General features: G+C 38.4%; 1 protein-coding gene across 1 annotated transcript; it reads right to left on the bottom strand.

Moving 5' to 3' along the window:
• Positions 1 to 234: 234 nt before the first annotated feature.
• LOC147354992 (IQ domain-containing protein M-like) lies at positions 235 to 85,306 on the bottom strand. Its single transcript, XM_086345904.1, has 4 exons — positions 84,710 to 85,306; positions 80,449 to 80,543; positions 24,846 to 24,961; positions 235 to 564 (listed from the first exon to the last, which is right to left on the bottom strand). The coding sequence occupies exons 1-4, from the start codon at positions 84,745 to 84,747 to the stop codon at positions 481 to 483; spliced, it is 333 nt and encodes a 110-aa protein (XP_086202030.1). The 5' UTR covers positions 84,748 to 85,306; the 3' UTR covers positions 235 to 480.
• Positions 85,307 to 121,896: the final 36,590 nt, after the last annotated feature.

The following is a 121,896-nucleotide window of genomic DNA, read 5'->3' as shown; positions in this document are numbered from 1 at the left end:
CCAAAGCAAAAGAAAGCACAAGTCTGAAACCTCTCCTTTTCAGAAACTTCACCATTAGCTTTCCATGTCACCCTCCAATCTATCTCACAAATCAGTTAGTTTTTCACAAAAGTCTGTCAACAAATTTGCTACACAGAGAAGCAGAGCAATCTTGAGACTCTCTCAGAGTGACTGAAAAGCATGCTGTACCATAGCGGATTGTTGTACATAGCTTCTAATAAACCAAACTACTGAGACATCACACAGCAGTGTTTATAGAGTGCTTTTACTAGCCACTGTAAACCATAGCCTGGTCTACTGAATGAGCAATATATGCTCAAAAAAAAAAAAAAAAAAAGAATTGTTTTCCCTTGCTTCAGTCAAATTAAATGGGAACTTTGAAAAGATATGTTCATACTGTGAGCTTTCAACAGCCTACACTTCTTTAAACCAGATACTTAAGTCAGGATAAAACCAAAGCAAGCACATTAATTTAAACATTCATGCTATCATATAAAAGGTGTACCTGGGTTGTGGCTTTGACTCTGGCTTTACAGATTGTTGTTCTTTTTTAATAAAGTTTTTCTAGAAGAAAAGAAAGAATTGACACAATTAGGAAAACAACTTCACTGTCAAATAAAATTTTAATTCCATTGATGTTCTATTATATTAATCAAAGGGAGAAAGAACTATTCCATTATATTAAATGTTAAAAGCCTGATTATATTAAAAGCCTGAACAATGATATACATACGTGTGTCTAATGTGCTCATGTTAAGTCGCTTCAGTCATGTCCGACTCTTTGCGACCCTATGGACTATAGCCCACCAGGTCCCTCTGCCTGTAGGATTTCCCCAGCAAGAAAACTGGAATGGGTGGCCAAGCCCTCCTCCAGAGGAAATTCTTGACCCAGGGATCGAAGAGTCTCCTGCATTGCAGGTGGAGTCTTTACCGCTGAACCACTGGGGAAGCCCCAATTATGAGCCTAAAAACGTATATAAATGTGTACTCAGCAGCATATGATCACAGAACCTCTTCCAGCATCTTCTGGCCCCCAGGAATACAACTCTTGATTATTTCAGTGAGCAAATATCCATAAAGATCTACTACAGATATGAATTTATTTACTTAGTTATTTGTCCCCCATGTTATAAAAATATTAAAGTAGCTTCCAAAAACACAGTATGTATTAAAAAGGAAAAAAATATCAAGTTGAAAGGAAAATATGAATAGAAAAATAATGTCAAGTGTTTCTGCTTTTGCTTAATGTGTTACACAGATTTGTCTCTCAAATTTCTAGCTATCAAAATATTGTGGCCTAAACTGTGTTCCCCTAAAATTCATATGCTAAAGCCCTAATCCCCAGATGTGATTCTATTTGGAGATAAGGCCTTTTAGGAGGTAATGAAGATTAAATGAGATCATAAAGGTGAGGCCCTAATCCAATAGGACTGGTGGCCTTATAACAGAAGAGGGGCCACATGTGTGCACAAAGAAAAAGCCATGTGAGGACGCAGCAAGAAGAAATCTGTAAGTCAAGGAGAGAAACCTCAGGAAAAACTCACTGTGTCCCACAACTAAAAGAAAATTAACTTCCACTGTGCGAGCCACTCAGTCCATAGCATTTATTATGGCAGGCCTGGCAAACTAAAACGCAAAGTAACAAAGAAAGCACGGTCGTTCTGATACTCACAATGTCTATAAGAGAAGCACACTTATTTTCTGTAAATTTTTTTCCATTAGACTAACTTTGAAGATTAACTTTTCTTCTAAAATTTCTTCCATGAGTACTTTAAAGGAAGCCTGGGATAATGGCGTGGTCAGCTTCAAGAGCATCTCTTCAATAATGACACTGGAGTGCTTAATATGGATCTTTTATACAATCCTTCAATACCAGTCAGCAGTGGAAAGAACAACTCAGAAAGATAATTTTTCAAGACCTCAGAATAACTGGGCCATTCCCTTTCTGGTCATTAGGTGTGATCCAAAGCTTAAACTGATACCTAGAGGCAATGCATACCCAATTTATAATCTGCTATGACAATTATTGTGCCCAAAATAGCTTTTAAAAAGATGGCCTTGAATGGGAGGAATTTGAGGCAATCTTGTTAATGAGTGAAGATTAATGGATTTTGGATTGTTGGCGTTGTCTTCCCTCTCAGACTCTAGAAGAAGTCAGTACAAGAAAGTGTCTTGGCTATGGATGTGTTTCTGATACCACAAGGAAAATATTTATTTTAGTTTTGCTTTTAAAGTTTCAAGTATATATATTTCACCACTGTTTGGCACCTGGAGTCAAAGAAGTCTCTTCTATAAAATCTCTGGATATATAAAGAATAAATGTAAACATGAAATATGGAAGAAATCTGTATTTGTTTTGCAATAGCACTAAGTTTTAAGACACAGAGTGATTATTTTAAATATATTAAACAAATCATAAACCTCTCCTTTGGAGTCAAGCTTCACTCTATCCTATAGTGAGTATTCTCCTGAATGCAGTCTGACTTGTATGTATAAATTTTTATTTCATGCCATTCATTTTTTAAGGTTGAAGATTAACTTTTCTTCTATAGTTGCGTTAGAATACAATAATAACCTTGAGAAGCACTTTGTATCATCTCTTGACTACTTGTTCCTTTTAGAACTCCCTGATCATGTTTTCTATTTCAAAGCAAAAAACCATCCTCAAAAGTAATATTGTACTTTTAAAAATGTATGCGCACATATAGGTGATAATAAAACATGAAACAGGACCTATAGTTTAAATACCACCCTCAAGATGTTCCATGACACATATTCATGGCTAGAAAAATACTCATGGCTATACAAATTATTTTTTAACCTATATATTCCATACTTTCACACAAAACAAAGTGCTTGGCTTGAAACACACTGTCCTTATAAGATATACTATTTACACTTGCCAGCTTGATTTTTTTCACTGCCTCCTTCTCTGGCCACATGACACACTCTCCATTATGAAGGGTGTCAGATATGAAGGTCATTCAGCAAAGCAGCCTGACAACCATTCTTTTTTTAAACGGTGGTTGTACAAGACACAGACTAAAAGGCAGCCACCCCAACTTCAGGATTTTAACACTTTATTTGTCTGTTCTGGGTCCTAGTTATGGTATGCAGGATCTTTTTCAGTGGCAGGCATATTCCTAGTTGCAGCATGTGGGATCTAGTTCCCTGCTGCTAAGTCACTTCAGTCGTGCCCGACTTTGTGCGACCCCATAGACGCCCACCAGGCTCCCCTGTCCCTGGGATTCTCCAGACCAGGGACCAAATCTTGGCCCCCTGCAGGGGAGTGTGGAGTCTTGGCCACTGGACCATCAGGGAAGTCTCTCAGACAAACAGTCTTGAGGATTCTTCTTACTAAAATGTTCTCTGATTTTTTTCTAGTGACATCTGTTGTTTCTTTTTCTTCCTACTTAACATAATTAGAACCTGAGGGGTTTTGGGTCATCTTTTTGCAAAGTTGCTTCAGTCGTGTCTGACTCTGTGTGACCCCACAGACGGCAGCCCACCAGGGTCCTCCGTCCACAGGATTCTCCAGGCAATAATACTGGAGTGGGTTGCCATTTCCTTCTCCAATCAGCAGTCCTTTATTTAAGGGTTCTTGGTTTTTTACCTAAGTCTTCGTTTTCTCCATACCTATATATTAAAATTGCAAGTCCATTTTGCCTTGGTGTTTCTATTCCATTCTCTCTCAAAATGTGTCTTCTTACCACAGCTGCCACCTGCTTCTCGAGACCTCCTCAAGGTCCTAGTCTCTTATGGCAATGCATTTCAAGGGACACATTCTAAATACTTGGTTGAAGATGTAAGTCACTTATTAAATACTCATGTCAAATTTCCAATGTTTTTAACAACCTGTGTTGATTTACTTCAAACCTTTTTTTCAGACTCCTTTCCCACATATTTTCTCAAACCCCACAATTTAACTGGCACCAACTTGTGATAATTCACATAATATTATTACATCTCAAACTTCCTTTCAGAAGCAGCTGTCTTATCTACCAATTCCCCCTTCTTTCCAAATCTCATCTGGAATTTGTGTTTTCCTTTTGACAATGCTGCTAATTTCTCTCACAGTTTAATGATTAAATTTTTGCACTGATTAACCAGAAATGAAATACGGAAAAAAGCCTTTCATTTTGCACCTTCACGCTAGCCATGTTTCTATATTACTACTATTAGCGTCAAATTCTACAATATGTTTGCAGTATAAATGTAATCTATAATTGGCACATTATGCCTCCAATACTTTACCCTAAATGTAGTTAAAGGGTATTTTCTAAGTAGCAAGAGATTTTCATAGTTTTAAACAGCTTTGTGACCCTACCAGAAGCATATATAAACACACATTTAAGGTAAATGAAATGTTTCTTTAAAAATAGGTAACAGTGAACAGAAATCACTAATAGCATATACATGTAAAATTACAAATTACACATTAAAACATGTGAAGTAAACTGAAAAGCTTTTTCTGCCAAGCTTGAATATAAACATTCCTGTTTCCCCAGCAGAAGTCAGTCATGTCACCAGCACATTCTGTGAAATAGCAGTGAGTTGCATTCCTTACACTGCTACTGCTTATTGATAAATATTTTAAAAAGAAAACTGTCAATAAGTTGCACACATGCAGAACCAAAAGGCAATGGCAACCCACTCCAGTACTCTTGCCTGGAAAATCCCATGGGTGGAGGAGCCTGGTGGGCTGCAGTCCATGGGGTCTCAAAGAGTCGGACATGACTGAGCGACTTCAATTTCACTTTTCACTTTCATGCACTGGAGAAGGAAATGGCAACCCACTCCAGTGTTCTTGCCTGGAGAATCCCAGGGACGGAGGAACCTGGTGGGCTTCCATCTATGGGGTCGCACAGAGTTGGACACAACTGAAGCGACTTAGCAGCAGTAGCAGCAGCAGAACCAGAAGGCACAAAACACATGATTTTGGAATTTTTCACAAGTCATTTTCTTTATATTGTTGTATTTAAGCGTTTCTTTCTCAAAACACACAGAAAGAACAGGAAGGTTTTCAAGCCACAGAATCTCCCCCAGGAAGTTGCAATAGGCCCAGGTAACCCCTAGTTTCTCCAAACCTGCTCATGGAGCCATAGATGCCTCCACTTTGAAGGTGTTCTCAAGTGTGGTGTTCCCTTTACTTTCCTCTTGAGAAGTCAGGGAAATGCCACAGGGAACGCTGGTCACTTGGTCACAGCCACGGCCTCAAAAAGTCATTCAACTTTCAGAGGAGGAAAGCCTGAAGAAGGTGGCCCAACAAAACATAGGTTGGTCCTTTACCAATCACTAGACAAAACATCTTTAATCTCCAAGGGAAATCAAGCCTCTTTGACAGGTAGAACTTTAAGGCTAACATGGTAGCAATACAAAGATGAGTAAGAAAGACAGAGAAGTTTACATCCCAGTGTAAGTCCCTCTCAGGGTTGAAACTTATTTGTAAAAGATATAATAAGGCTGTTATTTTTTGAAGCATGTTCATAGCAACAAATCAGAGGATAATACTATAATACATTCTAAAAATAAAAATCAAAGATATTTTAAATGCATAGTTGAGATGAAGGGAAAGTAATGGAATTCCTTTCTGGTCAAAAACAAGAAGAAATGTTGAATTTACTGTTGTACGAGTTCTGAGACTTGTCTCTGCCTCAGGGATTGTGTGGAAATTTTAGACAACCTAGACCCTGGGTTTTAATGAGCTCTGTGCCTCCTGAGAAATCTGTATGCAGGTCAAGAAGCAACAGTTAGAACCAGACATGGAACAACAGACTGGTTCCATATTGGGAAAGAAGCATATCAAGGATGTATATTGTCACCCTACTTATTTAACTTATACGTGGAGTACATCATGTGACATGCTGGGCTTGATGAAGCACAAGGGGGAATCAAGACTGCCAGGAGAAATATCAATAACCTCAGTTACACAGATGACTCCAACTTTACAGCAGAAAGCAAAGAACTAAAGAGCCTCTTGATAAAGTGAAAGAGGAGAGTGAAAAAGCTGGCTTAAAACTCAACATTCAAAAAGCGAAGATCATGGTATCTGGTCTCATCACTTCATGGCAAATAGATGGGGAAACAATGGGAACAGTGAGAGACTTCATTTTCTTGGGTCTCCAAAATCCCTGCAGATGGTGACTGCAGCCATGAAATTAAAAGATGCTTGCTCCTTGGAAGAATGACAAGCCTAGACAGTATATTAAAAAGTAGATATATCATTTTGCCAACAAAGGTCAATCTAGTCAAAGCTATGGTTTTTCCAGTAGTCATGTATGGATGTGAGAGTTGGACTTTAAAGAAAGCTGAGCACTGAAGAATTGATGCTTTTGAACTGTGGTGTTGGAGAAGACTCTTGAAAGTCCCTTGGACCGCAAGGAGATACAACCAGTCCATCCCAAAGGAAATCAGTCCTGAATATTCATTGGAAGGTCTGATGTTGAAGCTGAAACTCCAATACTTTGGCCACCTGATGCGAAGAACTGCCTCATTGGAAAAGACCCTGATGCTGGGAAAGATTGAAGGCAGGAGGAGAAGGGGCAACAGAGGATGAGATGGTTGGATGGCATCACCGATTCAATAGATAGGAGTTTGAGTAAACTCTGGGAGTTGGTGATAGACAAGGAGGCCTGGCGTGCTGCAGTCCATGGGGTCACAAAGAGCCAGACATGACTGAGTGACTGAACTGAACTGAACTGAACCAATTCAATGGACATGAGTTTGAGCAAGCTCCAGGAGTTGGTGATGGACAGGGAAGCCTGGTGTGCTGCAGTCCTTGGGATCGCATAAGTTGGACATGACTGAGCGACTGAACTGAACTGAACTGTGCCCTCTAGTTGAAAGCACTGGAACCCAGAGCATGAAAAAATGTTAGAGTTGAAAACACCCTGTAAAAGGCTAGGGACTGGAAGTATAATATCCTTAGCATATAACTGGGATTTTCAAATTTCCATGGGGTGAGAAAGAAAGAGAAAGAGAAAGAGATATCATGAGTCTACTTGTCTGGCATGGCCTTGGCTCTGGGTAAAGAGGGGGCAAAATCCCCTCCTAGGAATTTCTAGGCCAACACCTCATTCATAAGGATTTGGTGCCTCACTTCACACTATCTGAAATTCCCTAAACTACCCCCACCCCACAAAAAAAGGCAGCAAATTTAGAGTAAAAGGTCCCAGGTTGGTGGCGGTGGTTGTTCTGTCCATTCGCTAAGTCATGTCCAAATTTTGCGACCCCATGTACTGCAGCAAGCCAGGCTTCAGTAGTTGGTAGTCCTCTAAAAATGTACCCGGTAAAAGCAAATATCAATATAAAGAAGAGTGTAGCTTAAAGTTTCAAAGAATTTTCATAATAAAATACAAAGAAAAATGAGCTCCCAGTCAGAAAATCATCGAATATAAGAACTATTAAAAAGCAGAGACATTACTTTGTCAACAAAGGTCTGTCTAGTAAAGGCTATGGTTTTTCCAGTGGTTATGTATGGATGTAAGAGTTGGACTATAAAGAAAGCTAAGCACTGAAGAATTGATGTTTTTGAACTGTGGTATTGGAGAAGACTCTTGAGAATCCCTTGGGCTGCAAGGAGATCCAACCAGTCTATCCAAAAGGAGATCAGTCCTGGGTGTTCATTGGAAGGACTGATGTTGAAGCTGAAACTCCAATACTTTGGCCACCTGAAGTGAAGAATTGAATCATTTGAAAAGACCCTGATGCTGGGAAAGATTGAGGGCAGGAGGAGAAGGAGACAACAGAAGATAAGATGGTTGGACAGCATCACCAACTCAATGGACATGGGTTTGGGTGGACTCCGGGAGTTGGTGATGGACAGGGAGGCCTGGTGTGCTGCAGTTCATGGGGTTACAAAGAGTCGGACACAACTGAGTGACTGAACTGAACTGAAGCAATCAAGATGTCAGAAAAAACAACAAGCTACACATTCAGAAATTTTAGGACTGCAATACCCTAATTAAGGTAAACAGAATACAAAATAAGAATGAGTTTCCTTTTCTATATATTCAGAAATATATTGCTGCTGCTGCTGCTAAGTCACTTCAGTCGTGTCCAACTCTGTGCGACCCCATAGACGGCAGCCCACCAGGTTCCCCCATCCCTGGGATTCTCCACGCAAGAACACTGGAGTGGGTTGCCATTTCCTTCTCCAATGCATGAAAGTGAAAAGTGAAAGGGAAGTCGCTCAGTCGTGTCTGACTCTTAGCGACCCCGTGAACTGCAGCCCACCAGGCTCCTCTGTCCATGGGATTTTCCAGGCAAGAGTACTGGAGTGGGGTGCCATTGCCTTCTCCGCAGAGATATATTAAAGGACCCCAAATTATCAAAGTTGACCAAGCTAATTTGGAAAATAACAACTAGACACTGTAAAAATGAAACATATGATTGAAATAACAGAGAGCTGAACGAATAGCAAAAGACAAGAATGGATACACAAAAATATTTAAACTAATATAAAAATAGAAATCAGGTAGGAAAAAAAAGACCCAGGATGCAGCACTGAGAGGCAGAGAGATGGCAAATATGAAAAAGAGGGAAAACAAGAAAGACAACTGAATGGAAGGCAATGTATATGTAAGGACAGTTTCATAAAAAGTTTTAATCAGAGTTTATACAGAAAAAAAAGGGAAGAAAAATACCATTTAAAAAGATAGTGACAGATTTTTTTTTCCCATACCACAAAAAGACACTGATTTTAGGAAGCCAAATAAAAACCAAGCAGAATAAACAGAAAACCACACTTACACATCTCATAATAAAACAGCAGAACAACAATTAAGTCCTTAGAAGTAGAGAACAGAGACACATTACTCACAGAAGAAAGACAACTGGATAAACATCTGATTTTTCAACAGTGGCAGTCAGAAAACATGAAAATGATAACCTCAATGTTTAGAGAATGTATTATTGAGGATAAAAGTAAATATAATATGAACAGAAGCTTTCTGCCAACTGACCCTTACCTAAAGTGAGTGAAAGTCACTCAGTTGTGTCCAACTATTTGTGACCCCATGGACTGTAGCCTGCCAGACTCCTCTGTCCATGGCATTCTCCAGGCCAGAATACTAGAGTGGGTAGCCTATCCCTTCTCCAGGGGATCTTCCCAACCCAGGGATCAAACCCAGGTCTCCCGCATTGCAGGCAGATTCTTTATCAGCTGAGCTACCAGGGAAGCCCTTACTAAAGGTACTTCTAAAGGACATAGTTCAAGAAGGAAAACCATCCGATAGGCTTGTGATGCTAGATATAAAAGTGAAAGTGTTAGCTGCTCAGTCGTGTCTGACTCTTTGCGACCCCATGAACTGTAATCCACCAGGCTCTTCTCTCCATGGAAATGTCCAGGCAAGAATACTGGAGTGGATAGCTATTCCTTTTTCCAGTGGATCTTCCCAGGGATCAAACCCAGGTCTCCTGCATTGCAGACAGATTCTTTACTGAGAAGGCAGGTAAAAAATTGGTAAGCATGTACATAAACATAAACAGGTAGGGAAGTATAAAACAATATGACAGTTTCTACATAATTTGTGAAGCTAAATAGAATGAAAGAGAGAACTAAACACTAGTAGTTAGGGCAATCTAAGATTTCTGTATGAGGTGGGAAGAGGATAAGTATATTTTAAGTTAAAAGTATGTATTAAAATTCCTAATTTAACCACTTAAAAAAAGTAAAAACAAGAACATAAATGTCAAATGAGTACAAAGAAAACTAGCACAATGTCAAACTTGTACTAAGGACAAAGGAACAAGAGGGTAAAATGTCAATTTACCAAAAAAAAAAAAAAAAAGGATAAAATGGAAAGACAAATGGAGAACACAAAATAGAAAGGGTGTAAATGCACCTAAATATATTTTTAAAAATATCACTCTATGGTGTTCACAAAGAAGAAATAATAGTGGCCTAGAAATGTGTGAAAAAAAATTTCTCAGCCTGATTTGTCATTAGGGAAATGCAAATTAAAATTGCAAAGAAATATTTCACACCTTCCAAATTGGCAAAGATTAAAATTTTGACATATTAAGTGTTGCCAAGCATATGAAGCAATGGGGATTCTGATAAACTGCTGCTGAAAGTGGAAAACTGTTCACTGTATTGCCTGGTAACACTGAACACACATGCGCCCACTGACCAGTACAGCCAGTCTACTCCAGGCTGCTTGTGGCTGGAGGCGATCAATTATCCAGGTAGTTAATAATCAGTTACTGAGTTCCTACTCCCCAGGCCCTATCCACCTACCTCCCAGGCTAAAGGGATCAATATTCTAGCGTCTACATAACCCATTCTCAATGTAACAGGGTGCAGGCTCATACCGATGCTGGGAATTCTTACCCTAGAGAAACTCTTGCACCTAACACTTGTCAAAGAATGTGGTGGAATTCTTCACAATAGGACATAACCTTTTAAAAAGACAAATATCTCTCAGCAATGGAGAGGATAATTAAATTTCAATGTGATTATTCAATGGGATGGTGTGCATCCATGAAAATGAATGAACCATGAGGGCAGAGGTCAACATTTATGAAGATTGACAGTTCTCAAAAATACATTGTTGGGCAAAAAGAAAGAGAATATATTATAATTTCATACACACAAAGTCAAATACAAGTAAAATTAAGCAAAATACTAATTGGAGTTGTGTCTAGATGTGCTAAAATTATAAAGAAAACAGGGGAACACTTAACATAAAATTAAGAAGATTGGTTTCTTCAAGTTATGAAGGGAGTGAAAAGACACAAAGAGTTCTGTTTCCTAAGTTTTATAAGTATTTGTTTCAGTTTTATTCTTTAAGATATATATATATAGAGCTACATATAGATATGTATATGAATAATACACTGTTTTGCACTATTGACACATAAAACAATAGAAATCTTTAAAACCATGTGATAGAAAAGTTCCCGAAGTTTAAGGTGAATGTCAGTCCCCCAAGAAAGAAAAGAATGAAAAGACTTTGGAAATCTATACGTTTTCCAAGTTTATCAAAACCCCCTAGGAGCATAAGTGGCTCCAGATCTACCCTGTATGTTCTTGGAAATTTCAAAATTCAAGAATGCCAAGCAATGGAACAGCTGCTGCCAAGAATGAGCTATCTGATTCTGAAGTTTTAACTGTATGAACCTATAAATACTATGACTTCCCTAGTGGCTCAGTTGGTAAAGAACCTACCTGCGATGTGGGAGACCAGGGTTCAATCCCTGGGTTGAGAAGATCCCATGGAGAAGAAAATGAAGGCACCCCACTTGAGTATTCTTGCCTGGGAAATCCCAGGGACAGAAGGGCTGGGCAAGCTACATACAATCCATAGGGTCACAAAAGAGCTGGACACAATTTAGTGACTAAACAACAAAAAATCGAATGCATGTTAAAAGCTGCCCAGCCACTAACTAAAGTTTGGCTAACTACCCTTGTTTGAAGCACTTTTATGGGGAATTACATAAAAGTATGCTTCTCAAACTTTATGTGTTTATAAATCACGAATATCTAATTCTTCGAAAGTAAGGATACACTTGGATATATTGGCTTATTGAAATTGTACAGATTACTTTATTGGGGTGAAAGGTCTATTACCTGGCATACTTTCCCAGGCCAATTTTGATATTCACTATTTTTATTTCATTATTTGAAAATGTGTTTCTCAGATCTTTGATTGGTTATAATCTTACTCATCAACATTCACAAGAAAATGCATTCCTATCCTGCCATGACTCTAAATTAAGCAGAATGCATTCCTGTCCTGCTACAATTCTAAATTAAGCAGAGAATAGTTGTTATACAGTTGGCTAAGTCATGTCTGACTCTGTCTGCGACCCCATGGACTATATCAAGCCAGTCTTGCCTCTCCTTCATTATCTCCCAGGGTTTGCTCAAACTCATGTCCATTGAGTCGGTGATGCCATCCAACGAACTCATCCTCTGCCTCCCTCTTCTCCTCCTGCCTTCAATCTTTCCCAGCATCAGGGTCTTTTCCAATGAGTGGGCTCTTTGCATCAGGTGATCAAAGTATTGGAGCTTCAGCTTCAGCATCAGTCCTTCCAATGGCTATTCAGGGTTGATTTCCTTTATAATTGACTGGTTTGATCTCCTTTCTGTCCAAGGGACTCTCAAGAGTCTTCTCCAGCACCATAATTCAAAACCATTAGTTCTCCAGTGCTCAGCCTTCTTTATGGTTCAAGGCTCACATTCTTGTACATAACTATGGAAAAACCATAGCTATGACTAGATGGATCTTTGTCGGCAAAGGGATGTCTCGGCTTTTTAATATGTTGTCTAGGGTTGTCATAGATTTTCTCCCAAGGAGCAGGTGTCTTTTAATTTCATAGCTGCAGTTACTGTCCACAATGATTTTGGAGCCCAAGTAGATAAAATCTGTCACTGCTTCCACATTTCCCCCTTCTATTTGCCATGAAGTGATGGGACTACATGCCATGATCCTAGTTTTTTGAATGTTGACCTTTTTTGCTGCTTTTGTTGAGTTTTAAGTCAGCTTTTTCACTCTCCTCTTTCACACCCAATCAAGAGGCTTACACACACACACACACACTATATATAAAAGAGATAAACAACAAAGACCTACTATATAGCACAGGGAACCAGGGAACTGTGTTTGATATTCTGTGATAACCTATAATGGAAAAGAATGAAAAAGAGTGTGTGTGTGTGTGTGTGTGTATATATACACACACATATACAATTGAAGAATAAAACAATATACTTGTACCAAGGAGTAAGCACTACTTCATTATATAGTGATCAATCGTAGTGTATTATACAGCAGTATTTTTATGTATAACTTAAAAAGAAGAGGTGGCAAGAAAACTGACCTTTTCCAGTCCTGTGGCCATTGCTGTGTTTTCCAAAGTTTTTGGCATATTGAGTGCAGTACTTTAACAGCATCATCTTATTAGGATTTGCAATAGCTCAGTTGGAATTTCATCACCTCTACTAGCTTTATTTGTAGTAATGTTTCCTAAGGCCCACTTGACTTCACACTTTAGGATGTCTGGCTCTAGGTCAGTGATCACACCATCGTGATTATCTGGGTTGTGAAGCTCTTTTTTGTACAGTTCTTCTGTGCATTCTTGCCACCTCTTCTTAATATCGTCTGCTTCTGTTAGGTCCATACAATTTCTGTCCTTTATCGATCCCATCTTTGCATGAAATGTTCCTGTAGCATCTCCAATTTTCTTGAAGAGATCTCTAGTCTTTCCCATTCTATTGTTTTCCTCTATTTCTTTGCACTGTTCACTTAAGAACACATTCTTATCTCTCCTTGCTATTCTCTAGAACCCTACATTCAGTTGGGTATATCCTTCCCTTTCTCCTTTGCCTGTCACTTCTCTTCTTTCTCAGCTAGTTGAAAGGCTTTCTCAGACAACTGCTTTGCCTTCTTGCAATCTTTTTCTTTTGGATGGTTTTCATCACCACCTCCTGTACGATGTGACAAACCTCCGTCCATAGTTCTTCAGGCACTCTGTCTACCAGATCCAGTCCCTTGAATCTATTCATCACCTCCACTGTATAATCATAAGGGATTTGATTTAGGTCATATCTGAATGGTCTAGGAGTTTTCCCCAGTTTCTTCAATGTAATCTTGAATTTTGCAATAAGGAGCTGATGAGCTGAGCCACAGTCAGGTGCCAACTGTATAGAGCTTCTCCATCTTTGGCTGCAAAGAATATAATCAATCTGATTTCAGTGTTGACCATCTGGTGATGTCCATGTGTAGAGTCTTCTCTTGTGTTGTTGGAAGAGGGTGTTTGCGATGACCAACGTGTTCTCTTGCCTTTCTCTTGCTTTCATTTTCATTTCCAAGGCCAAACTTACCTGTTACTCTGGGTATCTCTTGACTTCCTACTTTTGCATTTCAGTCCCCTATGATGAAAAGGACATCTTTTGGGGGGTGTTAGTTCTAGAAGATCTTGTAGGTCTTCATATCTGTACTTCAGGTATTTGTCAGGAAAAAATTACATTGAATAGACTGTCACTATTTATCAAAAGCCCACTTAAAAGGCAAAATATTATGGGGAATTGCCTAAACAGTATTTCTCAAACATTTATATACTTATAAATCACTATTGATCTTATTAATACAATAGATTTTGATTCAGTAGATTTGGGGTGGGTCCTAAAAGCCTACACGTTTAATCAGTTCCCAGGTGATAATGATTCTGTTGACCCACAGAGTAGCAAAGGACTAGAGGATATTGCCCCACTCCACAAAACATCCTAAAATCTAACTCTGATTTAAACCAAACCTGCAGAAAATTATCTAATTTTAGTTGATTATTGTTTTTTTTTTCTTTGCATACTTTTGTTTTTGAGGAAGCAACAGCAGTGGAAATCTATGTGAAAACTGAAAACCAACACCTCTTTGGAAGACAAATTATCAATATATAATAAAAACAAATAAGAAACATAACAACAACTTCACTAAAAGGAATTTATTCTAAGGACATTAAGAATATGCACAAAGATTTAAGTACAAATATAGTGCACTGCATCCCATTAAAGCAGTCAATTGCCAAAATAACCAAAAATGAGCTATGTACATTCAATGGAATAGAGCTGTCATTGATTTAATGTTACAGAATATACGCTAATCAATAAGATGTTCAGAATATATTTTCAAATGAAAAAATAAGATTATAAAGCATTGTTGTTGTAATAAGTGTGGTTGATTTTTTCATTTTTTGGCTCATTGGGGTTTCCTTCAAAATATAGGTATTGCAAGCATATTTGTAATTGCAATTTAGTATAGTATCTCATTAAGCTAAAAGTGTATAATTGAGGAGAAAACTTTGTACCTAATCCATCTATTGTTTAATGAATACACTTGACTTTTTAGACTTTTTTCTGACCATTTAAAGAAGCAAATCTAAATCAATGCAATATTAACAGCCACAGCAAGATCCAAAGCCTGTGGCCATAACCCTGGATACCAGCACTTTCTACTTCCCCTGGCACTTTCTGTGTCTACTTATTATTACTACTGAAGTTTTCATTCATATTCAACATCCATGTCTGATGCATTTTGTTTGATGAAAACAAGCTAATTAGTGCTGAACCTTTCCTAGTTCATAAATTTATTCCTAAGAACATTAAAATGAAGTCAAGTAAGACATGTTCAGTAACAGATGTTTGCCTTTTTTGGCTGCCTTTTTACAGTTTATTCTCTTTCATTACTTTTTAAGAAATTTAGTTAATGTTCCCTTTCCTAGAGAACAAGCATACCTAGCTTCCCAGGAGGTGGGGGTGGAGGGATTCCCCAGGGCAGGCACAGTCTGTTCACTCCCTTAACCTAATAGTTGTTCCAATGTTCTCTGCAGCCAGCTTTTCATTTTTTTCATCCAGATTTTGGTAACAATCACACTCCAGCTTATTTCATAAAGGATGAATATGTGGACTGGGAGATTATTATAAAACTAGAACTGTGGTGAGCACTATTATTAATGCCCAGGGTCCTAGAGTCTCTCAAATACCTTTCCCACAAGAGGATATCAGAGAATAAAAGGTCAACATGATCGACAGAATTTGATTGAATCCTTTGGCTTCTATGGTAAAGAAAGATTGTGAAGTGAATTCTGAAACTAAAAAACTAATGGTCTCCTACAATCAAAGAAATGAGAAGTGTAGATCAAGATTCTTCTCTAAAAAAATGTATCAGTCCAAAAATACAAATTTAAATGGTTTATATTTACCTACCTTCCATTTTTGAATATTTTTTAGCGTGAGTGGTATTGTGATGTAGTTTAAATTGTGGTACATTGGTAAACCTAAGTAACATTATAATCCAAAGCATGCATTCATCAACAGTGCTTTCTTTTAAAACTTTGTTAGAATAGTTTTAAATATATATGCAAACCAATTTATTGTGACTGTACATCTTAAACTATTGCCAAAGGAATTCTACATAAAGTACCTCCTTTATTTTTTCCCAAAAGTACTTTAAGGCAACAGTAGAAATTTTTATCTAGAAAGAAAGATTCAAAAAAATAAATTTTTATGAACATACTTAAGACCATATAAAATATATGATATAAAAATATCAGGTTCAGATAATCCTGCTGCACTGAAATGTAGAGTTTTACCTGCAAGTACATACATTAAAATAATAAGTATATATATACATATATATGTATATCAAAATAAATATCTGCATCATTCTCACAAAGATTCAAAATTTTATATTTCATAAGAAAATAAATATACATTTCAAAATTAAAATGTGAAATTTGTATTAAATATCACTACTCCTTGTAACAGGACCATAACAAATAAATTTAAAAATTAGAAAAAAGAAACTGTTGGAATGTTGTTCAACATGTCAAATCATAGTCATGTAGTTAACTCAAAGCTTAAAGCAGTCGCAAGCCTACTACAGGATTTTTAACATATCATTTCAATAGTATCCAAAATGATCTTTTTAAATATAAGAAATTATTTTAATAAATAGAAATTTTAAACTTAATAGTCACAATGATTTATGTTAATCCTTTGAAATATCAGAAAATCAAATCAGATGACCTTTTTATCAAATATAGCCTACAAGATGAGAATATCATGAACATGAAAATAATTAAAATGTCTCTCAAATGTGTGGCAGAGGGAAGGAAAACAGCAGACAGAAGAGATTATGATGGAAGAGGAAAAAAGGAGGAAAGATGTTTTACATATTAAAAGTTAATTGACTACTTTTTATTATGTAGTAACATCTTTTTTTTTTTTTTTTTTTTTTAGGGGCACGTGCGGCTAGAGGCCCCGTGCGCGCATGCACGCGAGACTGCGCGCGTGCTTGAGCGCGCACCCGGCAGAGCGCCCACTTAAGGAATCCTATGTAGTAACATCTTTCAAGTGAATGCCCATAGTCTTTTGACAGCACAATTTGGTAAAGAATCACATAAAAATATCTAAATTTCAAAGAAGAATATCCCCTTAGATTCTTACAGTTTTCTTTCACCAAAATTGTGCAAGAAAATGCTCCAGAGAAAACTGATAAGAAATTTCATTAAAATCTAGTCAACCCATTCACAGTCAAAATTAATATAAAGAATAATGCTATATATTTGACATGTTTTCATTTCTAAAAATATTTCTTATAAAACTTATTTTAGTTGTGTTTATGTGATGATTCTACACATATGTGTAAAATATGACAGTGACTCCTGGTTTCTCTCACATAAGACTGTTCTCTTTGGGAGGTGCTGTGCTTAGCTGCTTCAGTGTACGACTCTTTATGCCCCCATGGACTGTAGTCCACCAGGCTCCTCTGTCCATGGAATTTTCCAGGCAGGAATACTGGAGTGGGTTGCCATGCCCTCTTCCAGGGGACCTTCATGGCCCAGGGATGGAACCTGCATCTCCTGCATTGTAGGTGGATTCACCACCGAGCCACAAGGGGAAATCCAAAGTGATGAATCTAGACGTATGTTTGAAAATATGACCAGTGACTCCTGGTTTCTCTCTTTGTACTTGTTCTCTTTGGGAGGAGGGAGATCCAAATGCCCAGAGGACTCACAGTATGTTCTTTGAAACACAAATCAACAGTGTGGAATGCAACCAGTTATTAAACCATTCTATTTGCTTGTATTCCCTTACTCCCTAGTGTCATGGTTAGGCAAATTCTTTTCACATAAAGACAGTATGGTACTGGCACAAAGACAGAAATATAGATCATTGGAACAAAATAGAAAGCCCAGAGATAAATCCACACACCTATGGACACCTTATCTTTGACAAAGGAGGCAAGAACATACACTGGAGAAAAGACAATCTCTTTAACAAGTGGTGCTGGGAAAACTGGTCAACCACTTGTAAAAGAATGAAAATAGAACACTTTCTAACACCTACACAAAAATAAACTCAAAATGGATCAAAGATCTAAATGTAAGACCAGAAACTATAAAACTCCTAGAGGAAAACATAGGCAAAACACTCTCCAACATAAATCACAGCAGGATCCTATATAACCCACCTCCCAGAGTAATGGAAACAAAAGCAAAAATAAACAAATGGGACCTAATTAACCTTAAAAGCTTTTGCATAATGAAGGAAACTATAAGCAAAATGAAAAGACAGCCTTCAGAATGGGAGAAAATAATAGCAAACGAAGCAAATGACAAAGAATTAATCTCAAAAATATACGAGCAACTCCTGCAGCTCAATTTCGGAAAAATAAATGACCCAGTCAAAAAATGGGCCAAAGAACAGACAGTTCTCCAAAGAAGACATACAGATGGTTAACAAACACATGAAAAGATGCTCAACATCTCTCATTATCAGAGAAATGCAAATCAAAACCACAATGAGGTACCATCTCACACCAGTCAGAATGGATGCTATCCAAAAATCTACGAACAATAAATGCTGGAGAGGGTGTGGAGAAAAGGGAACCCTCTTACACTGTTGGTGGGAATGCAAACTAGTACAGCCACTATGGAGAACAGTATGGAGATTCCTTAAAAAACTGGAAATAGAACTGCCGTATTACCCAGCAATCCCACTGCTGGGCATACACACTGAGGAAACCAGAATTGAAAGAGACACATGTACCCCACTGTTCATCACAGCACTGTTTATAATAGCCAGGACATGGAAGCAACCTAGATGTCCATCAGCAGATGAATGGATAAGAAAGCTGTGGTACATATACACAATGGAGTATTACTCAGCCTTTAAAAAGAGTACATTTGAATCAGTTCTAATGAGGTGGATGAAACTGGAGCCTATTATACAGAGTGAAGTAAGGCAGAAAGAAAAACACCAATACAGTATACTAACACATATATTTGGAATTTAGAAAGAAGGTAACGATAACGCTGTATGCGAGACAGCAAAAGAGACACAGATGTATAGAACAGTCTTTTGGACTCCATGGGAGAAGGTGAGGGTAGGATGATTTGAGAGAAGAGCACTGGAACATGTATATTACCATATGTGAAACAGATCACCAGTCCAGGTTCGATGCATGAGACAGGGTGCTCGGGGCTGGTGCACTGGGATGACCCTGAGAGATGGGATGGGGAGGGAGATGGGAGGGGGGCTTCAGGACAAGGAACACATATAAACCCATAGTGGATTCATGTCAATGTATGGCAAAAACGACTACAATATTGTAAAGTAATTAGCCTCCAACTTAAATAAATAAATTTTAAAAATAAATAAATGTTTAAAAAAAATAAATAAAGGGCTCAAATGATGTCCTCTGGAAGGCACTAAGGAAGGCACTTCAGAGTGATGGGACTTTTCTTAAATTCATTTTCTTGCCACCTTCTCACTTGAATGTTATGCTTTTACCACACTCAATTTCTTTTACTTCCTGAAACGCACCCTGCTCTTCCATCCAGACAACCACAACTGTTCTTTCCCCTCTGCTCCTCCATCCCTGAAATTTGTCACCACCACAATAGGTACACAAGCCCACACGCCCAGGCATTTATTTGCTTATCTCATCCTCATTCTAGAGTGTCATCAAATGGTGGAGTTCCCATCAGAGAACATTCTGATCCCAGAGCCACAGTAACATGATTGTAAATTAGCCACTCAATGAGGAGAGTTCTGCCTTGTCACTTGTAAGAGACATGGATGGACCTAAAGACTGTCATAAAGAGTGAAGTAAGTCAGAAAGAGAAAAGCAAATATTGTATATTAACACATATATGTGAAATCTAGAAAATGGTACAGATGAACCTATTGTCAGGGCAGGAATAGAGAGACACAAAGAGAACAGACCTATCGACACAGTGTGGGGCAGGGCAGTGGGATGACCTGGGAGACTGACTCTGCTGCTGCTACTGCTGCTAAGTCGCTTCAGTCGTGTCCGACTCTGTGCGACCCCATAGACGGCAGCCCACTAAGCTCCCCCGTCCCTGGAATTCTCCAGGCAAGAACACTGGAGTGGGTTGCCATTTCCTTCTCCAATGCATGAAAGTGAAACGTGAAAGTGAAGTCGCTCAGTCGTGTCCGACTCTTAGTGACCCCGTGGACTGCAGCCCACCAGGCTCCTCGTCCATGGGATTTTCCAGGCAAGAGTACTGGAGTGGGGTGCCATTGCCTTCTCTGATATATACTCTAGCATGTGTGAAATAGATAGCTAGTGGGAAGCTGCTGTACAGCACAGGGAGCTCAGCTCCATGGTCTGTGGTGACCCAGGGGGATGGGATGTGGGGGTGGGGGGTGGTGAGAAGGAGGCTCGAGAGGGAGGGGATATATGCATACATAGAGCTGATTCACTTCACTGTACAGATGAAACTAACACAGCATTGTAAAGCAACTATACTCCAGTAAAAAAATTTTAAGTTCTTCACTCTCCTATGTTTCTAAATATTAACTAGAAATTAACTTCTTACACAAATTTTTGTCAATATTTGTTTTTATTCTAGATTTTTTAAGAGCACTATTGATATTAATTTTTCATCTCAGAATTTTGATAAATACCAGGGTTGTTTTAAACACTGACCTTCCTTCAGAATGTGGGTTTCCAGATTGATTCCTACATATTCATAAAGTTAGCAAACCTTGTAAAGAAGAGTTGTGAAATGAAATTGTAGAAACAAAGTTGGAGATGGTGGTCTCTCCTAATATTATTGCAATGTAATACTACATTTTTATGTTATGCAAGGGATGTTATTGACAGGTGTTCACTTATTTGGATAAATATTATCTTTCAAGATAATTAAGAGTATAAATATCTCAGGACTGCAGACAGCATCTTAAACTTAGTGCAAAGAAGTTTGTGAGCCTATATGCCATTGTTTAAAATAACTGGAAATTCTAATACAATTCTAATACAATAAGTCTGCAGTTGCAGAAATGAAATATTAAAGCTAAAGACATGTAACATTTTTGTATTATCATCTAATTAGAACTAAAAACATATAGGATACAAAATACTTTTAAAAGAAAATTAAAACTTCAGGCTTAAAGGGGATATTTTCTTTTAGCCCAAAGTAAGTATCGGAGAAGGCAATGGCACCCCACTCCAGTACTCTTGCCTGGAAAATCCCATGGATGGAGAAGCCTGGTGCGCTACAGTCCATGGGGTCGCGAAGAGTCAGACATGACTGAACGACTTCACTTTCACTTTTCACTTTCATGCATTGGAGAAGGAAATGGCAACCCACTCCAGTGTTCTTGCCTGGAGAATCCCAGGGACGAGGGGAGCCTGGTGGGCTGCTGTATATCCACATTAACTTTCTTATTTGAGAGAATTAAAATTTTGAGAGGAACTAACCTCTACAGAGTGTTTTGAAAGCAAAATGTGTTATATTTTTCTCTCCTCCCACAAATTCAAATACAGGATTTTCTGTACTCTGTCATCACTCCTAACAATGCAAGCTTCTTTCTACAGTCTCAATTTTTCTAGTTCCATTTTGTCTTCTGGACCTGCTTGAACAAACTCACATCAAGATCACTTAACACTTCAAACCCATTAGGATGTATTAGGAAAACAGAAAATATAATCAGTGCTGATGAAAATGTGGAGAAACCACAACACAGGCACATTACTAGAGGGAATGTAAAAGGTGTAGCCAAGGTACTAAATATAGAACAGCGATTCCTCAAAGTATTAGACATAGGAATACAATGCTGCTGCTGCTCCCGCTTAGTCACTTCAGTTGTGTCCAACTGTATGTGACCCTATGAACTGTAGCCCATCAGGCTCCTCCATCCATGGAATTCTCCAAACAAGAACACTGGAGTGGGTTGCCATTCCCTCCTCCAAGGGATCTTCCCAACCCAGGGATTGAACCCCGATCTCCTGTACTGCTGGCAAATTCTTTACCACTGAGTTACCAGGGAAGTCCATATGGTTCAGCAATTCCACTCCTGGATATATACCCAAAAGATGTGAAAGAAAGGACTCAAACAATATTTGTACATCCATGTTCATAGTGAAATTATTTGCAAGAGTCAAATTGTAGAAGCAACACAAGTGTCCACCCTCAGACGAATGGATAAACAAAATATGGCACATATGTAACAGAATATTATTCAGCGTTTTGAAAAAAAGGAAATTCTGACACATGATACAACATGGATGAACCTTGAAGACATTACAAGTGAGACAAGCCAAGCACAAGAAAGGAGAATATTTGTTGCCAGGAGATGGGGGAAAGGAAGAACAAGGAATTCGTGTTCAATGGGTACAGAGTTTTAGTTTGGAAAGATAAAAATGTTCAGGAAATGGACGGTGGTAATGGTTACACAGCAGTGTGGGTATACTTACTGTATGTACACTTGAAACTGTTAAAATGGGAAATTTTATGTTATGAATAGTTTACCACAATAAAAAGAAAAGGGAAAAAAAGCTTAACTTAGAACTTGGTGCTTAACCCCTTTTAGAACTGTTATTATTTTAAAGAATAAATGACAGGAGAAACCTTACTTAAAAAAACAAAATGTTAGACTTTCGATGGTGAAAACTAAAGGTGCAGTGAGCTGAAGGAAAATAATCTGAAGATTTCAATCTTACTCTCTCCTATCCATTCCCACCCTACACCCAACATAATAGGTTTGCAAGGGTAACTGGACTGATGTGACAAGCCTCGTACTGCTCACCCAGTCTCCACTCTAGTCTACCCCAAATTCTTTAGGCAGGCACACATATCCAAAGCACCACCTATCATTCAAAGCCATGGTTTGTAGCCCTTTGCACTCCTAATTCCCCAGTCAGCAAGGAATGAACATTCCCAATCTTGCACTTGGGAGCTCTCCAGTCACATCTACTCTTGCCAGATTTACTCCCCAAAGTGATATATTTAAATAGACTTCTTCACATAACTAGGAGCAATCTCTAAATTATTAATATAAAATAGCATAGAACTGGCAGGCATAGAAACAACAGTCCATTTATTTCCCTTTACTGGAAAAGAATGAAAACAACCATCTCTGGGTGTTACTTTTGCTAAGGACATGCATGAATTAGAAATATACACCCCATTAGCTGGAGGTAATCATTTTTTCTATATTTAATTAATATATTCTGAAAATAGTATTAATAGATTACAACAACTTTGAGTTTCAGGAAATAATATTCATATAATTTCCTCATCTAAATTCATACAATTTTCCTTAATAATATTCATATTATGTCCTTATCTAAAACAAGGATGTGATGATTGACTTTTAGTATATTTACTTACAAAGAATTTAGTAGTAGGAGTTAAGTATTACATAATTGAAAAGGTTTGGTTTACAGGAAAAATAAAAAAACTCAAGATTTTTTTAAAAAATACTAGGTAACAAGCTATTCAACAGGTAAGAAAAATAATTGCTATCAAAGTTGGACTGTGAAGAAAGCTGAGCACCAAAGAATTGATGCTTTTGAACTGTGGTGTTGGAGAAGACTCTTGAGAGTCCCTTGGACTGCAAGAAGATCCAACCAGTCCATTCTGAAGGAGATCAGGCCTGGGTGTCCATTGGAAGGAATGATGCTAAAGCTGAAACTCCAGTACTTTGGCCACCTCATGCAAAGAGCTGACTCATTGAAAAAGACTCTGATGCTGGGAGGGATTGGGGACAGGAGGAGAAGGGGACGACAGAGGATGAGATGGTTGGATGGCATCACTGACTCGATGGACGTGAGTTTGGGTGAACTCCAGGTGTTGGTGAAGGACAAGGAGGCCTGGCGTGCTGCAATTCATGGGGTCGCAAAGAGTCAGGCATGACTGAGTGACTGAACTGAACTGAACTGATCCAGTGGTGTTATGGACTGAACTGTGTGTCTCCCCACAATTCATATGAATCCTTAAGCCCCAGTGTGACTGTATTTGGAGATACTATCCGTGGAGAGGTAATTAGGTTAAATGAGCTCATAAGGGTATGGCATTAACCTAATATGACTAGCATGCTTATAAGGAGAGAGAGAGAAACCCTAGACACACACACTGGAAAAGTCATGTGAGGACACAGCAAGAAGGCAGCCCTCTGCAAGTTAAGGAGAGAGAAGCCACAGGAGAAAACCACCCTGCTGGCACCATGACCCTGGACTTCCAGGCTTTAGGACTTTGAGAAATAAATTTCTGTTGTTTAAACCACCTGGTCTGGGGCACTTTGTTATAGCAACCCAAGAACACTAATACAAATGATGAGTCAAAATCAAAAATAATTAATGATATGAAAAAAGGAAAAAGGCAAAGAAAGGATGAGACAGACACATTCACATACAAAGCAGAACATACAGGAGATGTAAGAAACTCAGATGCCTATTCAGACACTATGTGACACAAATGTTATTAAATGGCATTTTGCAGTCTTTTAAGAAATCATTGCTAAAGATTTTAGAACATATGAGTTGCTTTCACTATTTACATAGAGACATCACAGGACCTGCCCTGATGAGCATGTGAACTTAATGCGAAATCTGGATTCTATCTTCAAATCACAGATTCCCATGTCTCAGTTTAGAGAAACCTCACTCATAAACCATCAGTTTGTGGTCATGACAGTGTGCTTGGATTTTTAAAACTTCTTAGTGTCACACTCCTTACAAACATCTTTATTCTTGTCTGGCCTCCACTGTATTTTTCTGATAAGTTAGTTACCATTACAAAAATAGTTGCTATCACAATTGGGAAAAACCACCGTTATGAGCATTTTGGTTATTAGCTCTCTTCAAACAAAAACTAATCCACATATTTAAGGAGTTAAGGTGATCAGCAAGATTAGCACAAAATAACAAAAGCATTGCTTCAGGGTAAAAAAAAGAATTTCAATGGGGAATCATTTTAAGAATGAATTATGCTCATAGTAACATCGTACATGTCATATCAAAATTAACTCAATCATTTGCCAGAAAAAACAATGGTAATTCAACTCTATGTCAGGTTTTACAAATACTTACACTAGAATAATCCTGAAATGCTAATGATGATCCAGAGAAACTAGGCCAACTGGAATCGTGAGTCAAACGGGAGAACCTTTTTGACACAGATCCTCTCCAATCATAGAGTGTGTTGTCTGTTAAAAATATCAACGCAGGTTAAAAGAATATTTATTCAGGAAAAATACACAGTGATCATACTGCTTAGTGTTACAAAGATGAAAGTAAATCATCTTTATAGCCCCACTATTCTGTATTAAAATCACATCTTGTCATCTAATCATAGCAAGATGAAGAAGTGATAGCAATGCATAGAGAGAGGCTTCAATTAAAAGGCTTCCTTATACCATAAAGCTCTCGTGTTTTTATTACATACAGTGTGCCCATCAGAAAACTAATAGGTTCATTCTTTTGACTCAAGAACACTGACTTCTTTTGTAAGAGAGGCTTAAAGCAAAATCATATTTGTGAATAGCACTTAACAAAAATAAAAGAAAACCTCCTCTCCCTGTTACATAAGCCCTTTAAAAGAGAATTTAGAATTATTTGAAAGCAGAACTTTTGATATTGAAAGTATTTAAGGTAAATAGGTTGGAAGAGCAAAAGGTGAACCAGTATATACCCGCATATTTCTTCTGGCTCATAGAAGTTATCATGTAGGATTTCTGCACACAATTTTTAATAAGAGGCGGAGATTCAAGATTTACTTGTTCACTTATTTCTCAGAAATACAATTTAATCCTGCCATCCAAATGAATCAAACTAGTTTTACGTTTCCAATTTTCTAATACTTCTTCATATACATATACTCTTCCCTAAAACTTTAAATTTAAGAGAGTCCTCCATGGACCGGTTAGTTCCATGTAAATTTAGAGAAAAATCAGAAGTAATACAGTTTCTCATTTCATTGCTTCAGTTTATTTACAGGACCATAAATTAATTGCCCTATATATGGGGAGGTAGAATAGCAATATAAAATAATGAAACGTGATATTATCTCAGAGACATTCTAATCAGTATACACATACACACATCCTGCTGCTGCTGCTGCTAAGTCGCTTCAGTCATGTCCGACTCTGTGCAGCCCATAGAGGGCAGCCCACCAGGCTTCCCATCCCTGGGATTCTCCAGGCAAGAACACTGGAGTGGGTTGCCATTTCCTTCTCCAACGCATGAAAGTGAAAAGTGAAAGTGAAGTCACTCAGTCGTGTCCGACTTTAGCGACCCCATGGACTGCAGCCTACCAGGCTTCTCCATCCATGGGATTTTCTAGGCAAAAGTACTGGAGTGGGGTGCCATTGCCTTCTCCATACACACATCCTACCGCATCTTAATTTTGCATGTATTTCCTCCATTTCAGTCAGTCTCTGCCCTCTATCAAAAGGAAAACTGTCTAGGAGAGGCAACATATAAATGATATATTTCATTCACAACACAATATGAAGAAATGAATTTCTTTAATGGAAGCAATGCCAATCATGAGTAGACCACAGAGAATCTGAAAATATTATCTAAGAAGAGGATAGCAAAGAAAAGGCCATACACATCATACTTTACTCGGGAACTTGTATAAATTCAGAAGGACATAAAAGGACAGCATGAGAGTTATTGAGATGTGAAAGCCCCCACATTTCCTATGAAGCTTTGCTGACTAATTTGAAGTATTCTTTAATTCATTAGCACTAGTCTATTCCACCCACTTGCTCCAATGCACTTTGACAGCAAATATTCTATTTTAGATAACAAAGCATCTCTTTCCAATCTCCTTTTAAAATGTATAAACTCTTCTGGGGCAAGGACAATATCTTACTTGGAACTGCTGTATGATTCTGGTTCATTAGTAATATGATTAAAGTCACTATGTAAACACTGATAAATCAGAATTAGCCTCATGAGGTTAAATCTCACAGGGAAAAGAGAATCTTCCTGATTACTGAGGAGCACAGCTAAATATGAAACCCAATGCTGTATGACTTATTTTTCCAAGAGATTCCAGAGTATTTCAAATATTTTATCTTGTCTACCCACAAAACAGATCCATGTAATCGAGAAGTCATACATTATTTTCTTCAGTATACAGGTATCACACTGGAAAATATAGCTATAACTTTTCCACTTCAGGAAGCAGTAAAGCCTCCACTAAAATCCTCAAGGTGATCATTCACACACTGATCTATGTTAATGACTCCTCCTAAGAAGCCAGGCACAGAAGGTGACATGCAACAAATTCCAGTTTATTCCACAAAGTCAGTTGAAAGTTATAAGCTGATAGTTTGAAGAAGTCATACATCAGACTAAGTCTTCACAAACCCTTCACAGAGCCAATAAGCTTCAAAGGTGAATGCCACAGGGAAGTGAAGATTCTGAATTCTAGGGTGTGTGTATGAAAGAGAGACAGCATACGAGTAGGCTGTACATTAATATGTGAAAAAAAAATTTTGTCAGTATCATCAGCCAGCAGGATAGGATGAAATACTCTGAAGTTAAACAAATGTAGGCTAAATGCAACAGCATTATTTGGAAAGAAGCCAAAATGGTCCCCTCAAGTTGTGTGCATGTGCTCAGTCACACAGGCATGTCCACCTCCTTGCAACCCATGGACTACAGCCTACCAGGCTCCTCTGTCCATGGGTTCTCCAGGTAACAATACTGTAGTGGGTTGCCATGCACTCCTCCAGGAGACATTCCCAACTGAGGGATAGAACCCAGGTCTCCCATGTTGCAGGCAGATTCTTTACTGGCTGTGCTACCAGGGAAGTCCCCCATCAGGTTAACAAAGAATTATTAGCTAATTGTTAGTTTCTTAGTCGTATCAAACTGTTTGTGACCCCAGTGACTGTAGCCCTCCAGGCTCCTCTGTCCATGGAGTTCTCCAGGCAAGAATATTGGAGTGGGTAGTCATTCCCTTCTTTAAGGGATCTTCCCAACTCAGGGATCGAACCCTGATCTCCTGCTTTGCAGGCAGATTCTTTACTATCTGAGCCACCGGGGAAGCCCATTATTAGCTAAATAGCAGCTAAATCTGAACATTAAAAAAAAAAACTGTAAATATCCATACCAATGTCTTCCTGTCTTTACATTTCCTCAATAGTTATTTAGGCCTTTGAAAAATGCTTATACCACTAGTTCGTGTTATTTTGTTGGTTTCTTCATATCTCATCTATCTAGACTTGCGAGTCTTCCACTTGGTTTGTATTCTCCATAACACTGAACACAACACCGTGCCCCAAGAACAAGTTCAGTCCTGGGCTGACCTGGCATTGGCTGCAACGCCCATCAGCAAACTGCTAAGAGTGAAAGTTCCCATCCGATATAAACATCTGATTCCGTGGAAGAGTCTTTAAAAGGGGGCTTTTAAAATTCTATTTTTTTTTTCAGGACCAAGTATTTTTCACCAGATCATCTTCTCTCTCTTGATATTTGTCTTGATGTGTATAATGGTAATAGATTTCAAATATGTATCTGCTGGGGATGGCTTTTTATTGCATTTCCCATTTTCATTCAAATTCATGTAGTTAACAATAAGCCAATTATTTACACAGGTGAGAGATACTATTAAAATTAATAAGCATAATTATTTTAGAAACCTAAATTACCTAGATGACTCACAGAAAACTGATGAGATTGCATCCAGTGATATAACCAAGAGAATGAAGAAATAAAACGGGAAATAGGGAGGAGGGAAGAAAAAAATCTCTAGCTAGTTAAAACATTTATCATTTTTCTATGATCTTTGCAGTGACAAGCATTTCCTTCACATTGCAAATGGACAGATTTGTCCCCAGGGGCTTCCCTGGTGGCTCAGTGGTAAAGAATCTGCCTGCAATGCAGGAGACAAGAGCTCGATCCCTGGGTTGGGGAGATCTCTGGAGGAGGTCGTGGCAACCCACTCCAGTATTCTTCCCTGGTGAATTCCATGGACAAAGGAGCCTGGTGGTCTACAGTCCATAGGGCTGCACAGAGTCGGAAATAACTAAAGCGACTAAGCAGCAGACTTGTCCAAACTGTCCAAATATCAGTACAAAATCCAAAGACAACAGCAGTTTAAACTTTTCAATTATACTGTTTCAGTCAACCAAGAAACCAAATGTCCGTAAGAAATAATCAATGCAACTGCCTCCAACAGAGCCAAAGTCCAGATGCAAGTGCGATGTATCTTTATGAGGATGTGACAGAGCCCAAGACACAAGTGGGTTCAGTGGTCCTATGTCCTTAGAGCCTTTTTTATGCCAAGCCCATTCTGTTTCCCTTTTATCAATTCCTTTCTATCAATTAATTCTTTGAGTTAATTGCACATGCAGTTTTAATCTGTAGGTAATTACAATCAATTAATAGTTAGGAGACAGAATTAGCAGTTCTTAGTTTGATTATCTATATAATTAAAAGGGGGTGGTAAACTAGAGTTGACAAATAGCATCTTAATCAGTTGAATAATCAAACCCTAGAAGCTTGCTTGGGCAGCTGAATTCCATCTATTGCATTAGTTCAAATTTTAGAATCAATGACTGAAATGTCCATTTGAATCAATTTATATTGTCAATTTATAGTCAAAAATGAATATATTCTAAAATGACTTAAATGATTTACCTTCTTTTATTTATAATGAACGGCTTCCAAAAGAATTCAGTAAAAACAAAGAGCCAACAAATGAACTTATTTACAATCTACTGTATGTCCATGGCTCCCAAGTTGTATGTTATAAAACATCTAAGGAATATGACCAACTCCTTTTGTACTAGGTTCTGCTTAACAGTTCTATTTAAGTGTTCTGAGAGATAGCAAATATAACATAGCTTTCATCTTTTTTTTTTTTTTTTTTGGCTATCTAATGGCAATAGCTGTTTGTAGATACAGAGGAAATAACAAGATGCAAGATAAGCTTCAGGTAATTTAGAAAAATATATAAGAACTTCGTTGTGATTAGGATATAATATAATGGGACAGTATCATCACTGTTGCATAAAATCTTTCTGAATTATCAAGTATTTGAACAAGATTGGCAGATACTTCCAAGTGTATAGTAAATAAAAAATATTCAAAAAGAATCATGATTTCTGGTTCAATATGGTTTGTTACCTTCGACTGAGGCAGCCCCTTTTATAGTCCAAAATAAAATACTATAATAAAAAAGACAAAAATTTCAAGGTCACAAAAAATAAATTTAACCATTCACCTAGTGTCGACTGAGAAAAATTTTTTTTTCATAATTAGGATAATGGAAGGGAATTGAGGAAAGCAATCAGTGATCTTTACATAATAATAAACCCCTAGCCCATCTGAAAGCCATTAGAAAGAGGCTTAAGACCACCTAAAAAAAAAATGAACAGAACAACCAACCATTTCTCTAAAATGTGGGTGCACCTATTGAGGACCACTTTCCTCTCCATGCCCCATCCATCACAATCCACTTGACACCACAACTGCAAGAAAACAACTAGGAATGAAGTAATCCTGGCACCAGGATTCGATACAGTCCTGTTTTAAGGAAAGAACCCTGCGCAGAGGTGAGACAGGCAGTTCTCAATAGCAATGTACAGTGGGGACTGTAATTCTCATGTGCTGAACAGCTAAGAAGAATAAAGAACAAAGGAGTGGAATAGGACAGGCCCCACACCGGCAGAGCCAAACTATATTCCAGATGGGTAAGTGGGTAGTGACACCTGCTCATCAAGTATAGAACTAAAAGAGGTGACCAACATACCCAAGTGAACATGGAGCAGAGCTGCGGTAAACCCACCATGTTCTCCATGGGTAATCACTCCCTTTGCATAGATCGATTTCTCCTTATTCAGGGTAGAGCCTACATTAATCATGGCAATGATAGTTAACATTTAATGAGGGCCTAGTTTGCTAAACACTTAAGATACATTATATATGTGTGCTCAGTCACTCAGTTGTGCTACCCCAGGGACTGTAGCCCGCCAAGCTCCTCTCTCCATGGGATTTTTCAGGCAAGAATACTGGAATGGGCTGCCATTTCCTTCTCCAGGGGATATTCCTGACCCAGGGATTGAACCCATGTCTGCTACAGCTCCTGCATTGGCAGGCAGGTTCTTTACCACTGTGCCACCTGGGAAACCCTGAACATACATTACTTATCTATCCAGAATATTAACCTACAAGGTCCGTGGTGAGTTTATCCCAGCTTAACAGCAAAGAAAATTAATTAAGTCACTTGTCCAAGTTCAGACAATTGCTAAGAGGTTGTGTGAACCCAGGCCACTCCAAATTTGAAGCCTGCATGACCGTGACACAAAGGGAAAATTCCCTGTAGTAGACTGAACAATGGCTCCAAAGATACCATATCCTTATCCTTAGCTCATATGATTTAAAGGGTTTTATGGGTAAGATTAAATTAAGAATCCTAAGAAGGGAAGATTATCCTGGATTATCCTGATGGACTACACGCTAGTATTCTTACAAGGGGGGTTGGGGGTGAATGTGACTAGAAGGGGAAAAGAAAATATGATGACAGAGGCAAGAAACCAGAGTGATCTGAGAAAGAGGTCATGAGCCGGAAAATGCAAGCAGCCTTTAGAAAGGCAAAGTAGATTCTTCCCTAGGGTCCTCAAAGTCTTAACTGAGTCCAGACTCTCGATACCTGGACTTAGTCCAGTGCAATTAATTTTGGATTTCTGGCCTCTAGAACTACTGGAGAATAAATTTGTATTGGTTTAAGCTAGCAAGTTTTGGTAAATTGCTAGAAGAGCCATGGAAAACTAATGCAGTCTACAATTCTGAAAATCTAGTAAAATATTTCACAAGACTGAGAAGAAAATTTTAGAAAAGTGTTGGCATTCCCACTATATTGTAGCAAGCCAACTCTTCAAAATAGAGGCCAAAATATGGGGTGCATGTATCTTTCTGAATTAGTGTTTTATACACCAATTGGATAAATACCAATGAGCAGAACTGCTGAGTAATGAGATTGTTCTATTTCTAGTGTTTTGAGGAACTTCTGTACTGCTTCCTATCAACACAGTACAATGGTTCCCTTGTCTCAACAGTCTCACCGCTATTGTTATTTGTAGACTTTTTGATGATAGTCATTCTAACAGGTGTGAGGTGATATCTCACTGTGATTTTGATCTGCATATCTCGGATGATTAGCAAAGCTGAATATATTTTCATGGGCCTGTTGGCCAACTGTATATCTTCTTTGGAAAAATGTTTATTCATATCCTCTGTCCATTTTTTTTTAATTTTATTTTTAAACTTTACATAATTGTATTAGTTTTGCCAAATATCAAAATGTTTGGGTTTTTTTTAATATTGATTTGTAAGTGCTGTTTATATATTTTGGATATTAACCCCTTACCAGTCATTTGCAAACATTTTCTCTCATTCATTAGGTTGTCTTTTTTATTTGTCCATGGTTTCTTTTGCTGTGCAAAAGCTTTTAAGTTTAATTAGGCCCCATTTGCTTATTTTGCTTTAGTTTCCTTTACCTTAGGAGACAGGTGCAAAAAAATATTGCTAAGATTTATGTCAAATAATGGTCTGCCTATGTTTTCTTCTAGGAGTTTTATGGTTTCCAGTCTTACATCTAAGTCTTTAATTCATTGAGTTTACTTTTGTATATCATATGAGATAATATATCTGAAGAAAATTAAAACACTAATTTGAAAAGAAACATGTATCCCAATATTCATAGCAGCATTATTTAACAATAGCATTACTTATAAACACTTGAAATAACCAGGAGCAACCTAAGTGTCCACCAAATATGAATGGATAAAGAAGATGTGGTATACATATACAATTGAATATCACTCATCCATATAAAAGGATGAAATTCTTCCATTTGCAACAACGTGGATGGAACTAGAGAGTATTACAGTATTATGCTTAGTGAAAATAGAGAAAGGCAAATATGCTATTTTATCACTTACATGTAATACCTAAAAAACAAAACAAATGAATGAATATAGAAAAACAGAAACAGGCCCACAGATACACGAGATTAAACTAGTGGTTACCAGTTGGGAGAGGGAAGTAGGGAGAGGTAGGGTAGGGCTAAAGGAATAAGAGGCACAAACTACTATGTATAAAGTAAACAGGCTACAAGGATGTACTGTACAGCACAAAGAATATAGCCAATATTTTACAACAACTCTCCCACTCCAGTACTCTTGCCTGGAAAATCCCATGGACGGAGGAGCCTGGTGGGCTGCAGTCCATGGGGTCGTGAAGAGTCAGACACAACTGAGCAACTTCACTTTTACTTTTCACTTTCATGCACTGGAAAAGGAAATGGCAACCCACTCCAGTGTTCTTGCCTGGAAATCCCAGGGACGGCAGAGCCTGGTGGGCTGCCATCTATGGGGTCACACAGAGTCGGACATGACTGAAGTGACTGAGCAGTCTTAGCAGTAAATGTAATAAGATGTATAAAATATTGAATCACTATGTTGTACACTTGGAATTAATATACTATTATAAATCAATTAAGCTCCAATTAAAAATAGAAGTCAAAAGCAACAAGGATAAATTAAAGACTTAAAAATAAGATTTGTAAGGTAAATGAAAATGGAAATAAATGTTTTTTAAAAGACAAGAAATACAAGGAAACCAGAAATGTAATGGCAGAATTATAATGTACTTCAGAGTTAGTGGGGATGTAAAAGATAGTGCAGAATATCAAATGACTGGATTTGGCAAGCACTCCTAGAATGCAGAAGAAAAGTATCCAAAGACAAAAATAATGAGAGACAAGATTACAGATTAAAGAGGACAAAAGATAAATATACATGAAAGAAATCATATACTTTACCAAAGATGAAAACAGAACAATCAGGAATGAAAAAAATAACACTATTGAATTATAATTTTCTGAGCTGAAACAAAATTTGCATCTTCTGAGTATCGGCGCTCATTGTATTTTAGGAAAAGTTAATTAAAAGGGATTTGTATGCAAATGCATTCTGCAAAAGTAAAGGAATAAAAAAATTTAAATTATAAGATTAAAGAAAAATTCATATATATTTAGAAAGAAGAAAAATCTCAACGTTGCAAAACTCAGGTCCTTTCCAGATTTCTTCTGTGAAACAGCAAAAGAACCCATACATAATAGAATACCATCAACAGAATTTCCAGAGAAAAGAAAAGGTGTGAAACAGAAATTTTGTGACAAAATTGTTTTCAATGTATGAAGTATGAAGGTCAGCAAAAAAAAAAAAAAAATCGTTCTCAAATATACCAATGCTCCGAAAAGCTGCTCAGAAAAACACGTTGTTTTTAAGTAAATAAACAAACATTTATCTGAAGACCAAGACATGAATCAAAATCAAGGATGCAAGGATTTAGAAATCATGGTGTAAGAGTTCCAGAAGTTTTTCCTGTAATCAGTATTCAATTCTAGAAGGATCATTTGTGGTATGTGGATGCTGTGACTCTGATGTAAAGATTGGTCCTGCCAGGCTTTACCTCATAGCTTCTTTTGCTATTCTACTTTCCCAGGAACCAAATGATTAGTTTCCTAGGGTATACACTTGAACTCACTCGTAGTTCCAATGAAATGTTCTTTCAAATGGAATCTTGCTCTAGAAGCAATAACCAGTGTTGTTCTGTCAGCACTTACAATGGCTAAATGTTTGGAACATGTACCCAGAGACCCAGTAAACCAGACAAGAATAACAACAATATAATGACTATTTTCAGGTTCACAGAACTTAAATCTGACTTTTCTCCTTTTAAAAGTTCAAACTGAATTGCCTGAGTCAGGGCATCACCCCTCACAAAGATCCTCTTTATATCATAGAAACACTCTCTGAGTGTTCTTATGGAGCTTTGCTGTTTAAGGATAAAAATATACCTGGGAAACAGATTCGACAAAATATACCAGAATTTAGCAGTGAGTATCTCTGGATGGTGGAATACTAGAGGTCTTTTTTTTTTTCTGATAGTTGTCTGTATTTTCCAAATTTTCTGAAATCTATTATAACTAATAGTAAGTTTTAGGAAAAACATATTTTAAATGAAGCCATAAAAATTTAGGTAAAAATAAGTGAAATTATGTAAAAAACTATAACAAAAGCAAAGTATCACAGAACTTTAGGAATGGTTTACCTTTCAGGAGGCAACACACTGAGACTAAATTTTAATCCTTTTTTTTTTTTTGTCTAACAAGGACATGTTGTATTTATAAAGGAGAAAATACAATTAGTTTGAACTTCTTTTAACAAAACATGCATACAAAAATAAGTGTTTCCTTTAAATTTGTCCTCAATGATCAACACATATTTTGAGAGCAGGGACATCACATAATCTTGAGAGTCAAAACTCTTATTCCCCTCCCAGGAAGTAAAAGTAAATCTGCTATGTCCTATGTCCAATTAATATACTATTATAAATCAATTAAACTCCAATTAAAAATAGAAGTCAAAAACAACAAGGATAAATTAAAGACTTAAAAATAAGATTTTTAAGGTAAATGAAAATGGAAATAAATGTTTTTTAAAAGACAAGAAATACGAGGAAACCAAAAATGTAATGGCAGAATTATAATGTACTTCAGCTTTGGAAAACGTCCGTCTCAGGCTTAGAACCTAAAGACTCTTGATTAACTGAAGCAGGTGTCAGGGTACCAGGTCTGTCACAAATTAATTCCTGCAAAGCAGGGGCAGCTATCCGAATACGTGATTTGAAAATGCCACTTGTTTTTAAAGGTTTTGTTTTTTTTTTTTTTTAATTTGGACTTCTTTTAAAGTCTTTATTGAATTTGTTACACTATTGCTTCTGATATTTTATGTTTTGGTTTTTTGGCCATGAGGCATGTGGGATCTTTGCCCCTCAACCAGGGATGGAACTGGCACCCCGTTCATTGGAAGGACAAGTCCAACCACTGGCCCCCCAGAGAAGCCCCTGAAAATGCCTCTTGATTGCAGTTCACCTGTAATCTTTTCCAAGAAGCAATGTGACAAATATAAGCACATGTTGGTAGCAGCCTGCAACAGCAGGAGGGCAGGGACTGTGCCCAGTGGCACTGTTTTATCCTCCACACAACTGAAATGCCTGGTACAGAATACGTGCTAATTGTTTATAACAAATGAATGTTAAAATTAACTGGATACAGTGTGGTTTACAGGTGGCAATGATGTCATAGGTCTCTAGACAAAAAAATGACAAAGGTCTAGGAGAAAACTGCATATTGGGTGATAATTTAATAGGAGTGTTCTTGGTGTCTCTGCCTCCTGCAAATGAAAGCAATGACTAGTCTTCTGTTCATCTTGTACAACTCTAACTTTTTTAAAATGAATTCTTTCAAGTTTATTGTATACTGCTGTTTAGGCCATATGGATCTTACCTATTTTGGTGTCCACACTCATACCTGTTTGGTGAAAACGAAAATTTGAAGAGACTTCTAGGAAAGTAATTATCAGTAAGAAGAATCTATTAAAGCTCATATTTTTGATGTAATATTAATTTCTAGGAATCTTTCATAGGGAAATAATCTGGAATGTGCCAAAAGATTTATTAACAAAGATGCTTATTACAGTATTATTTATAACTGTGCAGAAATCAAGTTAGTTTCTGAGTTAGCATAACACTGCTATTCTTAGAAAAAGATGCTTGCAAGGTTGAGCCTCAGCTGGCATCTAAGCACTTAGAGGGTAAACAGTTCCCTAGCCCCTGATGTAAAATTTTCCCTGAAAGATAAGGGTATCTCACTATGCCTAAATTGTACAAACAATATGATTTAGCTTTCCTAATAAATAAATCAGCTTATCCTAAGCTGATATGAATATCAGCTTTCCTTCTGAAAGTCTGGAATATTGGTACATGCTATGCAGACGGTGCCAACGTGAGCATGTCCCAGTAAAAATTTTGGGTGCTGAGTCTGTAACGAGTTTCCCCAATATATAACCCTTCACATGTGTGATGACTCGTTGCTGGAGGAATCAAGTACCTCCGTGTGATTTCCCTGGAAGAGGACTCCTGTGAGCTTGCTCCTGATTTTCTCTGGACTTCACCCCATGTGCCTTTTCCCTTTGCTGATTTTGCTTTGTATCCTTTCACTACAGTAAACCTGAGCTGTTGATAGGACCATATACTGAGTCCTGTGAGTCCTCCTAGCAAATCACTGAGTAGCCTTGGGGTGGTCTCAGGATCCACAACACAATAATCAAATTAGAAATAAGATAATATTCCAGTAATGGGAGATTGGTTGAGAAGTTTATAATATATACATGCATTGTATTATGTTTTGATAAAAATTTTACCTATGAATTTTTTCACATTATACAAAAATGTAAAATATGATATACCTTATACCTTTAATTATTAACAACAAAGAAAAATCTGTAAGCCAAAGGACTGGACAAAAATATGCCAAACTGCTGAAAGTGGTTGGGTCATATTTTTGTCTTTATTTTCTTTTCTTTTGTTCTGAATAGGCTGAATGTGAGGTTCATAAATTCTTATACCTCACTCACCACCTTTTGAGGAAGGCTTCCTCATACTCACAGGTTATGCATGAGTTAGAATTATTGTGCAAATTCTGGAATGAGAATTAAAAATTCTGGAATGGAATTAGGAAATAAAACCAAGAATCAAATCCCCTAAGAAAGACTGTTAATTTTTTTTATATTTGCATCTGTGTTTGATGATCAACTTGTCAGAACATTGAAGTTCATTAATACATCATTATCTTTATTGAAAGCTCATTAAAGCAACACATTCAATGTAAGAAAAAAAGACTCTGGTGACAAAAATGAAAGGATAATCATGGAACAAAATCTTAGCCCTGCTTATGCTTGTATCTTTATTCCAAATGTTTCACTCTATTCTTTTCTACTCTCCTAATCAGTTAGCAGTGAGTGAGTTTGTCACTAGCAAGGTATTGACCTTTTATGATTGGTGAAAATTTAAAACCCAACTACAGGCAGAAAACTGTAGAAAACTATATTAAAACTCTGTGTAAGTACAAAGTGATTTGCAAAGCCCAAGTCTATAAAGCTACAGTGAGCATCACACATAAATATAACAAACAAGATTTTGTGAAACAAGCTAATGATGAGGACTTTCCATTGTTATGATCAACATTTACAATTTAGTTTTAAGGATTAGTCAGTTTCAACCGGTCCTTTTCAGTCCTTTCAACCATCACCAGAAAGGAAGCAAAGATAAAACACAAATCAAGGTTTCTACTTGTTATGACTACTAAAGTCTAAGTTCTGATAAAAATTCTGAATATTAATGTATTAAATGTTATCTATGAAGTAATAATATTAAATGTTATCTATGAATTAATAATATTAAATCTTATCTATGAAGTTCAGTAGCCATGTGGACCCTGTTTTCATTATTACTAATAAATTAAAATTGACTGTACTAATAAAATATTTCACAGATGCTCTGTCTTCTTACTCCTACACATCCAAAGATCAAATTCAACAAAATTTGGTTCTTTTGAGAAACATATTATGTATCATTTTAGCAGCAACTTTAAGAATAATTAACAAAATTATGGGCATTTCTTAGTGATTTTACTAACTACTATGCCCATATATGATTTTTTCCTCTAGTTAAAGTGCTCTACTTGCCTTAATCTAAGAGTATTGAATTCCATAGCCACTCATTTGCTTATGCCACAGTGCCCACTTATGATGGTTAATTTTAATGTATCAACTTGTCTAGGACACAGTGCCCACATATTTAGTCAAACATATCTAGATGCTTCAGTGAAGGTATGTGTAAATTATTGACATTTAAATATGCTTTGTGTGAAAGCTTTCCAAAAGGTGGGTGAACCTCATCCAATCAGCTGAAGGCCTTAAGAAAAAGACTAACCTCCCCTGAGGAAAATTCTGCCAGCAGACTGCCTTCAGACCTGAGACACAACATCAAGTCTTCCATGGGTCTCCAGTCTGGAGCCCACGCTACAGATTTTAGGCTTGCTAGTCTCCGCAATTGTATGAACTAATTCCTTAAAATAAATCTCTCCATATATGAGGAGGAAGGGTGAGAGAAAGATTTATTTTTAAAAATCACTTATGGAGAAAGAGAAACCTACCTATCTACCAGTCTATGTATCCTCCATTTATCTAGATGTCTATGTAAATATATTGATCAATAGATATCTATATCTGTATTTATATCTATAGAAAGAGATCCTATTGATTCTGTTTCTCTCAAGAACACTAGCTACGATCCCTGACCAGTTTTGACCTTCCCAAAGCACATCCAGCTTTCCAGGACAACTTGTAATTCCATTCTTTTTCTCATCACTCATAAGAACATATTGGAATTCAAAGGAATGTAGCTGGCATGATCAAAAAAATAGCCCTGAATCCATCCTAATTATTAAAAAGTTAATTTTAAAAGTTTTGTCTTCTCAGTATTAAGAAAAATATGCCTTGCAATCACCTCACCCATATGATATACCAATGTGAATAGTCATGGAGGCTGAAAACCATCCAGCTCCATCACTGGGACAGAACATAACTTATATTGTGGGTTACCTTTTATGTTTTAACTCAGCCACAATATTATAAACTTTATAAGACATGGCTGATGTCTAAAAGCTTTTTGTATTCATTATATACCTATCATGGTATTGTGTATAGTCAATTTTTTAAAAATTAAAAAGAAATTACTCAATTTAATTGCCTTTAAATTCAGATGACATCTTTACTTCTATGGATACTTATACCAAATGTCTTTATCCTTATAAAAAATGGAAGCGAAAATAATATCATAACTATATCTCTACTTGAATGTAGTTTTATAAAAATAATATAAAAATGTGGAATTTGAACAACTACTGGTAATAATATAATTTTTAGATGAGACCATGGTATTTTGGTATCCTTTAAGATACCTTAGATTTTATAATAAAACTGAAAAATATTGTGGGTGGATGGCAAGGAATTTCCTAAAGTAAGAAAGGCAATGTCAAAGAATGCTCAAACTACCGCACAACTGCACTCATCTCACATGCTAGTAAAGTAATGCTCAAAATTCTCCAAGCCAGGCTTCAAAAATACATGAACCGTGAACTTCCTGATGTTCAAGCTGGTTTTAGAAAAGGCAGAGGAACCAGAGATCAAATTGCCAACATCCGCTGGATCATGGAAAAAGGAAGAGAGCTCCAGAAAAACATCTATTTCTGCTTTATTGACTATGCCAAAGCCTTTGACTGTGTGGATCACAATAAACTCTGAAAATTCTGAAAGAGATGGGAATACCGGACCACCTGACCTGCCTCTTGAGAAATCTGTATGCAGGTCGGGAAACAACAGTTAGAACTGGACATGGAACAACAGACTGGTTCCAAATAGAAAAAGGAGTACATCAAGGCTGTATATTGTCACCCTGCTTATTTAACTTCTATGGAGAGTACATCATGAGAAACGCTGGACTGGAAGAAGCACAAGCTGGAATCAAGATTGCCGGGAGAAATATCAATAACCTCAGATATGCAGATGACACCACCCTTATGGCAGAAAGTGAAGAGGAACTCAAAAGCCTCTTGATGAAAGTGAAAGTGGAGAGTGAAAAAGTGGGCTTAAAGCTCAACATTCAGAAAACGAAGATCATGGCATCCGGTCCCATCACTTCATGGGAAATAGATGGGGAAACAGTGGAAACAGTGGCAGACTTTATTTTGGGGGATCCAAAATCACTGCAGATGGTGACTGCAGCCATGAAATTAAAAGACGCTTACTCCTTGGAAGGAAAGTTATGACCAGTCTAGATAGCATATTCAAAAGCAGAAACATTAGTTTGCCAACAAAAGTCCGTCTAGTTGAGGCTATGGTTTTTCCTGTGGTCATGTATGGATGTGAGAGTTGGACTGTGAAGAAGGCTGAGCACCAAAGAATTGATGCTTTTGAACTGTGGTGTTGGAGAAGACTCTTGAGAGTCCCTTGGACTGCAAGGAGATCCAACCAGTCCATTCTGAAGGAGATCAGCCCTGGGATTTCTTTGGAAGGAATGATGCTAAAGCTGAAACTCCAGTACTTTGGCCACCTCATGAAAAGAGTTGACTCATTGGAAAAGACTCTGATGCTGGGAGGGATTGAGGGCAGGAGGAGAAGGGGACGACAGAGGATGAGATGGCTGGATGGCATCACTGACTTGATGGACGTGAGTCTGAGTGAACTCCGGGAGTTGGTGATGGACAGGGAAGCCTGGCGTGCTGCGATTCATGGGGTTGCAAAGAGTCGGACACGACTGAGCGACTGAACTGAACTGAATCCAAGCTGAGAAGGAAATTGAGTTGGTGCATGGATCAGACAGTACTGACCATGAGTTCATAATTACTAAACCCAGGTGATGAGTACATGTGGATCTATTATCCTACTCTCTTTATTTTTGTATATATGTAGATTTTGCATAATAAAATGGCTTTTCATCTATTTATTCAAAAGTATATAAACCTTCTCAATGCCAAGAAAAGTTTTAATTAAACAGCTAATCATCAGAAAAAGAGAGCAGACAACAGAGCAACACATAAAGAATGATACTTTTCTATCTGGCAAAATCTGGTTTAGAAAAGAAAGAATAAAACTGAACAATTAGGTATAAGGAACTCAGCTAAGTAATAAAATCCCCAAGTCCTCATATGGTGACTTTGCTAAAAATATTCTAAAATCCTATGTCAGAAACTCTCTACCTGAGAGAGTTTCTGAGAATCTCTATCAGCATCTCTAAACAGCATCAAAAGTTTGTTTATGGTCTATCTTTTCCACTAGAACATAAGCACTGCAAAGTCAATAGCTTTTGTCATGTTCATCAGTGCCTCTCCAACGAGAAGAGCACAGATAGTAGGTGCTCAATAAATACTTGTCAATTATTCCTGTATATAAAACACGCTGTCTTCTGATTACCATCATAAGACCATACAGCATTAACTAAAAGTTTTAAACCATTAGTGTAAAAATTTGCTTCAAAGATTCAAGCTTTATTTATGTATGATTCTTTCCAAAAATTATTCATTAGTAATTCACATCTACTTATTATGTTAAAAATAATTTCTATATATATATATACATCTCATTTTAGCCTTATATCCAATGAGAGATAGCAGAAACAGGGATAATCTTTCCACTTCAGAAAATAAAAAACTGAAGCTCATAATATTGATCTGCTGAGATTTTAGCTCTGGTTTTTTACTCATGATCATTCTTCATTTGGAGAACTATCCATATAATCTTTTAACTTAAGATATCTCTAAAATTAATCAAGTGCTTTCACACAACACTATTCATTCTAGTAAGGAATGAAACAGTGTCTAAGAAGAAGTTGGGCCCATGGCCAAAGGATGAGACAGAGAAAATCATACCCATTATGTGAGCTTTACATTCAATATTAAGGAATATAATTTCAAAATCTTAAAAAAATATGCAGAGTTCATCTTTTACTTTAAATATAGAAAGTCAGGAAAAGTCTTTCCAACTTTAACAATGAGAACAGCTCAGACAGTTAATAAAACAATAATGTTTTGAGCTTATCTGAGAGCTGAGGTCGCACGGCAACCTGATGAACTGCAATACCAGGTTGCCAAACTCTAGCAGTGAGAGTCAACACACATCACCTTGGGCAGAACATGAAGAGATGACAAGCATAGAAGCAGGCAAGAAGAAAACAAATGGAATTCTAATAAATCTTTTCAAGGCCAAATGTGGACTCACTTGATAGTACAGTTTTCTCGGAAGCCCAGACACCTGGGGCATCTGCATCCACTCCCCTAGTCTTTTCTAAAGGCTTCCACTGACTACTGCTGAGATAGATTGGGATCTGAGAGAGAGAGCTCTTCTGTGGTACAGGCATGTAGGACCAGAAGAACCCAAAGAAGCCTGTTTCCAAACCAGACCCTGCATGAGTACAAGGTGGTGCCTGGCTGATGCTGGGGAAGGAGCAGGAAACTTATGAAGTCATTGTTACTCTGACAGCAAAGTCAGACAAAGGTATTAGAAAAAAGAAGAATTATAGCCCAACATCATTAAACATAGATGCAAAAATCTCTAATAAAATATTAGCAAATCAAATTCATCAATATATGAAAAGCATAATATGTCATGGTCAATTAGGAGTTGCTCAAGAATATAAAGTTGGTTTTATATGTGAAAATTAATCAGTGAAATTTGTTATAGTAATACACTAAGAGAAATCAAATAATATTTAAGGACATGCATAAAAAACATTTTACAAAATTCAACAATTAGGAATAAAAAAATTGTTCCAGAGCCAACTACAAAAAGGAAACTTCCAAATCCAGGCAATAAGAACCTACAAAAACTGTAGCTAATATTCTACATGATGGTGAGATATTGAGTGCCTTCTGCTTAAGATGTGAAATAAGACAGGATATCTATAATCAGCATCATGCTAGGATTCATAACCAGTGCAATAAAACATAAGACAGAGATTTAAAAAAAGACAATTAAACAAAAAAAGTATAAATACCTTTATTCAGAATGCCATGACTGCATATGTAGTCAATTCTAATGAATCAGAAATAAAACTAGGAGAACTAGTAATGAATTTTAGTACTCTCACAAAGTACAAAGTCAATTAAAATATGAACCATATTCTATAGAGTATCATAAACAACTAGAAAAAGGAGTTAAAAATCGGCATCATTTGCAAAAGCTTCAAAAATCAAAGCATTAGGATAAATGTAACAAATAGCAGGTAAATATAAATATAAAATGTATATTTTATAAAAAGAAAATATTGATAAGATGTGAAAGATTTAAATAAATGAAGCAATACACTATGTTCAGGGATTGAAGACATAACGTTAAGATTGTTGTTCTAAATCCCACAATTGATTTCTAGATTGAAAGCAATGTCAATTATAGTCACAGCCATCTTTTCTTCTGTAAATTGAAAATATAACTTAAAATTTACTTTGGAAAAGAAAACTAATAAGAATAGTAGAAACAATCTTGAAGAGAAAAAATGGGAGGGTATACATCATTTAAAATTTACAATAAAGCTACAAGAATAAGGTAATCAGGGAATGAAACAGAACAGAGTCCCAAAATAGATGTACACAAATAAAATCAGTTTTTGACAAAAGTACCCAAGCAAGTCAATGGAGAAAGAAATCTCTTCAATAAATGATACTACCGTAAACTACACACAAAATTTAATTTGAAATGGATCATAGGGTAAAACATAAAAGCTAAAACAACAAAGCAGCTAGAAAAAAAATATAGAAGATTGTCACAAACTTGGGATCAACAAAGATTTTTAAAGAAGAGACAGAAAGCACAAGTCACAAAGGGGAAACGATGAAAAAAATTAGACTTCTTCAAAAATAAAATCTTCTGCTCATAAGAAAATGAAGGAAAAAAAAGAAAACTACATACTGTGAGTAAATATTCATAACTCATGACAAAGGATGTAAATCCCAGAATACATATAGATTCTTGAGTTCAGCAATAAAAAGACAAACCACTCTATTTTTAAAAGACAAGCTGCTTCACAAACGGAGATCTACACATGTAAAACATGCATATGACAAAGTGCTCAGCATCATTAGTCATCAGGCAGAGGAATGCAAATTGAAGCCCCAGTGAAGCCCTATTCCCACTGAAATGACTAAAATGAAAGAGACGGACAAAAACAAATGTTGGAGAAAGTGGAGCAACTGGAAGGCCAACGGAAACGCAAAATGGTACCATGACTTTAGAAATTACCTTGTTTCTTAGCTAACATACATCTACTCTGTGACCCACCAATTCTGCATCGAGATATTAATGCAACTAGCCCACAGGCTCCTCTGTCCATGGAATTCTCCTAGCAAGCATACTGGAGTGGGTTGCCATTCCCTTCTCTTCAGGGGAATCTTCCTAACCCAGGGATGGAACCCAGGATGGAACTCATTGCAGGCAGATTCTTTACCATTTGAGCCACCATGTATCTTAAAGGTATTTGCTAATTTTAAGTTCATCTTCAGAAGAAATAATTCACAAAACAAATTAGGGCATTTCAAAATCTAAACAGCCAAGTAGTTTTCCTTGGACTAAGCTCCTTTTTTTCTCACTGGCAAATGAATTAAATTAAAAAAAATTTTTCTAACTGCTGCACTGAGGTGGTTTGCTGTGGAGGAGAATCAGAATTCCTGTGGATATTTTAAACTTATTAGTATAAGACCTTTTTAAATTTAGATATTTTATAATATTATTTATTAATTCAAGTATAGATAAGGGAACATTTCATGCAAAGATGGGCTCAATAAAGGACAGAAATGCTATGGACCTAACAGAAGCTGAAGATATTAAGAAGAGGTGGCAAGAATATACAGAAAAATTGTATAAAAAAGATCTTCACAACCCAGATAATCACGATGGTGTGATCCATCACCTAGAGCCAGACATACTGAAATGTGAAGTCAAGTGGGCCTTAGAAAGCATCACTATGAACAAAGCTAGTGGAGGTGATGGAATTCCAATTGAGCTATTTCAAATCCTGAAAGATGATGCTGTGAAAGTGCTGCACTCAATATGCCAGTAAATTTGGAAAACTCAGCAGTGGCCCCAGGACTGGAAAAGGTCAGTTTTCATTCCAATCCCAAAGAAAGGAAATGCCAAAGAATGCTCAAACTACCACAGAGCTGCACTCATCTCACACGCTAGGAAAGTAATGCTCAAAATTCTCCAAGCCAGGCTTCAGCAATATGTGAATGGTGAACTTCCAAATGTTCAAGCTGGTTTAGAAAAGGCAGAGGAACCAGAGATCAAATTGCCAACATCTGCTGGATCATCAAAAAAGCAAGAGAGTTCCAGAAAAACATCTATTTCTGCTTTATTGACTATGCCAAAGCCTTTGACTGTGTGGATCACAATAAACTGTGGAAAATTCTGAAAGAGAAGGGAATACCAGACCTCCTGACCTGCCTCTTGAGAAACCTATATGCAGGTCAGAAAGCAACAGTTAGAACTGGACACGGAACAACAGACTGGTTCCAAATAGGAAAAGGAGCCCATCAAGGCTGTATGTTGTCACCCTGCTTATTTAACTTCTATGCAGAGTACATCATGAGAAACGCTGGACTGGAAGAAGCACAAGCTGGAATCAAGACTGCTGGGAGAAATATCAATAACCTCAAATATGCAGATGACACCACCCTTATGGCAGAAAGTGAAGAGGAACTAAAAAGCCCTTGATGAAAGTGAAAGTGGAGAGTGAAAAACTTGGCTTAAAGCTCAACATTCAGAAAACTAAGATCATGGCATCTGGCCCCATCACCTCATGGGAAATAGATGGGAAATGGTGGAAACAGTGTCAGACTTTATTTTGGGGGGCTCCAAAATCACTGCAGATGGTGACTGCAGCCATGAAATTAAAAGACGCTTACTCCTTGGAAGGAAAGTTATGACCAACCTAGATAGCATATTCAAAAGCAGAGACATTCCTTTGCCAACAAAGGTCCGTCTAGTCAAGGCTATGGTTTTTCCAGTGGTCATGTATGGATGTGAGAGTTGGACTATGCAGAAGGCTGAGTGCCGAAGAATTGATGCTTTTGAACTGTGGTGTTGGAGAAGACTCTTGAGAGTCCCTTGGACTGCAAGGAGATCCAACCAGTCCATTCTGAAGGAGATCAGCCCTGGGATTTCTTTGGAAGGAATGATGCTAAAGCTGAAACTCCAGTACTTTGGCCACCTCATGCGAAGAGTTGACTCATTGGAAAAGACTCTGATGCTGGGAGGGATTGGGGGCAGGAGGAGAAGGGGACGACAGAGGATGAGATGGCTGGATGGCATCACTGACTTGATAGATGTGGGTCTCAGTGAATTCCAGGAGTTGGTGATGGACAGGGAGGCCTGGCATGCTGCAATTCATGGGGTCGTAAAGAGTCAGACACGACTGAGTGACTGAACTGATTGATTCAAGTATTTATATTCCATTGTAAAAATAGTCATCAAAGTCCAGTACTTCATAATTTATAGCTAACTTCTTCATAAACAATCTCATCTGATTTTTATATCCACCAGGAGAAATAGATAAGCAGGGATTTCCCCTGCTCAATATAAGACAAAACTACATTTTTCTTCTTTTGCTCTTCTTCTTTATCGTACTTGAAAGGCCCTTTAACTATTTACCTCTTTGATTTCTTAAATTCTCACCACATTTTCCAACTGCATATTTCTCCATTTAAAGCTTTTCTCCTAGTCAAGATCCTCTCTTTTCCTAAATAATTATCCTTTCTATCCAACTTTTTTTTTATTGTAAGGCCAATCTTGGAATACAAAAGCAGTTTTTAATAGAGCTAAGAATACAGGGAAAGTTTTTTTTAACAGATCAACATCATCTTTCATCCTTCAGAAAATATTTGCTCTCATTTTCATTGATTATTAAGAACCTAACTGGCAAAACAATACAAAAAAAAAGAATTATAACTATGAAGAATAATATAAAACAACTATGATTTTGCTTAGCCATTTTGCTTATTATTTGCCCCTACAATAATTTACCAATTCTAATGAAAACCATTTTTTAAAAACCCATGGTATTAGGATCACACATAAAATCTGTTTTTAATTATGTATTATTTCAGAAACACTAAAAACTGGGGGAAAAAAATTGCCAATACTATTTCAAAAATTCATGTTCTACAGATTAATTGCAGAAAAGCATTTTTATTCACAATTAGATGAAATTGCGGCAATTAAGATCATGAAAAACAAGAATTCTTTCTAAAAGTGTGTTTTTCTTTCTTGTAAAGTAATGAATTAAATCCTTTTTTAAATACAATAAGAGAGACCACATCAGTGATTTAAAAATTTTTTCAGTACATTTCCAAACCAAATTTTGCCTCAGAGAAATTTAAGCCAAAAATTAGAAACCCAGAAAAAAATAAGTTTCTAACATTCAATTTTCTTTATTCCCATGCTTTCCTTATTCCATTCATTAATATTCCTTAAGTTAGATAAGCTTGCAAAATACATAATGACAAACATGTAACTTACTTTGGTCATAAATTATTAATTCCAATTTTTAAAACTTATGCCACTGGGTCGCCCCAGGGCACCAACCAATACAATATTGTAAAATTAAAAAAAAAAAACTTATGCCAGAGAAGACTATTTTAGGTATAAAAACAATATTACAAATCTAGTTGGAAAATTGCCTTTAAAAGCAGGGAAAGGGGAAACTTTAAAAGAATAAGATTTTGCTTTTTGTATTCTAAAAATTCATAGTCATTGTAAGGAAATGAACCAACATTAAGATTTTGGTTGTTTATGGACAAAGTTTAGTTTACAGTGTATATATTCAAGAAGAAATATCCCAAACAGAAAATAAGAGGCAAAAAAATACTTTCAGAAAACACTGTCACAAATATTTATTTTATGGGACTGATGGTACAAGTAATTACTCTGACATTTAATAAATGGCACTTTGAAGAACTGCTGCTGCTGCTGCTGCTGCTAAGTCGCATCAGTCGTGTCCAACTCTGTGCGACCCCATAGACGGCAGCCCACCAGGCTCCCCCATCCCTGGGATTCTCCAGGCAAGAACACTGGAGTGGGTTGCCATTTCCTTCTCCAATGCATGGAAGTGAAAAGTGAAAGTGAAGTCGCTTAGTCATGTCCGACTCTTAGCGACCCATGGACTGCAGCCTACCAGGTTCCTCGGTCCATGGGCTTTTCCAGGCAAGAGTACTGGAGTGGGGTGCCATTGCCTCAGTAAACCTTCAAGTTGAACCACCTTGGCTTTAATTTGTTTTTAAGCAATAGAATTGTAGCGTATTTTGTAAGCATAGTTTCAATACCTCATGTTTAAAAGATACATCTGCATGAAATGCTTCAAAGACACATCCCTTATATACACTATATTTCCCAGTGGACACAGCTTAGCACAAACTGATGAAAATGAAGGGCCATAAAATAGGAAATCCATTTTCATACCCATTGGTGTGTAATTGAAAGGAATCTTTGAATACTTGCTATAAATTAGTTCCAACTTAAAAGCAATGAAACATTTTACCTTTTGCAAAGCAGTCAGGAATGACAAAAAGTATCCTTTTCTCCCTTTAGCAAAGAAGGGATGTTCTGTGATCTCAACAGTTATTGCCTTCATCTGTCTCAACTATAAACCCATCTCATGGACTGCACAGGAAAATTTGGAACTCCTTCAAAATTCAGTCATCCAAATATTAATACAACAGAGATTCTCATTGGTTGAAAGTACATTTTAGAACACTAGAATATTGTTCCAGGATATTAAATTTGAAGAATGACTGACTTTGGTTTCCCTGTGAGTTAGGACACAGTAATAAATGGTATTCCTCAGACTTAGGATAGACTCAAAACTGTATGAAAGGATACAAACATGTTTTCTGGTCCATAAAATCTGTATCATCCTTTGCCATATGTATTAGAGAAAACATATCGAGTATTTGCCTTAATTAGGAATAATAAATGTGTCAGTTGCCTAGCAGAACTCACACATAACATAGGACCTGCTCTAGAGGGGTATATGTTCGAAGACATTACTTAATAGGAATAATAGCCTATAGATAAGTGCTTGCCTTCTCTTTTTACTTTCTTTTATAATTACAAGGGCTTTCCGGGTGGTACTAGTGGTAAAGAACCCGCCTGCCAATGCACGTGGACATTAAAGACATCACATATTCAGTCCCTGCACAAGGAGTATTCTTGTCTGGCGAAGAGACTTGTAGAACTCAGGGAAACTAGGAGCCATGCCGTGTAGGGCCACTCAAGTCAAGTGGGTCACAGTGGAGAGTTCTGACAAACTGCAGTCCACTGGAGGAGGAAATGTCAACCTACTTCAGTATTCTTGCCACGAGAACCCAATGAACAGTATGAAAAGGCAAAAAGATATGACACCAGAAGATGAGCTCCCCAGGTCAGAAGGTTTCCGATATGCTACTGGGGAAGAGTGGAGGGCAATCACAGTTCCAGAAAGAATGAAACGGCTGGGCCAAAGCAGAAATGTTGCTCATTTGCAGATGTGTCTGGTGGTGAAAGCAAAGTCTAAAGAACAATACTGCATAGGAACCTTAAATGTTAGGTCCATGAATCAACAGTCAAGCAGGATATGGCAAGATTGAACATCAACATCTTACAAATCAATAAACTAAAATGGATAAGAATGGGCCATTTTAATTCAGATGACCATTATATCTGCTACTGTGGGCAAGAAGCCATTAGAAGAAATGGAGTAGCCCTCATAGTCAACAAGAGCCAGGTACAACCTTATAAATGTCAGAATGACCATTTCCAAGGCAAATCATTCAACTCAACTGTAATCCAAGTCTATGCCCCAACCACTAATGCTGAGCAAGCTAAAGTTGACCAGTTCTATTAAGACCTAAATACCTTTTAGAAGGAACATCAAAACAAGATGTCCTTTTCATCATAGAGGATTGGAATGCAAAAGCAGGAAGTGAAGAGATACCTGGAAAAATAGGCAAGTTTGGCCTTGGAATACAAAATGAAACACGGCAAAGGCTAAGAGAATTTTGTCAACAGAACACGCAGGTAAAAGCAAACATCCTTTTCTAACAACCCAAGATATGACTGTCTATGTGGACATAACCAGATAGTCAATACTAAAATCAGATTAAGTTCTTTGCATTCAAAGATGGAAAAGCTCTATACAGTCAGAAAACACAGGACCTGGAGCTGACTGTGACTCAGATCATGAACTCCTTGTTACAAAATTCAGGCTTAACTTGAGGAAAGTAGGGAAAATCACTAGGCCATTCAGGCATGACCTAAATCAAATCCCTTGGGACTATATAGTAGCGGTGACAAATAGATTCAAGAGATTAGATCTGGTAGACAGAGTGCTTGAAGAACTATAGATGGAAGTCATAACACTGTACAGGAGGCAGTAACAAAAACCATTTCATTTCATTTCATTTCAAAGGAAAGGAAATGCAAGAAGGCAAAGTGGTTGTCTGAGGAGGCTTTACAAATTGCTGAGGAAAGAAGAGAAGTGACAGGCAAGGGAAAAAGGGAAAGATATACCCAACTGAATGCAGAGTTCCAGAGAACAGCTAGGAGAGATAAGAAGATCTTCTTAAATGAATAATGCAATGAAATAAAGGAAAACAATACAATGGGAAAGACTAGAGAGCTCTTCAAAAAACTTGAAGATATCAAGGGAATATTTCATGCAAGGATGGGCATGACTAAGGACAGAAAAGGTAAGGACCTAATAGAAGAGATTAAGAAGAGGTGGCAAGAATATACAGAAGAGCTATATTTTTTAAAAAAATATCTTAGTGACATGGATAACCACGATGGTGTATCTCACATAAAGCCAGACATGCTGGAGTGTTCTGAAGCATCACTATGAACAAAGGTAATGGAGATGATAGAATTCCAGCTGAGCTACTTCAAATCCTAAAACACAGTGCTGTGAAAGTGCTCCTTCAATATGCCAGCAAATCTGGAAAACTCAGCAGTGGCCACAGGACTAGAAAAGGTCAGTTTTCATTCCAACCCCAAAGAAAGGCAATGCCAAAGAATGTCCAAACTTCATACAATTTTGTTCATTTCACATGCTAGCTAGGTTATGTTCAAAATCCTTCGAGTTAGGCTTTAGCAGTATGTGAACTGAGAACTTCCAGATGTACAAGCTGGATTTAGAAAAGGCAGAGGAACCAGAGATCAAATTGCCAACATTTGTTGGATCATGAAAAAGACAAGAAATTCCATAAAAACTTCTACTGCTTCATTGACTACGTTAAAGCCTTTGACTGTGTGGATCACAAGCCATGGAAAATTCTTTAGAAGATGAGAGTACCAGACTACTTTGTCTCCTAAGAAACCCATATGTGGTTTAAGAGGCAACAGTTATAACTGGACATGGAACAACTGACTGGTTTAAAACTAGGAGAGGAGTGTGACTAGGTTGCATTTTATGACCCTGCTTATTTAACTTCTATGCAGAGTACATAATGGGAAACGCTTGGCTGGATGAGTTACAAGCTGGAATCAAGACTGCCAGGAGAAAAAGCAACAACCTCAGATATGCAGATGATACCACTCTAACGGCAGAAAAGTGAAGAGGAACTAAACAGCCTCTTGATGAGGGTGAAAGAGGAGAGTGAAAAACCTGGCTTGAAACTCAACATTCAAAAGACTAAGATCATGGCATACGATACTATCACTTCATGGCAAGTAGAAGGGGAAAAGTGGAAACAGTGGCAGATTTTATTTTCTTGGGGGCTCCAAAATCACAGCAGACAGTGACTGCAGCCATGAAATTAAAAGACGCTTGCTGCTTGGAAGGAAAGCCATAACTAAACTAGACAGCAAATTAAAAAGCAGAGACATGACTTGGCTGACAAAATCCGTATAGTCAAAGCCATGATTTTTCCAGTAGTCAAGTACAGATGTGAGAGTTGGAGTATAAAGAAAACTGAGCACTGAAGAATTGATGTTTTCGAATTGTGGTGCTGAGAGTCCCGTGGACATCAAGGAGATCAAACTAGTCACTCTTAAAAGAAATCAACCCTGAATATTCTTGGAAGGACTGATGCTGAAGCTCCAATACTTTGTCCAATTGATGCAAAGAGCTGACTCATTGGAAAAGACCCTGATGCTGGGAAAGACCGACAGCAAAATGAAAAGGGGAGGCAGAGAACGGTTACATAGCATCACCAACTCAATGAACATGAATTTGAGCAAACTCTGAGAGACAGTGGAGGACAGAGGAGTCTAGTGTGCTACAGCCCCTGGGGCCACAAAGGGTCGGGCATGACTTAGCAACCGAAAAACAACAAATCACATTTTGTAGTCTTAGTATTGATAAAAGAGGGCTTCCCAGACTGTGCTAATGGTAAAGAACTTGCCTACTAATGCAGGAGACAGAAGAGACATGGGTTCGATCTTTGGGTCAGGAAGATACCCTAGAGGAAGGAATGGCAACCCACTCCAGTATTCTTGCCTGAAGAATCCCACACACAGAGGAGCCGGGCCGGCTTACAGTCCATAGGGTCACAAAGAATCAGACACAACTGAAGTGACTTAGCACGCACACACTGATAAAAGGTAGAAACATATATACATACTATGTAAACACAAGTCAAGAGAGCTGAAAAACCTTTAACTTTTTATATTCTATATTTTAAATGTGTCTCAAATACATTACATAGTTAACATTTTCCCCTTATACCCTAAAATTCTTTGACTTTTACCTGGAGTATTTTGTTCATTTTTGCTCAATGTATGTAATAGCAATTAAGGGAATATAAGTAATAGTAAGTTTTTACTTGTATTTACCTTCTCATTGTCATTTTCTATTTTCCCACGTGTTCCTTTCCTTGCTCCTCTTGCCCTCATCTGTGTCACATACTATATTTAATGCTATGTTTAACCATCTACCAGTTTAAAAGTCACATAATTATGTCAGTGATTCTAGATAAGAAAAAGTACATACTTAACAAAAACTCTCTAGGACTTCTCTAGTGGTATAGTGTTTGGGACTCTGCTTCCACGACAGGGGCACGGGTTCAATCCCTGCTCAGGGAACTAGGAACCTGGGTGCTGCATGCTGTGCAGCCTCTTTAGGTTTTCCCCCTGCCATTTACCTTAGATGGGACATTCTCCCTCTGGACGGACCATATGGCTGTTAGATGTCTTCACAGTATTTCCCTAGCATCATTCTTGGCTTTGCTTCAAGTATTTTGCTACTTGTCTTTCTGTGTTGAATACTGGATAATTTCTTCTAACCTTACCTATCATTTCACTGGTTATTTCTTCTGCTGTATCCAATATGTTACCAAGCATGCCGATATAGTCACTACGCCTTTATTTTCTAGAAGTTCTGTTGTCTTAATTTCAAATGTATGCCACTTTTTATAATTCCCTATTCTGTACAATTACTTTCATCTTATTTCTTTAAGCACACTAAGTATAATGGTTCTAACATTTGAATCTGATCATTCCAACACATAAATCTGAATGAGCTTGTTACTACTGTTTCTTCAGCTGGTTTTGTACCTTTTGCATTGTTTCTTTATGTGCTTAGATAATATGAACCTCTTGACTCTCAATGCCCCTAAAAATTAATTTAAGCTCCTTTCATTCAAGAGGATGTACACTTCTGTCTGCAGCCTAGGGGCATTACCAGTTGGAAATCATCCTAAACTAAGTTCTAATTTGAGGCTGCCTGCTAAGCTAGGCTATGTATACACAAGGTGCCGATCCATGTAAGACTGAAAGTGACCATAACTCCTCAGGGAATTTGTTTCTTTTTCACATTTTTAAAAAAATTTCTGCATTTGTTGGAAAAGAAGTGGGATACATCCTAGATTGCTCTTACCCGGGCTTAATGCAGGGAGGTTCTTTAATAAAAATCTCTGATGTGGACAGGCCATAAACCTTAACTCTGTCCTCCTTACCTGCAAGCTTGCTTTTCCCAAGTGTGCAGTATCACAGCGCCTTCAGGGCATACACAAGTTTCCCATTTAACACCCTGCTGCTTATGTTGGTTTAGGGCTTCCCTGGTGGATCAGAGGTTAAAGCGTCTACCTGCAATGCGGGAGACCAGGGTTCGATCCTTGGACCAGGAAGATCACCTGGAGAAGGAAATGGCAACCCACTCCAGTACTCTTGCCTGGAGAATCCCATGAACAGAGGAGCCTGGTAGGCTACAGTCCACGGGGTCGCAAAGAGTCAGGCACAACTGGGTCGCAAAGAGTCAGGCACAACTGAGCAACTTCACTTTCACTTTCTTTCTTAAGTTGCTTATTAGGTGATCAATGAACAACTGACTGGTGGAGTTCTCCCTTGTCTTTTTAGTGCTTCACTGAATTTTAAGATAATTTTTAAAGAGATTTATTTTTAATTTTTTTTTTAATTTCAAAATGGATGATTTATCCAAACGTTTCTCTCCATTAACTGAAATAAATACCTCGGTAGAATCATCATATTATTAAAGCCAGAATTTAACAAATTTTTGTACTCAAAAACTGATACAAGATACTATTTCAATGTCCACATTTCCTTGGCTACATGATAACAGTTTTTTACAGTCTCAAAGGTATTTATCTCTCTCTAAGTAGAGAGCTAAGTAGCACTGGCCTATATTTCTATTTCCGGATATAATAATCATTGGCAGTCTCCAAACATCTTTTTCCCAGTTTAACAAAGATATAAGACTAAACATAATACTAAAATAATGAAGTCAATATGTCTCAATGGCTCAATATAGCTGCTATAAAAATCACAATGTTTTCTAGGAATGCGGTAGAGTTGCTTCACAAAAATATTACTTATTAAAAAAAAAAAACAACAGTGTTAGGATAATCAACTAATCCATTCTCTACCAAAAGATACTACAGCATATGTTATGAGTTAAATTGTGTCTGCCAAAAATATGTTGAAGTCCTAAACTCCACACCTCTAAATGTCATCTTTTTTGGAAATAGGGTCACTGCAGATATAATCCCAGGGATGGGGGAGCCTGGTGGGATGCCATCTATGGGGGCGCACAGAGTAGGACACAACTGAAGCAACTTAGCATCAGCAGCAGCAGCAGCAGCAGATATAATTAGTTAAATTAAGATGATGGCATACTGGAGTAGAAAAAAAACACCATCACTCAGTCATGACTGACTCTTTACGACCCCATTGACTGTAGCACGCCAGGCTCCTTGGTCCGTGGGATTCTCCAAGGCAAGAATACGGGAGTGAGGTGCCATTGCTTGCTCCAGGGGATCTTCCTGACCCAGGGATCGAACATGGGTCTCCTGTACTGCAGGCAGATTCTCTACTGTCTAAGCTGCTAGGGAAGCGCATAGTGGGCTCTTAAATCCAGTGTGACTCACGTCCTTATAAGAAGAGGACAGACACACAGACACAGAAGAAGAGAGCTATGTGAAGGCAGAAGCAGCGACTGGATCATGCTACCAAAAGGCAAAGAATGCCTGGAGTATAATAAGCTGGAACAGAAAGAAAGAAAGAGTTACCCCCACCCCCAGAGGCTTCAGAGGCAGCATGGCCCTGCCTACACTTTAGGTTTGAACTTCTACTGTCCGGAACTGGGAGAGAATAAACTCCTGTTGTTTTAAACTACTCAGTTTGTGGTGATTTGTTATGGCAGCCCTAACAAACTAATCAGATCAGATCAGACCAGACCAGACGCTCAGTTGTGTCTGACTCTTTGCGACCCCATGAATCACAGCACGCCAGGCCTCCCTGTCCATCACCAACTCCCGGAGTTCACTCAGACTCACGTCCATCGAGTCAGTGATGCCATCCAGCCATCTCATCCTCTGTCATCCCCTTCTCTTCCTGCCCCCAATCCCTCCCAGCATCAGAGTCTTTTCCAATGAGTCAACTGTTTTCATGAGGTGGCCAGAGTCCTGGAGTTTCAGCTTTAGCATCATTCCTTCCAAAGAAATCCCAGGGCTGATCTCCTTCAGAATGGACTGGTTGGATCTCCTTGCAGTCCAAGGGACTCTCAAGAGTCTTCTCCAACACCACAGTTCAAAGGCATCAATTCTTCGGCACTCAGCCTTCTTCACAGTCCAACTCTCACATCCATACATGACCACTGGAAAAACCATAGCCTTGACTAGATGAACCTTTGTTGGCAAAAGAATGTCTCTGCTTTTGAATATGCTATCTAGGTTGGTCATAACTTTCCTTCCAAGGAGTAAGCGTCTTTTAATTTCATGGCTGCAGTCACCATCTGCAGTGATTTTGGAGCCCAGAAAAATAAAATCTGACACTGTTTCCACTGTTTCCCCATCTATTTCCCATGAAGTGGTGGGACCGGATGCCACGATCTTCATTTTCTGAATGTTGAGCTTTAAGCCAACTTTTTCACTCTCCACTTTCACTTTCATCAACAGGCTTTTTAGTTCCTCTTCACTTTCTGCCATAAGGGTGGTGTCATCTGCATATTTGAGGTTATTGATATTTCTCCCGGCAATCTTGATTCTAGCTTGTGCTTCTTCCAGTCCAGCGTTTCTCATGATGTACTCTGCATATAAGTTAAATAAACAGGGTGACAATATACAGCCTTGACATACTCCTTTTCCTATTTGGAACCTGTCTGTTGTTCCATGTCCAGTTCTAACTGTTGCTGAGCTATTCCAAATCCAGAAAGATGATGCTGTGAAAGTGCTGCACTCAATATGCCAGTAAATTTGGAAAACTCAGCAGTGGCCACAGGACTGGAAAAGGTCAGTTTTCATTCCAATCCCAAAGAAAGGAAATGCCAAAGAATGCTCAAACTACCACACAATTGCACTCATCTCACATGCTAGTAAAGTAATGCTCAAAATTCTTCAAGCCAGGCCTCAGCAATACGTGAACCGTGAACTTCCTGATGTTCAAGCTGGTTTTAGAAAAGGCAGAGAAACCAGAGATCAAATTGCCAACATCTGCTGGATCATGGAAAAAGCAAGAGAGTTCCAGAAAAACATCTATTTCTGCTTTATTGACTATGCCAAAGCCTTTGACTGTGTGGATCACAAGAACAAACTAATACACCTTATTAAAATGCTATTTTTAATTTTACGTCTTATCAGTAACTTTTGAAGAAATTATGACTCATTTAGCATAAAAATTAGGTAATGATAAGAGATTTGTGTTAGAAATTAATGTATGAACTATGAATTCTTCAAGGAGGCTTGCTTCTTGGCATTTGCTTTAGTTACTCAAAATATTATATGCCTTCTCATTTGTAAATTTTGGGGTAAAAATATAGACTTTTCCCCTTATCTTAGAACTAGTCCAAAAATAAGCATAAAAATGAAAAAAATCAGAAAAGTAAACTCCTTAGGTGACATCAGACAACATCCACAACTCAGATGCACAATATACAAGAAAGAGCTTCCAAATATAAATTGAAGTTAAATGAGAGTTGAGGAAGGGAAAGTTAGAGATGCCCGTGGTTGCAGATGTCAGACAATGCAGGGAAGAACTCTCTAAAATAGCTCTACTGCCTGAGGAACAAATCCCTTTGGAAAAACAGAACTGAGATTCTGTAACAGCAAAAGTACTATATTTTTACAAGGTCTCCAGAAGTCGAGAAATGAGGCTGACTGAGGAATCACACAAATGAGACGTATTTTCAGGATTCAACCCCCTTGTTGTTAATGGGGTAAAGAGAGATAGTCAGCAATATGAGCAGCCCTCAGAGTGGAGATAAAATGACTGGGGGGGGCGGGGATGCAAAAACTAAAGAAAGTGTTAGTCACTCAGTCATGTCCCACTCTTGGCAACTCCATGGACTGTAGCCTGCCAGGCTCCTCTGTCCATGGATTCTCCAGGCAAGAATACTAGAGCGGGTAGCCATTTCTTTCTCCAGGGCATCTTCCTGACCCACGGACTGAATCTGGGTCTCCTGCATTGGAAGCAGATTCTTTACCATCTGAGCCACTAGGGAAGCTCTTGGGTACAAACAGGGACCTGTGTCATTAAAGGTGATACCCACTAACGTGGAACTCTTCTCTGACCACTAAGATACATAAAGCTCCAAGCCTCCTACAAGTGGCTGGTCCAGGAACAACTCATCACAAAGTGAGTAATGACAAACAGGAGGGAGTAGTATAAAAAGTATACAGAAAACACTGTAGAAACTAATAAAATAGAAAAAGTGCTAAAGAAAATTATGACCAAAGACTACAACAAGAAAAATGTTTCCAGGGGGACAAAAAGGATGAAAACTAGTACCACAAACAATGTAAGCATTTTGAGCTAGCGTATCACCTATGGCCTCTGGAGGGCAAAAAAAGGGTGATTGTTTCTATTAAAATAACTCCCTGAAGGAACACAGAAGCTGAACAAAGATATGGTCAGACAACAGAAATCCACTTGAGCTGAATAAAAAAATAAAATCATTTGCATAAATAAAGACATATGTCCTCAATGGCATTTCACTAAGTGAAATTAGTCAGAGAAAGATAAATAATGTATGATCTCTCTTATATGTGGAATATATGTGTACACATATATATATAATTTATATACACAAATACTAAGCTTATACATACAAAGAACAGATTGATGGTGGCCAAAGGCAGGGGAGGGAGGGTGGAAGAAATGGGTGAATGCTTTTGTTTTATATTTGTTCAATTCAATTTTTTTAAAAAGAGAAATGAAGACTGACTATTGGACAATAAAAACAGGATAGACAGAAGTACACAACATGAAAATCAACACAGTAAAGAAAAAATTTTAATGGAATAAAAGAAAATGATAGACATAGAAAATAGGCAAAGGAAGAAAAAAAGAACAAAATAATAGAACAAAATATATGAAGGACATAGTTTCAGGATCAATTACTAAGATAAAATTAGGATGTTATAAATTGAAGGACATACTTTATATCAGGAAAGAATTGTCTCAGTTTCATACTTATCAAATCATATCTCAGAAACATTATTAGAATTCAGAAATTAAGAACAGTCTGAATAGCCAGGCAAAAAGAACATAATGCCTATAGGGAGCAAAGCTTCAAGGTAAAAGATAGTGGAAAAATGTCTACAAAACACTCAAGAAAAATGAGTGTGACAGAAGATTTTTATCCTAGCCTAGATAATACAGTCAATAAATAACATAATTAACCGAAATTTTGAGAGAGAAAAGAAGTCAGTAAAGGGAGGCTTCCCTGTCCATCACCAACTCCTGGAGCTTGTTCAAACTCACGTCCAGCAAGTCGGAGATGCCATCCAACCATCTCATCCTTTGTCATCCCCTTCTCCTCTCGCCTTCAATCTTACCCAGCAATAGGGTCTTTTCTAATGAGTCAGCTCTGTGCATCAAGTGGCCAAAGTATTGGAGCTTCAGCTTCCACAGCAGTCCTTCCAATGAATATTTAGGACTGATTTCCTTTAGGATTGACTGGTTTGATCTCCTTGCAATCCAAGGAACTCTCAAGAGGCTTCTCCAACACCACAGTTCAAAAGCATCAATTTTTCGGTGCTCATCTTTCTTTATGGTCCAACTCTCATATCCATACATGACATGACTATTGGAAAAACCATATCTATGACTAGACGGATCTTTGTTCACAAAGTAATGTCTCTGCTTTTTAATATGCTGTCTAGGTTGGTCATAGATTTTCTTCCAAGGGGTCAAGGGGAAAAAGTATCATTTGGAATTAATAAATTGCATGATCAAAAGTAGGTATATTTAAAGTATAAGGTATGCAGTAAAAGGTGACTGACTCTGGTAGCTCAGTGGATAAAGAATCTGCCTGCAATGCAGGAGATCTGGGTGTGATCTCTGGGTTGGGAAGATCCACTGGAGAAAGGAATGGCTACCCACTCCAGTATTCTTGCCATGAATGATCTCATGAACAGAGGAGCCTAGCGGGCTGCACATGGGGTCACAAGAGTCAGATATGACTTACCAACTAAACTACCATTAAACAATGAAAGAAAAAAACATAGCTAACACAATTTGGTGATGGGTTAAAGAGAGGGGAAAGTGAAAGTGTTGGTCACTCAGTCGTGTCTGATTCATTGCAGCCTGATCAACTGTAGACTTCCTACACTCTTTCCATGGAATTCTCCAGGCAAGAATACTGGAGGGGATTGCCATTCCCTTTTCCAGGGGATATTTCTACCCCAGGGATGGAACCTGGGTCTCCTACATTGCAGGCAGATTCTTTACCATCTGAGCCACCAAGGCAGCCCATAAATAGAGGGGTTCAGTTCAGTTGCTCAGTCATGTCCAACTCTTTCTGACCCCATGAACTGCACCACAACAGGCCTCCCTATCCATCACCAACTCCTGGAGTTCACCCAAACTCATGTCCATCACGCTGGTGATGCCATTCAACCATCTCATCCTCTGCCATCCCCCTCTCCTCCTGCCTTCAATCCTTCCCAGCATGAGTATCTTTTCAAATGGGTCAGTTCTTCGCATCACATGGCCAAAGTATTGGAGTTTCAGCTTCAACATCAGTCCCAGGACTGATCTCCTTTAGGATGAACTGGTTGGATTTCCTTGCAGTCCAAGAGCTCTCAAGAGTCTTCTCCAACACCATGGTTCAAAAGCATCAATTCTTCGATGCTCAGCTTTCTTTATAGTCCAGCTCTCAAATACATACATGACCACTGGAAAAACCATAGCCTGACTAGACGGACCTTTATTGGCAAAATAATGTCTCTGCTTTTTAATATGCTGGTTTTTAATATGTTGGTCATAACTTTCCTTCCAAGGAGTAAGCGTCTTTTAAATTCATGGCTGAAGTTACCATCTGCAGTGATTTTGGAGCCCAAAAAAATAAAGTCTGTCACTATTTCCACTGTTTCCCCATCTATTTGCCATGAAGTGATGGGACTGGATGCTATGATCTTCATCTTCTGAATGTTGAGCTTTAAGCCAACTTTTTCACTCTCCTCTTTCACTTTCATCAAGAGGCTCTTTAGTTCTTCTTCACCTTCTGCCATAAGGGTGGTGTCATATGCATATCTGAGGTTATTGATATTTCTCCCAGCAATCTTGATTCCAGCTTGCGCTTCATCCAGCCCAGCGTTTCTCATGATGTACGCTGCATAGAAGTTAAATAAGCAGGGTGACAATATACAGTCTTGATGTACTCCTTTTCCTATTTGGAACCAGTCTGTTGTTCCATGTCCAGTTCTAACTGTTGCTTCCTGACCTGCATACAGGTTTCTCAACAGGCAGGTCATGTGGTCTGGTATTCCAGTCTCTCTCAGAATTTTCCACATTTTGTGGTGATCCACACAGTCAAAAATACTTTGGCATAATCAACAAGGCAGAAATAGATGTTTTCCTGGAACTCTTTTCCTTTTTTAATAATCCACTGGATATTTGCAATTTGATCTCTAGTTTCTTTGCCTTTTCCAAATCCAGCTTGAACATCTGGAAGTTCATGGTTAATGTACTGTTGAAGCCTGGCTGGGAGAATTTTGAGCATTAATTTACTAGTGTGTGAGATGAGCACAACTGTGCGGTAGTTTGAGCATTCTTTGGCGTTGCCTTTCTCTGGGATTGGAATGAAAAGTGACCTTTTCCAGTCCTGTGGCCACTGCTGAGTTTTCCAAATTGGCTGGCATACTGAGTGCAGCACTTTCACAGCATCATCTTTTAGGATTTGAAATAGCTCAGCTGGAATTTCATCACCTCCACTAGCTTTGTTCACAATGATTCTTCCTAAGGCCCACTTGACTTCACATTCCAAAAAGACAGGGGAGGGAAGAGTAAAGAGATACAAATTCCATTAGTTTTCACAGGAAGGGGTCATAGTTATGTATAAAGAAAATATATCTTCTATTCATAAGATATTAACTGCTATGGCAATTGACCTCCTGTCACAAACACTGAGAAAGACAAAAGATTTATTATAAACACATGGTGATTAGGAGAGTGTAACACTCTTCCAAACCCAAAACCAGCCTGATGCAACAGAAGGAGAGCACCAAAGCATACCTGTGTATGCGTGGTCACTCGTATATGGCTCAGTGTCTTCAGGGTCTTATGTCAGCCCCTAAGACAGCAGGTAAATATTTATCAATAAATATTTCTAGAAAAACTGAGTGTCTCTATGACAGGGATGTGGGAGAGAATGGGGAGGGATTATAACTTGATCTTTCTCTCACATCTTTCACAAAAATCACCTCCATTATGCTTAAAAACCTAAGTAAATACATGAAAGCAGTAAATAATTTAGAAGCTAGTCATGGATATTAATTCAATGACCTTCAGGTGACAAAGAATTTCATGTTTTTAAGACAAGATTAAAAAAACAGTCATAAAGGAAACACCAGTAATTTTCCATTTCTACTTAGCAGAAACACCATGAGAGAGCACATAAAGACAAGCCATGAAGCCAGAGAACTTTTTTCAACACATGCAACTGCCAAGGGTACAGTTTACAGCATTTTACAAAGAGGTGTTTTTTTTAACAACTTAATAAGAAAAAATAGTCAATTCAAAACAATATTAGAAAAAAAAGCAACAGAACAAGATTTTTTTAAGAGGAAATCCACATGTCCAAGAAGTATATGTTAAGAATGCTCAATATCATCAAAAATTATAAAAATGCAAATTAAAGAATTTTTTAAACACTGAATCCCAACTAATGGTTGCAAATTTATGCATTTAACAATTTCAAGACCTGAAGAGGTTGTGAACAATGGGAATATTTGTTCTCTGCAAGTGTAAATGTGAATTAGTACCACTCTTTTAATACTGTTCAGTCACTCAGTCATGTCTAACTCTTTTTAATATACTTTGGCATTATTGAGAAGTTATAATAACAATCCATAAATCAGAAAATTATCTCCTTGGTATAAACCCTAGTGCAAGTTTACACATGTACACCAGGAAATATATACATATGGTTCACAACAGTCCTAAAGTGAAAACAACTCAGTGTCCATCAAGAATAACCTAAAAACTTCATATATTTCCCAAGACCATTCTGTACAGCGGTGGAAATAACAAGCAATATTGTAACAGCATGGACAAATTTTACAAGCAATGTTGAGCCAAACAGATAAGGCACAGAAAATGCACGCAGTATAATTTCACTTACATACATTTTTTAAATATGTAAAAATAATTCACCATCTCTCTGGATGACAGAACTAGAGAGGAAAGCACAGAAACTGTTAACATAAAACTTAAACTAGTGGTTAACTCTCAGGGGTGAATAAGTGTTCTTAGTGGGAAGGGTGAGGGTCAGGGTGATACTAGGTCCTAACGGTGTTCTGTTTTATGAGCTGTTTAGTGTTTACACAGGCTTTGCCTCCCTGGTGGCTCAGACAATAAAAGAACCTGCATGCAATGCAGGAGACCTGGGTTTGATCCCTGGCTCAGGAAGATACCCTGTAGAAGGGAATGGCTACAACCTCCATTCTTGCCTGGAGAATTCCATGGACAGAGGAGCATGGCAGTCTACAGTCCATGGCGTTGCAAAGAGCTGGACATAACTGAGCCGAGAGGAGCTACCCCACATCCAAGGAGCGGCCAGGAGAAGCTACCCCATGCCCAAAGTAAGGAGCAGCAGCTGCATGTTGCTGGAGTAGCCGTGAAGAGATACCCCACGTCCAAGGTAAGAGAAACCCAAGTAAGATGGTAGGTGCTGAGAGAGGGCATCAGAGGGAAGACAGACTGAAACCACAATCACAGACAACTAGCCAATCTGCTCACACGGCTTGTCTAACTCAGTGTAACTAAGCCATGCTGTGTGAGGCCACCCAAGATGGACGGGTCATGGTGGAGAGGTCTGATAGAATGTGGTCCGCTGGAGAAGGGAATGGCAGGCCACTTCAGTATTCTTGCCTTCAGAACCCCATGAACAGTATGAAAAGGAAAAAAGATAGGACACTGAAAGATGAACTCCCAAGGTCGGTAGGTGCCCAATACGCTACAGGAGATCAGTGGAGAGATAACTCCAGAAAGAATGAAGATATGGAGCCAAAGCAAAAACACCACCCAGTTTTGTATGTGACTGGTGATAGAAGCAAGGTCTGATGCTGTAAAGAGCAATATTGCATAGGAACCTGGAATGCTAGGTCCATGAATCAAGGCAAATTGGAAGTGGTCAAACAGGAGATGGCAAGAGTGAATGTCGACATTCTAGGAATCAGAGAACTAAAATGGACTGGAATGGGTGAATTTAACTCAGATGACCATTATATCAACTACTGTGGGCAGGAATCCCTCAGAAGAAATGGAGTGGCCATCATGGTCAACAGAAGAGTACAAAATGCAGTACTTGGATGCAATCTCAAAAACAACAGAATGATCTCTGTTCATTTCCAAGGCAAACCATTCAATATCACAGTAATCCAAGTCTATGCCCTGACCAGTAACACTGAAGAAGCTGAAGTTGAATGGTTCTATGAAGACCTACAAGACCTTTTAGAACTAACACCCAAACAAAGATGTCCTTTTCATTACAGGGGCTGGAATGCAAAAGCAGGAGGTCAAGAGATACCTGGAATAACAGGCAAATTTGGACTTGGAGTAAAGAATGAAGCAGGGCAAAGGCTAATAGAGTTCTGCCAAGATAACGCACTGGTCACAGCAAACACCCTCTTCCAACAACACAAGAGAAGACTCTACACATGGACATCACCAGATGGTCAACACCAAAATCAGATTGATTATATTCTTTGCAGCCAAAGATGGAGAAGCTCTATACAGTCAGCAAAAACAAGACCGGGAGCTGGCTATGGCTCAGATCATGAACTCCTTATTGCCAAATTCAGACTGAAATTGAAGAAAGTGGGGAAAACCACTAGACCATTCAGGTATGACCTAAATCAAATCCCTTATGATTTTTCAGTGGAAGTGAAAATAGATTTAAAGGACTAGATCTGATAGACAGAGTGCCTGATGAACTATGGATGGAGGTTCATGACATTGTACAGGAGACAGGGATCAAGATCATCCCCAAGAAAAAGAAATGCAAAAAAGCAAAATGGCTGTCTGAGGAGGCCTTACAAATACCTGTAAAAAGAAGAGAAGTTAAAAGCAAAGGAGAAAAGGAAAGATATACCCATTTGAATGCAGAGTTCCAAAGAATATCAAGGAGAGATAAGAAAGCCTTCCTCGGCGATCAATGCAAAGAAATACAGGAAAACAACAGAATGAGAAAGACTAGAGATCTCTTCAAGAAAATTAGAGATACCAAGGGAACATTTCATGCAAAGATGGGCACAATAAAAGACAGAAATGGTATGGACCTAATAGAAGATATTAAGAAGAGGTGGCAAGAATACATAAAAGAACTATCCAAAAAGATCTTCAGACCGAGATAATCATGATGGTATGATCACTCACCTAGAGCCAGACATCCTGGAATGTGAAGTCAAGTGGGTATTAGGAAGTATCACTACGAACAAAGCTAGTGGAGGTGAAGGAATTCCAGTTGAGCTATTTCAAATCCTAAAAGATGATGCTGTGAAAGTGCTGCAATCAGTATACCAGAAAATTTAGAAAACTCAGCAGTGGCCACAGGACTGGAAAAGGTCAGTTTTCATTCCAATCCCAAAGAAAGGCAATGCCAAAGAATGCTCAAACTACCACACAATTGCACTCATCTCACATGCTAGAAAAGTAATGCTCAAAATTCTCCAAGCCAGGCTTCAGCAATACGTGAACCGTGAACTTCCAGATGTTCAAGCTGGTTTTAGAAAAGGCAGAAGAACCAGAGATCAAATTGCCAACATTCGCTGGATCATGGAAAAAGCAAGAGAGTTCCAGAAAAACATCTATTTCTGCTTTATTGACTATGCTAAAGTCTTTGACTGTGTGGATCACAATAAACTGTGGAAAATTCTGAAAGAGGAAATACCAGACCACATGACCTACCTCTTGAGAAACCTATGTGCAGGTCAGGAAGCAACAGTTAGAACTGGACATGGAATAACAGACTGGTTCCAAATAGGAAAAGGAGTACGTCAAGGCTGTATATTGTCACCCTGCTTATTTAACTTATATGCAGAGTACATCATGAGAAATGCTGGGCTGGAAGAAGCACAAGCTGGAATGAAGATTGACAGGAGAAATATCAATAACCTCAGATATGCAGATAACACCACCCTTATAGCAGAAAGTGAAGAACTATAGAGCCTCTTGATGAAAGTGAAAGGAGAGAGTGAAAAAGTTGGCTTAAACTCAACATCCAGAAAACTAAGATCATGGCATCTGGTCCCAACACTTCATGGCAAACAGATGGGGAAACAGTGGCTGACTTTATTTTGGGGGGCTCCAAAGTCACTGTAGATGGTGACTGTAGTCATGAAATTAAAAGATGCTTACTCCTTGGAAGGAAAGTTATGACCAACCTAGACAGCATATTAAAAAGCAGATACATTACTTTTTCAACAAAGGTCTGTCTAGTCAAGGCTATGGTTTTTCCAGTAGTCATGTATGGATGTGAGAGGTGCACTATAAAGAAAGCTGAGCGCTGAAGAATTGATGTTTTTGAACTGTGGTGTTGGAAAAGACTCTTGAGAGTCCCTTGGACTGCAAGGAGGTCCAACCATTCTATCCTAAAGGAAATCAGTCCTGGGTGTTCATTGGAAGGACTCATGTTGAAGCTGAAACTCCAATACTTTGGCCACCTGATGCAAAGAGCTGACTCTTTTGAAAAGACCCTTATGTTGGGAAAGATTGAAGACAGGAGGAGAAGGGGATGACAGAGGATGAGATGGTTAGATGGCATCATCGACTCAATGGACATGAGTTTGGGTAAACTCCAGGAGTTGGTGATGGACAGGGAGGCCTGGCGTGCTATGGTTCATGGGGTCACAGAGTCGGACACGACTGAGCAACTGAACTGAACTGAGCCACTAACACTTTTGTTTTCACTTTAGTGCTTACGCATGGTTAACTCTGCAACTCCATAAAATTCTTCATCACATCATACCAGGTTTTCATTTATTTAGCAGTCTCTCTGTCATGGTGTGGTTTAATTTGCCTTTTTTTTTTTTTAACTTTACAAAATTGTATTAGTTTTGCCAAATATCAAAATGAATCCGCCACAGGTATACATGTGTTCCCCATCCTGAACCCTCCTCCCTCCTCCCTCCCCATACCATCCCTCTGGGTCGTCCCAGTGCACTAGCCCCAAGCATCCAGTATCGTGCATCGAACCTGGACTGCCAACTTGTTTCATACATGATATTTTACATGTTTCAATGCCATTCTCCCAAATCTTCCCACCCTCTCCCTCTCCCACAGAGTCCATAACACTGATCTATACATCAGTGTCTCTTTTGTTGTCTCGTACACAGGGTTATTGTTACCATCTTTGTAAATTCCATATATACGCATTATTATACTGTATTGGTGTTATTCTTTCTGGCTTACTTCACTCTGTATAATAGGCTCCAGTTTCATCCACCTCATTAGAACTGCTTCAAATGTATTCTTTTTAATGGCTAAATAATACTCCATTGTGTATATGTACCACAGCTTTCTTATCCATTCATCTGCTGATGGACATCTAGGTTGCTTCCATGTCCTGGCTATTATAAACAGTGCTGCGATGAACACTGGGGTACACGTGTCTCTTTCCCTTCTGGTTTCCTCAGTGTGTATGCCCAGCAGTGAGATTGCTGGATCATAAGGCAGTTCTATTTCCAGTTTTTTAAGGAATATCCACACTGTTCTCCATAGTGGCTGTACTAGTTTGCATTCCCACCAACAGTGTAAGAGGGTTCCCTTTTCTCCACACCCTCTCCAGCATTTATTACTTGTAGACTTTTGGATCGCAGCCATTCTGACTGGTGTGAAATGGTATCTCATAGTGGTTTTAATTTGCTTTTTAATGTTGTGCTCCCTTGAGCATGAGGACATTAGCTGGGCAAGTGCAGACCCACATAGGTATGCTGATGCCATGCACCCATGGGACCTTCTTTGATCTGTATGCAGACCCACACTTGGGCTGGAACCTGGAAGTGGGTGCTCAAGAGCCCAACCTGGTAGATGGAGAAGAGAACAGAAGGTGGAACCAACTGGGAACCAAGCCACCAAACTCCCAGTGCATATTTCATTTATCCTATCAGACTAGTCACAAACCACAAATTTAAAGATAAAATTATTAAGAATTTCACTATGCCAACCATAGACCATTACACCCCAAGCACTGATCCCCTTCTGAAGAAGGAGTCCTTCGTGATGGAAAGGGTGCACACGCATGAACCCAACCAGACGACATATATATAGTGCTTTCTGTACATCGCACCTGTGTGCTACCTTGTGCATGCACACTTGTGAGCCCTTCTATTTCCTTCTGCGAGTGCCTGAGCTCCGGCTCAGCCCTAAGCAGAAGGGAACTGAGATGATCTGAAGTGATTGTGCCATTAACGCTTTAAATTGGCTATCAGGCTGAAACTTAGTTACCAAAATTACTCATATATCTAAATGCAGACTTCCGTCTTTAAAGGCTGTTTCATAAATTAAGTATTTATAATTAAGATCACAGGCAATTAATTCCACAGCATGCTAAGCAACTGAATGTTTAACTGTCCTTGGCTACACATTTGATGCCAAGAACCTCCTACTCTCTACCTTCCTTCCTTTCCACGCACATATAACTGAAAAAAAAAATGTGCTTTATTTGCTGTGATAATTAATATGATCTAATAGAAGTAGACACAAATAGATTACATCTAATACATGACTTAATTCAGATTTCAGAGAAGAAATGGTATGGAAGGGAACCAGCAAGGTGCTCTATTTATGTTACCTTAACACTTTCACAATAATTTTGAAAGGCAGATACACATATCTCACTCCTACAAAAGGACTCTGAGGTCAGAAACAGCAAATATCCTAACCAAGGATATCCCAGTGGTGATTGAGTACAGAGTTCTATCTTACTACAAACTTGTCCTATTACTTTTCTTTGCTTCCTTTTCTTCTTTTTCTAAGCATTTACTGTCCATGTGCCAAGCATAATCAAAGTGAGTGGCCAAGATCTGGTGCAGCCCCAAATCCATGGCTGTGCTGTCACTATGGTAACATGTGGCCATGCGCACGTGAAACATAGTTAATCTGAAATGAGATGTGCTCTGTGTTAACTACACACCAGAATTCAAAGACTTTAGTAAGAAAAAAAAAAAAAGGATGTTAAACATGTTAATAATTTTTCATAGTGATTACAAATTGAAATGATAGATTATATATATATATGTTTTGTGTGTGCTCCTCTGCCCATGGAATTCTCCAGGCAAGAATACTGGAGTGGGTTGCCATTTCCTGCTCCAGGGGATCTTCCCAACCCAGGGATCAAACATGCATCTCTTGTATCTCCAGCACTGGCAGGCAGATTCTTTACCATTGCATCACTTGATATATGTTAGGTTAAATAAAAAACGTATTTAAAATTTATTTCATCTGCTTCTCTTTACTTGTTCCATGTGGCTACTAGAAAATTTTTAATCCTAAGAATCTCACATTTTACTTCTACTGTACATCACTGGCCTAAAGATAGTCTCTCAGTCTTACTTTGGATATACAAATGAATTGCTTACCTGTAATTTTTAAATTGAAAATTATTTCAAGATTATTTTGAATAAGAAATTTCATATTTGAATAAACTATATTTAAAGACTAAGTTTGAATAAGAAATTTCTTGTAATTCACTATGAAATACATCTTCCGCCCACCATCAATATTTATCAACTATATATCCAATCTCTCTTGAAATTTTAAAACCTGGCCTAAAATTAACTAAAGCCTGTTGTTTTTTAAATCCTGACAGAGTGTACAAGGAACTGAAAAGTACCTGGATTCAAGACACAAGTACTCTTATAATGGATCAAAACAGTATTTATACCCCAAAGTATCTTTTATAAATATGCTGAACATATTTAATATCATAGCATCCATCCTACAACATGAAAAAATTCTGCTGTTTAGAATTTGGTACATCAAAAATATTTCTCACATTTTCCTAAAGAAAATGAGGCAAGATATGTTTTCAGACAATAAAACACTTGTGTTTTTATAAAATGTGTATTAACATGAGCAGAGGGGAATCACACAAGACAGCTCTCTTTGCTATTATATTTTTACATACTGAAAAAGCAAAACAAACCAATTTATAATGGAACATAAAGGCTAATAATCTAAAATTATATCAGGTACAGTAACATTATTGATAAACTGATGAAACTGAATGAAAATGTAATTTTAAAAAATATGTACAGTTGTAAGAAACACCAAATTTAGCCTGTATGGGACCAACTGAAGTAAAATGCTCAAAAAACCATATAAATTTACGTCTTTAGTTCATAACATTGAATCAGTGAAGTTGCTCAGTCATGTGCGACTCTTCGTGACCCCGTGGGCTGTAGCCTACCAGGCTCTTCCATTCCTGGAAGTATCCAGGCGAAAGTACTGGAGGGGATTGCCACTTCTTTCTCCAGGAAGATCTTCCCAACCCAGGGATCGAACCCAGGTCTCCCGCATTGCAGGCAGACGCTTTACTGTCTGAGCCACTAGGGAAGCCAGGGAAGTTTATAACATTATATGTACCACAAAATACCCAATTTATAAGCTCATTTTATATCAAATCTTTCGGTTTTCCTTTGAAATACAGACTTCAGTTCAGTTCAGTCACTTGGGCTTCCCTGGTGGCTCAGAGGTTAAAGTGTCTGCCTCCAACGCGGGAGACGCAGGTTTGATCCCTGGGTCAGGAAGATCCCCTGGAGAAGGAAATGGTAACCCACTCCAGTACTCTTGCCTGGAGAATCAAGAGTCGGAGATGACTGAGCAACTTCATCACCTTCATCACCTTCGTGACCCCATGGACCGCAGCACGCCAGGCCTCCCTGTCCATCACCAACTCCCAGAATTTATTCAAACTCATGTCCATCGAGTCGGTGATGCCATCCAACCATCTCATTCTCTGTCGTCCCCTTCTCCTCCTGCCCTCAGTCTTTCCCAGCATCACAGTCTTTTCAAATGAGTCAGGTCTTCACATCTGGTGGCCAAAGTACTGGAGTTTCAGCTTCAACAACAGTCTTTCCAATGAACACCCAGGACTGATTTCCTTTAGGATGGACTGGTTGGATCTCCTTGCAGTCCAAGGGACTCTGAACAGTCTTCTCCAACACCACAGTTCTAAAACATCAGTTCTCCAGTGCTCAGCTTCCTTTATAGTCCAGCTCTCACATTCATACATGACCACAGGAGAAACCATAGCCTTGACTAGATGGACCTTTGTTTGCAAAGTAATGTCTCTGCATTTTAATATGCTATCTAGGTTGGTCATAACTTTCCTTCCAAGGAGTAAGCATCTCTTAATTTCATGGCTGCAGTCACCATCTGCAGTGATTTTGGAGCCCCAAAAATGAAGTCTACCACTGTTGCCCCATCTATTTGCCATGAAGTGATGGGACCAGATGCCATGATCTTAGTTTTCTGAATGTTGAGCTTTAAGCCAACTTTTTCACTTTCCTCTTTCACTTTCACAGGGAGATATACTGAATATCTTATAATAACCTATAATGGAAAAGAATCTGAAAAAATATACATACATATATTAATAAAGATTGAGGTGCAGGAGGAGAAGGACGAGACAGTTGGATGGCATAACCAAATGAGTGGACGTGAATTTGAGCAAACTCTGCAAGATGGTGAAGGACGGAAAAGCCTGGTGTTCTGCAGTCTGTGGGGTTGCAAAGAGTCAGACACGACTGAGCAACTGAACAGCAACAACATGTATAATAAATGTGTGTGTGTGTGTGTGTGTGTGTGTATGTACTTATAACTTAATCACTTGAAAGTAACACAACATTGTAAGTTAACTATACTTCAGTTAAATAGGTATACACAAGGCAAGCATCAACTACTTCTCACCCCACCTGCTGTGATACAGTGACATTCTACATAAAACAATCTATTTAGAGATTTTACTATTTTAGATTTTGCTACTTAAAAAAAAAAAATCTGTCTTCTGCTTCCAAAATGAGTTGAGATTCCATCCCTCCCTTCAGCTGCCTTCACACAGTGTCAGAAGGCAGGAAAAAAGAATATGTTCTTTTCCTCTGCTGAGACTGAGTGCTGTGAACTGAACTGTGTCCCCACAAAACCTGCATGTTGAAACCCTGTCCATCAACGTGACAGTATTTGGAGATGGCTCCTTCGGGAGATAATTAGGTTCAGATGAGATCATGAGTGTGGAGTCTTCATAATGGGATTAGTGGCTAAGAAGGGACCAGAGACCTCTTTCTCTTTGAATGTATGGTCTGAGAAAAGGCCAGGTGAAAAAAACAGCTACAAGGCTGCTGCCTGCCAGTAAGGAAGAGGTCTCCCATCAGTACCTAACCAAGCTGACTTGCATGGTTGATCTTGCATAGTGGCTTGCAACCACCTTGATCTTAGATTTCCAATGTCCAGAACTGTGAGTAAACACATGTTGTTTAAGCCATGCAGTCCACAGTATTTTGTTATGGTAACCCAAGATAACTAGTTCTAGCTAACTAGAACTAGTTAATAAGTTCTCTAATAAGCCCTAGAGTGGCAGGCAGACAAAGAAGGCTACACATATACATGGAAGAGAATTCTCTGACAATCACTGGGGGAAAAAATGAAATGGATATTTATGTCCAATTAATAAAAGGTAACTATTAGACTTAACTAAAATAAATAATGGGCTTCCCTGATAGCTCAGTTGGTAAAGAATCCTAGGTTTTAAAAAGATGCTAAGGGAATACAATTGGAAGGAAATAAACCAAGTTGTTAACTATGGGAAGGGTAGAAGCACAATGGACAAGTTTTTCTTTTCTCCAAATGTTCTTTAATATAACTGATTATATTTATAACAAAAAGAAATGAAAACTAAAAATTTGCTAGTGATCTTAATATGAGTCTAATGGCAAGGGTTTTATCTTAAGCTATCTTCACAGGGGAACAAAAACTATTTATAAAGCATTTTTTGAGATCTCATATGTCTAACACTTTCTATCGGCTATTTTTAAAGGGGGACTGATGTCCTCAAAAAAAGTTCATTTTACTGAGAGAAGACTGCATCACACTAATTAGATAATAATACCATATATAATTCCCAGTGGCTCAGCAATAGAATCCACCTGCAAGGCTGGAGATACAGGAGACACAAGTGCAACCCATGTCTGGAGCTTCCCTGAAGAGGAAATGGCAACCCATTCCAGTATTCTTGCCATGAAAATCCCATGGACAGAGGAGCCTGGTGGGCTACAGTCCACTGGGTCATAAAGAGTCAGACACGACTCAGTGACTAAATGCACACACACATCATATACAACAGAATTTAGAAAGTGTTCATTATTAGGAAGAACTTCAATGAAGGTTTTTCATCAGAGCTGACCAATATGAAGGTCAGGAAAATATAGCAATTAATTATAAATTCATGAAATAATAATGCACTATAGAGAAAACAGGTATGGCTACAATGTTGGTTTAAATTTAAAAACTAAATAAAGTGGACTAACTTTTAGCAAAACTGACCAAAGAGAAAGAGTGAGGAAGGGAAGTAGAGAAAGAGATCACACATGTGCCTAAATAATAAATACCAAAAATTAAAAAGAATACATCAGCAAAAATGTTATTATGGACAATTTTATGGCAATACTCTTGACAATTCAGACATATCCTTATAAACATAACTTACTAAAACTGAAAGAAGATGAAAATAGCTTCATAAAGACATTTTATCCATATAAATGTTTCTCCCAACATTTAATAAAAATATAGCAGTCTTATACAAATTCTTCCAGACACCAGAAAAAGAGGAAATGGTTTCCAACTTACTGTATATAATGTCATCACCTCAATACCAAATCCTGACAAGATCATTACAAACAAGAAAAATAATAGGCCATTTCCCTCTTCAATAAAATTAAAAATCTCTCAACAGAGTATTACCAAGTTGAATTTGTATTAGGTTTATTCCAGGGTTAAACATTAGTTTGACATCTGAAAACCAATAAGTTAATTCACTACATTAAAAAACAAATGAGAGAAATCATACAATCATCTTAAGAGATAAAAAGAAAATTAGTTGATAAAGTTCAAAATCAGTTCATGATAAAAACTCTTAGAAACCTAGGATCTTTTAGTATAATAAGGACAGTGTATAACAAACACTATATATACATTATACTTAATGCTAAAGTATATAATACTTCCTTTTGAGACAGGGAATGAGACAAGAAAGCTTCTCATCACTTCTATTTTACATAGTACAGGGGGTGTTAACCAACACAATAAAGCAAGAAAAAAATAAAAGCTCTAGAATAGGAAAGAAAGAACCAAAACACTCATCATTTGTGGACAATGTGATTGTGTACATAGGAAGTCTAAAATGATCAATGTATAAACCAAATAAACTACTAGAAGTAGTAAGACAATTTTAAAAATATCACAGGGACATAAGGTCCACACAGAAAGATGAACTGTATTTCTATATTCCAGAAAAGAGGGTGGTGGTGAAATAAAATTTTAAATACCATATAAAACAGCATCAAAAACATCAAATGCATAAAAATATATCTTTCTCAAAATGCAAAAAACTATAAAATACTACTGAGACCATTCTAAAAGGGCTAAATAAAAGGATATTTAGCATCCATCTGTATTTCATTCTGAAAATTTCTAAGGTTTTCTTAAATCTTAATCTATGTAGAATCAAGGAAAGCTTGTGTGGATCACAATAAACTGTGGAAAATTCTTCAAGAGATGGGAATACCAGACCACCTGACCTGCCTCTTGAGAAATCTGTATGCAGGTCAGGAAGCAACAGTTAGAACTGGACATGGAACAACAGACTGGTTCCAAATAGGAAAAGGAGGACGTCAAGGCTGTATGTTGTCACCCTGCTTATTTAACTTCTATGCAGAGTACATCATGAAAAATGCTGGGCTGGAGGAAGCACAAGCTGGAATCAAGACTGTCGAGAGAAATATCAATAACCTCAGATATGCAGATGACACCACCCTTATGGCAGAAAGTGAAGAAGAACTAAAGAGCCTCTTGATGAAAGTTGAAGAGGAGAGTGAAAAAGTTGGCTTAAAGCTCAACATTCAGAAAACGAAGAGCATGGCCTCTGGTCCCATTACTTCATGGCAAATAGATGGGGAAACAGTGGAAACAGTGGCTGACTTTATTTTTGGGGGCTCCGAAATCACTGCAGATGGTGACTGCAGCCATGAAATTAAGAGACGCTTACTCCATGGAAGGAAAGTTATGACCAACCTAGACAGCATATTCAAATGCAGAGACATTACTTTGCCAACAAAAGTCCGTCTAGTCAAGGCTATGGTTTTTCCAGTGGTCATGTATGGATGTGAGAGCTGGACTATAATGGAAGCTGAGCACTGAAGAAGTGATGCTTTTGAACTGTGGTGTTGGAGAAGACTCTTGAGAGTCCCTTGGACTGCAAGGAGATCCTACTAGTCCATCCTAAAGGAAATCAGTCCTGGGTGTTCACTGGAAGGACTGATGTTGAAGCTGAAACTCCAATACTTTGGCCAACTGATATGAAGAACTGACTCATTTGAAAAGACTCTGATGCCGGGAAAGACTGAGGGCAGGTGGAGAAGGGGACGACAGAGGATGAGATGGTTGGATGGCATCACTGACTTGGTGGACATGGGTTTGGGCAGCCTGGTGTGCTGTGGTCCATGGGGTCGCAAAGAGTCAGACACGACTGAGCGACTGAACTGAACTGAAACAAACATTAGCTTTAATAATTAATGATAATTATGGTATGGTTTCTGAGATTAAAGTTTTAAAAAAGAAAAAATTGAAATAATGGACAATGATAGTATAAAATTCAAAATGGAGGCAGAGCAAACCTAAAGTGTTTCATAGCCCTGTTATTACCTCAAGAAGATAACATTTTTCCTCATTTACTGTATTTAAATCAATATTATTTGTTTATCAAAGACACCTTAGTGAAAAAATTAGTCACAAGAAAACTAACAAAGGATTACTAGCAAGAATGTAAGAGAATTCCTCCAAATCTGTGGTGGAAGCAAAGGAATAGGATTTGCACGAGGCACACAAGAAGATGATAGTTGCCATCAATATTATAGTCTTTTGGCTGTGGGATGATTTTGTTTGTGTTCATTATAATACTCAATAAGACAAAAATAAATTGGAAGGCAGTTCATGGACAAGTGAAGATAATGCATCATGAAACAAGGATTTCTATTAATCTAATTCTAGATACCTGAGGCTGGACAACAAATACATGCACATGTAATTGTTGATAGATAGACAGGTAGAGGAAAGTGATGCTGCTTTTTGTTTTATTTTGTTTTTTTAATTAGGAAAGCTGTAGACCACCAGGAATAAGTATAAGTCCTAAATACAAATTCAGTTCAGTTTAGTCATTTAGTTGTGTCCAACTCTTTGCAACGCCATGGACTGCAGAAAACATGTACACAGCCACTGAGTTGGAGGTGTTAAATTCAAAATGCCTAATAACAACCTAGGCAGAAATGCTGACTGAGCATGTGGATGTGAGCTGGAGTTGAAGAGAAAGACCAGGCTGGAGATATAGATTGGAGTCATCTGCATATAAATGGTAGTCAAAACTACAGATTGAATAAAATTACCAAGAGAATGATTATAGCTGAGAAAAAATTCCAAAAGTGATCTCCTGGCCTAGGAACATTTTATCTAGGGAATTGTAGCTAAGAATGACTACTCTGTTAAGCACTAGGATGTATGTTATACATTTTACAAGCATTATCTAAAAAATTCTAGGTAGGTATTATTATTATTCCCCATTTAAACAATGAAGAAACTGAGTCACAGAATGATTAACTTCGATGAGGTTTTCCAGCTAGAAACTGGGAGAGCCAGAATTCTAACCTCATTAGAGTAACAGCAGTAACTCCAATGCCTTCACTCTTAATCACTGTGCTATACGGCTTTAAAGGGCAAGACTTCAGGTGGTACAAGGTACATACATTTATATATACATACATATAAAAATAATACTACTATTATGTATTCTACATTTTATAAGTCAAATGGATTGAAATCATGACTTTGCCTTAATTCCTATATTCTAATTTCCTTTCCTTTTTCTTTTAAGAATAATTTTTTATCCTAAAAAAAATTAACCGGGCAATTTTAAGAGCCCAGTAAATTACCATACACCCCAGAGAAACCACAAGTTCTACATTATTTCACAATTTAAGCAATTTAAGCAACATTCTGTTATTAAAACAGATCTCAGTGGCTGTTTTCAGACATTCAATGAAGCTGTAACTTACGAGAGTTATATGTGGAGAAAAAGCTTTGTTGTGCAAATGTTTAGACTATAACCTCAAAATGAACTAAAAAGTTGACAAGCATAAAAATATATTCATTATTTTTCCATCCAAGACACAAAGCCAGGACCATACCTCAGTTATGGTAAAAACTCATGGTAAAAATCAACATTTTCCATATTTTGCTAATAGCTTACATAAAATAAATTTATGACCAGAGAGCTTCAGATATTTCTGCCCTTATTGTTTTTAATGTTGCAATTATAAAAGAGCGGTTTAGCTTAAAACAAAACAAAGACTTCACATACAACGAAACAGGGATGAAATTTCCATTCTTATTGGATTAAAAATACATTTCAATTTAAGGGAAAAAAAGAGCTACCCTGCAGCATTTGGAAATAATGATTTTTATTGCAATTTTTACACTTTTAGCCAGTTCAACCTTTAGATTTCCCATGATGTTTATGGGTATTGAGAGACTCAGATCATGAAACTAATAATCTACCCAACAATTTGCTTTTAAAACATATGAAAAACACTGTATAACATTCTACTTATTTTTATGGTATCTGTGCAGTCTCCATGTAATTCTGATTAAACCAGAACTGTAAAAGTACTGGGTCCAGTGCTATCCTTTTGCATGTTTATATTCACTGCTGTTATTATTATATTTTCCCAAGTTCTTTTTTCTTTTATCAGTTATCAAGTTTTAGCCTACTGTGTAGAAACAGACACAAAGAAGTATATAGAAGGATATTCCATTCGAGTAGCTTCTCCTTTTATCTTCACTTATTTATTCATTTAACAAATGTTTGTTAAGGCCCAATATACGCCAGTCACTGTGATAAGCATAGGAATTCTTTAGCTTCCAAGAAGTTATAGTTCTATTAGTACTGATAAATATTTTAGATATTTCAGAACACTTTTGCACAGATAGAATCTTTAGCAAATCTCAAATCCCGTCATGTAGGGATCTGCCCATTCTGCAAACCCTCTAGTCACAATTTCACAATAATCTATAGCTAGTAACTGGGATTCTCTCAACAAATGTTTTAGAAGAAAGGTCTTCCATCTTTTCCTTAGCACTAAACAAACAGTGGTTGAGCCCCTGTATAGTAAGCTCCACAGGTACAGAGAAAGAAGACTCACATTTCTAATTTCAGATTAGAGCCATGAGAATTACTGAACCCTTCAATGGACTGATACGCCCCCTACAAAATGGAAAGAGACATGTGATTTACCTGAGGTGGATCGTATTTGAAAACAGAGGCTTTCATCAACATTTAGGATGATCCTGCTGTTGCTGCTGCTGCTGCTGCTGCTAAGTCACTTCAGTCGTTTCCAACTCTGTGCAACCCCAGAGATGGCACCCCACCAGGCTCCCCGTCCCTGGGATTCTCCAGGCAAGAACACTGGAGTGGGTTGCCATTTCCTTCTCCAGTGCATGAAAGTGAAAAGTGAAAGTGAAGTCGCTCAGTCGTGTCTGACTCCTATCGACCCCATGGACTGCAGCCCACCAGGCCCCTCTGTCCATGGGATTTCCCAGGCAAGAGTACTAGAGTGGGTTGCCATTGCCTTCTCCGAGGATGATCCTGAATAAACACTAAAGTAAAGTGAAAGTCTCTCAGTTGTGTCCGACTCTTCGCAACCCCATGGACTATACAGTCCACGGGATTATCCAGGCCAGAATACTGGAGTGGGTAATGGTTCCCTTCTACAGGAGATCTTCCCAACCCAAGGATTGAATCCAGGTATCCCTCACTGCAAGCAACTTCTTTACCAGCTAAGCCACCAGGAAAACCCAAGAATACTGGAGTGGGTAGCCTATCCCTTCTCCAGCTGATCTTCCCAACCCAGGAATCAAAGCCAGGTCTCCAGCATTGTAGGTGGATTTTTTACCACCTGAGCTACCAGGGAAGCCCTGAATAAACCCTAAATGTCACACAATTCGTAGAACTTCCACTGTGTAGAAGCTTTCAAGGGTTATCAAATTTCAAGATTGCTATCTATTAAAACTATTTCACCCACTGGATCCTATACCATAAGAGGAATTTTTGACAGCATTTATCTCTTCACATACATACTCAATTCTAGACTCAACTGAGACCTACACATTATTCTACTACTCTGAGGCTTCAAATTATCTGATCGAGCCTTAAAAGAATTTAAGCTATGGACAAATACAACCAAAAATTTTAAACAGGCCTATTATGTGTTCAAGATTCTGATATTATATTCACAAATACTAATAGTTTGGTTAAACACTAGTTGGATTAACAAAAATGCATTTGATGAACCTCCAGTTGATGCTTAAATTCTTTCTAAAGTAATTCAAACAAATAAAGGCTAGTAAAATTATTGTTGGATAAAGCCAATTTTAAACAGTGCCTTGAGAACCCAAGAAAGAGTTTATTCTGCAAATTTCAAAAAATGTATTCCAACATCAGTGCCCAACTCTACAAGAAAAGTTTTCTCTTAATGACAGCCTGAAGCTCAAGACATGAGTAACACATTAAAAAAGAGGGAAAACTACAAAATAGCTGTCTTTGAATCAATAGCCCCCAAGTCATCACATAGCTGACCACGTTCCAAACAGATTTTCAGTCACATTTAAGGGACTTTTAGAGGTTCATCTATATTTTCTTTTGAAGAAATCTTAATACATATTTTGGTAAACAACAATAACTCAACTATAGAGACACATTTAAAATTCTAAGAATGTATCCTTATAATTTTCTAAAACCTTCAATATTTACACACATTTAAAAAACCCAATCTCTAAAGTTCAAATAAAGGAGCTGAACATTAGTTAGTACTAGTTGTTTCTGAAATCTCTATCTTGTGATACATTATTTGAAATGAAACATAAAGGAAATGACTGTTCGATACTAGCTGTGTGCGTCTGCTTTTTAAATGAATACTAAACACTGAAGAATCACCATGTTGCTACTGCACTTAGGCAGCAAGACTCACCGTGCTCTTTCAGCAGCCCCATGGAAGAGGAGGTCGTGGGTCGTAAATGCAGGCCAAGGTTGAAGACCGGGAAGGCAGAAAAGGAGTCCAGCTTTCTGTTTCCAAAACATGAAGTGAGAGCTTTGAGTGACTGACTAGCCCTTATTTTGTAACACAAACTCCAGAATAATGTTGCAAGATTAGATACTAATCGAGAGAAAAGGACTTCTCTCCTATCAACAGAGACTCTGACTATGCTATCCTTGGTACCCTCACTGCAGAGTAAGGAGCACACAGCTGGCCCTCTATAAACAATCACTACTGAATAAAAGACAAAGTAATACCAAATTTTGCTGCCCCTGAGCAAAGATAGTATGTAACGTTTGCTTTCTAAAAGAAAAACTCTAACAAAAATTAGAAAATAACACACATCACATCTATTTCTTCCATTTTGCAAAGATTTTAAGTAACGTTTTCCTATTATGACTTGGAGAGCTTCAACCAAGTCAGCTGAATCAAAAAATGAGTACCATGCAGAAACTTTGGAAAATGGAAATAAACAAAAGTAAGAAAACAAAAATTACCCCTAATTCACTACCCTAGTAGTGTGAGTAATAATTGCAAAGCTTTAAATTCTTCCTATGAGTTGAGCACTATTCTAACGTTTTATTTGTCTTATATTTAATACTCAAAACAAGCCTCTGGGTATTTACTATTATTATACCCATTTTATAAAGGAAGAAACTAAAAGATTAGGGGTTAGATAGGCTATAGTACAGATTACTCCAGTTAGATATGGGTGGAGTCAAGATTTGAATCAAGGCAGTGGGATTTAGGGAACTAAGTAAACACCTTATTACTATCTATCACCAACTCCATTTGTCATGATTAACATGTGTAATATACTCCATACTTATGTTTAGGTGTACCTAAATGTACATGACCTTTTTAGCTTATTTCTTATATTTGACAAAATACAATTAATGTATTTCCTTGTAAATGTACAAAGATGCACACCATTATTTTGGCCTAGAAATTCTAGACCAATCTGAATCCAATTTGAACAACTGGATTGTTCAAAATCCAATTTAACTGAACTGGATTGAATTCAATTTGAACTGGAATTGCTAGTTCAAAAATTTTAGAAATGTTAAACATGAATTTTTAGGATTTTAAAACATTCTGCCCATCAAAAAAGTATGGTGTAAAAGGAAAGTCTGTGACTGTCCTATTTTGAGTTTTATAGTTGGCATACAGTAGATGCTCAATAAATTAGTAAATCAATGAGTGATTTACAGGAGCCATTAGTCTAGCTGTCACTCATGTGGTTCAGCTGGCCAAAGAACTGAGATATCCCTTATATGACAAAATCATATCGTCCATGGAAAATATGAGAGGTTTGAGTATGCAGGCAGCTTTGCCAAACTCCATTTGAAATTCTAGAATTTTATTTATATGCTACCAAGAATGGGGCCAAGGTACATAGTTGTAGTTTGATTTGCTTCCTTAAAACCGATGCTGCTGCTGCTGCTGCTGCTGCTGCTGCTGCTGCTGCTAAGTCGCTTCAGTCGTGTCCGACTCTGTGCGACCCCAGAGATGGCAGCCCATCAGGCTCCCCCGTCCCTGGGATTCTCCAGGCAAGAACACTGGAGTGGATTGCCATTTCCTTCTCCAATGCATGAAAGTGAAAAGTGAAAGTGAAGCCGCTCAGTCGTGTCCGACTCCTAGTGACCTCATGGACTGCAGCCTACCAGGCTCCTCCGTCCATGGGATTTTCCAGGCAAGAGTGCTGGAGTGGGGTGCCATTGCCTTCTCCTTAAAACTAGACCCTGGCTAAATATTTTTACATAAATCTCCAAATTAGAACTATTAATTGCATTTTTCAATGATTCTCTATTAATGAAAGATTCTGATAGAAGCAGACAAAAATTCATCCACTAAGCAAAATATTTTATAAACATTAAGATGAAATGCCAGAGTTGTTTAACACAAATGTGAAATGACATGAGGGAGTCTATCATTATTTTATAATATCCACATTCTGTTATTAATTAGAATGACCTAAATACAAACACTCATGTAACACATAAGAAACTCCCACTGATCACAAAACTAGGGGAAGAAGTTGAGGCTCATTTGCCTAAAATCATAGAACACATTTACAGAAATGCAGTTGTCATACCTTCAAATGTATCAAATATTATCAAGTAAAAAAATTAGCTCTAATAGATAAGTGCATAATAAATTTCCTTGATGGAAAATTAATATTTAAAATGCACTCACATTTATCATTGTTGTTGTAAGAGTATTTAATGTATAATTTATCTTTGAAGTTAGGCAAAGGTACATTGAAGAACTTCATTTCCTTCAACCTAAATTTGAATATGCAGAAGTATTCAATTTTGTTTTCCTTTGCAAGTTAAACATAGAGAAATTTGGGGGGGGGAATAGACATTTATAAGATTCTATCATATTTCTTCATGTATTTTATAAGGAATTTCTTTTGCTGGGCCAATATTTTTATGGTCCACCTAAAAATATTATGGTTCATCCTTAAAAGTTAGTGTTTTCTAAGGCATCTTCTGGGGAATTAGAAGTAATTCACATACAACTCCTGTCACAGGACTCTGTTTGGAGCAGAAACTTTTCCAGAGTATTACAAAGGGTTATACAATTTAGCGACTTCTCTGCATTGTTAACAATCTCCTACCTGATTTCCTGACTGATGCTGTTTTCCTTTCTGTCCTTTATAGCCTCATGGCTCAGTTACTTCTAACCTTTGTGAATGAAGCTAGCTTCAGCGGGTAGGAAACACATTATCCCCACTAGTCAGCTATAAATAAAGACAAGGTAGCCTCCGGTGGATTGATGATATTCAGGGTCTGTGTGTCCCAAGCTGTCACTGAAGTACTTTTAATTTCAAAAGGTGTTGACCTTCCTCATTAAGCAAGACATGTTTTCATTAAACATGGAATGTTAGAATGTCAAGAGACCTTTATCTTTACCAATTTCAGAAGAAACAATTCTTAAGGAAATACTCAACTCTCTTGAGAAAGACATGCTGAAAGATATTAAATGATCAGATTTATTGTTAATGAGTGCTCCAAGTATCCCTAAATTCTTCTTCTTCTTCCTTGGATCACAGCTCCATCTAATATACTAAAAATGGTAGCTTTTCAAATTAGTTCCATTTAGCTTTTCTAGTTTTAAAGTTTACCTGAAATTCTCAACTCTGGTTAAATTGCCATATTAACTACTCTTTTATCAGGCAACACTGTGCTAGTCTAACCCAGGTCTTGGGTTAACTCAAGTAAAGGCAAAAGTTTTTAGACTGGTAAATTTCCTATATAAATCATTTACTTTCTTTTGTAATTCATATCTTCTCTTACCATGGGTAAAACCAAATCCTCATTATTAAAGCTATGCATATATTTCACTCTTCCAAATTCCCATAGTATTACCTTTTACTTCTGAGTAAGAAACTGGTAATGCTAAGCACATCTTGCAGGTAAGTTTTAGAAGAGCCAAGACATTCCTTACAGCCATAGCAACATTTTCTTAAACTTCTATTACCTAATACCCCACATTTCTGATCATGTTATATAACGAATTATCTTAACAGAACAGTATTTACATTCTACAAGTATAAATGTTCTTACAAAATGTGCTGAAGAGCCTTTAAAGTTTCTATCTGTAGCTCCAGGGCCAAAACTTATGTACACAATTGTAACATTATCCCAAAGGTGATGCTGCTATTTAGTGGAATAATTCAGAAAAGTATCTGACCCATCTCCAGACACCTTTGGACAGCAGAAGCAATGCTCAAAATTCCTGCCTTCAAAGTATGCTCTGTAGGATCAGCCTCATCTTCTGTTAGAACACACACTAATTTTAAATTATTATATTAAAAAGGAAAAATTATCTTAACTCTGCTTCATAATTGCTGCAGATTAATTATTAAAATTCCAAACTTAGGTAATATTACCATAAAATATGGCATTTTTCTCAAGAAAGCCACAAACTGGATTTGAGCTTATGCACTGTAAAACCCAGATGGTTTGCTTGACTATTCAGACACCCTCCAGTTCAGTTCAAAAGTTAATTGAACTGAAAACTAAAATTTTGATAACTGATGTTCTTCAAGGTACTGAAGCAGAAGGATAAATTAGCCTTATGTACGGGGTGTTAAAAGACTTGAGAAACCATGACAATTGGTCAAGAAATACTAGCAAAGAAGAAAAGTGCATGTTGTCTATAGGTTAGCCAACTACGCCTTCCTCACCTGGTCTTTCCATGGTGCAACTGCTTTTCTTTCTCCATTTTTTTACTCACTGACTCAATATTAGTCACTATTTTATCCAGTTTAACTTGTTCTTGAATTTGAAAGAAAAAAAAAAAACATTTTAATTGTATACTATTAGTTTTCAAGGTCTAAGTGCATGTTTTGAATTAAATTGCAAATCATAGATTTTTTAATAACAGGTACAGTGTTTTTCAAAAAAATTACTAATAAAAAGATAGCCTAAAAACACATTTGAGTGTCTTTTTTCACCCTGTGCTCCTCAGATGTTTTGCAATTACTAAAATTTAGGACTGCAAGTATAGAGTAAATGAACTGCATATATCAGAAAGGAGATCGCTCCCTTTGTAGAGAAACGTCTGCAAGAATACAGCACAAACCGAGAATACAGTCTCCTTTATACATATCAGTATTATTGTCATCCTTATCTTCATAAGGCTTAGCTTTTATAGGACAGCCTGCTATTTCAAAATAATTTAGCAATCATTAGTTAATGCAATAGGAACACTGAGAGCTCCAGAAATCTCCATTTGCTAGAAAGACTTAAATCCACAAAAGCAAAGGTTCTGCATTAAAAAAAAAAAAAAATCAAGTTCTTAGAGTCTAAAAAGAAACTTAAGATAAATATTTTTAAATACTTATTACTTTATATTTTATTCAGATAATGGGACTAACATAGTCCTAACATATGGGGCTAACAGTTTGAAACTGTGCAACAAAATATTGTCATATCTATTAAGGACCTTCTAGTTAACTAGTTCAGGTATATTAAAAAGATATTAAAGATACAGAGAACATATGAGATTAAACCCTGTTTCAGAAATATTTACAAATTAGTTGGTACATCAATGCTAATGAATAAAAGAGCACACTAGATAGCATTATATAATTTAGATTTAAAATGTATAACAAAGACCATACAAAATTTGGAGAAATGGAAAACAGAATGCTAATATTTACTATTCATAATATATTAGGGGTGTTGGTTAGCACTTCTGTGGATTATCTCACACTTAAACCTGAAAATTGGATTTTTGGTGAATTTCTGTGATTATTCTCTTTTATACATCAGGAAAGCAGTTTACCCAAGATCTAAGTTTTAAAAGTGCTAAACCAGGGATCAAACCCATTATCCTTGACTGTAAGTTCACCCTTCTTCACTCTGCCCTACCACGTCAGCAGGTTTCATGAGGATGCTTAATTATTGATTATTAACAGCAATTATTATCCTAATTACTAGTAATTATTTGTGTTATAACAATTATTAGGTGCCTAGTAATGGGAAAAGGATAATCTCTGCCATGCTTACATTGGAGGGTGATATAGAGCTCAAAAGATACTCTTCATATAAAGATAAATGGCAAGTTGAGAAATACATTAAGGTGAAAAAGAAAAAATTAAAAGTTTGAGTCTTAAAAACATAACATTTAAAAATATTTGCCACACATCAAGTGTGCTAATTGCTGTATATGGATTATCATTTTTCATTCTCACAACCACCCCATAAGTTAGTTATATTATTATCTCCATGTTTACAGATGAGGAAACTGAAGCAGAGAAATAGAGATTAACTTTTCTAAGGTTATACAGCTAGCAGTAGGCAGAGACAATATTCAAACCCAAGCAGGCAATTCCTAGAACCTGCATTCTATCCATGGTATCCAATGGGTATGTTTTTATTGTACTTATTTAAGGAATACCTACTGAGTGTAAATTGCCATACTAACACATAGAGAGGTGAGATGTAGGATATAGTGTTAATAAAACACTGCCATTCTCAGTGGACAACATGACTAACATGAAAATCACTGCAGAAAAGTGAAAGAAAAGAAAGGTCATGAGATGTGCAACCCATAGATCTAAAGGGTGAATTGTACAATGACGCTACGGGAACTAAGCCTGTGCTACTACAATAATTAATAAAGCAAAAGATATGCCTATTTTGTGAAAAAAATATTAAAAACTTTGGGAATTATCCATTCAATCACTAAAATGAAAGCCTCTATAATACCATTAAACTAAGTCATGTTAGTTCTGCATCCCAAATAGAAAATAAGTACAATTATACTGCCTAAAAAAAGTATAGAGTTGTCTCGCTGTTCACACTGTCAGCTACGCCAGTAATCTCACTGTATCTCACCATTCATTTCACCCAGGGTAGGCAAGATGAGAAGGGGGACGCTGGAAGAAAATTCAAGGCGACTTAGAAACTGCAGACATGTTTACTCTCTCCTCACTGGGGTGGTAGCTGTAGGAGCTGCTTCTGCTGCTAAGTCGCTTCAGTCGTGTCCAACTCTGTGCGATCCCAAAGACAGCAGCCCACCCGGCTCCCCCGTCCCTGGGATTCTCCAGGCAAGAACACGGGAGTGGGTTGCCATTTCCTTCTCCAGTGCATGAAAGTGAAGAGTGAAAGTGAAGTCGCTCAGTTGTGTCCGACTCTTCGCGACCCCAAGGACTGCAGCCCACCAGGCTCCTCTGTCCATGGGATTTTCCAGCAAGAGTACTGGAGTGGGGTGCCATTGCCTTCTCGGAGCTGTAGCAACAGACATGCTGTATTCTCTCACAGCCGACCCAGAGAACACAGCCATAACGCAGCCTCAAGGGCTTTTTAGGTGAAGCTTATATATGTTTACAGAACAAACGAGGCCTGTGCCAAAGCGGGTACACCATGATGCACATGCGCAGTGCTGTAAGTGATCTCAGCCGTTACATAACCATGAATTTACAACACATGGGGTGAGAGCGCAAGGTCATGGGGCAAGAGAGCCTTACCACCGCCATCTTGAATGATTTGCTCTTGCAAGACAAGAGCTAAAGGAGATTTCTAAAAAGACAACTAAAGCATATGAAAATCCTACAGTAGGTAAATCTTTAGATGAGGAACAAGACTTACTGTATGACCTGGGGCAAATTATAACATCTCTGCTGTGCAGAATTGCTTCAGTAGTGTCCAGCTTTATGTAGCCCTATGGACTGTAGCCTGCCAGGCTCCTTTGTCCATGGAATTCTCCAGGCAAGAATACTGGAGTGGGTTGCCATGCCCTCTTCCAGGGTATCTTTCCAACCCAGGGATCAAACCCACCTCTTCTGCGGCTCCTGCTTTGCAGGCAGATTCTTTACTGCTGAGCCACTGGCGAAGACCATAACTTCTTTCAGTTCATAACTATTACCTCTATGTAAAATCTAGTCTCTCAACTCTAGAATTTTACTTCTGAAACATAAATTTTAAATCACTTCTGTAAAACAATTAGCAAGAGACAGGGAGACTAGGAAAAGAAAATGCTTGTAAAATGGTGAATATTTGGGGTTTCTGTAATGAAAGCAAACAAATGAAATATAAAGCATTAGCACTTACAACCAAAGGCCTCTAGTCCTCAACACTATTTTCCTTGCTCTCCTCAGAGTTCACCTGAAATCATCCATTCAATTCACTTGTGACTACTTCACTGGCCTCCTTCACAGGCTCATTCTTCTTTGACCACATCCAGCTGTTGTGTATGCCCTACAGCTCTTTCTTCGGCTGCCTTCTAAGCCTTACATGAAGGGTATGGTCACTCCCAAGCTCTATTTATCATGGAAACGTGGATGCCTCACAAAATCTCAGTATCCTGCTCAGACCACCCTCAAGTGCCAAATTTCAATAACTTACCATGTCTATATGCATGTCCCAAAGACATTCCAATTGACATGTTCCTCTCACGATTGATGACACCACCATCTATCCAAAAACCCAGAAGTCACCTCTACTGTCTACTCTCCCTCAGCTTCCTAGGACAATCAATCATCAAACCCCTCCTACTGTTTCCACTCACATTGCCTCAACATAGACTTTGACCATCTCTTCTCTGGGACACTAATAGCTTTCTCACTTGGATTCCTACTCCCAATCATAATACCCTCCAATTCAGCCTCCATACTTGCCATAAATAAGCTTTGATTTCCAAATAATTGGATTTTAAATTATGATAGTTATTATTTTAAAATTTAATTTTGCTGTAGTCAGGGAACATGATTTACATAATTCTAAATTCTTTGAAATGTATTGACTCTTTGACCAATGTGTAGTCAGCGTCAATAATGTTCCATACTTGTCTGAAAATGAATATCCTCATTGTTGTTCTATACTCATCTGATAAATAAAGATTCTTAACTTAGTTGTTTAAATCAAATACTTTGTAGCCTCACTAATATATGTGTATGCACACAGTCATGTAAATATGTGTGTATACATTATTTTTTGCTGGACAATTTGAAAGTAAGTTACAAACAGCATGACATTTCACCCCTAAACACATCATATAGCTCCTAAAAACAAGCACATAAACTCAAATCCAATATGCTTCCCATATTGCATATGCCATAGTATTTTCTCTGCTTGCATGTGTGCTAAGTCATTTCAGTCATGTCCAACTCTGTGCGACCCTATGGACTGTAGCCCATCAGGCTTCTCTGTCCATGGGATTCTCCAGGCAAGAATACTGGAGTGGGTTGTCATGCCCTCCCCCAGGGGATCTTCCCGACCCAGGGATCAAACCCACATCTCTTACATCTCCTGCATTGGCAGGTGGACTCTTTATTGTTAGTGCCATCTGGGAAGCCCTTAGTATTTATATAAGCTTACTTATATAAAGTCCAATAAAAAATTTTAAAAATTAAAGCTCAAGGCCACTTAAGATATGCAGAAACTGCTGGGGTCTCCCCCAATTACCTCTTTATTCTTCTATTTGTGTGTGTGTGTGTGTGTTTCTATTCTTGATTCTCAGAGGCTCTATAGAAATGTGGTGAATAAGGAATTCCATTTTGCTGTGTGTGTATGTGTGCTCAGATGCTCAGTCATGTCCGACTCTGTAATCTGCCCTCGAGGCTCCTCTGTCCATGGGATTTTGCTAGTCATTCACATTTCAAGACTCAACTCAGGGGACACTATCTGGTCTATCTTAATGCTGAAACAATTTGCAATATTTCTTGTGTACTTGGCCTACCTCCCTCTTATTAGTCTGCAAAATCTGGGACCATGCCCCTAGCCAAAGTGAGATAAGTTATACAAATCAATAAATAAAATGTTCAACACCTTTTATTCAGTTACATAGAATTTTGAATATTACAAGTTTATATTTGCCAGGGACATTGATTAATTTATTTCCTTTTTGTTCAAATATGATACATACTATATACATTCCTCCTTTAACTGATTCCCATTTCTCCCCTGATAGTTATAAAGTTTCCCCCCTTCCACAAAACAAAAATCAAAAAATTAAACAAACAAAGTAGGCACTCTAATCCAGGTTGCTAAAAGCAGCCAATCTTAAATAGTTAAACTGGACCAATGTAAGTTACTAGGAACTATCTTTTCAGAATTTAGATTTTAATAATTCAGAAATTGGTTACCATAAAAGAGGTGTGTTCCCTACCACAGGCATCTCCTGTAGAGATTGGATAGGAACTTTCCATAGAACATTATATAGGGGATTTTATATCATGAAAATAGTTGGGCTGGAAGAGTGCTAAGTTCTCTTCTATATAGAGACTTAATGATACTATGAAAAAGCTTCACAAGGGTAAATCCAGATCCTTTTCATTCAAAAAATGAGATTTTAGACTTATATTGAATGATTATAAAATACTTTCTCATTTTTCAAGACCTACAATTTAAATTCTACTCAGTTTGATATGAAGTAATTATAATGAAATTTAAAACTTAGTTATAAATTTATAGACGGGCTCATTAGTCAAGAATGACAGATTGCAATTTTCTGACATTTCACATTCTAGTGTGTGGGCTGGGTGAATGTCATACGATTTTCTACTGTTAGAAATTCCAGCACATGTGTGTTATATAGAATGCCAATTCCTCACTAAATAGTGAACTCTTTCATGGTCTCTTGAGGACAGGGATTGTATTTTAATCCGTCATCCACTTATTCAGTCATTCAACAAATATTTACCAAATGCCTATAATGTGATAAGCAGTCTGCTTGGCATAAGGGATGCAAACCATAACCTGGTGATTATGAAGGTTATATTCTAGGAAATTAAATTGATCAAATGATAGTTATACGAATAACTGCATAACCCCAAGTGCAATGCTATAAAAATTTATTTCCATTATCTCATAAATTTAAGACAAGGAATAAAATGCATCCTTTAGCTTTTGGAATTGGGAGGTTATGGATAGAAAACTGAATGAAAATATGGAAATAGAAGCAAGATTTCACTGCTTGAAGGAATAAAGTTATTGGAGGTAAAAAAAGATTCTCTTTTAATGATGTGTGGTTCAAAGAGAAGAAGAGAGGCAGAACGTTCACTATAAGGACATAAGTTTCAGAAAGAATGTTTGGGTGTCATTATATTTTAAGACACTTAATATACGAAAGGAGAGGGTGAAAATACAGAAGAAAGCAAATAATATGTGATAGATGAGGTAGATTTCTGGCAGAGAAGAGAAGTAATGGGATAGAATTCAGCCAAGATTTGGAGAAAATAGGCATTTTCTTCTCAAAGAAGAAGGTAGATAAGGTTTTGCTGATGCTGCTAAGTCGCTTCAGTCATGTCTGACTCTGTGTGACCCCATAGATGGCAGCCCACTAGGCTCCCCGTCCCTGGGATTTTCCAGGCAAGAATACTGGAGTGGGTTACCATTTCCTTCTCTGAAAAGTGAAAGTGAAGTTGCTCAGTCATGTCTGACTCTCAGCGACCCCATGGACTGCAGCCTTCCAGGCTCCTCCGTCCATGGGATTTTCCAGGCAAGAGTACTGGAGTGGGGTGCCATTGCCTTCTCCGAGATAAGGTTTTAGATGGCTATTAATACATTTCCAGTGAGTTCACCATTCAAAACCTTTATTTTCTCTACAAAGTAGGAACTGAGGTCTTTTACTGAGAGAAGGGGAGAGAAGTTTAAGCAGGGTCTCCAGGAGACTGGCAGATATTTGAATAAATAGCAAGTAGGGCGGGTAAAAGAACGGACCAAGGTAACATAAAAGGTTGTACTATGATTACCACTGAATGCAGTCACCATGACAGCTAACACTGCAAAACAAAACTTCTCACTTCTGTTCAATTCCTCTCTGCTTTATAGAAAAATGTTTAAACTGATTGTCTATACATCTGATGTGTACTTCCTCATCCCATTTACTCTTCAGTCCACTGGCAATCCAGCTTGCACAGTCACCACCCTGATCAAGGATACAACTTCCACGCAAGCACACACACTGGACACATCAGCAGTACATGGTGACAATGGTGGCTTTTGTGAAGGAATTCTCTGACAACAGGTTTTCCTGGTCTTCATCCTATGAATACCTGGCTGCTGATTTTCAGCCTCCTTTGCTGACTCTCCTCCTATCAGACCTCTAAAAACTGCAGTGCCTCAGACCTTGATCGTAAGCCCTTTTGTATGGGTTAACTTTTTTTAAAATGTGGGCCATTTTAAAAGTCTTTATTGAATTTGTTGCAATATTTCTTCCATTTTATGTTTTTGGGGTTTTGTGCCATGAGGTATGTGTGATCTTAGCTCCCCAGCCGGGGATTGAACCCGCATCCTCTACATTAGAAGGTAAAGTCCTAACCACTGGACCGCCAGGGTAGTCCCTGGGTTAACTTCACTTGTTCATTAGGAGATTTCACCCAGTTCCTCAAGTAAATACGTCCACTCACCAGTGACTCTAAATCTTTATCCTCCAGGCCATACCTGTCCTCAAAATTTCAGACTCATATACACCACTGTCTCACATATGAAGTTGCATGCTAATAAGCATTTCAAATATAATACATTTTATAGAGATCTTGATTTTCTCTTCCAAACACTGTTCTTTCTTGTCTTTCCTGTGTCAGTAAATGACATCATCACACAGCCACTCACTCAAACCAGAAATTCATTACCTATGACTAAAGTATACATCAAAGTTGCCAATTCCCCTCCAATTTCACTAACACTTCAACAATAATGCTACATACCAAACCAAACCCAAACTCAGTGGAATACAAGTTTGGAAGATTCTTGCTCATGCTTCTTTGACTTGGCCAGAGTATCTCTGCTTCTCCCCTCTCTACACAGGTCACTCTGGAGTCGGGGACAGCTACATGGGGCATGGTCTTCTCATGGCAGACCAAGGAGTAAAACAGACAACTTAAGCCACAAAATATTTAAAACTATTGCCTGTGTTATATCTTCTTACCCTCTACTGGCCAAAGCAAACATACGGCCAGTCTCAAAGTCAGTTGTGCAGGGAAGACTATTCTAACCCAGGGTGGGGGACGGAGAGTGGATGTGTCTTGAACAATAACTCAATCTAAGCCAACATCGTCTTCTGCTTGAACTGAAAAAATAGCTTTCTCATCAGTCTCCTGTTTTAGCTCTAGCTTCTGTTTAGTCTACACACACGGTCAACGTATCTTTTTACAGTCTGATAATAACATCTGCCTTAAAAACATTCAGAGATTTTATATCACTCTTAAAAAAATCGGTTCCTTGACATTACCTATAAGGCCGAACATCATCTGATTCTTACACATCTCCTTCAGATGGCTTCACAGCACTGCCTTACTTTTCTGCCACTACACTTCAGCCACACTGGTTTCCTTTTAGGACCTTGAATAAGTTGATTCCTGCCCCTTCTCAGGGCTTTCTCACTGCCTGGATTTCCCTTCATCCTGCTCCCAGTGAGGTGCGGCAGCAGAGTTGGATCAGCTTTCAAAAGTCAATTCTTAAATTTCTTAAAGTTTTGCAATCTAGATTTCAAACCCTTGGTAGGCTGAAAACACCCACAGTGGAAATATTTACACCATGAAAGTTAGGATGTGTTATGGCAGGCTTTTTTCCCAGAGAACCAGTGTAATAGTACACCACTTTCCTTCAGATCTCAGACCAAATATAAGCTCCTCAGAGAACTCTGTAGATGACAGCTACATCTCAAGTATGGTTGTTTTTGCTTTCAGTCGCTAAGTCATGTCCAGCCCTTTGTAACTGCACGGACTCTAGCACGCCAGTCTCCATGATGTCCTCCATTATCTCCTGAAGTCTGCTCATATTCATGTCCATTGAGTCAGCAATGCTATCTAACCATCTCACCCACTGCTATCCCCTTCTCCTTTTGCCTTCAATTTTTCCCAGCATCAAGGTCTTTTCCAATGAGTTGGATCTCCCCATCAGGTGAAGTCCAGAGTATTGGACTTCAGCTTCAGCATCAGTATGCCCAGTGAATATTCAGGGTTGGTTTCCTTTAAGAAATCTAAAGTAAGTCCGCAGTCTATTATATCATTTTGTTTTCTTCATTGTTATCTTCACATTTTGTGATTATCTTGTCTATTTATTTGCTTTTTCCTAGTTTCGCCCAGAAGAATATAAGGTCTATTTTCACACTTATATCATCAGTGTCAAAAAGAGTAATTGGCATATAACAGATGCCTAGTAAATACTGAATGAATGAATGAATTTTTGTTCTGATATGTTATGAGCTATTTAAAAACAGGACATTTTTATTCCCTTTCTAACTCACACATAGCATTATAAATCAGCAGTCCAATACATATCTATTGAATAAATGAAGTAATTAATGTGTTTACTAGGTACACATGTATAAATTTCAGATTTCATGTCAGAAAGTGGAATAAAGACATTCGTGATAGGCAGGTGGTCTGAATACTTCAGATTTCACTTATAATTTTCTATGCCACCCTCGTATAGCTATTATTGTCCAGTATAATACCATCAATTAATAAACTGCTATTAACTACCTCCTATCAGCCATGTGGTCTTATAACAGAGGTTTTATATTTTATTAATCTCACAGTAATATTAATTAATCTCACAAATTAATTAATCTTACATTCATTCATTGTTGAACATATACCTCAGTGCCTAGCCAAGCATACATTAGGTACTCAATAAATGCTGAATGAACAAACAGAAGTCAGTCAGGCATCAAGAGCAGAGTTGAGTTAAATGCATGAAAATATGGAACTCCCTACAATTTCATCAGAAGAGTACTGGAAATTAATCTGTGTGTTGTCAGCAAAATTTAACTCCACTACAAGGCCTCCATGTATACAATAGAGTGAAATTATTTTAAACACTTTTTAATTTTTTAAAAATAATGAATAGTTAACTGTTTTCAGGAATATAAAAACATAATAGTAACAAAAGGAAGACAAAAATTATACAAGTAAAATAACCTTTAAGACATTTTACTCAAGTATAATCGATTCAATATCCACTGGTACAGATTATTAAATTAACTGATATATTTATTTATTTTATATTTATCCTCTAGGTGGCTATATTGTATTATTTATGAGAGATAACACAGAGACATGGTTAAGAAAGCAGATACACTCAAGGGGATATAAATTTGAATTTTATAATCAGTATAACCCTCAGCAAGTTACATTATGTCACTGAGTTCAGCTTCTTCATTTGTAAAAATGTGTATGATGATCTCTTTAAGAAAACTGGAGATACCAAGGGAGAATTTCACGCAAAGATGGGCACAATAAAAGATAAAAAAAAGGCAAGGACCTAACAGAAGTAGAAGAGATTAAGGAAAGGTGGCAAGAATACAGAGAAGAACTATACAAAACAGTTCTTAATGACCCAAATAACCACGATGGTATGGTCACTCACTTAGAGTCAGACATCCTGGAGAGTGAAGTCAAGTGGGCCTTAGGAAGCATTACTATGAACAAAACTAATGTAGGTGATGGAATTCCAGCTGAGCTATTTCAAATCCTAGAAGATGATGTTGTTAAAGTGCTATACTCAATATGCCAGCAAATTTGTAAAACTCAGTAGTGGCCACGGGACTGGAAAAGGCCAGTTTTCATTCCAATCCCAAAGAAAGGCAATGCCAAAGAATGTTTAAACCACCACACAATTGCACTCGTTTCACATGCCATCAAGATTATGCTCAAAATCTTTTAAGCTAGGCTTCAGCAGTATGTGAACTGAGAACTTCCAAAGGTACAAGCTGGATTTAGAAAAGCAGAGAAACCAGAGATCAAATTCCCAACATCCAGTGGATCATAAAAAAAGTAAGGGAATTCCAGAAAAACATCTACTTCTGTTTCACTGACTATGCTAAAGCCTTTGACTGTGTGGATCACAACAAACTGTGGAATTTTCTTAATGAGATGGGAATACCAGCCCACATTATCTGCCTCCTGAGAAACCTATAGGCAGGACAAGAAGCAACAGTTAGAACTGGACATGGAACAACAGACTGGCTCAAAACTGAGAAAGGAGTACGTCAAGGCTATATATTGTCACCCTGCTTATTTAACTTATATACAGAGGACATTATGAGAAATGCTTGGCTGGATGAATCACAAACTGGAATCAAGATTGCCGGGAGAAATATCAACAACCTCAGATATGCAGATGATACCATTTTAATGGCAGAAAGCAAAGAGGAACTAAAGAGCATTTTGATGAAGATGAAAGATAAGAGTGAAAAAGCTTAAAACTCAATATTCAAAAAACAGATCATAGCATCTGGTCCTATCACATCGTGGCAAATAGATGGGGAAAATGTGGAAACAGTGACAGATTTTCTTGGGCTCCAAAATCACTGCAGATGGTGACTGCAGCCATGAAATTAAAAGACACTTGCTCCTTGGAAGAATAGCTTATACAAATCTAGACAATGTATTAAAAAGCAGAGACACCACTTTGCCAATAAAGGTCTGTGTAGTCAAAGCTATGATTTTTCCAGTAGTCATGCATGGATGTGAGAATTGGAGCATAAATAAGGATGAGTGCCAAAGAATTAATTGATGCTTTCAAACTGGGGTGCTTGAGAAGAGTCTTGAGAGTCCCTCGGACAGCAAGGATATCAAACCAGTCAATCCTAAAGGAAATCAACTCTGAATATTCATTGGAAGGGCTTGTTGTAAAGCTGAAGCTCCAACACCATGCCCAACTGATGCGTAGAGATGACTCATTGGAAAAAACCCTGATGATGGGAAAGACTGAAGGCAAGAGGAGAAGGGGGTAACAGAGGATGAGATGGTTGGATGGCATCATTGACTCAATGGACATGAGTTTGAGCAAACTCAGGGAGATAGGGAAGGACAGGGAAGCCTCATATGCTACAGTTCAGGGGGTCACAAAAAGTCGGACACGACTTAGCAACTGGACAACAAAAATGTGTATGATGATCACAGATTCCTGTGAAGACTGGGTGAATGATACATGCAAAGTACTTAGCACAACTGGTACATAGTAAGTGCTCAGTGAAATTAGTTAAGGTAATGTTTACAATAGTGAGAATTATAAGAACATGGCATTGATTACAGTCTATATAGGAGATGGAGCAGACACATAACATGTTATAAGTACCATAAGATAAAGCACTACCAAATATTATATCAAGCATATAAACTTGCAATAATAGCACAACATATGGAAAATAAAACACAAAGTCATATTATACTGAATAATTACGCCTATGCCTAAAACATCTCCATCAAGCATTCATTTCTCTCTCTCCAGTAAAAAATACAACAGTACTCATCAAGCTTTTGGCAAGTAGCATACACTATTCCCCTGCACAGAAAATAATACCAGTTATATCTTAGTGAAACAGCTGAATCTCTACTAAGTAAATATAATGGCCAAAGGCTTAACAAAACTGCCCAGACGAAATGAGTTTATATTGATCGTCTTGGTCCACCCTATCCAACAAACAAACCAAAAAACTAAAAAACAAACAACAAAAATGACTCTCCAAAACAGCTGATGGAAAGACACTGGTGTACAGCCCCAGTCAGTTTATCCCTTGATCTTTCTCTTACACAAAGTTAATACAAGTGTCAAGAAACAATCCTCCATTAATATTTTCACATTTTGGCACTGTCAGGGCCTTCTGAGCTACTCATTCTGGCACCTGAGTTAAAGGATGTTCAAACAGCAAACAAGCCATGGGAGTTAAAGACCCAGGAGAGATTCAGAGTCACCTCTGCTGAGATGACTTGTAAGTAAATGTAAGCCATTTACTTACATTCCAAAGAGTAACAGACTTAGGGACTCCCACTTCTCCTCTTTCCAGAACGGATGTGCTTACATTTATAAAGCACTTCAGGAGAAGAGAATGGCAACGCACTCCAGTATTCTTGCCTGGAGAATTCCAAGGAAAGAGGAGCCTGGCAGGCTACAGTTCATGGGGTTACAAAGAGTCGGACATGACTGAGTGACGAGCACACACACACACATAAAGCACTACTCCCTCCTTTTCCCTTCTCCTTCTTTCTCTCTACAGAGGAGGAGAGGCAAATTTGCCAAATACTGTGTGTGTGTGCCTGCGTGTGCGTGTGTGCACACTGTCGTGTCCTACTTTCTACTACCCCACGGACTGTAGCCCACCAGGCTCCTCTGTCCATGGAGTTTTCCAGGTAAGAATACTTGAGTGGTTGCCATTTCCTTCTCCAGAGGATCTTCCCAACTCAGAGGTCAAACCCACGGTCTCTTGCATCTCCTACTTTGCCAAGTGGGTTCTTTAGCAGCTGATCCACCAGGGAAATCTGCCAAATATCCTACATAAGTGCTAAAATTCCTAATCTCAGAATTCCTCTTCTGTGGCACTTCGTCCCATCTACATGAGGCAATGAGGAAACAGAGGTAAGATGCTCTCTGAATATTAAAAGGTCTGTCTCCAATCCAGAAACCTTATAGGGATTACAAATGTGAATGGATAAATATATGGGAAATAGACAGACAGATAGATAGATAGAACTTAAGATAAACAGGGCAGACACACTCCTAGAAACTCATCTCTCCTTCCCACTGAGTCTGATCTAGGAAATCTAGGAGATGTGATAACAACTCCAAAACCCTTTGAACATGCCTCCCCAAGGTGAGACATACAAATAAATAGCAAGAAGCAAGTCAAGCATAAGGACACGCTAACATAGGACCTGAATCAAATTTTGAAAACTCAGCGAACTCCTTCGACCCGGGCTAAAATACTGTCTGAAGAAACTTGGGAAAAGGATAACCATTAGGAGGGGTGACAGGTGTAAAGACAAACCAACATAAAACTAATGATATTCATGTGTCAGGTGGAAAAAAATACAAGCACTCCCAGAGAAGCTTAAAGCTTTTATCATAACCATTTTAACTTTCCAATCCTAAAGAAAGGCAGTGCCAAAGCATGTTCAAACTACCTCCCAATTGCACTCATTTCACACAGTAGCAAAGTAATACTCAAAATTCTCCAAGCGAGGCTTCAAAAGTACATGAACCAAGAACTTACAGATATTCAAGCTGGATTTAGAAAAGGCAGAGGAATCAGAGATCAAATTCCCAACATCTGTTGGAGCATAGAAAAAGAAGAGAATTCCAGAAAAACATCTACTTCTGCTTCATGGACTACACTAAAGCCTTTGACTGTGTGGATCACTACACACTGTGGAATATTCTTAAACAGATGGGAATACCAGACCACTTTACCTGCCTCCTGAGAAATCTGTATGCAGGTCAAGAAGCAACAGTTAGAACTGGACACGGAACAACGGACTGGTTCCAAATTGGGAAAGGAGTATGTCAAGGCTGTATATTGTCACCCTGCTTATTTAACCTGTATACAGAGTGCATCATGCAAAATGCCAGGCTGGATGAAGCACAAACTGGAATCAAGATTGCCAGGAGAAATATCAAATACAGATGACACCATCCTTATGGCAGAAAGTGAAGAAGAACTAAAGAGCTTCTTGATGAAGGTGAAAGAGGAGAGTGAAAAAGCTGCCTAAAAACTCAACATTCAAAAAACTAAGATCATGGCATCTGGTCCTATCACTTCATGGCAAATAGATGGGGAAACAATGTTAACGGTGAGAAACTTTATTTTGGGGGGCTCCAAAATCACTGCAGATAGTGAATGCAGCCATGAAATTAAAAGAAGCTTGCTCCTTGGAAGAAAAACTATGACCACATAGACAGCATATTCAAAAGCAGAGACATTACTTTGCTGACAGAGATCTGTCTAGTCAAAGCTATGATTTATCAAATACTCATGCATGGATGTGACAGTTGGACCATGAAGAAAGCTGAGCACTGAAAAACTGATGCCTTTGAACTGTGGTGTTGGAGGAAGGCTGTTTGGAGTCCTTTGGACTGCAACAAGATCAAACCAGTCAATCCTAAAAGAAATCAGTCCTGAATATTCATTGGAAGGACTGATGCTGAAGCTGAAACTTCAATACTTTGGCCTCCTGATATGAAGAACTGACTCATTAGAAAAAACCCTGGTGCTGGGTAAGATGGAAGGTAGGAGGAGAAGGGGACGATAGAGGATGAGATGGTTGGATGGCATCACCAACTCGATGGACATGAGTTTGAGCAAGCTGTGAGAGTTGGTGACAGGCAGGGAAGCCTGGTGCACTGCAGTCCATGGGGTCGCAAAGGGTCAGACACGACTTGAGTGACTGAACTGAACTGAATCTTGACAAAATGAGGAGGATATTCATCTGTGATTTTATTCTTCACAGCAGATTCTTGTGGGGTGAGAAGGGAGTAATTACTAGGGCAGGGCTGCTCAATATAGAAGGTGGCAATGTGAACACATTAGGGGCTATTTGCAAATGGAGATCTTTTTATTTTATTAATTTTTGGTAGTGTTAATCACATCACATCATGCGGTAGTGTTGTCATTTCTCTAGCACGCACACAGTGAATTACTGAGCAGCTCCATGCAATGTGTCTCACACGCTCTGGCACTTCCATTTCATACTTCACAGTTTTAGTGTCACTTTGAGGTTTGAAATGCTTCACAGTTATTTGCTATATGTGGGTGCCAGAAAAAAAGTCAGCCTATATCACTGAAATCTCTGAAAAAGATACTGCAAGATTAGAAAATGGTTAGAGTCAGATGGGAATTTTTGTGCCACTAATATTCAGAACTTTATCAAGAATCAATTTATTTTTTATCAAAATCTAATTTATGTTTTACAGATGCATGAGTGCATACAATTGTTTTGCTCACCACATAGAGTTCTTATGAAGTTAAATATAAACTTTTATTGATGTAGATAAGATTCTATAATTAAAAGGAAACTGAAAACACCATACATCTTTTCTAGCCTACAACTTGCCCATATGCTCTAACATAACAAGTCCAAAAGTCCCCATTCAGTCACCTGATCTAATCCAGTATAAACATTGAGTGAATTTCTATGTATATATCTTGAGGCATGTTTCAGTTTAATGTGTTAAAGTGAATCTATTTAAACAAAGATAGAATAAGTTGTATCTGCCGCAAATAAAAATGCATTAAGACTGATCATACACTGAACAATATATTGATGAATATCTCCAAATATTGACAAACTTTTACCATCAATCTCTGTAAAAACACACTTGGTGATCTACTTCTGCCTGTATATTCTTACTAGGCATGACTGACTTCACACACACCCATGGAAGTTTGGCATTTGATCACCCAAATAATACATGAATATTTTTATTAAAATAATCTGTCCAGAAGTCAACCAAAAAATTAAATAAATACAAAAATAAATAATGATAAACATGTTAAGATGCACAAAAGAGGAAGCTTCCCTCACAAGAGAAGCATCTAGAATGAGCATTTGTCACAAATTAAGCACTAAGTCAAGGTTTATCCTCTTCCTCCCCTTGTCTTTCCAACTGCACAAGATGCCTCCTCAAATTTAAATATCTGGTTTGTTTCATTACAAACAAAACCTGAAAGCCATTGGTAAACATGAAAAGAAAGCAGAAAAAGAAATAAGCAAATACAGATGGAAATTCAAGTAGTGACATGTTCAGGCATGCTCTGAACAAGTTTTTAATATCTGAAATGATTTCCCTCTGATACTTTAAGAGAAATTTTTCCTTGTGGGAAGAGGGAATTTATGCTTACAATGTGGCAATCTGAAAGATTACAGTTAATTGCTAGAAAGTAAGAGAATAACTTTTCCATAAAAGGCTTAACAAACAAAAATGACCAATAATGCTGACATGTTGCCAGAAGTACTAAAAGTTCGAAGGAGCCGCTCTTCAAATATTCCCTCAGGAGCCGATAGAAATCCTAAAAGGGGGTAGTGGAGAGAGGGCCAACCTCCACAGAATGGGCAGTGGCTTCAGGGAGAGCTGATCAAGACAGAATGCTAGCATGGTCTGGACTGTGTTCTCTACTTAACCCAAACTCTAACTTGACAAAGCCACAATAAAAATGCAAAGCCACCCCAACTGATTATATCTTACATTTGCAACCATCTCTTTAAATGCACACACAATTAAATGTTTAGCAACAACAATAACAGACTTAAAACATACAACTTTGCAATAGGAAGGATAAAAGTAGGTAACTTAGAAAGCAATAATGTTACACTATTTAAAAGGTTTTTATTTAACTTGGCTACCTATAGTAGCCACTTGTACAATCTGACCCTAGCTTTCTTATAGCCCCAAAGTCCTAAAATTAAGCCAAACAAGAAACTGACAAAAAGTTGTCAAAATAAATGAATTGTAATTCATGTTAAGGTTAAAAGTAACACTTCCCAGAAGAGGTTTAAAACCAGGTGGGGGAGGAAGTGGCAGAAATTGACCACAAAATACATGCAAAACTTTATAACTATCACAACTTCTCCCCAAAAGGTAGGCAAGTATCTGTGTAAACATAGGCCAGCACCTCTAACCGTGGTCTCCAAAGAGATATATAGGGCTTGAGGTCAATTATGTTTGCATATCCTTTATTTAAAATTAAGAACGTGTTGCCCTTTGTGGATCAAAATTTTTGTCAGATGCCAAGGTGTGGCAAAAGCTAGAAAAATTATGGTCTGAGACATCAGTAGAATTAGAGAATAATACCTTATCAGAATAAGAAGTCACTGTAATCCTGTTAAGAAAATACAAATTCAGAATATTCTTGAGACAGCCAAAGAGTAAATAACTACTGTTAAAAGGAAAATCAGACTAATAGTCAACCATAAGTTCACTGAGGATGTTTCAATAAAAATGTGAGACAATTTATAAGCGCCTCAGACAATCTAGAATCCTCTCCCTGTTTCACAACTCCACACTCACCACTTCCTACACTAATAATGCCTTTCTTATTTTTTTTTTTTAATTTTTTCAAAAATTTTATTTAAAAAAAAATCACATGCTCCCCATCCTGAACCCTCCTCCCTCCCAACCTCCCCACACCATCCCCCTGGGCCTTCCCAGCGCACCAGCCCCAAGCATCCAGCATCGTGCACCGAACCTGGACTGGCATCTCGTTTCATACATGACATTTCACATGTTTCAATGACATTCTCCCAAATCTTCCCACCCTCTCCCACAGAGTCCATAAGACTGTTCTATACATCAGTGTCTCTTTTGCTGTCTCGTACACAGGGTTATCGTTACCATCTTTCTAAATTCCATATACATGCGTTAGTATACTGTATTTATGTTTTTCCTTCTGGCTTACTTCACTCTGTATAATAGTCTCCAGTTTCATCCACCTCATTAGAACTGATTCAAATGTATTCTTTTTAATGGCTGAGTAATACTCCATTGTGTATATGTACCACAGCTTTCTTATCCATTCATCTGCTGATGGACATCTAGGTTGCTTCCATGTCCTGGCTATTATAAACAGTGCTGCGATGAACATTGGGGTACACGTGTCTCTTTCCCTTCTGGTTTCCTCAGTGTGTATGCCCAGCAGTGGGATTGCTGGATCATAAGGCAGTTCTATTTCCAGTTTTCCAAGGAATCTCCACACTGTTCTCCATAGTGGCTGTACTAATTTGCATTCCCACCAACAGTGTAAGAGGGTTCCCTTTTCTCCACACCCTCTCCAGCATTTATTATTTGTAGACTTTTGGATCGCAGCCATTCTGACTGGTGTGAAATGGTACCTCATAGTGGTTTTGATTTGCATTTCTCTGATAAAGAGTGATGTTGAACATCTTTTCAAGTGTTTGTTAGCCATCTGTATGTCTTCTTTGGAGAAATGTCTATTTAGATCTTTGGCCCATTTTTTGATTGGGTCATTTATTTTTCTGGAGTTGAGCTGTAGGAGTTGCTTGTATATTTTTGAGATTAGTTGTTTGTCGTTTGCTTCATTTGCTATTATTTTCTCCCATTCTGAAGGCTGTCTTTTCACCTTGCTAATAGTTTCCTTTGATGTGCAGAAGCTTTTAAGTTTAATTAGGTCCCATTTGTTTATTTTTGCTTTTATTTCCAATATTCTGGGAGGTGGGTCATAGAGGATCCTGCTGTGATGTATGTCAGAGAGTGTTTTGCCTATGTTCTCCTCTAGGAGTTTTATAGTTTCTGGTCTTATGTTGAGATCTTTAATCCATTTTGAGTTTATTTTTGTATATGGTGTTAGAAAGTGTTCTAGTTTCATTCTTTTACAAGTGGTTGACCAGATTTCCCAGCACCACTTGTTAAAGAGATTGTCTTTAATCCACTGTATATTCTTGCCTCCTTTGTCAAAGATAAGGTGTCCATATGTGCGTGGATTTATCTCTGGGCTTTCTATTTTGTTCCATTGATCTATATTTCTGTCTTTGTGCCAGTACCATACTGTCTTGATAACTGTGGCTTTGTAGTAGAGCCTGAAGTCAGGTAGGTTGATTCCTCCAGTTCCATTTTTCTTTCTCAAGATCGCTTTGGCTATTCGAGGTTTTTTGTATTTCCATACAAATTGTGAAATTATTTGTTCTAGCTCTGTGAAGAATACTGTTGGTAGCTTGATAGGGATTGCATTGAATCTATAAATTGCTTTGGGTAGTATACTCATTTTCACTATATTGATTCTTCCAATCCATGAACATGGTATATTTCTCCATCTATTAGTGTCCTCTTTGATTTCTTTCACCAGTGTTTTATAGTTTTCTATATATAGGTCTTTAGTTTCTTTAGGTAGATATATTCCTAAGTATTTTATTCTCTTCGTTGCAATGGTGAATGGAATTGTTTCCTTAATTTCTCTTTCTGTTTTCTCATTATTAGTGTATAGGAATGCAAGGGATTTCTGTGTGTTGATTTTATATCCTGCAACTTTACTATAGTCATTGATTAGTTCTAGTAATTTTCTGGTGGAGTCTTTAGGGTTTTCTATGTAGAGGATCATGTCATCTGCAAATAGTGAGAGTTTTACTTCTTCTTTTCCAATTTGGATTCCTTTTATTTCTTTTTCTGCTCTGATTGCTGTAGCCAAAACTTCCAAAACTATGTTGAATAGTAATGGTGAAAGTGGGCACCCTTGTTTTGTTCCTGACTTTAGAGGAAATGCTTTCAATTTTTCACCATTGAGGATAATGTTTGCTGTGGGTTTGTCATATATAGCTTTTATTATGTTGAGGTATGTTCCTTCTATTCCTGCTTTCTGGAGAGTTTTTATCATAAATGGGTGTTGAATTTTGTCAAAGGCTTTCTCTGCATCTATTGAGATAATCATATGGTTTTTGTTTTTCAATTTGTTAATGTGGTGTATTACATTGATTGATTTGCGGATATTGAAGAATCCTTGCATCCCTGGGATAAAGCCCACTTGGTCATGGTGTATGATCTTTTTAATGTGTTGTTGGATTCTGATTGCTAGAATTTTGTTTAGGATTTTTGCATCTATGTTCATCAGTGATATTGGCCTATAGTTTTCTTTTTTTGTGGCATCTTTGTCAGGTTTTGGTATTAGGGTGATGGTGGCCTCATAGAATGAGTTTGGAAGTTTACCTTCCTCTGCAATTTTCTGGAAGAGTTTGAGCAGGATAGGTGTTAGCTCTTCTCTAAATTTTTGGTAGAATTCAGCTGTGAAGCCGTCTGGACCTGGGCTTTTGTTTGCTGGAAGATTTTTGATTACAGTTTCAATTTCCATGCTTGTGATGGGTCTGTTAAGGTTTTCTATTTCTTCCTGGTCGAGTTTTGGAAAGTTGTACTTTTCTAAGAATTTGTCCATTTCTTCCTCGTTGTCCATTTTATTGGCATATAATTGTTGATAATAGTCTCTTATGATCCTTTGTATTTCTATATTGTCTGTTGTGATCTCTCCACTGTCATTTCTAATTTTATTGATTTGATTTTTCTCCCTTTGTTTCTTGATGAGTCTGGCTAATGGTTTGTCAATTTTATTTATCCTTTCAAAGAACCAGCTTTTGGCTTTGTTGATTTTTGCTATGGTCTCTTTTGTTTCTTTTGCATTTATTTCTGCTCTAATTTTTAAGATTTCTTTCCTTCTACTAACCCTGGGGTTCTTCATTTCTTCCTTTTCTAGTTGTTTGAGGTGTAGAGTTAGGTTATTTATTTGACTTTTTTCTTGTTTCTTGAGGTGTGCCTGTATTGCTATGAACTTTCCCCTTAGGACTGCTTTTACTGTGTCCCACAGGTTTTGGGTTGTTGTGTTTTCATTTTCATTCGTTTCTATGCAAATTTTGATTTCTTTTTTGATTTCTTCTGTGATTTGTTGGTTATTCAGCAGCGTGTTGTTCAGCCTCCATATGTCGGAATTTTTAATAGTTTTTCTCCTGTAATTGAGATCTAATCTTACTGCATTGTGGTCAGAAAAGATGCTTGGAATGATTTCTATTTTTTTGAATTTACCAAGGCTAGCTTTATGGCCCAGGATGTGATCTATCCTGGAGAAGGTTCCATGTGCGCTTGAGAAAAAGGTGAAATTCATTGTTTTGGGATGAAATGTCCTATAGATATCAATTAGGTCTAACTGGTCTATTGTATCGTTTAAAGTTTGTGTTTCCTTATTAATTTTCTGTTTAGTTGATCTATCCATAGGTGTGAGTGGGGTATTAAAGTCTCCCACTATTATTGTGTTATTGTTAATTTCTCCTTTCATACTTGTTAGCATTTGTCTTACATACTGCGATGCTCCCGTGTTGGGTGCATATATATTTATAATTGTTATATCTTCTTCTTGGATTGATCCTTTGATCATTATGTAGTGACCTTCTTTGTCTCTTTTCACAGCCTTTGTTTTAAAGTCTATTTTATCTGATATGAGTATTGCTAGTCCTGCTTTCTTTTGGTCCCTATTTGCATGGAAAATCTTTTTCCAGCCCTTCACTTTCAGTCTGTATGTGTCCCCTGTTTTGAGGTGGGTCTCCTGTAGACAACATATGTAGGGGTCTTGTTTTTGTATCCATTCAGCCAGTCTTTGTCTTTTGGTTGGGGCATTCAACCCATTTACGTTTAAGGTAATTACTGATAAGTATGATCCCGTTGCCATTTACTTTATTGTTTGGGGTTCGAATTTATACACCATTTTTGTGTTTCCTGTCTAGAGAATATCCTTTAGTATTTGTTGTAGAGCTGGTTTGGTGGTGCAGAATTCTCTCAGCTTTTGCTTATCTGAGAAGCTTTTGATTTCTCCTTCATACTTGAATGAAATCCTTGCTGGGTACAATAATCTGGGCTGTAGGTTATTTTCTTTCATCATTTTAAGTATGTCTTGCCATTCCCTCCTGGCTTGAAGAGTTTCTATTGAAAGATCAGCTGTTATCCTTATGGGAATTCCCTTGTGTGTTATTTGTTGTTTTTCCCTTGCTGCTTTTAATATTTGTTCTTTGTGTTTGATCTTTGTTAATTTGAGTAATATGTGTCTTGGGGTGTTTCGCCTTGGGTTTATCCTGTTTGGGATTCTCTGGGTTTCTTGGACTTGGGTGATTATTTCCTTCCCCAGTTTAGGGAAGTTTTCAACTATTATCTCCTCAAGTATTTTCTCATGGTCTTTCTTTTTGTCTTCTTCTTCTGGAACCCCTATGATTCGAATGTTGTAGCGTTTAATATTGTCCTGGAGGTCTCTGAGATTGTCCTCATTTCTTTTAATTCGTTTTTCTTTTATTCTCTCTGATTCATTTATTTCTACCATTCTATCTTCTAATTCACTAATCCTATCTTCTGCCTCTGTTATTCTACTATTTGTTGCCTCCAGAGTGTTTTTAATTTCATTTATTGCATTATTCATTGTATATTGACTCTTTTTTATTTCTTCTAGGTCCTTGTTAAACCTTTCTTGCATCTTCTCAGTCCTTGTCTCCAAGCTATTTATCTGTGATTCCATTTTAATTTCTAGATTTTGGATCAATTTCACTATCATTATTCGGAATTCTTTATCAGGTAGATTCCCTATCTCTTCCTCTTTTGTTTGGTTTGGTGGGCATTTATCCTGTTCCTTTATCTGCTGGCTATTCCTCTGTCTCTTCATCTTGTTTAAATTGCTGAGTATGGGGTGTCCTTTCTGTATTCTGGCAGTTTGTGGAGTTCTCTTTATTGTATTCCTCACTGTGTGTGGTTTTGTACAGGTGGCTTGTCAAGGTTTCCTGGTTAGGGAAGCTTGTGTCAGTGTTCTGATGGGTGGAACTGTATTTCTTCTCTTTGTTCAGTCGCGCTGTGGGGAGGGAGGGAGGGATGCTGCAAGCAAATAACACTGGCGTGCGCTCGCAGTGCCTCAGCCACACTGGGTCTGCCCCCGCTCACTGCGCGTGTAGCCTCCCTGCCCACACTGCTCGGGCTCTAGGTTGTTCCGCCGGGAACAATCCGAGGCTGGCCCTGGGTTGCATGTACCTCCCAGGTCCAAGCCGCTCAGGTTCAGGCACTCGGATAGTCCTCAGAGGCGCAGACTCAGTTGGGCCTGAGTATTGTGCTCTTCCCAGGTCCGAGCAGCTCAAGTGATGAGGTGTTTGGCGAGCGCCAATGCTGCGACTTATCGCCTCCCCGCCACTCGGATATCTGGGCGCAAAACCGGAGCACCTTCTTAGGCAGATGTTAACCGTCCAGACCCCCAAGAAGTTTTAGTTAGCAAAGAAGCCTGCTTACAGTTTTATAAATAATGTCTCTCTGGGGCTGCGATTGCCCCCTTCCGGCTCTGGCTGCCTATCACCGGAGGGGGAAGGTCTGCAGCCGGCTATCTCTGTTCAATTCTTTGTTCCGTGCGCGGGCCTGGTGGTCTTAGGTCTTTCTCATGTATAAACATGAGAGGTATATTTCCAAATGCCTAATCTTTGTAAAGAATGAGAAAAGCTGGCATAAAAGTCTCTAATTTTCCAACCATTAATGTCAGTACAAAATTTCTGAGCAGGTGTTCCAATATGTACCATTCTTTATGTATAGATTATATTTATATTGTACTTTACTAACATATGTACATTATAAAACAAACAAAAATAGAATTAGACCCTGAAGATAGAAATGTAAACAAGAGCTTTGAACTATACAATTGGACAACACTTGAAGTAAACATTCCTTATTAAGAGTAGAGCAGGAGTTGGCAAACCATGCCGTTGTTTAGTCACTAAGTCATGCCCGACTCTTTTCGACTCCGTGGATTATAGCCTGCCAGTCTCCTCTGTCCATGAGATTTTCCAGGCAAGACTCCTCGAGTGGGTTGCCATTTCCTCCTCCAGGGGATCTGCCCAACCAAGAGACCAAACCCATGTATCCTGCATTGCAGGCAGATTTTTTACTGCTGAGCCACTAGGGAAGCCCTGGCAAACCATGCTGCTGCTGCTGCTAAGTCGCTTCAGTCGTGTCCGACTCTGTGCAACCCCATAGATGGCAGCCCACCAGGCTCCCCCGTCCCTGGGATTCTCCAGGCAAGAACACTGGAGTGGGTTGCCATTTCCTTCTCCAATGCATGAAAGTGAAAAGTGAAAGGGAAGTCGCTCAGTCGTGTCCGACTCAGCGACCCCATGGACTGCAGCCCACCCAGGGAATCCTAGGGTGGGCTGCAGAGAATCCCAGGCTCCTCTGTCCTTGGGATTCTCCAGGCAAGAATACTGGAGTGGGTCGCCATTGCCTTCTCCCGGCAAACCATGGCCAGGGCCAAATTCAGCCTCTCACCTGCTTCTGCAAATAAGATTTTATTGGACACAATCAAGCCCATTTGTTTATCTATTATCTATGACTGCTTTCATGCTACAAAAGCAGAGATGAGTACTTGTGACCACATGAGCCACTAAGTCAAGAGTATTTACTATCTGACCCTTTGCAAGAAAAGCTTGTCAACTCTCATATCAGGCTTGATTTCAAAGTACCTAAGAAGGAAGAGCTCTGAGGCTGAGTATCTGAGATGGAAAGAAAGAAATAGGTGGAAGTGACCGAACGGCTAGGGATGCCAACCAAGTTGCACAAAGGCATGGGAGAGGAATCCCCTCCCAAGATAAAGCTATCAGGGAGGGACTGGCCACAGCATCACAGAGTGAGAAAATAGAACATAAACACGGGTGAAAACCAAAGATCTGTCAAAAGGCATAGCGGGACACAGCTGTCTTTCTAACTGGTATTTTTTATAACACCTCAATCAGAGGGTAGCTATCTCTCTCCATCTCAGCACAGCTTTAGTTGGCACACCTTTTATTATCTATGTCAGCACTTGCCACTAACTTCAAAATAGGAGTCAAGGAGATATTTAAGATATCAGTGGACATGATTTAATGTGAAGAATGAATAGCACAGATTACAATTCAGTCTCTCTCTCACTTACTCACACACACACACACAATTCTAGTACTGGCATTCTCTAGCAAATATCATTATATTCTTTTGGCTCTGACAGAGGATTTTCTTAAATATGCTACTAAAGATAATCATTGGAATATGGAGAATTAAGACCTTCAAGTCACCAATATCTCTTCTTTCCCAACTTTTCATATACTTAAAAGTCAACGCCAAAGATTCTAGCCTTTATTATTCTCCAATATTGGTTTTGACTTTCCCAACTACAGCAGACCTAAATGAACAAAGGTGTCTGATATACTTTTGTATGCCTTGTGTCACTTAGCACAGGCATGTGGTAATACACTCAATAAATAACAATTGAGTTTCAGAGAGGTTATACACAAGAAATGTTACTAAATATCAAAACAGATTTGCCCATTACTTTTTCTTTCAAAATTATTCTTTTTAAAAAAAACTGTTTCAAGATGAAGTAGAAAGAACACAGGACTGCTGCTGCTGCTGCTGCTAAGTCACTTCAGTCGTGTCCAACTCTGTGCGACCCCATAGACGGAAGCCCACCAGGCTCCCCTGTCCCTGGGATTCTCCAGGCAAGAACGCTGGAGTGGGTTGCCATTTCCTTCTCCAATGCATGAAAGTGAAAAGTGAAAGGGAAGTTACTCAGTCGTGTCCGACTCTTAGCGACCCCATGGACTGCAGCCTACCAGGCTCCTCCATCCATGGGATTTTCCAGGCAAGAGTACTGGAGTGGGGTGCCATTGCCTTCTCCGAACACAGGACTAGGAGTTTGGAAATTTGATTCTAGCCACAGGTGGTATAATAGACTAGCTTTACTGAGTTGAGCAAGTCACTGCATCTTCTTTGCTTCTCTTTCAGCATAATGATGGGTGAGAGCATCTGACAACTAATACACTATTGAGCTCTGAAAGCCTATACAACAAAATCACATTTAAAGATATAGTAAATCTTTTAAAATCATGTTATTCAAATCATGTTTTATAAGTGGCAGCCGGATGGCCAAGTCCAGAGGCAGAAATAGACTGGGGGGACATAGGATGCTCACAAAATGTTGGATCAGAGTGTCTGATGTCCGCCTTCTCCAGTTTGTTGTCACCATTTCTCTCACTGATCACACTGGCTAGTTCTCTGTTACCTGCTGATCTGAGAAGGGCATGTAAGCTTGCGGTCCATGATTTCCAAGAATTTATAATTCTGTTGTTATTTCAATACCTAGATTGATTCTCCTATATTTGAAAAACAGAAATATACACTATTGGTACTAAACAGAATTTTAGAACACATAATAAAGGTCCACCAATATCCTTGAATTCTTTTTCTTTTAGAATGCAAGTGCCAACTGCAGATGGCACTTGCCATCTACCTCTACCAGGGCTTCCCACATGGCGCTAATGGTAAAGAACCCACCTCCCAATGCAGGAGATGTAAACGACAAGCGTTCAGTCTTTGGGTTGGGAAGACCCCCTGAAGGAGGATGTGGCAACCCACTCCAGTATTCTTGCCTGGGAAATCCCATAGACGCAAGAGCCTGGTGGGCTATAGTCCATAGAGTCAGACACACTGGAGTGCCTTAGCACTTTCACACACATCTACCTCTATAAGGATTAAATCATGAGCCCCTAGAGCAGCTGACCTTTGACAGCAGCTGAAAGTTCAGGGGAGATGAGGAATGAAGCACTCTGTGCTCCAGGAAAAACTGGCAGAACAGATCCTCAGAATTTTTATCAGACCAATTCTTGCATTGCCTCGTATCTATGATAGAAAAGGACTAAAATCATTGATGGTGACACGTGCTCCTTATGACTAGCAGTGAGCCTCTGCCAAAATGTGTGCTTTACCACACATAACCCTCCTTCACTAAAATCATAACCCTGACCTTGCCCTGCCTCTTTGGGGTGGTTTCTCAGAACTGAGATGCTGTTTCCCGGGCTACAGTCCTCACTTTGCCCCAAACAGAACTTAACTCACAACTCTCACATTGTGCTTTTCCCCCCCACTGGACAAAACGTAGGGCAGAGACAAAAACACTGAATTTTATACACAAAACCCTTGAGTTTAGTCTTCTCTTTAATCACCAAGACCTTTGACCTTGGGTGGCAATTCACTGAGACTCTGGACCTCTGCTTCCTTATTCATAAAATGGAGGTAGGGTAGTTAAACTAAATTGTGTCCGATGTACATTTTGTCTCTACAACTCTGCAGTTCTATGATAACAGACAATTTGATGGTTTTGACCCTATTTCCTAAAACTGTGAAAGCTATGGGTCTTTAGAAATAAAGAGATCTATCTAAGCTAAAGGTGGGGGTGGGGAGTGGGTTAGGAAGATGTAGAAACACACTAGACCAACAGAATCAAAATACAGCAATAGATCAGCAAAGGAGAGTTAATTTCCTGAAATGTACATGGTAGTAAATAAAATAATGGAAAAGCCCTCACCACAACACGCTTTAGCAGTAACGCAAAACAGGGTAATGGTAACAGCATTAGACTATGAATTAAAAATGCTGTGTTGCAGTGCTATTGTACCATTTATTTGTGATTTTCGCTTCTTAGTTAAACACAGCCTCAAATTCCTCGTTTGCTCAAAAGAGGGAATAATAATGCTGTGCATAAGAGTTTATGCATGTTACAACAGACACACATGGCTTGGAAGACAATTTGTCTTGAGTTCCTTTGTGTTGGAAGAGGTAGCCTACCATGGGTCCTGAGCATGCCTAAAAATCATACTGGGTGCCAAGACTGAGATGCTCTGGCTGCTCTTCGCTCTTTACCCAGATTGTTCCCCCAGGGTGGTATTCACAGCAGGTTACCCTGAGGACTGAAATAACACCTCCCCCAGGACAAGAGCACGTTCATTTTGAAAGTCATAGATTCCCCAAGCTCATATTTTTAGCCGTAACACAAATCCACATGCACAGCGTCCACCTGAACCCCACCCCACCCTGCCACGTGGCCCCAGGGAACTGCAGGCAGAGGAAAACTGACTTGGACCTGAAGCTCAGCCTGCATGCTGTGCCATGTATAATGAAGTCCTTGTTTCTGACAGGTCCTGACTCTGCAATCAGACAGCATCCATGAAGCTGTGGCAGGCTAAACATTTAGCCTGTCAATAGGAGGAAACCCCACAGCCTTCACAGGCCCTGTGAAGATGCTGAGTAGATGCCTGACCATTGGATGAACGTATCAGCTTCAAAAAATGCACCACGTTAGGGCATATGCTGCTGCTGCTGCTGCTAAGTCGCTTCAGTCGTGTCTGACTCTGTGTGACCCCATAAATGGCAGCCCACCAGGCTCTCCCATCCCTGGGATTCTCCAGGCAAGAACACCTCAGTGGGTTGCCATTTCCTTCTCCAATGCATGAAAGTGAAAAGTGAAAGTGAAGTTGCTCAGTCATGTCTGACTCTTCGCAACCCCATGAACTGCAGCCTACCAGGCTCCTCCACCCATGGGATTTTCCAGGCAAGAGTACTGGAGTGGGTTGCCATTGCCTTCTCCTAGGGTATATGAGATAGCCTAATTTTACATTTGCCAACTTGAGGTTAAAGCATGTGAGAGCTGTGGGTTAAGCTTTATTTGGGGCAGAATGAGAACTGTAGCCCAGAAGACAGCAGTTTCTCTGAGCTGTCTGAGATGCTGTCTCCAGAGTTACAGTTCTCTTGCACGTGTATTCAATCACTCAGTTGTGTTCAACTCTTCGTGACCCCATGGACTGTAGTCGCCAATCTCCTGTGTCCATGGGATTTCCCAGGCAAGGATACTGGAGTGAGTTGCCATTTCCTACTCCAGCTATAGTCCTCATTTTGCCCCAAATAAAACTTAACTCACAACTCTCATGTGTTTTCACTTTAAGTTGGCAAATATAAAATTTAAGTATCCATATATACTTCAGGGCTTCCCAGGAGGCACTAGTGGTAAAGAACCCACTTGCCAAGGCAAGAGACATAAGAGATGCAGGTTGGATCCCTGGGTGGCATGGCAACCCACTCCAGTATTCTTGCCTGGAGAATACCATGAGCAGAGGAGCCTGGCGGGCTACAGTCCATGGGGTCGCAAAGAGTAGGACATGACTATTGCAAGTTAGCACACAGGCATGCATGAATATATATTTCACTATCTTTTCTTAGTAGAGATCTAAGGTAAGTTCATTAGTCTTAGTAGAATAAAGAGTTCTATGTTTTCATCTAGAACCATGAAGACAATGTTTGTGGTGTTTGCAATCTTCCTGGTTTTCACAGCCTGTCATCTGTCAGCAAATTCACTGCACTACCACCGGTGACCCATCCTACCCATTGCTCAGCACTACTGAAGACAAATGCCAGCACCTCAGCCCCTTTCTTCCTTCCTCACACAAAAAATCAGAACTCCCCCCTGCTCCCCAATACTCAAAGCTAAGCGCTTATAGCCTCACTTCTGAGGTTCTGATTCTGAGCTAATTCTAGAACTGCCAAACTAATTATAAAGCTTGTAATTGTGACGTTATCTAGGACCAAAACCCAAAATACATTGTCTTTGTGGAAACTTTATAAATGATATTTCTGTGCCTTAATTGCACTCGAAATTGTTACAGAAAATAGGCAGAGCTGAAAAGACAGTAAAATTGCTTAGGATTAGAGACAGAAACTGGGAGATTTAAGTGCCACCTCTACTATATTTTGTCAGAATGTAAATATAACTGCAGGTGCTTAAAAAAAAAAAGAAGACAAGTATACCAATAAAAATCTTACATGCTGAACGCCAAGAAAGCAGTAACACTTTTATTATAAGCCATTTTATGTGATAATTGCCGTTTGAGAAATAGGGGTAGGGATATTATCACCAACAGAAAAGCTTTAATGAAATGCAAATTCCTGATTAGGATCATTTTCAAGTGAGGTAAACAGCTATTTGTAAATGATTATTTCTTTCTTTGTTTTCTCACCAGCTCTTATTTTTCCTCACATTTCATACCATTATTTGTTTTAGGTAAAATATCTCAAACACCTTGACATACTTTTTCACTTTGCATCAGGAGTTGTATTTTCCTCCTGCCTAAAACTAAGTCAACACAAGAAGACAAAGGATCGTTGAGAAACCATGATCTGCTGTTTGTCCCCCAATGGATTTGGCACTCGACCCTTGTAGCTCAACAGGTAAAGAATCTGCCTGAAATGCAGGAGACCTGGGTTCAATCCCTGGGACAAGAAGAACCTCTGGAGAAGGGAATGGCAACCCACTCCAGTATTCTTGCCTGTAGAATCCACGGGCAGAGGAGCCTGGCAAGCTACCGTCCATGAGGTCACAAAGAGTTGGACACAACTGAAGGACTAACACTTTCACTTATTGTTTATCTACAGAGACTTTCAATGGTATTATCCACCTCCCAGAACAGGAATCTGACTCATGTGCAGCCAATCATGAAGCTCTAGGCCGTAAAGCTGACCAGCAGAAACCAAGGCGAACTAGAGAACAGAACCTGGCCTCACTCCTAATGAAGACGCTTTCTACTAAAAACCGTATTTCCCGGTGTATCTGATGTCAACAACACTTGTCACAGTTGTTCCCTAGCAGTTTACTCAGAGAAGGCAATGGCACCCCACTCCAGTACTCTTGCCTGGAAAATCCCATGGACCGAGGAACCTGGTAGGCTGCAGTCCATGGGGTCGCTAAGAGTCGGACACGACTGAGCAACTTCACTTTCACTTTTCACTTTCATGCATTGGAGAAGGAAATGGCAACCCACTCCAGTGTTCTTGCCTGGAGAATCCCAGGGACGGAGGAGCCTGGTGGGCTGCTGTCTATGGGGTCGCACAGAGTCGGACACGACTGAAGCGATTTAGCAGCAGTTTACTAAGTAGTTAAGGTTTTATTAACTTTTGAAAGTCACATGATACACGAAACTCTAAAACCAGATGACACCCTTGGTCACCAGTCACTTGAACACATTCACGTAAAACTATAGCATTAGTTTTCAGATAACCATGAGCAAATGTATCATACTAAGCTTAAGACTCCCTCCCTGTGTCGTGATGAAATATGACCTTTTGACTGAAGGGAAAGAAGAGAGGGTCAACCCACTCATATTCCCAAATAAATTTTCTTTTACAAATGCACTTTGTAACTTCTTTAACTCAATGGACCAACCACCAGCTTTTCTGTATCAACATATATGAGTCTTTCAAGTCATTAATAATGTGCCTGCTATTTTCTGGTTTAGCTTATGTTTTCACACAGGAGTCTCATTTGGACCTTGTAGCAATATAGTCAGCGGTTAATTTTTATTATCACCATTTAACTGAGGATCCAATGTATTAAATAATTTGATCAGATCATGCAGCAAGAAAACCAGACTTTGATTTCTTTTATTTTAGCTTCTATACTTGGATTCCTTCCCAAGCAGATACAGAGAGTTTATTAAGTATGACGTGCTTATTAGACTCCCATTTTCTTTCAAGTACAGATCATCATTCTGGACTATGGTCATCATATGGACACACATATTCAAGGTCTCATCACCCACCCTCTCCAGCCACAGAAGCTGCCCCTTTAAGCAGTACAAGTATTCCCTCATGGATGGGGTGTTTATTTCAGGGCAGAAGACATGGGAACAAACCTAGGAAGATGTGAAATTCACTCTAGGTTCAAGAAAATAAAACTGGAGGTCAAACAACACTTGAAAATCATTCCTTTTGCAAAGATGAGAGTGGCCTGAATCTTTAGATCAGGATGATTAAAATGTCTGTAGGGGAAAAAATGATTAGAAAAGCCACAAACTCTTGATTTTACAGCAGATGCCATAAAACCTCTTCTAGTATAATATGCTTGTAAGTAAATAAAGTCAGCTGCAAAAGGCAGATTTGAGGAAACTGGGGTTCCAGCTATTGTGATTCTTTTTTTCTTTTAAACAAGGCAAAAGCACTATGTTCAAAGTTTTAAAAGTCTTCATTTAAAAGCGGGGAACTAAATGGCTTGGGCAGCATAAACCCAAGGCCTGGGTTTGGGATCCTCATATTTTAAACAGCGTAACTGCTAAATTCTATCTGCTCACACAACAATTTTGAAACTGTCCAGGAACACCAAGAATACGTTTATGATCATTTTGGGCAGTTCATTGTTTGCTCAGCAAAGCAGTCACGCCCTCATCTCTTTTCCAGAAACAGTCCATCCTCTGTCCCCTTCTTGCTGCTGCCCCTGCCACTCACGGAAACTATCATCTCCTTCCATCATCTCCTGTCAAAGAATGTGGTATTGTTAGAAATGAGTCTCTGGGTAGATATGGAATGGTTACCATTTTCACGGTAAAAAGAAAAGAAAGCAACTGCCAAAGTTCATCCAGAAGCTAACAATCTAACATTTGAACTATCTGTGTTAATACTAGCTATCTTTTCATATTTACTGTCATATATATGTGTGTGTGTGTGTTCATTTTCTTGAGCTTTCCATATCATAGCATGTTAGGCCCCTCAGATGTCATTTCTTTTCTGGGGCGATTTCTAAAATGCATCATGTCTCTGTGGCTTTGGTCATACAGGAACTCAAAAGCAGGAGCCAGACGTCAAACACTTCACTGCAGACCCATACAAGCAACCAGGGCTGAATTACCTGGTGGCCACCACTCCCTGCATGCTTTTCTTTTTATCCACGGGATGCCTCTATGAGGACTTACTGAAAAACAACACTACCACTTGAGACCAGCTTTGGAAGAACTGGAAAATCATTCAATTGCTACAGGATGTAAATGACAAAGGTGTCATTTTCATTATTACCTAAGAGTGAGGTTGGGCACTTTCAATGTCACCATTCTTCTGAAAGATCAAAGTTCTTGGTGACAATAGAACAGTCTTCCAAAGCAGCAGGATGAGATGAGTTTAGTGAGGCCATCTGAGACACAGAGAAAACTGACTTGCTCAAGGGAGCCACGAATTAAGGAAAAGATTCAGAACCATTTTCACACAACCAGAGCACTTGGGAGACCATCAGTCCTCCAAGAAACTCGGACTGCTCCTAATGTCACCGAGAAAGAAGATGTAGCCCAGCACAGAAATGGAAGGAGTTTGCAAGCCTTGGTTAGAGTCATAAAGATCTCAAATCCTGGTTCTGTCATTACTGTCCAAGCAAGGAGTTGGAAAACTCTTTGAGCCCAAGTTTTCTTTTCTGTGGAACACAACTAACAATCTGCCTCTCTCGCAAGACTTTAGATAGTGCATGGCTTAACATGCTGCTGCTGCTGCTAAGTCGCTTCAGTCATGTCCGACTCTGTACGACCCCATAGGCGGCAGCCCACCAGGCTCTGCCGTCCCTGGGATTCTCCAGGCAAGAACACTGGAGTGGGTTGCCATTTCCTTCTCCAATGCATGAAAGTGAAAAGTGAAAGTGAAGTCACTCAGTCATGTCCGATCTTAGAGACCCCATGGACTGCAGCCTACCAGGATCCTCCGTCCATGGGATTTTCCAGGCAAGAGTACTGGAGTGGGGTGCCATTGCCTTCTCCGATGGCTTAACATAGTGCCTAATAATTAGTGATGAAAGTGAAAGAGGAGAGTGAAAAAGTTGGCTTAAAGCTCAACATTCAGAAAACGATGGCATCTGGTCCCATCACTTCATGGCAAATAGATGGGGAAATAGTGGAAACAGTGTCAGACTTTATTTGGGGGGCTCCAAAATGACTGCAGATGGTGATTGCAACCATGAAATTAAAAGATGCTTACTCCTTGGAAGGAAAGTTATGACCAACGTAGATAGCATAGTAAAAAGCAGAGATATTACTTTGTCAACAAAGGTCCGTCTAGTCAAGGCTATGGTTTTTCCAGTGGTCATGTATGGATTGAGAGTTGGACTGTGAAGAAAGCTGAGCGCAGAAGAATTGATGCTTTTGAACTGTGGTGTTGGAGAAGACTCTTAAAAGTCCCTTGGACTGCAAGGACATCCAACCATACCATTCTAAAGGAGATCAGTCCTGGGTGTTCCTTGGAAGGACTGATGCTGAGGCTGAAACTCCGATACTTTGGCCACCTCATGCGAAGAGTTGACTCACTGGAAAAGACCCTGATGCTGGGAGGGATTAGGGGCAGGAGGAGAAGGGGACGACAGAGGATGAGATGGCTAGATGGCATCACCAACTTGATGCACATGAATTTGGGTGAACTCCGGGAGTTGGTGATGGACAGGGAGGCCTGGCGTGCTGCAATTCATGGGGTCGCAAAGAGTCAGACACAACTGAGGGACTGAACTGAACTGAACTGAATAATTAGTAGATGTTCCACATATTATATTCCTTAGCCCCTCTGTGCTATTTTCCATTAATCAGCTTCCAAGGAAACAACAGTGGAAGCATTTTAAGTTTCTCAAAATCAGTTTGCAGAGATATATAGAGAATGCCAAGCATTCACTGAGAAATTAAAAAGCAAAGGTCATTAAGGGGTCATTTATTAATAGAACTATAACCAAGTATCCAAATCTATTTTTGAATACTACTTAAAGGTCACAACTTAGGGTTTAGTGTGGCTGGAAATCAAAAACTTCAGTAGAATCTGCCATCAACTCCATCACATTGGAAGCACTTGTGAGCACCTATTAAACATGTGATAACACTTTATGTGTGTTCATGAATGTCTCTACTGTGACTACATGAAACACTTTTCTAATCCATCCTAAGTATAGTCAGAGTACTCACTGGACTTCTGGAATAGGTGAAAAAAAGTAAAATAAAATGTCTCTAAAAAAACGTTTTGACTCATTAAGTGATATGGGATCAAAACCAGATGGATTTGGCAGTGGGCTCATTGCCCTGGTTCTCAGGCTGCTTCAGAGCAGTGCCAGCTCAAAGAGGGGATGATCAATGTCATACACTCCACACTTCAGGCACTAATAGATCTTTGGCTCCAGATTTCCTGGAGTTTGCAGGGAATGCCAGAACACACATGCTGTGAGAGAAGCATTTTGGAAGCATCCATGCAGGCCAAAGAAATGAAGAATTGCCCTGAGCACCAAATAGCTCAGGCAACAGCTGTTTCATACCGGACAGTGATTAGGATAACCTCTTTCTTCTGCACATTGATTACCACAAGTCACACACACACACACAGTCATCTTAAGGTGTAACATGGGCATCAGCATCTTATAACAGAAGTTATATAACAGAAGTATCCACTCAACATTACATGGACTTTGAAGAACCAACAGGCTTGCTTAAACCTGGTTAGAAATTTACATACACACTTAACACTTACTCACACCCCCTTCACTGCACTAGTCAACAAATGTTTATAGGATATCTTTCAGGCTCTAAATGAGCCTGTCATTCTGCTGCTTAGGCACTGGGAATACAAATGCAAATAAGACATAGAGGATCCTTCCTTCTAAAGGCTTATTATCCAGCAGGGAATCCAGATCAATACACAGCTAAACTATCCAATAGATATTTTGGAGCTACAAACAGGAGGACCTAATAATATGGTTAATAATATGCCTTGCAATGCAGGGGACATGGGTTTGATTCTTGGTCAGGGAATGAAGATCCAACGTTCTGTGAGGAAGCTAAGCCCATGTGCTGAAGCTGAGACTTGATGCAGCTAAATAAATAAATATTTGGCTACCTGCAAAACAGGAGACATAGGATACATGGTTCAATTCCTAGGTCAGGAAGTTCACCTGGATGAGGAAATAGCAACCCACTCCAGTATTCTTACCTGGAGAATTCCATGGACAGAGGAGCCTGGCAGGCAACAGTCCATGGGGTCACAGAGAGTCAGATACGGCTGAGAAACTGGGCATGCATGCACTCTCTAATCACGTCCTTCTATTTATTCCCCTTGACTAACAATTTTTGACCTCTACCAGACCTGCAATTCATTGATATGACCACCTCTTCACTCTCCCTTGCTACCTTCATATCTTAAGCCAGCTTAAATTCCATAGATAACCCTTATGATCATTCTGTAATAGACTCCCAACTCCATTGTCCCTTCCCCTCATTCTGTCATCTTCATTTGATAAAAACACAAAACCCTAGTTGAATCTAAGTTTACACCTATTCTGTGGCATTTATACCCAAAACAACTGATGTGATGGGAGAAACAAAAACACAATTGGTCTAATTTTCCATTCATTAACAAGAACCCAAGTGGACTTGAATGTCATCCAGTATTCACAGAACGCTTTAATCCATTCACTCTCCCCTTTCTAGTTCATATTTTCTGCTCTCTCTTCAAACTTTCAGGACTTTCCCCTTACCTTACCTAGAGCTGATATCCTTCAATTTCACTGGGAAAACCAAAGCAATCGAAAGATTGCTGCCTTCCTGACAGCATCTGTGTCCCTATACCCTGTGCGACCTCTCATCACTGCAGGTGAGGATCACCCACATTCCAGTCCCTCTTCTTGCACAAACAGCTCCCACCCACTCTCTTTCTCAAGGACACTGCTCTGGCAATCCTCCCTTCTCTTTCCTTTATTAGTGATTTTTCTCCCTGCTCTTGATTGTTCTGATCAGAAATGTCATTCCTTCTATCTTAAAACGAAAGACCTGCTCTGTCTTGATCTCACCTCCCCCAGCAGGCACCCAACTTCTGTGACCTCCTCTACAACTCCTTGAAGTAGTTCTTGTGCTTGTTGTCTAATTTCTCTCCACCCGTTCTTTTTTTTTTTTTTTTAAACTTTACATAATTGTATTAGTTTTGCCAAATATCAAAATGAATCTGCCACAGGTATACATGTGTTCCCCATCCTGAACCCTCCTCCCTCCTCCCTCCCCATACCATCCCT

This window comes from Bos grunniens, chromosome 17, assembly GCF_055505025.1.
Source record: "Bos grunniens cultivar Pamir isolate PY7600 chromosome 17, Bosgru_T2T1.0, whole genome shotgun sequence".
Lineage (NCBI taxonomy): Eukaryota > Metazoa > Chordata > Mammalia > Artiodactyla > Bovidae > Bos > Bos grunniens.
This window is presented reverse-complemented; position numbering and strand designations above follow the sequence as displayed.

What these genes read in the sequence shown, in the direction of transcription:
- LOC147354992 (XM_086345904.1), bottom strand. Translation starts at nt 84,747, where the DNA reads ATGGAGAAAGAAAAGCAGTTGCACCATGGAAAGACCAG. An exon ending in TTGCACCATGGAAAGACCAG is followed by an intron (nt 80,544 to 84,709) that starts GTGAGGAAGGCG and finishes TTTTGGAAACAG; the next exon opens with AAAGCTGGACTCCTTTTCTG. An exon ending in CATTTCAGGATTATTCTAGT is followed by an intron (nt 565 to 24,845) that starts GTAAGTATTTGT and finishes CTTTTCTTCTAG; the next exon opens with AAAAACTTTATTAAAAAAGA.